The sequence below is a fragment of the Canis lupus genome, chromosome 14, assembly GCF_003254725.2.
Source record: "Canis lupus dingo isolate Sandy chromosome 14, ASM325472v2, whole genome shotgun sequence".
In the NCBI taxonomy this organism is placed as follows: Eukaryota; Metazoa; Chordata; class Mammalia; order Carnivora; family Canidae; genus Canis; species Canis lupus.
This window is the reverse complement of record NC_064256.1, coordinates 33,670,945-33,815,123: the sequence shown is the minus strand read 5'-3', so window position 1 is coordinate 33,815,123 and position 144,179 is coordinate 33,670,945. Positions and strand designations below refer to the sequence as shown.

Genomic DNA, 144,179 nt, shown 5'->3' with positions numbered 1-144,179 from the left:
GTGCTGAACAGAAAGAAGGAAGTGCAAATATGTGGAATTTACAAACTAATTTTCAAAGTGGCCAAGAAGGTCTTGAACTCCCAGGAGAGCAGCAACCATCTCCACATCTGGATGTCATTTAACACATCATTGTTTTTACCAAGTTGGAATCTGAGCTGAACTTGGACATTCAAGATTTAGCAGCCACCTGAGACAACACTGTTGTAATGGTAATTTTGGTAATTGTGTTCACCGACTTTTGCCACTGTCTTTTCACAGAAGAGGACAAAACACCTGCCTGTGGCCCCTGCTTAACTGAGAATACCTTTAATTTAGTAGGGGGAGGAGGTAGGTTTTACCACTGTCTTCAAGATATGAAGTCTTCAATAAAATGGAAAGAAAATGAAATCATCATAAATTTGATTATAGTAGACGTGAAAAATTATAGCTAAATGGCACCTCCAAATGGCTGGGGAGGATCATGGAACTTGGTGGGTGTTGAAGTTTACTAACACCACTTGCCTGGGAAAAAAAAAAAAAGAATGTACATAAATAAGTGTTTACTTCCCAGTGTCCCTCCCACATTCTCTGTATGACAGTGGTCTCTCAGTTAGGGAAAAAAATGATTCCTTTCAGGGAAGCATCAGAACCTTGAAGGGAAGCTTATAGAGCCTGTTCAATAAAGTACATTCCAATTAAATTTTGTAATTTTGGGAAAAAATAACTCTTGCTCTTTTGAATGCAAACAAATAGTAAGGCTCAACCAAACATGCCCTTCACAAGGGCATATTCAAAATCTCCTGGGGGAGAAAAAGGATATTTTTACAGTATAGTAATATACAGACAAGGGTTTAAAAAGACTTAAATAATTTACTGCAAGGCATGACTGTTTTTAAATGACACCTTTTAAAAATAGACCTATCACATTTCATATATTTTCAAAGACCTTCAAATTTTTCAAAGAACTATGATCTAAATGTTACTATTACACTGTTGCACAAAACATTCGGAAATTTTCTTCTGGAAAAGTCTAATGTAACTGACAAGCAACACCAGAAAATCCATTGCTTTCCTTTATAGTCATATGTACTATGGTCCATATTTTATAGCTGTGTGAACATCATTTCCATAGCCACTAGATTTGGCCCTACAGAATTCTATGTTTGCCAAATCATCTTTTTTTAAAAAGATTTTGTTTGTTTGTTTGTTTGTTTGTTTGTTTGTTTAATGAGCACAAGAGGGAGATGTGGGAGAGAGAAAGAGAGAATCTCAAGCAGGCTCCATGCCCAACAGGGAGCCCACAGGGCTTGATCTCACAACCCTGAGATCTTGACATGAGCTGAAATCAAGATTCAAATGCTTAACTGACTGAGCCATCCAGGTGGCCCCCAAAATATATTTTAATACAGTAGTTTATTGAGAACCCGAAAAGCCTGCAAAAATGCAATCCCTGAGAAATTCCTATTTATCTAGCCATATTAGATGATTCTGAGGCAGTTTATGGGGAACCATATACTTTTATAAATATTTTAATTGATGGAAATCTCCTTCCATTAATGACAGCTAAATGAACCTATGAAAGTTTCTGAAGGTTTTTGCAAAAAAATTCTAAAATGGTTTTGGGTAATCACACCAACATTTCAATAAATGCATGGTCTCCCTCATTAACTTTCAAAGGCAAAATTAACTTGTATCTATGAACTGTTACAAGTTTAGCTTTCTAAGAAATCCACAGTGTTGTCACTTATGTTATATTCTAGGATATGCTATTTCTGGCTAGCTTCTGGTTGCCTTTTTCCTCTCTGCCAGAAAACTTCCGCACTTGGTTTGTCATCCCTACGTGGACTGCTGTCATCTGTGATTTTTGCTATCTGCTCTTTGTCTAGCCTTCTTCCTCAGCTCCACAGGAATGATGGATTATTCTCCACCCCGGATATGGAGTTTCCAACTGGCATGAGTTAGATTACTATGAGCAATGGCCACCATCCTTTGAATAACAAGAAGGGAGCAGCTAAATAATAATAATATCTTAGTACATGTCATCTTCCTGAGTATAGCATGTCGCTTAGAGGTAGAAGAAAAGGAAGCAGCTCTAAGGATTTTGTGAGTTAAGCATTTGCATTAGATGCAGAAAAAAATCTTGACACTGAAGATTATAAAACACTGGATGTGTAATAGCTTTCTCTGGAAGTTTCTAGGATGGTTAACATGAAATTCTGCTGGAAATCAGAGAGATAATTAGGGTTGTGAGAGTTATGTTTTCTTCTACTTCCTTCCCTCTACCCATCAGGACTGATCTCTACCTGGACTTCTCTTGCTTATCCCTAAGGGCTAAACATCTGTAGGTTTCTTACAGTAGGAAGGGTCAGAGAGAAAGAGAGAGAAGGTGGAGGATAGTGGTTTCTAAAATCCAAAATTTTATCAGACACCTCTGTTGATCTCCAGGATTAAATCTACAGGATTAAAAATCATGTAGTGAACAACCTAAAATGTACACAGTCCTTCATTCAAATAAAAAAGTTTATACCTCTTAATGTACTTTTTTGGGACATGTACAAATGGATAAACTCATTTATGGTTTTAAATTTTAATATCACTGAATTCAACAAAGTCATAATCTGCAGATGATTTTTAATTTTAATTCCTCCTTCTAAAGAATAGTAAGCCAATGACCTCTAAAAATGTTTGTGTGTTTTTGTTTATACAGAAAATAAGCATGTTTATTTCTAGGTGTTTTAGAATATCAACTTTGTATATTGAAAAGTTATATCAACTTATTCCATTCCTTAGTTTAAAAATAAATCCCTTATATTTCATACAATTTTACAGCTAACAACACATCTCGAATTATTTCGAATATTCTTTTTGCTAATTAATGCACTTCTGATAACAATTCTGATAATGATATTTATAATGTATAAAGAGCCACCTCCAGAGTATTGACTCCTAATTAGGGTAAATCAGACACTAAAGACTACTCCTTGGGTTTACATCCAAGTAAATCAGACAGCATACTGCTTATTCTGAAGGATTTTAAAATAAATCACTACACAGACAATATAAAACATCTTAAGAACATCAGCTAGCTAAATTTAAATTACAGAACAACAGCTATTTAATATTTAAAAAATTAAGTGTCACTATAGGCATCTTTAGATTAGTATCAGATAATTAACTGGATATTACTCCTTGGATTTTGAAGTATGCATGATTGTTAATTTTAGTTCAATTATAGAGTATTCATTCTACTTTAAGAGGATAAACAAAAATATGTTTATAAAACTGAAATTATAAAACTTAAAAATAAAATTATATCTTTAATTAGTATATCTTTAATCAGGACTTAATAATAATAGAATGGTGTTGATAACAAAAATAATGATAATAATGTACCATTGTTATAATCACCTATGTTCTTACTGGTAGTAGATTTTAATAAATAAAGTACCACATATAATGTATACCTTGAATAATATATTTTATTTAACCTCTCAATAATTAACTGATGCCCATTCTATCCTCCTTGAAGTACTTTTTAAAATATTTTCTAGAATCCTGTCATACCTCTCAGTTTTCCTTTCCTTATATTCCTGGCTACTATAGCTCAATTTTTTCCCATAGACACTGCTGCACTGTCTTCCCCTGCCAATTCTTTGCATATTGGTGATTCTCTGGGTTTTTTCTACTAGGACTCTCTTCTCTTATTGGGCATTTCACCCATTTCTTAGTCTTCAGTTACCACATGACTCCCCAATCAAAATCCCCACCCCTTAAATATAAGTCTGACTACTTAGCTCTCCATTAATCTACTTGAAAATTCCATAGCAACTCAAACTCCACATGTCTTAAACCAACCAATTATGGACTCAAACTTTCAACTGTATAACTAGAGTCACTATGTTGTAGATTAGATCCCCAGAGCTTATTCATCTTGCAGATGGAAGTTTGTACTCTGATCAACATCTCCCAATCCCCAACCGCCCCAGCTCCCAATAACCACCATACCACTCTCTCTAAGTTTGGCTTTTTTTTTTTTTTTTAAGATTCCACATATAAGTGAGATTGTACATATATTTCCCTATTTCACCTAGCATAATGCCTTCAAGGTCACCTAGCATATGCCTTCAAGGTCAGCCCAAGGTTTGATTGCTTATTTCCCTGTAATGCTGAATAGTATCTCATTGTTGCATGTTCTAAAGTTTATGTATCCATTCATCCACGGAAGGACATTTGGGCTGCTTTCAAGTTTTGGCAATTATGAATAAAGCTGCTATAGGCATCCATATACAGGCTTTTATATGGACACAAGTTTTCATCTCCTTTGGGATACCAAGAAACACAATTGTTGGATCATATGGCAAGAGTATGTATAGTCTTGTAAGCAACTGCCAAAATGCCTTCCAAAGTGACTGTACCTTTTCTGATTCCTACTAGCAATGAATGAGAGTTCCTGATGCTCCACATTCTTGCCAGCATTTAGCATTGTTAGTGCTCTGGATTTTGGCCATGCTGATAGGTTTGTAGTGGAATAGTTTAAGCATCACTTTACATTTTATAAAAGCTGTCTCTTCTCTTTTGATTATAGTGTATAAGTTATACACTCAACTTATAAATAGCAGCAAACACAATTCTGTTTTAAAGAAGACTTTAGACTACTAAATAAATGAAAATATGTGGTTTTATTCAATATAAAGTATGTACTAGTATGAGTATCCCATTTTATCATCTTCATAAATTTTCAGATCAACATATTAAATGTAAAAGTGTAATGTACTTGTATTAGAGGGGTAATGAACCACTAGACTACTGAAAATACATAAGGATTGGTCTTTAAACACATTTATAACATATGAAAACATCTGATTTTTATCAAAGAATACTGAAAATATGTGTAAGAAAGAGAAGGAAGCACAGGAAATTTTAACACTTGAAAGAAAAAATTTTTAAAGAACTTAGAATTTGCCAAATTGTTTGTAAGTTACTTCTTGCGATACTGAGAAAAGTCTCGACTCCTAACATTATAAAACAGAAAAATAATTTTAGAGAACATAGGCAATAGCCAAAGTACCAAAGACTTGAAAACCCTTCAATATCTGTTTAACTCAGGTGATGGCTGCAAAGTCAAGATGACTCGTTAAGATTCTGTAGCATAGAAATGACATATGCTCTCCAAAAAAGACAGAGTCCATACGTACTGCATGTCCTGAGAGAAACAAGTGACCTCAAAATCCTAGATATAAACTTAAAATGGTAATGGATACTGTATATACAATGAAACCTAGATAAATTATCTCTTCCATTTTTTGTTTATTTCCTATATTGCATGCAGGTACTATGTCAGGCATTGTGGGAGTACAAAGGTGAATCAGCTACAAATCTTCTCTCTGGATGCTAATAATGTCTCATACAGAAGGTAAAAATATCAAAATATAATCTAATGAAGAAAATGACAAATGTCATCGGGGGATTTAAGACAAAGTATTAGAATAATTTAGAGCAGGGAGGATTACTTCTGCTTGAAAGAAGTCTTTGTAGATCAGGACTCATGAACAGAGCTTGTCAGTGTGGATAGATATAGACAGAAGAAGTTATGTCAGGGAAAAACAACAATGCAAGCAAAGCAATAGGAAATAAAGTAGGAAAGTGTGGGATCTAGATAGAAAAGAGCAAATAGTTTGGTTGATTTAGAGCACAGAATGACTGAAATGCAATAGTAGACAATGTCTGAAAATGCAGTTTAGGTCCAATCTTTAGAGGACTTTGGATAGCATGGTAAATGTATTTCTTTTATTTTAGAGTATTGGCTAAAATTTAAATCATATAGTGAATTTAACTGAGAGCTACCTTTAAGAGTGTGTGAGAATACAATAGCTGAGATCAGGATAAAGGCCCATTCTGGGTTACAGATGTAATAGTCCTCTTCAGAAGGACTCCAAAGATTAATGCTTTTCAAGCCAGCACTGGAAAGAGGGGATATTTGCATAACCCTTTGCTTTCATTTCCTATTTCTCAGTTTACTAAAACAAGAATGTATCACCTTCAATTATTTGACATTTCTTCTCCTGTAAGAGGAGTTTGTTTATATGTCCAAGCCAAAATTTCTCTTCCAAAAAAAATAATTTCAACTATTAATAATATGATAATAAAAGTATGATTCATTGAGTGTCTATTATATCCCTGACACTATGACAAGCCTATTAAAAGGTATTATTTAATTCTCATAATAAATCTACAAGTATAGTATTATTGAGCTAATTTTACACATAATGAAACTGAGAATCTGAGAGACAAAATCACTCTTTCATTGTCTTATAAGTAGCATGTTAAGAGAGATAAGATTTGAACACAGGGGGATGCCTGGGTGGTTCAGGGGTTGAACGCCTGCCTTGGCCTGGATCCCAGGATCAAGTCCCACATTGGGCTTCCTGTATGGAGCTTGCCTCTCTCTCTGCCTATGTTTCTACCTCTCTCTCTGTGTGTGTCTCTCATGAATAAATAAATAAAATCTTAAAAAAAAAAAATTGAACACAGGATGCTTTGTCTCCAAAATAAGCATAGTCTATCCATCATAATAATTGAAAATGCAGTAAATTGTACCTCTAGTATTTCTTGCATAAAAATCCTTTAAATAGGGGACCCCTGAGTGGCTCAGCAGTTTAACGCCTGCCTTTGGCCTGGGTCATGATCCTGGAGTCCTGGGATCGAGTCCCGCATAGGGTTCCCTGCATGGAGCCTGCTTCTCCCTCTGCCTCTCTCTCTCTCTCTGGGTTTTTCATAAATAAATAAATAAATAAATAAATAAATAAATAAATAAAATTTTAAAGAATCCTATAAATTTTATTAGTTTAGGTTACATCTTGCAATCAATTCTACATTTGAATTTCCATAATAGAGATCTCAAATAAGATTTTTTTCCTCTTTATGATATTTGTGGTTCCGACAGAAAATATTCAAAATACTTAATAACCAATATGACATGGCAGCAACCAATAAGAAGCGACTGCTAAGCAATCAGGCTCAGTCATAAACAAAGAGAATGGCAGTTCTGATACAGACAACTGAAATATGTCTCGTGTCAATACCTCACTGGAATTGACAAACAGTATTATCATCCAAACACATTCCTGGTTGGCTGCATCTCTCATCTTTTATATACTTAATTGTCATAACAAGTTCTGACTCGAAGCATTCATTCAAGGAGTAATGGGAAGACTTTGAAGAGATCTGTGCTTCATGCTCCTGCTTAGAGCTACGTGCCCTCATCCTCAAGTAATCCCTTACCTCTCAGAGTCTGTTTTCTCCTGTGGAAACAGGGATCATAACATCTATTATTTAGACATTTATCAAGACTAAATTAATGTGTGACTAGGGCCTCATAGCTCCTGATACAGAGGAGATGTGATCCTGGATACTATCCTTCACTCATCATGACTCCTGAGTTGGTTTTCTTCCTTCTCTTTTACCACCCTCTGCTTCTCAAATGGATTGATCGAAAGAAATGGTGCAAGTAAAAAAGAAAATCTTTGTTCCAAAATGAACAGATGAGCAGTATATTTTCCTTTGTAATTCTTTTTAATTAACCTAGTCTAAATCCTGTTTTCTACTGTCCTCTAAACTTTGCATTTGTGGCTGATTTTCAATGTGCTTATATATCTGAAACCTCAAGAAAAAGTCAGGTCAGAATGTCTTCAGACATTCAGTCAAATCAAGACCCTCTGTCTTATAAAGTTAAATCTGCAGTGGAATGCCATTGAAAAAACCTTTAATTCTCATAATACCAGCTCTTATAGAATCATTCTTAAAGAATCTGTTCTTAACCATCTTCTTTGCTTGCTTCATACCTTTAATTCACACCCGTGACTTCAAGTAATGTATCCCAAAATTGCATCTGTACCATGCTGTATTCATCTGAGATCCATACTTGTGTTTATCTTTACTATTTATCTCATCCTGAATGTCTCAATAGAATTGTTTCTCTTCCCATTCCACATTTCCAAACCTGTGTATCACTCCTCCCCCAAATCCTACCCTTAATACCCATCTAGTTACCAAAATCAGAAACCTGGGAACCACGCAAGATTCCTGTCTCTCATCACCTCTACCCCTAGATAAACCTGCCCTTTTTATCTTTTATTGAATCATTTATTTACACATTCATTCATTCATTCATTTATTCAATGTGTATACACTGAGTAGACAATATGGTCCAAATACATTGAGGAAAACAAAAGACAAAGACAGGCGTGGTCCCTGTTCTCATGGAAGAAGGGGGAAGAATCAAGATAGATAACTGAATTTTGAGGTTCTCTACTTAAATGTTTTTTGTGAAGCTCACGCTAGACAGATTAATAAAAATTGGGCAGCATTCTATTCTACCGTATGTTATAGTAAGTTGTATGTATGTCTATCTTTTTTTATTCTCCATATTGTAAGTGAAAGAACCATGTGCCATTCATCTCAGTAGAGTACCTTCCACTTGGTCCATGATGAATAAATGTTCACTGAATTAAAAGGGTGTGATGGAATGAATGCTTAGTTTAAAGTGATTGGTTATGATAAATAATCTCCCTTGAGAAACATATATACAAACTTTCCACTTTAGGTGTTTAAAAGTAAATTGTAAATTATTAATAATCCATTTTTCTGCATTTTCAAGCATCTATAAATGTAGTGAAACAAAGATTTAATGACTCATGTTTCATTGAGGAAGAGTCAAGAACAGTGAGCTGAAATATACCTTGAAATACCACCTGGTTTGGGAAACAGTGGAATATTCCATTTCAATACCCAAATGCTCCCCTAAAACATTTTTTTTTAGATTCTATTTATTTATTTGAGAGGGAGAGCAAGAGGCAGTATGGGGCAGAAAGAGAGGGAGAGAGATTCCCAAGCAGACTGCACTGAGTGTGAAGCCTGACACAGGGCTGGATCCCATGACCCTGAGATCATGACCTGAGCTAAAACCAGGAGTTGGATGCTTAACCAACTGTGCCACCCAAGTGCCCTCTAAATGGGTTATTTTTAATAGAGCCTCTCCCCTACGATGTGTCCTGAATCTATTCCTGAAAGGCAGCATAGTCAGCAAGTAGCTGAGAGCAAGGCCTCTGTAGGCCCCACAATAATAGCCTCCTAGAAACATGGCTTTCCAGACAATGGAAAGAAGCTACATTGTTAATAGTCACAACAGGGTATGGTTGTTATCTGTCCAAGCATAAGGCTCAAGCCTAAATCCAGGAAAGAATATTTAATGAGTTAAAAGAATCTCTTTTCCATTCTTTGCACCTGTCAGGATATATTATTACTATGTTTCTAAATAAGAAAGATCAGTATGGACAAAGAGTTGAAATAATGCCAAGGGAACAAATAATGTGTGTGCTCCATTTCAGATCACTGCTGATTTGTAAACTGTTCTGTAACCTGCTTATTGCTTTCTGGACTGTTATAAAAATAGCACCTTCAGTGTGTTATCCCTCCTAAGGATATTGGAGGAGCTCAATAAGAGTGAAGGGAATAGAATGAGTGATGAAATGTTTACCTTGCAAAGTTCAACTGAACAAATAATATGTTTCTTCTCTTGACTAATTCACATTTTATGAGAGCTATTTTTAAATATGTGCCTCCTTCACTATTGACTTTGCCTATGCTCCAGGGAGTCTGCCACACAGAGAAAACATTTGTATTGATATTTCAAAAATGAACTTGTTCATTCATTTGATAGTGTATTTCTAATTCATCCATATCTGCTCTCTTAATATGTAGCAACACTACCTTGATTAGATATAGTTAACTACGATTTCTCCTACTACACATAGGAACTTTATGATTGCTTATGAAGGAGAGATAGTTCTCATCAATACTTCCTCTAAAGGAAGAATAGCTTAAGCACAGTTTGTTTTAAAAATAAACATAGTGAGGGGCACCTGGGTAGCTCAATAAGTTAAGCATCTGCCTTCAGCTCAGGTCATGATCCCAGGGTCCTGGGATCGAGACCTGGGTCGGGCTCCTTGTTCAGTGGGGAGCCTGTTTTTCCCTCTCCCTCTACTTCCCCTGCTTATGCTCTCTTGCATTTTCTGTCAAATAAATAAATAAAATCTTTTTTTAAAAATTTAAATTATGCATAGTGAAATAAATAAGACAAAAAAAGACAAATACTGTATGATCTCACTTACATGTAGAATCTTAAAAAAAAAAAAAAAGACACACTTCACAGATGCAGAGAACAGATTGGTGGTTCCAAGAGTGGAGACTAGGGGTTGGGGGTGGAAAAAATGGGTGAAGGTCATCAAAAGATACAAATTTCCAGTTATAGGATGAATTAGTCCTGGGGATGTAATGTACTGCATGATTACTATAGTTAACAATACTGTATTGTATATTTGAAAGTTGCTAAGAGATTAGACCTTAGAAGTTCTTATCACAAGAAAAAAAATGTAACTATGTGTGGTTATGGATGTTAACTAAACTTACTACAATAATCATTTCACAATATATGGAAATATCAAAGCACTATGTTATATACAATATTGTATGTCAATTATATTACAACTTTAAAAATGCTCTGACCTTATCTGCTCTATGAGAATGATAATTTATACATAATGAATGTAAATGTGGATGTTTACTATGAAATTCAGGCCTAAACCATGTTTTTTGGTAGTTTCAAGTTTTTATTTAAATTCCAGTTAGTTAACATATAGTGTAATATTAATTTCAGGTATAGAGTTTACTGATTGATTACTAACATACAATACGCAGTGCTCATCAAGAAAAGTGCCTTCCTTAATACTCGCTACCCATTTAACCTATCCCCCTGCCTACTTCCCATCCAGCAACCTTCAGTTTGTTCTCTGGTTTAATGGTTTACCTCTCTCTTTTCTTTTCTCCAGTGTTCATCTATTTCGTTTCTTAAATTCCACATAAAAGTGAAATCATGTGGTATATCTTTGACTGACTTATTTTGCTTAGCATAATACTGCCTACCTCCATCTACATTGTTGTAAATGGCAAGATCTCATTCTTTTTGATGCCTGAGTAATATTCCATTATATACATGTATACCATATCTTCTTCATCCATTCATCAGTTAATGGACATTTGGGCTCTTTCCATAATTTGGTTATTGTTGATAACTGCTGCTATAAACATTGGGGTACATGTGCCCCCTTGAAATCAGTATTTTGTATCCTTTGGGTAGGTACCTACTAGTACAATTGCTGGATTATAGGGTAGCTCTATTTTTAACTCTTTGAGGGAATGCCATATTGTTCTCCAGAGTAACTGCACCAGTTGGCATTCCTACCAACAATGCAAGAGGTTTCCCCTTCCTCCACATCCTCACCAACACCTGTTGTTTCCTGTTTTGTTAATTTTAGCCATTCTGACAGGTGTGAGATGGCATCTAATTGTAGTTTTGATTTGTATTCCCCTGATAATGAGTGATGTTGAGCATCTTTTCATGTGTCTATTAGACATCTGTATGTCTTCTTTGGAAAAATATCTATTCATGTCTTCTGCTCATTTTTTAAACTGGATTCATTGTTTTTTGGGTGTTGAGGTATATAAGTTCCATATATGCTTTGGACTCTAACCTTTTATCAGATATGTCATTTGCAAGATTTGTACTCCAAAAACTATAAAACATTTATGAAAGAAATGGAAGATGACACAAAGAAATAGAAAAACATTCCACACTCATGGATTGGAAGAACAAAGATTCTTAAATATCTGTAAAATGTCTGTGCTACCCAAAACAATCTACACATATAATGCAATCCCTATCAAAAAACTATCAGCATTTTTCGCAGAGCTAGAACAAATAATCCTAAAATGTGTATGGAAACAGGAGACTCCAAATAGTCAAAGTGGTCTTGAAAAATAATAGCAAAGCTGTAGGCATCATAATCCTGGGATTCAAGTTACATTATGAAGCTGTAGTGATCAAGACAGGATAGTATTAGCACAAAAACATAGATCAGTGGAACAGAATAGAAAACCCAGAAATGTACTAGCACAAAAACAGATACATAGATCAAGGAAACAGAATAGAAAACCCAGAAATGGACCTACTACTATACGTTTAACTAATCTCCACCAAACCAAGAAAGACTATCCAATGGAAAAATTCTCTTCAACAAATTGTGTTGGGAAAACTGGGCAGCAACATGCAAAATAATGAAACTGAACTACTTTCTTACACCATATACAAAAGTAAATTCAAAATGAATGAAAGACGAAAATGTGAGACAAGAAACCATTAAAATCCTAGAGAACACAGGCAGCAACCTCTTTGACATTGGCCATAGAAACTTTTTATTAGATTTGTCTCCTGAGGCAAGGGAAAGAAAAGCAAAAATAAACTATTGGAAATCATCAAGATAAAAGGTTTCTGCATAGTGAAGGAAACAATCAACAGAACCAAAAGGCAGTCTTCGGAATGGGAGAAGAAATTTGCAAATGATATATCTAAACCATATTCTTAAAAATTCAAGAGCCCAAATTTTGTATAGTCTTTTATAGTTGAATAAGTTAGAGCTTCATTATGTAAATTGGCTCTATTTCTTTCCTCTTGGCCCCAGGCTCTTCAAATTAGCTAATACTCATTTCTCAAGTTCATTTCTATTGGAAAATTTCTAAAGGCAAATTGTCAGGAAACTCTGGGTTATGAATCAGAAATTAATCATGAGGAGGTAGAAATTTAAGACTATATTTTACACTGATAATTGAATCAATTAAAAATAGAAACCTGCCAAACTAGTTGTTTTTTGCCAGCCACCATAGTAACTGCTTTTACCCACTTATTTCTGTTTTATTTGGGTACAACCCAAATGGACCAACTACTATCAAAACCATGCATGATTAGATTGTGGCTGGATGTCAGACTTCCTCACTGTAGCAGACTCTTGCTTGGCTAGCCTTAGTAATCCCTATCCCATTTCTGGTAACTTCAGTGTTCCTTTTAGAGAACCAGTCTTCTCTCATTCTCAGTCTTTGTGGTTGCAATGGGACTGATCTCATCCCCTAGTTTCATTAACTGTACCTGGTTCAGAATGGGCATGGAATACAGCTTGGGCTCAAGTGTCCCACCCTAAGCTTTCACTGCTTGAAAAAGGTATTTCTTTCCCCTGATGTTGCTAAACTTCCTGAAATTAAGTGAATTTTCCAAGGTCATTATTTGGAGAGAGTCAACCTGAGAATAGAGCCAGTATAGAAAAACACAGAAGTCAAATATGGAGGACAGACATTTTCCTGAAGTCATTGCTGAATTTTTGGATCCTCCTGTGACCAGAGCTGAAAAAAATTTTACAAATATGATTTAAAAAATGATAACAGATTAAAATAAATGAAGAGATAGTGCATGAACATGGCTGAAAGACTCAACAATGTGAAGATTTGAGGGATTCAAAATCTTAGGTACACACAAAAACTTGCACATAAATGTTTATAACTGTGTTGTTTATGAGTGGCAAAAGATAGATGCAACCTCCAATAGGTGAATGGATAAACAAACTGGGACACTCATATAATGGAATGTTATTCAGTAATAAAAGAAATGAGTTGTCGAGCCATGAAAATACATAGTTGAATTTTAAATGCATATTGCTAAATATAAGAAGCCTGAGAAGTTTTATGATTATATTATTAAATGATTATAATTATATGACATCCTGGAAAAGGCAAACTATAGAGGCAGTAAATAGATCAGTGGTAGCTGCCATGGAGTCAGAGTAGTCAAAGGCAACAATATGAAGACTCAAAGTCTCCCTGAATTTTAATCTAGGGGGCGGGGGACCAAGACTCGAATTTGAACTGGGACTCGGACTCAGACCCCAAGGCTTTGTCTCCTCCAGCTTTTATTAAGAAAGCTACCAGATTGACTATAGGAATGATTAATTTTGGGAAGCAGAGAAAAATATGTTTACTTCAAAAGGTAAAAGAATAGGCTATTAACTCAAGAAGGGGGAGTGGAGGAGCTGAATCTGGAGAGCAATGAATGAGGTCAAAAGTCAATGTGCCAACTCAGGACCTCAAGGTATCTGCAATGTGCCAAGGACTACAAGATTCAGCTCTCAGATAACCTCCACAGCTGGTTCCTCACAGGTACCTATAGGTTTTGGTGCGGGGTTTGGGGGGAGGATTGAATAAGTGAAAAATGAGGGTTTGTTGGGAACAGTAAACCAATTCTGTATGTTACGCTCTGATGGTAGATATGTGACATTGTGAATTGGCCAAAACCCACAGAACTTTATAGGAAAGAGAGTTAATTATGTTTGTAAACATTATAAAAGTCATTTAGGGTATTGGGTAACCCAAGAAAGAATGCAGATTATGACAAGAAAATCTAACTGAATTACAAATATAGGAAACAACTCACAAAGGGAGTGGGGAGAAGTTGCTGACCTAAGTAATTTTGAAGTAAGTATATTCTCTAAGAATAGGGTAAAAGAAACTGCAATATTTTAGTTGATAAAGTTAATTCCCACAGGAGTACTGGTTAACATTTCTGACACTGCTATACATATATACTAGAATTGAACAATTAAATAAATAGATGGTGGATGGTAAGAGTCATGTTTTTCACTATCGTTATAGGAATTTATGAATAAGGATGGGGAGAACCTAGAATGATTCCTGTGGGAATACATTAGAATTAAATATCAGTATGAACTCAATGTTTAGATTAATATAGATATTGAAGGCTACATATAGAAATATCTATCTTTTTATCTGTTTAAGATTTTAAAAATTTATTTATTCATGAGACACACAGAGACAGAGAGGCAGAGACGCAGGCAGAGGGAGAAGCAGGCTCCATGCAGGAAACCCGATGTGGGACTCGATCCCAGAACTCCGAGATCATGCACTGAGCCAAAGCCAGATGCTCAATTACTGAGCCACGCAGGCATCCCTAGAAGTATCTAATAATGTGTATGTACACTAGTTGGTATAAACACCATCTTTTTTCTGTCAGCTAAGGGGGCCTACAAGCAATGAAATTCCAGTAGAAACTAGGCATCAAATATCCAGAACATAGTCTCTAATACTACACTCTAATACCATACCATATGCTATACATCCTTGGATAAATGGCCAAATCTAAGACTAGGGTTGGAACCAGTGAAAGAGTTCTTAATGGCCAAAGGGAAAACAAGTTGAGCAAATTAAGCCATATTGGATTATTACCTAAAGTAAAAAGTAAATATTGATAAGTTTATACTGTTATAAATGAATGATTGAATGATAAATAGGGAAAAAGACCAATATCTTATGCAGAATAATTTCAAAAAAAATTATGAAGATAAGCCACCTTCACCAAAGAGTATATACTTCAACCTCAAGAAGTATATTATATTTTTGTTGCTATATATGTGCATATTATATGTGTATATATAGTATTTATATACATATATAGTGCTTATATATTACATTATTTATATATATGCATTTATATTTATATTGCTTTTAATATGTTATATATCATGTATTTGTACAATATAAATATTATATATATACATGATGTATACTTCTATATAGTACTTAGAATAGTGTCTGGCTCATAATCATTATTCAAAGAATAATAATGGTGATGATAGGAATCATAATTGAAGAAATAATCAAAAATAGTGATTATTTAATAATAATAATAAAAGGCACTGGTAGAACTATTTTGGAAGCCTATTGGACAGTGTCTACCAAAGTTGAATATTTGTACAACCTCTGTCTCAGCAATTCCATTCCCAGGAGAGTGTGTGTGTATTTGAAATATGCACATATTTCACCAAACGGCATATCCTAGAATATTCATAACAGTACTCTTTGTAATACCTAAATTCCTATCAACAGTAGAGTGGATAAATAAATTATGGTATATTTACAATTTGTGGAATAGTATACAGCTATTAGAATAATAATATAGAACTGTATGGGATACGGATGAATTACACAACCATCATGTTGAGTTAAAGAAGGCAAATATAAAAGAGTATAATATATAATTCCACTGATGTAAAATACAGAAGCAAGCAAAATATGTTTTGTTTGAAGTCGGTATTCTAGTTAATCTTGGAGTGTGTTCGAATGTATAGTTACAAAAAGTGGGCATGGAGAGCGTCTAAGGCTCATGGTCCAGGTGCTAGTTACATGTGTTTAATTTGCAAAACCCCATCTATCTGTGCACTTACATGCACTTTTCTGTTTCTATATTATACTTCCCCTCAAAAGCAAAAACCCAGAATGGGGTGACTGGGTGACAGGAACTGAGGGGGGCACTTGGCAGGATGAACACTAGGTGTTATACTATATGTTGGCAAATCAAACTCCAATAAAAAAATAATAATAAATTAAATTAATTAAAAAATAAGCAAAAAACGCTGAGATGCTTGGGTGGCTTGGCCGTTGAGCATCTCCTTCAGCTCAGGGTGTGATCTCAGGTCTGGAGATGCAGTACCACATCAGGCTCCCTGCGAGAAGCCTGCTTCTCCCTCTATGTCTCTGCTTCTCTCTCTGTGTCTCTCATGAATGAATAAATAAAATCTTAAAAAAAATCTGAAGTAAACCTATATGTGATGATGCCACACATGGGTTTGTTTTTTGTTTTTTGTTTTGTTTTCATTTCCTTTCTGCACCTCTTACCAGTTTATCCACCTTCTTTTCTTTTCTCTACTCAAAAATAAATCAAGGGTGCAATGCAGCTGGTGCTGTTCACATTTTAAAACATGCAAACAAAAAACATCACATAAAGGTCATTGTGTTTATGGAAGTTGTCTGTAATTAGCTGTAGGAGCCTGAGCTACTTAACTTCTGAAACTGAGTTTACTCAATTACAATTTATCAGAGGGTTATCTGATGGATTAAATAAAATCAAAGTATGTCAAATCATCACAAAAGAATTTAACCAGTGTTGACCATACTTACTTATGTAATGGGTTTCAGACTACTGAACTGTCAGTGTCACTGATGGAGAAATGAGTGATGCATTACTCATTTTCAATTACCTTGTGTATTCTTTATCTAGAGTACGATTATCCCAAGCTCAGCCATCAAGGGAGTCCTGTATCTATAAGCTTGAGTCACATGGCATGACTGCCAAGTGGATATAAAGTGAAATAAGATAATATAAAATTTGCCTCCTCACAGTGTCAAGGGATACCAATAGCTCTTTTGGGCAGTGTGTCATGGTGAAAGAATTACTATCACTTTCCATATGATATGATTTCCACTTTCCATATGTGTTAAGACTGCACCTGGAGTTGTTTTTTTTTTTTTTTTTTTTTTTTTTTTTTTTTTTACGGTTTGGCAGCTGAGGAGCCTCCAGCAGTGGACCAAGTGGTGGGGAGTCTAGGAAGTGGTGCAAAGATTCCATGACATTCTGTGCCTGTAGGAAAAAGAAAAATGAAAGATGATGGGTTAAAAATGTACATTGCTTCGCTTTGTCAGTGAGAATGAACATAAAGCTCACAAATACGGGAAAGGTGTAAATTCTAAAATAATAAGAGATAAGTGACTATAGCCAAGCGTAAGAAGGTATATGTGTGAATAGTATGATATCTTTTTTTAATATAAAAATTTGGGTTAAACATCAGAAAGAAAAGTCTCCTAGAGGAACAGCTATTCAAATATGGAATACTCATTTAAGAGAGGCAATGTGATCTCCATTTCTAACGACACTGCGAACAAAAGTAGTCTGAGGAGCCAGAGGGTGAGTTATAGGGAGTAATACTTTGCTGACAAGATTTAGTTTGGTGTAGCATCCAAAATATAAAAATTGGTCTCCATACATACTAAGCATTTTAAAATATACTAAGAGTTAACTAACTTCATATATATATTTTTCTTTGTTTTTAGCTTGTCTTGTTACCAATTGTTTGTCTCTGTCTGAGTGGGTGGATAAAAAAGATAAAAGATCTGTTTTATGAAATATATTAATGTCTGTAATGTCATTAAAACTAATGATATTTTAAATTTTTGAGCAAAAAAAAAGAATAGGTTTTTCCGTTCTATCCTCAGCTCATAAAACAGTGCTTTGCAGGCAGGGAGTAAACATATTTTTTAATAAATGGTGAAAAGATTGAACTTAGAAGAAAATGTCCATACCTAAGTTAGGCTCAGTATTCATACATAAAGTGGACAAATTATTATGCTATGCCAAGTCCAATTATTGGCACCATATTGAATCCAGATTCTATTAGGGTATTTAAGTGCTATGGAATAAGTTCAATTCTTGTATATTTAGAAATCAATTATTTTATCTTTTCTTATCCCTTAAAACTCTTTGAAGTTCAAAAAGTAGAACAGTATTAGATTCCCTATGTAGAAATGAAATTACAGTAAGAATTTCTGAATCTACCAAATTCTACTTACCAAAACTTTTGTATCATTACCATAAGAAGAATAAACAAAACCATATTCAATGAAATAGAAAAGTTGCTGTTTTGCTGGGGTACTAGTTTTCCTTACAGAGGAAATCTGTTTGGCCATGTTTTTCTCATCTTCTGTAAGTGTTAAGTTAAACATGTAATATGAAATATGATGTTAAGAATCTTAGACTAAGTCATACCTTATGGGATGATTAAATTCTCATGAAAACAGCATTTGTTCACTCTTGCTGTCTTCTGGTTTTTAATTGTTTATTACATAAAATTAGCATAAACATTCTCCTTAAAACTTATATATAATATGAAAGATCACATTGTTTTTTAATTCAAACTCTTTTATTTAAATTATTATTTCCAAAGTTTCTCATAAAAGTCAATATGATAGTGGACCAGGGAGATATTTTTTCCACCCATGAATTGTTGTATAAGAGTTCAAGAGATCTACACAATACAAAAAGTTGGAGAATAATTTTGTCCTTGATCCATCATGGTCCATCCTGAGAGGGTTATTGTCCGAATCAGCTCTTCTCAACCAGGGGTTCCATAAGAATTAAGCCCTACAGCCCTAAGGTATTCATTATATATAATGAATTATCTTTTCTCCTATGTCCTAAAATAATAGTACTACCTATGAACCATCCTTGGTAAAATCGACAAAATATATTCATTTCCGGTTAAGCTTTTTTTTTTTTTTCCCAGAATCTTGGTTGAGAAAGGGTGGCCTAAACCATGTGGTCCATTTTAAACCTATTCCTTGACTACTTAGAGTATCCATTCATTTTGATATTTCCAAAGATCCTTCCTATGCCAACAGTCACATATAAGCTCCATCAAATGTCTTTCCACTTCCCAAGGTCCTGCATGAGCATAGGGACCAGATTTTATCACTTACAGAGAAATTACCTCCTCCAATTGCCCCTGGATCCTGGGAAATTCAGTCTTCTCTAACTTTTCTTTCAACCCTACCAGGAGCCCTCCAATTCTTTCCTTCTACTAAAACAAAGCTTTTGGCTTTCTTCTGGAGCAAAAGAAGTCTCAGATGAATTTGCTCTTTTGAAATAGGAGACATTACTCCTATTCTTTCTGAAAGAGCCTAAGGAGCAGTAGGGCAAGATAAGTTCTCACTTTATTTAGACATGAGCATCTGAACTATCTCCATGTTCTTAACTGTTCCTTCTAACAGACAGTATTAAGTGAGTTTCCTGGCCTTCTTCAAATTGTGGCACGTAGAGACGATTGAAGATGAATGACCCACTGGTAAAAAAATGGAGGGAATTTGGGGACATTCCTATGAGGTTTGATAAAGAAATCATTAGATGGCATAAATATGATTAAAAACCATATAAAGTATTAGAGAAAATATTACATTTTGAATTTGTATAAAATTTCCAAATATCATCTAACAAAGCTATTATGAAAATAAGAATATATCAATTTTTCCTATTAATGGGCTATATCATCTCTAATTAAACCTTTGTCAAAATGATCTTTTCAAATCTTTTTTAAAGATTTTATTTATTTACTCATGAGAGACACAGAGAAAGAGTTAGAGACACAGGCAGAGGGAGAAGCAGGCTCCCCGTGGGGATCTCCATGCAGGACTCAATCCCAGGAACCCAGGATCACGCCCTGAGCTGAAGGCAGATGGTCAACTGCTGAACCACCCAGGTGTCCCTGATCTTTTCAAATCTTTACAAGAAACTATTTTTGGATCAGTATTGGATAATTTTAGTCATTGCTATAAATCATCATAAAATGTGGAATGTAAAAACTTTAACACTATTTCTTTTCTGTAATTTACATACATATTTATGAAATTTGTTATAATAATGTGAATATTCCTCAAATTCAAGTGGATATTTTTTTACAAGTGTTTCCTAATAACCATCTGTAATGCAAGATTGCTTTTGACTGGCTTACATGGCACTACAAGGGCACAAGAATCACAAAAAAATATTTCCCAATAGGGACACCTCAGTGGCTCAGTTGGTTAAGCATCTAATGCTGATCTGAGTCTGGGATTGAGCCCTGCATCAAACCGCATGTGGATCCCTCATGGAGCCCCATATGGAGCCCTTTTTTGGGCTCTGTGATCAGAGGGGAGCCTGCTGGAGAATCTTTCTCTCCCTCTCCCTCTTCCCCTCCTCTCCCTCTGCTACCTCTCTCTCTCTCTCAAATAAGTAAATAAATCTTATTTAAAAACCTTTTTTCAGAGAACATGGGTGGTTCATATGGTTAAGCATCTACCTTCAGCTTAGGTCATGTTCTCAGGCAGAGTCCTGGGATGGAGCCCACCTTCAGGCTCTCTGTTCAGTGGGAAGTCTGCTACTCTCTCTCCCTCTGCCCCCCCCCCCCCGCTCATGCTTTTTATCTCTCTCCCTCTCTTTCTCTCTCTCAAACACATAAATTTTAAAAATCTTAAAAAAATAAAATTTATTTTTTCCAATAAAAGTAAAGACACTACTACCTAAGGCTGAACCCTCTAGGAGCTTCTATCTGGCCACCTGTCCCTCTCCCCTGACTTTGTTACCTTGTGCTGCTTCAGTGATTCTTAGGCACTAGTAATCCTTAGGGTCACCTCATTAGCTACTTAATCCGCAGAGTGTATTTGCAGTTGGCTACTGAAGTAGGTGCCCAAAAAAGAGAGTACCTCCTTGGCTATGTTTAGTATCACATACCATACCAGCAAGTTCCAGAGGATACTGAGTACTCTTCTGGCTCCAGTGATTGCAGATTCATCCTGCAGTGAGACATATCCATTGAAGGATATATCACCAATGAAGATAAGATGAAAGGGCACTGTAAAATAAGATTACAGTTGAATACTCGATTTTAAAAAATATTTTTATTTTTTTAAAGTAATCTCTATACCCAATATCGGGCTTGAACTCACAACCCCAAAATCAGGAATTTCTTGCTCCACCAACTGAGTCAGCCAGGCACCTCCTTGAGTACTCTATTTTTTTTAATTCAGATTTTCTCCCTTGCATGATTTGTCAAAATGTTCTTCTTACCACCTATAGCACTACCTCTCTAGTTCCAGCCGTCACTTATAATTGTAATAGACTTGTATTTATTTCATTCCCACCCCACCCCTCAGTGGATTATATCTGGAGTCAGTAGATTCAGAAATAGATTTTATTAAAATATAAATCATTTCATGTCACTTCCGTTCTCAAAACTTCTAATCTCTCAATTTAGAATTAAATACAAAATATTACCACAGTCGAGCGGCCTTAAGCAGTCTAGTCTACCTCTTTAACTTCATTTCTGACTACTTTCTGCCTAACTAACTAGGCTTTGGCCATTATAGAAACATTCAATGCCCATTCCTGCCCTTTGCCTGCTATGCTTTTTCTCCAGCTCCTCCTCAGGTTCACACACTCACTTCATCCAGGTCTCTCTGATCATGTGTCACCCACTGGATGCTATCTAAGATACCCATCTATATGGGTGCCTCCGTGGCTCAGTTGGTTTGGCATCTGCCTTCAGCTCAGGTCATGATCCCAGGGTCCTGGGATCAAGCCCCCTTAGAGCTCCCTGCTGAGCAGGGAGCCTGCTTCTCCTTCTCCCCAGCTCATGCTATCTGTTGCTATCACTATCTCTCTCTCAAATAAATAAATAAATAAATAAAATCTTAAAAAAAATACTGATCTATTACTTCATTCCCATACTTTTACAACTTACTTCTGTATCTAAAACTATATCATGTAATCATTTATTGACTTATTTGTCATATGAATCCCCAACAGAGTGTAAACTCTTTAGGGCAGAGTATTTATGATCTATCCTTAGTTGCTAGAATAGTGTCTGGTACAGGGTAAGCATTCCATGGATATTAGCTATTATTCATCTTCAATATTATCTCATAAATCAATATTGCCTTATTCTGCTCAGAAAATGTTTCCAGAGTCTGAGCCCATACACAGGATCTGGTGTGTGGGTGAGGGTATAAACTAATTACAATAATTGAGAAGAAAAATTAATTTAACTTACTTTTGATATTATATAATAGTATCTTTCTAACTCCATCCTTCAAAAGAAGGATTGACCTACTTCTGTAGATCTTCTGTTATGGACAATGCAACTGCCCAGTCAATTGGTAAACCTAAAATTTTTAACTGCTGTTGGCTATGTACAGAGTTCTGAACAAAGAACATTCCTAAGTTATCAATGAAATGTAAAACCTGCTTTTATTCTTTAAGATCTTACTAATTGAAGATTCAGGAAGTAAAATAATACTAATTTTATTTGTGTCTCAGTGGCCTCAAAAAGTGAACAGAACTTCTGATGTTTCTTATTTATTCCCAGCAATTGGCATACAAGCTAAGAGAATAGAGTGTCAGCTGAACAAAAAGAGTTTGCTTTGAAATCTCAGAAACTGGGCAGCCTGGGTGGCTCAGCGGTTTAGTGCTGCCTTCAGCCCAGGGCATGATCCTGGAGACCCAGGATCGAGTCCTGCTTCAGTCTCCCTGCATGGAGCCTGCTTCTCCCTCTGCCTGTGTCTCTGCCTCTCTCTCCGTGTCTCATGAATAAATAAAATCTTTAAAAAAGAAAAAAGAAATCTCAGAAACCTTACTGTGGCTTTTGATTTACTAAAGTTATGGCCTATCACTGGAGGAATAAATTCTTTCTTCTCATTGTATTTTCCCTATTCCCTTATAATTCCTTAAAGGCAGAAGAATTTATTCTTTTAAAGCTTTAAGATTTCTGTTTAAAAAAATACTTTTAAGCTCCTGATTTATTCCCCTGGCTTCTTAAGCTGTGAATGTTTGACATAATATAACTTTAATTTCCAAACATTATCATTAACTAAATTTTAAATTTAAATATAATGATGTTCTATGGAGGTATTGAGGTTCATAGATAATTCCCACCCACATTAAGCAACCCCAAACTGCTATGCTTTTTAGTTCCTGTTTCTCATTGTATAACTTGTTCTGATTAAAAATTAATACAAGTTCTTTGTTCAAAATTGAAAAGTACACAAAGTGTAAAGGAGAGAATACAATACCTATAATCACCACCTAGAGCACTAATAAAACGTGTAATTCCTTACAGTGTTCTTTGTATTCATACTTTTAAAGAAAATTAGGATTGTTTTGTTTACTAACATGATTTTATAGTTTCAAATTATTTATTGCTAGATAATATGTGATTTAAAGTGTAATTTTAATGACTATAAATTATTCTACTTTATAACTTTACAGTTTTTTACTGTAATTGGAAAATTAGGATAGTTTTAACTTTTTCTGCAAATGATACTGTTATGAACATTTTTTATATGTAATCCTTTTGATCATCAATAAATATTTCATTAGACTAAAAATGCATGTTAAATTACAAGTCAAAGTATAAAAGCAGTTTGATTAGTTCCAGATATATATTATTAAATATCTTTTAAAAATATCTTATCCAATTAAATTTCCATGGTATTTATGAAAATAACTAACTTCACTCAACAATACTAATTATCATTTTATTTATTTTTTTTTAATTTTTATTTATTTATGACAGTCACAGAGAGAGAGAGAGGCAGAGACATAGACAGAGGGGAGAAGCAGGCTCCATGCACCGGGAGCCCGATGTGGGATTCAATCCTCGGTCTCCAGGATCGCGCCCTTGGCCAAAGACAGGCGCTAAACCACTGCGCCACTCAGGGATCCCTAATTATCATTTTAAAATAAATAACTAGCCATTTGTTATATTTGTTTGGGTATGAACACTGCCTGTTCATACGTTGTGACCTTTCCTTTTTTTTTTTTTTTTTAGGATTATTTATTTATTTATTCATGAGAGACACAGAGAGAGAGAGAGAGGCAGAGACACAGGCAGAGGGAGAAGCAGGCTCCATGCAGGGAGTCTGACGTGGGACTCGATCCCGTGTCTCCAGGATCAGGCCTCGAGCTGAAGACAGTGCTAAACTGGGAGCCACCCGGGCTGCCGCATTGTGAGCTTTTCAATCAAGTTGTTTTCTTTTTGGTTGGAAATAGCTATTTATATATAGGTGAAGAAGAGAACTGTCATAATTGTTTCTCATTTTTCCAGGATGTTATTTGCTTTTATCATTTTCTTTTTAAATGAGTCCGTGAAGGAAGCAAAGAGAGGAATTACCATGTTGATTTGATTTTTTGTAATTAAATATAAGTAATTGAAGGAGTTGTGGATAAAGTTTTGGAAAAATAACATTCATCAATTCTTTTTTATTTTAATTTTTCATAAATTTTTCAACAGGTATTTGTTAAGTATTCAGTTGAGTTTACATGTTAGCACCAACTCAAAATAGGAGAAACAAACATTGACATAGTGAGATATATACTCGAATCTCTACAATATGTAAGATGAGCCCCTTGCCCCATACTTTAATTGTAAGATAGCTGAACTGGACAGGAATCTCTGTAAACCAAAATTCTGATTATAACTACAAATTCCCCATTTAAGGGAAAATAAATAAATAAAAATCATTAAATCTTGTATCTGTCCAAGAACTATTCAGATAAGTATATACTTGAGGGAAAAATGAAAAGCTGAAAGTTGGGACATTTACATACTGATAAACCCTAGAGTAGCAGGAATCTGGAAATACAGAGACAGAAAAGCAAAAGCATAAATGAGCAGAAGCTTGTGAAAAATGACAAAAACAATAAAAATGACATTTTTAGAAATGTTCAGAACAAGAAGAATGAGGCCAGAATAGACCCACTGCTTGGGGGTATATGACATATAATTCTGGAAGGAATAGCTGGTGCATGGGATGACAGAAAGCATTCAAAAAGATCTCAGCAGGAAAGAATTAAGGGCCAAAGCCAATAAGATGAAATTAGGTAGTGATAAATGAATCAACCCGCCCTTAGGTTAAAAAAATCAACTTAAGTACAAGATTGGGGAAACAGGACTGTCCACAGGAAAAATACTATGGGGTATTTATTGGTTGATAACTTGGCCTGAATCAGTGGTTCAGAGTGTGGCCAAAAATGGGCACAGTCATTATAGGGCACATTTACAAAAATATAGAACTACAGAGATAATTTTCCTCTAGTAGTTGGTTCTTATTGGAACACATGTGGTGTATTTTAATTTTTTTTTAATTTTTTTTAAAAACTATTTATGATAGGCACACAGTGAGAGAGAGAGGCAGAGACACAGGCAGAGGCAGAAGCAGGCTCCATGCACCAGGAGCCAGACGTGGGACTCGATCCCGGGTCTCCAGGATCACGTCCTGGGCCAAAGGCAGGCGCTAAACCACTGCGCCACCCAGGGATCCCCTGTAGTTTAAACAGTTATACGTATTTCTACTTTAGAGAAACAGGGACAAGTTAAGATTCTTTATTATCAGTGACCTGGACCATTTTATGTGATCTTGAAGCTACTTGGAAATTTCTCCTGTAAACGTTGGCTATGACACAGTCATGAAAATTGCAAGATATTTGCATGCTTCTGACAATAAAAATAGTGTTCACTTGTTTTTTGTTATTCCAGAAGATAGAATTGAATGCAGTGGGTGGAATTCACAAAAAATGTAACTGTTGGTTTAATAGACAGACTTTTTAAAATGTAGTCTGTTCCTGGTCACGGGAAGAATTGAAGAAGAGGTCAGGAATGTGGTAGAAAGGATCTAAATATAGGATGAAATAACACAAAAGGAGTTCTCAGGATTCTATCAATTCTACATTTTGTGCTAACCTACTTTTTGTGTTTATTAATGCAACCTACTAGTTTGTTCTTATCCATTTCTTTGCCCCTGAAGTAATTATGTAAGTGATCATTCAGTTGAGAAATACATAACAAAAGTATTATATCTCAGCACTCATTTCTTAAGTGTAAGAGTATCACAAATTAGAAATGGGTGTAGGTTGAAAAGAATAGGTATTAATTCTTTCTTAAATGTTTGGTAGAATTCCCCTGTGAAGCCAATGGGCCCTGAACTTTTGTTTGTTGTGAGTTTATTTTATTACTGATTCCATTTCTTCACTGGTTATTGGTCTGTTTGAGTTTTCTATTTCTTCCTGTTTCTTTTTTGGTAGTTTATATGTTTCTAGGCATTTATCCATTCTTCCAGGTTTTCCAATATACTGGCATATAGTTTTTCATAATGTTCTCTTATCATTGTTTTTATTTCTATGCTGCTAGTTATGATTTCTGCTCTCTCATTTGTGATTTTATCTATTTGAGTCCTTCTCTTTTCTTTTTTATAAGTCTGACTAGAGGTTTATCAATATTATTTTTTTACAAAAAAATAACAGCTCCTGGTTTCATTGATCTATTGTTTTAATTTCTGCTCTAATCTTTATTATTTCCTTCCTTCTGGTGACTTTAGGTTTTATTTGTTCTTTTTCTAGCTCCTTTAAATGTAAGGTTAGATTGTTTATTTGTAAAGAAAAATAAAACTCCACAGTTCAAAAACAAGTAATCCAATTAAAAAATGGGCAGAAGACATGAACACGTTTCCCCAAAGAAGACATATAGTTGACTAATAGACACATGACAAGATGTTCAACATCACTCATTAGGAAGATGCAAATCAAAAGTACAATGAAATATCACCCCACACCTGTCAAAATGGCTAAAATTAACAACACAGGAAACAACAGGTGTTGATGAGGATGTGGAGGAAGGGGAAACCTCTTGCATTGTTGGTAGGAATGCCAACTGGTGCAGTCACTCTGGAAAACAATATGGCATTCCCTCAAAGAGTTAAAAATAGAGCTACCCTATAATCCAGCAATTGTACTAGTAGGTATTTACCCAAAGGATACAAAATACTGATTTCAGGGGCACATGTACCCCAGTGTTTAAAGCAGCACTTATCAACAATAGCCAGACAATAGAAAGAGTCCAAATGTCCATCGATAGATGAATGGATAAAGAAAAAGTGGTATATATATATATATATATACATATATATATACACACATATATATATACACACACATATATACACAATGGAATATACATATATATAATAGAGTATTACTTAGCCAATAGAAAAGAATGAAATTTTGCCATTTGCAATGACATGGAGCTAAAGAATATTATGCTAAATGTAATAAGTCAGAGAAAGATAAACACCATATGATTTCATTTATATATGGAATTTAAGAAACAAAACAAATGAGCAAAGGGAAGCAGAAAGAGGGAGAAACAAACTAAGAAACAGATTCTTAACCATAGAGACTGGCAAACTGATGGTTACAGAGGGGAGGTGACTTGGGGGTTGGGTGAAATAGGTGATAAGGATTAAAGAGGGCAATTGTTGTGGATGGGCACCAAGTGTTGTATAGAAGTATTGAAGCACTGTATTGTACACCTAAAACTAATTACACAATATGGTAACTAACTGGAATTTAAATAAAGCCTAAAAAAATAAAAATAAAAAATAGATAGGTGTGAAGCCTGCATATTTCCAGCTGCAAGATTGGGGTCTTCTCCTTTGTTTTAGCTATTAATTTGCTTGGCTCTGCTGGAATTGCAAACTCTGTATCTTGCATGGCATCTCTGGTCTCAGTTGCAGAAACATTGTTCCTGGTTACCAAATATCTGCCACTATCATGCTCAAAATTCATTGGTATAGACCCAAGTTTCCTTCTGGCTTATTTTAATTCTGCTTGAAGAATATTTCTTTTAATATTTCCTATCGTGAAGATCTTATGTCTTTACTAAATAAATTTACTAAGTAAATTCTCTCAGCATTTGGTCTGAAAGAATCTGTTTCCCTTTCATTTTTTAAGGCATTTTTCTATGTATATAATTCTAGGTTAATTTCTTTGTTTTTAAATTTCAGTACTTTAAAATGTCATTCATTTGTCTTCTGGACTGAATAATTTTAGATGAGAAATCTGGAATCCCTCCTTCTTTTCTTCTGTACATAATGTGTTATTTTTCCTCTGCCTGCTTTTAATTTTAATCCTTATCATTGGTTTCCAGCAATTTGATTGTGATATACCTTGTTGTGTTTATCTTACTTGCAGTTTATTGAGATTCTTGGATATGTGGGTTTGCAGTTTTCACCTCATTTGGGGAATAATAGGCCATGATTACTTCAAGTATTTTCACCTGTGTCTTCTAGAATTTGTATTATATCTATGCCTCACTTCTTAAATTGTCCTACAGGTCATTGACTCTCTCTCTCTCTCTCTCTTTCAGTCTTGTTTTTCTCTCTGATTTAATGTGTATTGTAGGTTTTTCATTTTCTTATGTTTGGTTTTTTTGTTTTGTTTTGTTTTGTTTTTTGCTGTAATTCTAATTTCTATTGTTGTTATCTTAATGTTCACTGGTCTTTTATTCTTTAGTGTCTAATCTGCTATTATTTTCAAATGTTCTGTTTTTGATTTCAGGTATACAATTTTTCACCTATAGAAATTGTACTTTGTTGTATATCTTCAATTTATATAGTATCACATTAATGTTTTCCACTTCATCTTGGAATATATTTCTAATATATATAATAGAGATTTTAATGTGTTTTCTAATTCTATCATCTTTGATATCTCAGTTATGGACCACATTTTCCAGCTTTTTTCATATTTCAGATAATTAGATAGTGCATACTGTGACTTTTAACCATTGAGTGATGGTTTGTAATTTTCTTTAAAATGTGTTAGATTTTGTTAAGTTACTGACAGAGCACACTGATACTTTAGAGGCCTGTTTTGAAGTATTTTCAGGTCAGATATAGAGTCGCCTATAATCCTGGAATAAGTTTAGTCCTACTATCTGTGTGTGCCCAATTTGAATTTTCACTGAAGGCTGAGTGTTCACCAAAGACTCTTGTTGGCTGCTATGAACCTTAACATTCCATGACATCTTGTAAGCTTCAGATTTTAGTTCTCTAGTCATTCTGTTTCTAGTGTTATGGAGTTGCACCCCATGGATGTGTGGCTAAGAATCTAACAGCAGAATCAAGGAATCCTTATGAAGACCTCTTTCTCCATGAAACACCCTCCCCTCTAGCACTTCATCTGGCAAATGTTGGCTACCTGAGTATCCAGAAACTCTGCTAGTTGTCCCAGAAATTCAATAAGACCACAATGCTCTGCTTGGTACTACTTTTCTTGTAAAAAAAAAAAAATCAGGACAGAAAACCTTGCTTTATTTCTCCTCTCCTGGAGATTACAGTGCTGCACTGCCTATCATTCAGTATCTGAACATTTTATTTGAATACACTATATACAGTAGGAAAGTAAGTCCAGTCCCATTTACTTCATAATAGCCAGAAGTAGAAATACCCACACCTTCTTAAAAGTAGAAATCACTATAAAATATGTCATTTGTGGAATTTTTTCATGTTTGAAGTTGTTGGTAATCAAAGGATATTTCAGCCATAAATGGAAAATTATAATAAATACAGAACTAAGTACTATAGTCTCTAATTTTCATAAGCACTGGCAAAACTATCATATAATGACTTCTAAGATCTACTATCACTAGAATACAAAATAAAAACAAAAGACAAATTCAGTTTTAATTATCTTTGCTTCTTGATATTTAAATTAAAAAATCTTCAAATATTGTTTTCTTTTTCCCCTTTCTTATCAGAATCACTTCATCAAATCCTGAGTCTTTAGGGACAATCTTTTCTAACCACATTGACAAGAGCATTAAGATATAAAATAGACTTGTAACGCTTAAAAAAAACTGCTAAATGGTTTGTAATGATTTTGTGATTTTTCTTTTCCTTAATCTTTATACTACATTAGTGATTCAGTCCAGTGCTTAGGGTCACCATACAAATTTAGTTTACAAAAGCTTAAACATTTTAAATCAGATCCCCAAATTAATCATTTAAAATTTTTGACCTTTTCATTTGCCTGTATTAGTGATTGAATTGCTCATTTCATCAACTTACTTCATTATATTAAGACAGGTGGTACTTGTTTACCAACGCTTGGCTTTTCTTTTATCCATATATTAAAATTTCTTTAAGTCTTACTTGGGAAGATGAAGGCCTGAGTTTCTCAGAACTCTTAAATACTTATTGGCAGAACTAAGTTCCTTAAACAGAGCAGTTGTGAAGGACTTTTTCTGATTAGCTAATGAGTTTAACTAGAATTATTTTAAAGTTATCTACATGTTCATATTCACTGTACCATATACAAGCCAGCAGGTGGCAAACCTGAGATTTTTTTATACTATGGCCGTTATTGAAGATGTACAAGTATTAAGCCATGTATCACTGGATCTCATGAATAGTTCTTTTAGGGTAACATGACATGAGAAAAATTAAGCCCTCTAAATGTAGAGCCATTGGTATTTGGATAGCAATGTACTTTTTTATGCATGTATTTATTTAGTTTTAATTTGACTTGCTGCTTTATCCTATAATTCTTTCTCTGACAAATAGTTTTGAGAAATATAGAATGCCAATTTGAGTCCATTTTTGTTATGATTTCCATGACTATAATTAATTTTAGTGGCCCTTTTGTTTACTTTGGGGGGAACTCTATATAACTTAAAGGGACATGTAAAATCTACTTTGTTCCCAGAACTAGTAATATTCTTTTGAAAGTTCTAATAACATCGATCCTCATGTTTTGAAACACAAAATCCTGTGTTTATTGATCCTGTGAATAATTATTGTTTTTATTTTATTCCTATAAATGTTTCTGTTTAAGTGTGGCTCACTGGTAGTCATTGATAAGTGAAGATGGATATAATTTTTTTATGTACTTTTGATTTTCAAAAGATTTGGGTTTTGCACCACTGACCCAGGATCACTCAAGACTGGTTGTATTCAGGCGTATGATTAGGCTTTGGGGTATTTAAGTAAACATATTTTTAGTCATCACATTTAGAGTGTTCAAACATAATATATGATTTACTCATTTCTTTCTCTCCTTGAAATCCGTCTATTATTAATACTACCTGTGCATCCTCTATAAGATTAATTTCCCTTCCTATAAGTTACACACCTTCCAAAAGTCTGCATTAGCCAATCTATTTTAAGAATTACTGTAGCTTGTTATTCTCTTTCAAATGGGGAAGAATAAAAAAAAAAAAAAAGGAAAAGCAATGACTGTAGACAAACCAAAGTTAGGCAACCTAGATACTTCATTATTTGTACATATTAATCAGATCATTTAGATGACTTCTACAAGATCTAAATAAAATAAACTGTGCTTCATTAAAACCAAAAAAAATATTTGAAGGATTCTAACAATTGGCTGTTTAGCAGAATGAATTTCAAGATGTGGAAAATGAATTCACCAATTAGTCAACATAAATGTTTGAGTTGTTCTCCAAATATCACAATAACTGAGGACTCTCTAAGGCTTAATAAGTTAAAATTCTTCCTTCCTGCTTTTATATTTTCGAAGGAAGATGTCTCAAGTTTTTGAAAATGTAGAGTATAAATATATCATAAAGTAAGTAAATTATAGTGTAAAATTGAATTTAAACTATTAAAACAAGCCCTGAACCAAATTTAAGAAAACTGAAATTGGCACTTATGCTATAGATTGTATATCACTCAGGTTTAAAGATCTCAGCATTGGGACTTTTAAAAAAAAGAAATTTCTAATCAGAGATGCCTGCATTGCACTAGTCTGCATGTATTCAGAGGTCAAGATATCCTGGTTTTGTATAATATGTCCTAACTCAATCTTTCTTTCTTCTATTTTCCTTCAATCTAACTCCAACTGTGAAACCCAGTTTTTGAGAAAGATGGCTCCCATCCCAAAACACCTTCTCGTCTCCCTGCTTCCTGAGTCTCCTTGAGGAACTACCTTATACTTTTTTCACAAGGTAAAATCAGGGACAAAAAAGGGTCCAGACACAGCAATTCTTAGACTTCTATAGCCTCACGTGCATCAGATTACAACGCGAAAACACCAAGCTAGGGTTGGCTCCTGCGCTAATCATTCTGATGACTGTCAGTTGTTCAATGAGCCAGATTTTTGTTTTTAATAAACCCTTTCCAATAAAACACTTAAATGTACACATCTCTTGAATTTGAGTGAAAACACACGGTCCCAGTCATGCTCAGTCTGGGGATGCATCCCAAACATACAGCATTGCTACTGGGTAAGACCAAGGGTCTGCTGGCAGGAACCTCTGCCAATATCCCCACAGAAGAGTGTCCGGCCAATTGCATCTCCACACCAGTCCACTGCCTACACACAAGGGACAGGTCGTGACAATGGAGAGTTGACACTCCTTATGAGCAGGCTTGAGTCTAGCTCTTTAGGGGAGAGAAAGTTCCTGGGTGAGAATCCTTAGCAGAGTCCCAATGAATTTGGAGTCCGGCCTTTCTCCATCCCTTTTCTGCTCTTTCTGCCTCTCTTTGCCCACTGCGCCCCGACCTTACCCCCATGGACACGCAGAAGAAAGTTTTACACAGAATGAGCCCCACGTTGACGCAGGCATCCTTCCCCTTCCATCTGGCTAACAGCCCAGAAGGGAACAGGGTAGGGGGAGATGCGGAGGCAGGGATGGTTCGGATCCCTGTGGTCAGGGTCCCCAGGCGAGGCCCCATCAGGAGTCAGCCAGGAGTATTGGTTCTAGACCCACGAATGTATCAGGCTTTTCCTTCCTCCATCAACCTCTCAAACCCCAGTGAGGTCACTGAAATGAAAGAGAATCAGACCAAGAGAGAGAGGATGGGGGGGGGGGGGGAGGAAGAGGACGACGACGAGGGAGAAGAAACCCAGACGGGAAAAGGCCATCAGACAAGGTCGCTTTTGCTGGCGACACAGCAACTGAGAGGAGCGTGGTACTGAATATATCCGCCCGCTCAGCCTGGGACTCGCAGAAGCACTTGGTGTTACCACGAAAACAAAGGAGAGGAGACGAGAGCAGAGAGAGAGAGAGAGAGAAGCTCTGAGCAGTTCCGCTTTGGTTCTCCGGGAAGCAAGGGCCATCTCCTCCGCAAGGAACCAAAGGGGAGCCTGGGGGTCTAGGAGGTTAGAAGCGAGCGGGTTTCTGGCGGAGACTTGGGACGCGGCAGGACTCTGGACAGCGCCTCGCGAGCGGGGCTCCGCGCTCCCGGCTCCAGGTTTCTGGCTCCTTCTTGAAAGCCCCTCTCCCCGGACTCGGACCACCGAACCCAGGAAAATCCTACGATTCCTGTCGGAACGTGCCAGGGGGTGGAGCGACTCTTTTTTTTTTTTTTTTTTCTTTTTTTTTTTGCCTCTCACCCGGTCAGGGAAGAGGGTCTCCGATTCTGCAAATCTAACCCTTGCGGATAATGCTTCACTGGTGAAGAAAGAAAAGTTTTGGGGTCGGGTAGGGGGCGGAAGGGGAAGGAGGATAGTGGAAGAAAGAAGGTGGATGGTTGGTTTCCCCTCTGTGATCTGGAAGGAATGATGACCGAGGAAGGATGTGCACCAGCGGCCAGATTATTGGGAGCCTCTTGGTGCTCTCTGTGCTGGAGATAGGGCTGGGGGTGTCCAGCGTGGCCGTGGGGGCGGTCAGCTTCAGCCTGGCCCTCCGAGAGCACAAGCCGCAGCTCGGAGACTCGTCCCCGGTATGGAGCGGGGTGTGTGTACGTTGAGCCATTTCACTCTCTCTTTACCTCTTTACGGTGATGGTCAGTGTGCGTGCGTTAGTCACTCCTTCCCTGGGGATGAAAACCATAAATCTCCTCTGGCTTGCATGTAGTTTCTTGTTGGCAGACTATGCCTTTTTATGTTGTCCCTTTATTTACTAATTGGTCCCCCCCCTTACCTCGGCTTAAGACCAAATTAAATGGCTTTGTTTAAAGTTGGGGGTGGGGGAGGGGAGTTTCCAATGTCTGAAGCTGCATAAGGCTGCCTAGTGGTGCTGATTAGGGAGTCACACCTGTCAAGGGCAGACTCACTTAGCCTGTTTCTTTTTACAACGAAAATCAAAATGAAAGTGTTACATCATTTTCTTGTATCAGGAACAAGCAAGGGTAGATTTATGCATTTATTTCTGGGCAACAGTGCCCAAGGTACACTAAAGGCAACACTGATACAACAAAAAGAAATGTGTGAGTGTAAAAGGAGTATTTTACCCCAGAAAACATTGCTCTTATTCTTTCTTTGCTAGCTTTCTGATACTTCACATCTAAAGACTCTATTGTAAGTTGTAAGTTAAACAATAAACAGTATGATATGTAACAACATTCTAATTGGAGAATAACTCATCTTAAAGAGTACCTAACAGCTCAGAGAAAATGTCATAATTTCCTCTATGTCAGTTGTGATGTCAGACCCAATGACCTTCTTGTTTACTTTGGGTGAATCTCCAAGGAAGCCTCAGAAACCCATTCCTTCCACCAATGATCAATAAAATAGCAGGACTATTCCTACCTACTGGGGGCCTAATTGTGAAAATAATCTTTCCTTCTTCTATAAGTTGTATAGCTGCTATGTCCTTCTTGGTTTCTAGCTTGATTTCAGTTTCCAAGATAATTTAATAGGATGCTATTCTGTCACTGATGATCAATAGGTGTAATTAACAATCATGGTTTGGTTATTTGTGCTTTAAGTCACTGAGGAAAAAAAATGACTATGAGTTCAAGAAAAATCACTTTGAAGTAATTCATTTTTGAGGAAAGTTCTAGCATCTTAAAAACTGGTACAATTGTGCTTTGGAAATATAGTTTTTGTATTTTAATTTTTCAAAATAAGGCAAGTGTTTTTAAATTGCAGAAGTTAAAAAGAAAAGTAAAAATGGTACTCGATTTTAACGCTGAATTTTTCCTAAGAATCCTTGTTCTAAATTCAGTAAGTTACTATCAACTTGCAAATTTTTTCTTTATTACATAATTTTTGTCAATATGCATTTTAAATTTAAGTATGAAAGGCTAAAAGGCAAACCTTAAAATTAATCATTTTACATCTTATATGTCATAGTATTTTGTGAGTTGTAGTTCTTATTTAAACAGAAATAATCAGACTTTAAAACTTCTATCAAACAACTGTCAAAATGAAATATAATACCAACATTTAAAACAAAGGGGAAAATATGACCTTTTGATGGATTATGAAGGAGAAGCCTCAAATACTCTTTAAATCACTTCCCCTCTTAAATGTGAAAAATTGGGTGAATAAACATAGGTTGTCTCTAAATAGTATTAAAGTATCCATTTTATCTTCAAGAACTTAAAAAGATGGTTACATTTGCTTGGCATGATGTAAGAAAAGTAATTAAATTATTTTTTTTATTTTCCCAGACTATTTACCATTATCTAAATGAGTCAACATGTTTATTTGTACAAAAAAATGAAAATTTTGTAGCAGCTCAGTAAAAAGCAAATAAAAGAATATATAATCATTATCACAAAGAATTAGTTCCGTTTTCAACTGGTTCTTTAGAGTAGCCAAAATTCACCGAGGATCCTTGAACAATAGTTTTGAATTCTGTTGTCTGATTCAATAAACATTTTTAAAAGCGAATGTAATTGAATGAATGGATTTGAAACTAGGATGCCCAAATGGGTCACTTTTTTGCTGGCTTTTATAAACTCAAGTTAGAAAATCAAATTTGTGAAGAGATACTCAGTTTTGTTCATTATTTATTAAATTATAGACTTGCCAAATTGATTTTTTAAATTGTTTTTCAGAAGTCATTTGTGATATACTCTGAATTATCTCTTATATTGGTTAATGCTGAATTCATTTAACCTATATTAACAGAAGGCTTACCATATGCATTTTACTATTTAATGCAAAGACAATTAAGATGAATCAGAATACCTAGTAGAGAAAACAAGAGGAGTATATCACTAACTTTATCAGAGGTGAGAAATTAAAGTTTGACCTTAGAGTGATACAGAGGCAGAAAAAGGGGAGGAAAATTTGGGTGGTCAATGAAATATCCATGGGAGAACAGTTGTTTTATCTTGATCTTGACAGTTTGCTGGGACTTGTAATTTATGTATCACAGTACTAAGTAATGCATCACAGAGTGAAATCTGAAGTCTACCTGGGTGCAGATCCCAGATCTGTCATTAACCATCTGGACAATTCCAAAGTTTCTCATATTCTGTAAAATAGGGTTGTTAAAAGGCACAAATGAAATAATGTTCTTAGTAAATGCATGGTGTATACTAAGCCCTGATTAAATGCAAGCTGCTAATACTGGGTGCACATAATGGCAGTGAAGGGCATGAGAAATGAGAGCCTTTTAGGTAGCATAGATGAAGTCACAAACTGGGATGATGTGGGTTATGTTCCAGGAGGAACAGGATCTTCTATTTTTCTGGGGCTTATGTGTGAGGGGAAGATAAGGATGGAAAGAGTGGTTGGGACCAGATCACAAGAGGCTGTGTGCTAGTCAAAGGCAATAGATTTATTTCCTCATATTTTAATTTTTTTAAAGATGTATTTATTTATTTATTTATTTATTTATTTATTTATTTATTTATTTATAATAGACAGAGAGAGAGAGAGAGAGAGAGAGAGAGGCAGAGACACAGGCAGAGGGAGAAGCAGCCTCCATGCACCGGGAGCCTGATGTGGGACTCGATCCCGGGTCTCCAGGATAACGCCCTGGGCCAAAGGCAGGCACCAAACCGCTGAGCCACCCAGGGATCCCCACCCCCATATTTTTAATAATAATAATGACATCAATTCCTACTTCCCAAAGAGAGTCAAGGAGATGCAGAGGAAAACTAGATAAAAAATATTAATCTCTTTGGTATTTTATGAATTTAAAAATCTGTATTATTTATGGACACTAGATGGGATTTTTATAATAATTAACCTGTCACGATAACCAGTCTATAATCAGAGTGTGTTTGGATTGGTGCCATGAAGGTTTTTTTCAATACATTATTGTCATTATTACAAGATCTTTGAATTAAATTTTAGAAGTCAAATAAAACCATACTATTAAGGATTACTTTTTTTTATGGATTCTGACATCATAAGCTTTTTATCTAGGTCGAGTGCACTAAGAATTCAGGCAACTATTTTGATCTTTGAACCCTAATATACAAAGTTTTTAAAATGTGACTTAAAATAGTAAAATAAAATAAAGGGCTTAAAAATCCACGGGCCAGATGCTTATATTTTTAGTCACTATTTCATAATCAGGCAAGAGTGCTTCCTGTGATCAGTTTAAAGGTGTGGGCAATTAGCAAGAAAAAAATATTTCACTATAATTTCATAGAGAAAGAAAGCTATAAAAACCTTACAGGATTTTTGTTTCTTGTTGTCCATTTGTTATAGCTGATGTAGTCACCTGTTGAAAGCATAATAAAAGACATTACTGCTAGATAGCAATGAAACAACCATTGAGTAATCTGCTTTGGAAAAGACAGTCTTTTGAAATATAACTGATGTGAAAGATTTATTGACAGAGTTAAATAGACAGGGCTCTGTTTCAAGTTGCTGTATGATAGTCACTTTTCTCAGTCTCCAGTGCATCATCAATAATGGAAATGGACTGTAGTTAGTACTACATAGATTCATGGTTTCAAGAAAACTTTATTTTGTTGCCTAGATTGGCACTTGGAAATGTAGAGATTCAAATGGTTGTGTACAGAACATCTGGTGCTAAGTTGTATTTGATATATATCATGCTAAATTTCATCCATCTATATCTGATAATTATTTTATAAATTAAATGTATTAAGAGGAACTTTTCTAAGCCTTGTTTACACCACATGCAAACACAGTCTTCTTGAATATTCAAAAAATTTTATCTAAATCATATGAAGTTTGAATGATTTTTATTGGTTATCTTTATGGACAATACTTGATTTGTATATTATGACTTTCTCCACTTACTAAATCTGATTCTTGAGGTGAGTGAAATTTATAGCATAATCAAGGCTACCTGTTATGGGAACTCTTGATTCACCATGGCAACAACTTAGCCAATTATAAGTTTGTGCTGAAATTCACCTACTATACATTCTGATCCATAATGTAGCAATATAGGTGCTATATATAAATGAGAGCTACCTCAAAGTATTATTTTTAATAATTAAATCTAGTCCAATTCACTAATGCTAAAACAAATAAAATGAGGTGAAAGAAACTTCTCAAATATTTGAAGTTACTTCAAATGTATAGAATTTGAGGCTAGTGTATCTCTAATCAGATACGTCACTTTTCTCCAGATTCAAAATATATAACATAAGGGATTTGTATTTCTTAGCATGAGATGAAAGCATTGTCCCATCCTCATAAAAATTACAAATATACATTATAGCCAATTTTAGAATTAATTTTAATCATGTAAGTAATTCATGCATAAATTCTTATTTCAAAGGGTTAAAAAAAAGAATCAAAACTGAAGTTCTCTACCACTTCATTAAAATTAGCCACCATTATAAATTTAGTATGTAATCTCATAGATATTTCTGCTATATAAATAGTATTGTTTGAACATATAGATCAATTTTAAGTTTTTTGATATAATAAAGCCCATTCGTGGACTCTGTAAACCTCAGTTAAAGAATATCATCCTAATCTGATTCATACTGTTGTTCTTAAGTGCCACTTTTATCTACTGGGGTTGGGACAATTAAATCAGTTAGACAAGACAAACTACTAGGAAGTGTAGTTATTAATCAGGGAACCATATTGTGTGCCAAGGAAACATAAATAAAATGTCTATTTCTAGTATTGATTGGTAATGGTATGATAGAAGAAAAATGATGACTTTTGCCATTACCTAATGAGATATTTTGTTTTAGTCTATATTTCATTCACATATAAGTGACATGTGTTTGAATTCCCATTTAGAGCCTGTAACAAATTCTGTCTCAGGATTTTGACCCTTATCCAAGGATATAACTGATCTTGAAGACTTTAGAATAGAAATATTAGAGAATAATTAATAATTGCATTGGTCACCTATTTGTTGGCAATTTGGTTGATACAAACATGAGTAAAATCATTCTTTTATTTAGATGATTTTGCCTAAAGCATTCAAATTAGCTTTCAGTATTGACATGATTATTAGCCAGATCATCCAATATATACTTCAGATATGGTCAAGAAATTTAACTTTTTGTATAGTCACTTAGCCTCAGATAATATTTAATTCTACTGGTAGTTGGGAGGCACAGGCCAGCCATTCAAACTGAAATACTTGCCTTTAAACTTCTATAAAAACTAGAATAGATTTTGGTCACGGTGTGTGTAAACACCCACGAAGGGGGGAAACCCCAACAATTTTATGTCCAAATGATATTGGGTCATTTACTTGTGAAGCAAACAAAATTTCATTTTACTACTGTACTGTATGTATCTATATATAATCTTATTCATTCAAAAAGCATATCTATATATAAATAACTAAGCTGAAAGTCTTAAAATATATTTTACTTCACTGTCTTAGTAAAATTACTGTGGTCACTCTACAGATAGATGTTTATTTCAATATGCCAAGTGGACAGTTCCAAAATAAATGGATGGTGATATATAAAGACTCTCATTCAACATATTTTAGGAGAGAGAGAGAAGAAATTGTATGACTACTTTCCGTTGTGATATAAGAAACCATGCAGTTCTTCTCATGTATGTAGATCTATCTAATCTCTATAAATTAATTCAAATTGAATGACAGATTGAATTCATGTATCTCACTCCATATAACTGTGGTATTGGATAACTTATGTTTCTTCATGAAGTCAAGGAGAGAAATACCAGTACCAGTTTCATGGGTTACTGCCATTACCAAGCCTGGCACAGATTAAGTGCTCAGGGAGCATTAATTTCTTTTTTCCTCTACTGTCTTCATGCTGTCCTATGACTGCCTAGGACCTAGACCACACTAGTACTGCTCTGGTTCTCAACATTCCTCCAACGCCCTCAATCAACTTTAATTTCTTTTTTTTTATATAGTATGTGTCTTTAGCTTTTGATTTAATTTATATATATATATATATATATATATATATATATATATATATATAAGCAACTACAAAAATGTACCAAAATACCTGCATTGGATAGGTCATATAAAATATTCAGCTTAAAACTGAATGGGGTAACAGCTACTGCTATAATCAGACATTAAACAATTATCTAAGTTAGGCAAATGAAACAGTGGGGATATAGGAACCACTATTTATGCCACAAAACAAAGTCCTTGAAAACATTTAAACTATATGAGTTCTTGTCAGTAGTCAAATTATAAGTACAAATTAATATGTCTAATAAAATTACTTAATATCTTAGAGACTTATATGGTTTTGCTTGAATTACCCAAGTAGTTTTTGAAGCAATGCTTATAACATGTTGTATTATTAATAGGTGCATCAATCAAATATCTGGATTTCAATAATGTTTCTTGTGACATTAATTAGTGCTCATGTTTTTAACACCAGTATTAAGACTCCTGAAAAGAAATTCTAAGTTCTATTAGTTCATGATCTATTATTAAATATTGGACAAAATTATGTAGTCAATACAAAAAAGAAAATATTAGTGTTTAAGAAGACCACCTTGGAAGATAGCGTTCCTCAAGCTATTTGCCCTGTAGAAATAATACAATATGTGATTTATTAATAGTTAACTGTGCCCCAGATGCTTTTATATATGCTATTATTTCCAATATTAACAACTTTGTAAAGAATATAGTACCTTATAAAGTTTATGTAGAGAAAAGGACGTCCCTAGAATCCACTGTTATTTAATCAGTTGAATTCGTATTTAAAGCTGGTAGTCTTATTTTAAAATTTGTATTTTTTCTATTGCGTTGTGTGGAACATGGGAAATTGTCATGAAAAAGTCATTCACTGAGGTCTGACCTCATTATTTGCTCCCATCCTTGAATATATGAGTCAGGCAAAATGGCATAAAGATCAATCCCTATCACCCTTTGTATCTATTTCCCAGAAGAGATTGGCATAGTCAACTGATCAACAAGCACACCTCCATATTCCAAGAAGAGCATGAAATATTTGACTCAATTGTTCCTACCTTTAGAGCTTAGGCTTTAGCCTTAAAAAGTAAAACAAAATTATGCATCTCAAATGTTCATTAAATGTTATGAGAGCAAGTCAGGAAGACATCAAACAATATATTTAAATGTAGTTCAAAATGAGTGTTATCAGTGAGGGATCAGGGTTGACTCCCCGTGGAGGGAGATTTTTATCCAGGCCTGATAGATTGGGTAGCTTTCCAGTGGGCAGAAGAGAGAAGGAGTGCTAAGCAGAGCTATTAACATGTGCAAAGTTGGAGAATTTGTGGAAGATAGAGGAGATTGGAGTTGTTAGAGCAAAGGTACGTTCACATAATAAGTGGCAAGATCTAATTCATCTAAATACAATGGGACCAACTTTAAAAGGGTCCTGAAAGAATGATAGGATTAGTCTGCCCTTGATTCTTTTTTTTATATAAATTTATTTTTTATTGGTGTTCAATTTGCCAACATATAGAATAACACCCAGTGCTCATCCTGTCAAGTGCCCACCTCAGTGCTCTTGATTCTTAACTAAACTTGGTGAGGTCTGCTGGGTAAAACTTGACAATCAATGAGGCCAAGGCAGATGGGCCAGGAATTGCTGCTCAATTTCAAGTCAAAACACCAGCCTTTGATTCCAAGTGTGTGTCCTGTGTCAAAAGAAAGGCTTGAGGGAAATCTTGAGACTTGAAGGAAGTGTAAATCTACCATCACAACCTAACCTCATTTCAGGTGATTTTCCTGTTGATGGTGCATTTGTAAGATCATAATTTCCTGTGTTCAATTAGTCCTACAGCTGCCTGACAAAGAGTTCATTTATTTAATAGGAGATACTAGCATGACATTAATACATGAAAATATATTTTATTTTATTAGATTTTATTTATTTATTCATGAGACACACACACACACACACAGAGGCAGAGACACAGGCAGAGGGAGAAGCAGGCTCCATGCGGGAAGACCAACATGGGACTCGATCCTGGGTCTCCAGGATCAGGCCCTGGGCGGAAGGCGGCGCTAAACCGCTGAGCCTCCCGGGATGCCCTGAAAATAGATTTTAGAGGTTAAGACTTGGTTTAAATTCTAGGTCTAGCATTTGTTAATTGTTTAAGTTTGAATGAGTTACATTATCTCCCAGAGCAATCAGCTATTTATCTGTAAAATAACAATATTACTATCTATCTCATGGAGTTCGAAAAATTAAAAGTAATACTTATACAAAGGGCTTGATACATGTTAAGTGTTTAATAACTATGACTAGCCCACAGTAATGATTGCATGCTAGTGCTGTATTCTTGGAAATTCAATTTTCTGTGTGTGGTTTCTATTTGTGTATTAATAGACATTTTATTTTTATACATTTCCGAGGGGGAGCTTCTTGTAAGGCCATTGATGAAATTGATCTTGGACTCAAGGCTTGGTAACAGTTAGGTCGTATACTTCCTCTTAGAAAATATGTAGTTTTCATAACCAATTTTGAACATTAATAGTTAGTTGTGATTTAGTTTGCATGTCCTAGGGTCCTAAGAATATTTTCTGGGTCAATGTTGATATAGAAAGGCATAATTTTTGTTTGTTCTACCAAATGGAGATGTGTGTTTGATTTTATCATTATTTTTGGATGGACTATTGAAATTCTTAGTTCTTTCTATTTGTTTTCCATCAACTATTTTTGGACATCATTTACTCTGAGGAATTAAAATAATAATGATAATAAGGACATTAATAATAGTAACAATGGCAGCTTATATTTACAATGTACTACATCGCCTAAGAATTCCAACTGCTTTCTTGTACCATTTATCTCAGCAGATGAGTTTCTTCACTTAAAGGATGAAAACCTAAAGAATTTAGGATTTAGTGATCTAAATCAACTGAAGAAAGCACATGTGCATGTGTGTATGTGTGTGCATGTGCACATGCATGTGCTCATATGCGTGTGCAGGAGAGATGAAGAGATAAAATCATACAAGGAAGTTGTTAATTGTCATTGATACACAATGTATGCTGAATTTAGGCTGCTAGTACTCTGATTTGGTACAACCTCACAATGTTGTGATCCTCTATGAGCTGCAACTTATTTCCATAACTGGCTAGCTTTCAGAAACTGCCTGGCATGTTGGATGAACATTCTTCTATGGTGTTGACAATTCTTGGGAAGAGCATAACTTCTACCCTCTAGTCCCCTGGAGTCCCTGGCTGTTTTCAATTCTGTGAGAACAGGTCACAAATCATAGACTCAAAGCTGGCGAATACCCAAGGGAATATTTTTTTTTGTTTCATCCTCACCAAATCCATCTTCTACATTATAAACTTTGTTATGTTTTCCACATGTATCAAGTAGTGGGTGTTATATTTGAATGTTGTCCAAATATATTACAGCACCTACATTAATTTTACTCAAAAGAGACATAAATTAAGTTGCCTTAATAAACAGAATGTTATTTGACAATATTTCCATATGTGGGTGTTCAATATTGATTACATCCTCTTTTGCTTCCCTCCAGAAATAATCATTATCTTAAATTTTTATATTAGTTTGAAATTTTAAATTCATTTATTTATTTAATTGGCTAAAATAACAGAAATTTGGGCTCAGGAGACAAATTCTTTTGATTGTGTTACTACAATCTATGAGATGTTTTATTTTAAAGATTAACATGAGTAATAAGTATACATAAAAATGACTTAGACAATTGACTCTTAAATATACTGCAAATTCCAAGTCCCTCTTATTCAAAATTCACAAGTTTAGTTTAATTTCCCTTGCTACTTTTGGAGCAGAAATAGGTCTAACATCAAAACGTTGTATTTACTTAGCATACTCAAAATAGTCAACAGATTATTTTTTAAAAAGGAACACTATCACAAAGCAGACTTGGAATAGAATACAATGCATAATGCATTAAATACAAGAAAGATTGCATTCCACCAACACTGAAAGGGAGATGTGAAGGAATGGCATTCTGAGAATCAAGGCTGATTTTTTTTCTATACACAGAAGGGTTTGGGTTCTGGGGCAGTGGGAAGTTTCTGAGGTTTTTGGACGTGGATTCTTTTAGAAGAGTTTGACATGCCAGCTAGCTACATTCTATGATGATTTATTCTGAAATTCATTCCGTGATTGTTGGTTTCATTCAGTTGCTTTACAGTCTCTGAAAAAAGGCTTCTCTCACTACGTGCTGTGCATCCCCATTTACAACTGTGGGGTTTGTTTTTCCATTTCTCTCTTTAGTGCTTTTGGTTTAATTTCTTTATTCACTGTGGTTGCCTTCTATCCCATGCTATCTGCTAAGCCACCAAGATGGCCTCATGCTAATGGAGAACTGCTTATCACAACAGCATATCTATTGTACATCTTACCTTTTTGGTATTTTTTTAATGTGAAGGTGATCTGATCATATTTATGAGAGTTCATGGCTCTATTGATAAGAATGTACATTTACCCTTTTCCAGTTGAATTTTTGAAATATTGAAAATTTCAACATTTTCTGGAGTGGAAGAAATATGGTATATGGATCTATTTGCCTTGCTTTTTTCAGTGCTCTGTTTTGGGGTGGAAAATAAGAAATTAGTTCTAGCTTAAGGGAAAAAATAACACTGCATAAATAGCAGGGTTTTCCATGGACTAAGAAAAGAAAGAAATATAAATAGGAATGTGGAAAAGTGATTTCTTTTAAAGATGAACACTATGCTAAAAATGCAAAAGAATTGGGAGAGGGGAAAGCAGAGGCCATTGAGAATATCTGTAAATCTAATAAAGGCAGAGAAATCCCAGGGAGCTGGGTTGTGGAATAGCACAACTCAGGGCCTGGGACCTATAGGGTTTAGGCTCATGGAGATGGGGCCAAATCAATGTAGAGATCAAAGGGAAAAATATTTAATGGGCCTGAGCTACATGGTCTGTGCTGGGTTGGGATGAGTGAAGAAGAGAAATGTACAATGTAATGTGGAGAAAGCGCTAAAGTAAGTCAGAAGAGTCAGGTTTTATTCCAATTTCATGAGCCAGATGCTTATTCTCCTTAGTTCTTTTTCTTATAAGATTTAGTCAACAAATATTTATTCTACAGCTACAGCGTTTTACAATCTGATTTAGGTTTTGAGGATCTAGCTGTGAATAAAATAATCATGATCCCTGGTCTTCTGAAGCTTAATTTAAAAAAATACAGACAACGAACAAATAATGCACAAATTAACAATTACGGGTTGTGACATGTTAAACAGGAGATATGTAGGCTTATGAAGAATATAACTTATTAATAATGGGAGAATTAGCAAAAACATCTCTAAGGAAGCAATATTTTCTAAAAGATGTTGAGACATTGGCCACATGAAGCAGGGAAACTGGAGGGAATAGCATGGGTAAGATCCTTGGATAAGAAAGGTTTCATGTTCTGAAAGAAGTGGGCAGCCTGGGTAGCTCAGCGGTTTAGCACCACCTTCAGCCCAGGGTGTGATCCTGGAGGCCCCGGGATCGAGTCCCATGTCAGGCTCCCTGCATGGAGCCTGCTTCTGTCTCTGTCTCTGCCTCTCTCTCTCTCTCTCTGTGTGTGTGTGTGTGTGTCTTTCATTAATAAATAAATAAATAAATAATAATAAATAAATAAATAAAATATTTAAAAAACAAAAAGAAAATAAAATCTGAAAGAGGGGCAGAGTGACTGGATTATGGCACATGAGCAGGAGGAGATAGAGATGGAGAGGCAAACAGGGAAAAGCTCACATAAGGCTTTATATGCAAGCTACAATGTTTCGATTATGGCACTTTGCCATAAAGTGCCTTAATTATAACAGGAGTCTATTAAAAGCAGTAGAAAGGTATTAAGTGACAAGATTATATTGACATTCAAAGAAGCTCATTTGGGCCTGCAGTTTATAAAATATATTGGAATTGGACAAAAAGTCACATGTCTATTAGGAGGCTACTGACATGTATGATATTATGGTTGCATGGATGACAGTGAAAGAATAAAATAAACATAGAAGCAGATATTTGAGACACAGGGTTGACAAGACTTTGTGTTTGATTAGATGCCATTGTTGAATAAAGTATTAAGAATGAGTCTTAGATTGGGGGACTAACAACTGATAGGATCCCATTTATTCTTTTGAGAATTAGATGATTAGAAAAGGAAAAACTGTGGCGCCTATGTGGCTCTGACAGTTAAATGTCTGCATCTGGTTCAGGTCATGATCCCAGAGTCCTGGGACCCAGTCCAGCATCCGGCTCCCTGCTCAGCAGGCAGTCTGCTTCTCCCTCTCCCTCTGCCCCTCCACTCAGTTTGTGCATGCTCTCTCTCACTCTTTTAAATAAATAAATAAATAAATAGAAAAGTAAAAACACTATGTGTATGTGTGCATGTGCGTGCATGTGTGTGCATGCGTGTGTGTGCATATGTGTGTGCAGGATATAATTGTGTTGGGTGGGGAGAGATCAAGAATTTATTTGTGATCTATAAGTTAGAGTTACCTGTTATCTGTTAAGTAAGATTGGAAACATGCTGTGGACTATTGGACGGGTCTAGAGTCCAGAACACAAGACTGTACTAGAAATCTAAACATGGGAGTAGTCTGTAAATACATTAAGCACATTTAAAGGTATTTTTAAAGCCATATTACTGATTGAAACCCCAAAACAAAGACTTTAGTTATTATAATATTCAAAAGCTGGATATCAATGAGGAGATAGAAAAGAGAAACTGAGAAGTTGTGACCAGAGAAATGTGTGGAAAATCAGGATAGTAGGGCGTCAGAGATGTCTAAAGGAGAGAGCTTCCTTGTAAGGTGAGGACTGTAACATGGAAGTCATTGTTGACCTTAGCAAAAGCAGTTGAAGTAATGGGCATATACTTGAGTGCGAAGTTTGCTAAAGAAAGAATGGGAAGAATATGGAGATAACAAGCATAGTGGTGGTAAAGGGAAAATCAATCTGTGTAGAGAGATAGAGCAAATGATGTAAAAGGATTCAGAGTCAAGGAAGGTTTTTGTTTTTAAGAGATATTTTGGATTTTTTTTCCCTGCTGAGGTGAATAATGGAGGAGAAAGGGAGGAGAAAGTCTCTGAGTAGAAAACGGGTGATTGAATTTAGAGATGAAATGCATGTTTTGTGCTGACAAATTTCGTTTTTGTATATTTAAAAAAGGAAAGCAAGATGAGCATGACTGATGCAGTTTGTCACATTTAATGGCAAATGGTGAGAGGAGTCTCTGATGGCTTTTGCGTTTTCTGTCTAATCTGAGGTCTGTCATAGCTAAGGGTAAGGGAAAGGACGCCATTAAAATGTTTCCTCTCCCTGTTGGTTGAGAATTATAGTTAAGTCACACAATATAAACTGGATGGAAACATAGAAATAATTTATTCCAAATTCATCCTTTTATGATAAGCAAACTAAAGCTCAGAGAGTTAGCATAGCACTGCTGGCTCACTATAGAGCCAGGACAAGAGGGCAATTCATCTAATTCTTAGTCTAACATAGTTCTCACAGATGCCTCAAAATATTAAGTAATCCTTAAGATAAGTGCTAAACCAAAAGGAAAATGCAGTTACTGGGTTACTGCCTCAAACTGAACAGGAATGATCTCAAATTATTGGCACTGCTAAACTATCATGAGGAGATAAGTATTTTAACGAATTTTAAGGATCTCCTCCCAGTTGGGAGTTTCAAGGCTTACTACAGAAATTGTGGCATATACTCCATGGTGCTTTTCCAAAGTAATGGGGAAATTTAAACTAATTTTTAGAGGTTAGCTAATATTTCAAACCACAAGAGTTAGTGATCAATTTAGATAAGTAAGCAAATTGCTTTCAAGAAGCCTTTAAAGAAGAGATTCAAAGTTCATTTATCAAACTATACACATTTGCAGGGCTTGGACAGGGAATGTTAAAGTCCTGTAGTTCTGAGGCTTTTCTTTTTTTAATTTAAACATATAGAAATCAAATTAACAATGAGATTTAGTATACAATTTGCCTAAAGTGGCTAGGAACAAATATATATTTGTATATGTTTGTATATATATTAGGCTTTCATCCAATACTGGTTTAAAAATTGTCAAAATATTTTATAAACATAGATGACTTTAAAAAGGCCACATTAAAAAGGTGCACTTTTCCATAAATCTATCTTTGACTGTAGATATAGCAGAGTAGTACTTACTAGTGATAGGGTAAGCTGTTTTCTACTGTGACATTAAGAAATTAAAATATCATTATGAAAGATAATTGGTATTCACCACATTTATACCCCAATCACTTATAAAATAAATGATGTTCTCAAAGGAACAGTTTTTTTTTTTTTTTTGAGAAAGAGGTAGAACTTTAACTCATGATTATGCTAATGTCTTTTCACCTGTAGCTAAGGGGTACCACCAAACATCTTAGGCCCTCAGACCTTCAAAATAGTCTTAGAGAGATACATGAGGAGTTTAGGAAATATCAAAGTAAAAGGATTGGATGAGTTAAAAGATACAAGTTTGGCAGACATCACTCAATGGATCAGAAAAGCTGGGCCAATAGAAAGTAAGTTGCTTCTGATGCTCACACATAACTGAAATTAATTAATTTAGGAAGGCATCTTATCTCCTGGGTGATAAGATATTTGGGAGGGAGGGTCACCTGAGTGGCTCAGTTGATTAAGCCTCCAACTCTTGATTTCTGCCCAGGTAGGATCTTGGGGTCTTGGGATTGAGCCCAAGAAATATTAATAACTTGAATATATTGAGTTGAATAAAATATATTATTAAATTAATATTAAAATTTAATATTAACATTTTCACTTTTTTCTTTTTAATGTAACTTAGAAAATGAAAAGTTGTATATGTGACTCAAATCTGTGGCTTATGTTAGATTTCTAATTTCTCTCATCTGGATACATTTTTCTTATGAAAAGAAATAATTAGCTGGTCAGGCAAATCTTCATGCTTTGTTTACCTAAGATGTGAACTATGGATGAGGAACTTTAGGACAATTTGAGTTATTAGTGAACTGGAAGGCTAAATTGTCTTAGTTGGCTGGTAGAGACAGCAGAAACTGCTGAGTATTCCAGTGGCATTTCCCGAAGTGGACACCCAAGTTTCCTGTCCTCATGACATAACCCTTTCAACCTTTCTTGTTTAAATGGTGAAATTCAAGTCTGTGGGTGACCTTTCATTAAGAAAATTTCAAGTATCGTTTGCCAACTACCAAAGGTGTTTTGAAAGAAGAGAAGCTTTTTCCCACTTCTCTTACTAACTGGAAATTTAATCATTCTTTTATCCATTCATCAACAAGGATTCATTAAATTTTTTGTACATATGAGGACCTGTATTAGTGCTGAAGTTTTAAAATTAAAAATATATAACACCTGACTAGGAGTTCAGAACCTTTTGGAATGACAGATAAGTAGTGAATAATTACTATATAATATGATCAGGGCATCAGTGTAATAATAGACATGAATATAATGTATTTTGTTAGGTTCTGACCAGGAGTACATGGAGGGGTTGAAAAGTCTTCATAAATAAACTTTATACAGGATCCTGAAACTTAATAAAAATTTCCCAAGTAGAGGGAGAATATAAACATTTATCAGCACCCACCACATACCATTGCAAGACAGAGCAGTTTCACATGAATTGTTTCTTTTAATTCCATAATCATGTGACATTAGTCTCCTCCTTTCTATAAAGGGAATAGAGAATATAATTTCATTATAAATGACATATTCAGTGTCAGAGAGCTGTGATAGTGTCAACGTAGATACTCAGGAAATACCTCGTAAATACTGGAGAAATGTCTGCTAAAAATGAGTGGGAGAGAAAACAGGGCCACTTAAATTTGTGATCAGAGAGTGTCAGAGCAAGGAGGAATGCAGGAATCCCATCCAATCTAACTCTTCCCTTTTAAAGATTAAGCCCAAGAGAATTCATTTGATTTGCCCAATGTAGTTAAATGACAGAGGAAGACTGAATGGGAGTCAAGGTGTTCTGTTGTAAAGTACAGAAGATTTTTCTCAGTAGTACATGGTCATAGCCTCTTACCTCACGACTACAAAAAACAGTTCCATCAAAAGCTGCATTTTGGTAACAGCACATATCAAGCCCTACCATCATTTGCTATAAGTTTTCAGCTTGTTTATGCAAGATTCCCTTGTGTATTCTCCTGTTTAGAGTTGCAATTACAATATTATTGATAATGTTTACACATAATTTCCTCCTTTTTAAAAATTCTAATAATTTCCCCTCCCTTTCTTTGCTTTCCTAAATAGTTGTTCCTTTAACAGGAACTTTAACAAGATCTTCTTGAGGCAGTTGTGGTAATACAAAGCCTGAAGATATACAGGACGCTAGAACTTCCCAATTAATTAATGTGACAAATAATTACTGGTTTTACTCTAAATGAAGCACTTTGCTGAGAATTTGGAGATAGATAGTTATCTGTACTCTGGATTCAAGGGCTTTATAGCTGGTAACACAAATGTATGCAAACAATAACAGATATTGAACACTTGAATTCTTCTAAGTGCTTTGTACCAATTATATCATCTAATTATTTACAAAAATTCTATGAAGTATGTTCTCTTCTGCATCCAATTAAAGAGGAAACTATGGCAGATAATTTAAGCAGCTCTCTCAAAGTCACAGAGATTGAAAATGATGATATCATGATCTAAACCCAGCCCATTTGACAGTAGAGAAGCCATTCTTATCACTAAACTATATTGTCTTCTACTAAATCCAAATAAATATAGTTAAATACATAATGCAGCATATGAACATCCTGTGGTTACACAAAAGAAAGTAAAGAGAGAGACAGATAACTTCATGGAAGATGTGCTTTTGGTGGCAAGTCTGGAAAAATAAAGTAGAGAGGGCTTGATGGGAAATGAGGAAAAAAAGGCATTCTAGGTTGGTGGAGACATGATGTATGGAGAGCTCAAGAATGGTAAAGAGATCATTGGTTTTAGAACACACAACATGCAGAAAGAAGAGAGTGTAAAGAGAGGCTTGACCTAACTGTGAAGACCTTGAGTAGTATATTATGAAATATGAGTAGTATACTATGGAATTGGAACAGCACACTTTTTAAGAAATGGATGGTACTAAGAATATTTTAAAGGTTTTGAGGATAGGAGTAACATGAGTCAACATGTATTTTAGGAATAATCACCTAGGCAGCAGTGTAAAGAATTAGAGCCGGGGGATTATGTATATCTTTCATGTTGAAATTTAGAATCAAAAGGAAGCTCACTCTAGTGGGAATGGAAATAAAAAGGGCATATGTGAGAAACTTTATGGAGGAAGATTCAACAAGACTTGGTAGGAAACAGGCTATGAAAAATAAAAGTGGAAGAGATCGGAAATTAAGGCTGACTTTCTGCCCTGGTTAAAGAGAATGAGAGTATACTGTGCTCAGAAAAACAAAAACAGAGGCAAGTTTGTAGGGCAAGGAAACAAATTACAAGTTGTGCCTCTTTGATTCATTTATTCATAAAATATTCATCCATCAATTTATAATAGACTTTGTGTTATATTCTGGGGATACAATAAAGAACAAGAAGATAATGTTCCTGCCTTCAGGACACAATCTATGGTAGGGATACAAACATTTAACAAATAAATATACAAGTAAGTATTTAATTATAACGCTACAAAGGGAAAAAGTCGGGATGCCAAAAGAGCTTAAAATGGAAACTCAGTCCAGAAAGTTAAGGGGGGGGGGGTCTTCTATGAAGAAGTAATATTTGGCTAATATTTAAACCAGGAATAATAGCCAGGCAGAGAAGAATAGTACTATTTCAGGCTATGGAAACATCAGATATGAAGTCCTTGAGGGAAAAGGAATTTGGTGAGTTCCAAGAAGTCAGTAGACAAGTCAGTGAAGGCTGAGGCTGTAGAAGGCAGATTATGAAATACTTTATAGACCATGTAAAGATTTTGCATTTTTTCTTAAAGGCAATGGTATAAAATTGAAAGATTTGAAATGTGAAAGTAACAAGTTCAGAGAAGAGTGGGTTTGATGAAGGCAAGGATGGGAAGAACAAATTTGGAAGCTTTTGCTGTAACACTGACTAGAGATGATAGTGATTTGGGATAGAGTGGAAGCAATGGGAGTGAACAGAAGCAGATATATTTCAGCTATATTCTGAAGACATAAAGAATACTGTGCGGTTCACTTACATATATGAGAGTTTGAGTGAGGTGTCAGTAAGGAGTCCCAGATGTCAAGAATGAGAACTCAGTGGATGGCTATGCTATTTCCAGACGTGAGAAGTTTTGGAGGAGAATAATATCTTCAGGGGGATGATGACAGTATTTTCAAGAGAATATTATCTCAATATCTTCAGGAAATTATTAGGATGTTCTGAGTGCAGATATTTTTGTGAGGCACCTCTGTGCCTGATTTTTCTGGTTGACTTCATTTTTACTTTTCACATTGTGGCCCTGAGCAGTCCTCAGGTCACATCATCACCATACCTAGGCCAGTGGAAAAGACAGTCTGCCTCCTTGAATGATGAAATAAAATGTCTAGAATGTATTCTAATTCCCTCTGATTGGCCTTACTTATATCTTGTGGCCATCTCTGAAGCAATCACTGTGACAAGGAGGACAGAACATCCTAATTCATTAAAGTTGGTTCACAGGGCTGTGGGAGATGGGAAACACATGACTGAGAGTGAGGGATAGATGACCTCCTCCGTAGAAAAATGAGACATGATTGTCAGAAAATGGGAAAATACATTCTGAAGACCAAAATAATGGCTTTCTGCCACCACATATAATAACTGATACTGTAGAATTGAATAAAGATAAAAATGTATAGGTTGAAATTTGGGGAGGGTATCTTTGTGAAAAATACAGTTAGAACTCTGTTTCTGACTTCAGATAGAAGCCAGCACTCAATGTGAGTGAGAATCTATCACTCAATAGATGTGAGAAGTTGTTGGCAGAGAAGTAATAGTGAAAAGCTGCAAAGAGCATAGAGTGGGAACCAACACTTCAGGAATACCAGTGTACATTAAGGGTAGGAAAAAATGAACCCAACAATAGGGACTGAGGAGTGAAGGACAGAAAAGAAAGAAAGCAATTGGGACAGTGGAATGGAATTCTGTGAGGAGACTATTTGAAAAATAAAAGAATAGTAAGGAGAGTGTCATTGATGATCTTTGAATGAGCAATTTTAGTGAAGCGTAGGAACAAAAACTGTATGTATTACTTTAATCAACAAATTATTGAGAACCTTCTGCTTGATAGTACCATGACCAAAGATCTTCCTTTTTCCATTCCAACAACGTCATAAGTGAGTAATGTACACCAGGGACCATTTTAATTATTCTGTTTGGGACTGGGGTATTGGTGGTAGATATAAATATGAAAAAAAGTCTCTTCCTCAAAAAGACAAGTTTGTAGGACAAGAAAACATGAAAACCTATCTAGTGATACAGGTAGCAAACACTAAAATAACTATGAGTCAAAATGTAACAAGGTCCAAAAGAGATGCACATAAGGAGATGCACTATGAGAAATCAGGAAAAAAAAAGATAGAATCACATCTGGTCAGAAAACTTGAGATAGGCCCTAGAGAATAGATAAGAACAAGGACAAAATTTTGCAAATAGAGAAGTGGTTATAAGCAAAGATGATAAACTGAGTATGTACAAGGATTATTAAGTCCACTTTGGCTGTAGGATATCAGCAGGAGACCAGTTTGCAAACTGGATTGAAACTATCCATCTAGGCTCTGATAACAAGCTAAGACATTTGTCGAGCCATTAAAAAAAATTGTATGAAGGAGTGAGGTACTAAAAATCATCCTTAGAATGGACTACAAATGATGTTAGGGAAACAGAAGGCAGAGAGGCTCTCTAGAAAGCTTTTAGATTATCCAGGGGCAAGCTAGTAAAGGCCAGAATGAAAGAAGAGGTTCACTGTGGATGTAGAATTAATGGCAAACAGTAATTGGATTGATAGAAATTATATGGAAAGGGGAAGGGAGGATCCAAAGTGCCTCTGAGTTTTGAGAAAATAGCGGTAAGAGTGATATAAACAAGAAAGCTATGAGTGGAAGCAGATTTGAAACTCATATTTTATGACTATAGTATCCCTGCTGGATCTCTTTTGTTGACTCTCATGCGTCTGGCTGTGAGCACACTAAACTGTGAAATGATTGTAGGCTGAGCTAAAAATAGATGAAGCTTTCATGGTGACCAACATCCTGTGTTATTCTCTGATCTCTTGGAACATGGACCCACTGTAGACATGACATTTTGCTTCGAAATATCACATTCAAAGGCAAGTATTATTGGAAACACTTAGAGGACTTCCCTGTATCAAATAGAAATTAATACATTTGATAATTACTTTCTGAAAGGTAGTCCAGTCATAAGCCTTAAAGTCTTATACTGCTACACAGCATATCATGGATGGAAATTGGAGAAAGTAGTAGTGTATACATTAATGAGTACATATTGATTTGATATGGAACAATCTACCTCCATGAAGGAGAGAACATGAGCAAACAAACATAGGACACAGTTTTGGTCTATAGCAAGATTCTGTGAATGAGAAAAAAAAGAATGAATATCTAAAATATTTTTTTATAATTCCTATCAGGAATTCAGACACTGGTCTGTACTCATCAGATACTAAAAAATATCACATAATTTTAATAATGTTATTAATAACTCCATTGATTTATGGTTTATTGGATAGTAGAAATTATACCAAGCACATCATAAACATTATATAATTAATCCTTTTTTCATTAATCCTTTTAATAGCACCGCAGGATAAGCTTTGGATACTTGTAGTAGTATCCCTATTTTACAAATGGGGAAGTTGAGATTCAAAGAGTTTAAGTAGATGCTACAAGTCTCACTAATATGTGGCATAGCCAGATATAAAGCCCATGTTTCCCTTACTCCAAATTCTGTACTTTTAACCATTATGCTATTCTCCATCCATTTCTTTTAAGCTCTGTCTGTAAAGCTCTGTTCTTAACAGACAGTGCTGATGTATATCCCAGACCCTAGTAGACAGACCTACCAACTAATCTTTCCTAAGACTGAGAAATGTCCTGGAGCATACATATGACTCCTCTAATGCTTCACAGTCCCCAGAAGTTCAATCTGAAAAGCCATCACAAATACCTTTTTCCTGCTTGTAATCTCGTTCTGCTAGCTGATGCATAACCATCACACTATCTATCTTGTCAGGGCAAAGGGATTATTTTCTCTCCCAATATATGTGTCTCCTCTTCATGCCATTTAAGAGAAAAATCATGCCAACCCACCTCTTTCTAGTTCTGCACTAAACCCTAAAATAATCATAATATCCTTTTTATCTAATCAGATGCTCTCCTTACTATTTCCCCCCTGAAATCAGAGTAGAACTTAAAGTCACATTACATTTTAACCATTCCTCTCAACCTCTTCCAACTGCTCTAGTTGCTTCTCAGAGACAAAGGTTGTCAAACACTATTCAAACAAACAAAACACTCTTCAAGGAAACGAGCATTAGGAAATTGTAATCTTTAAAACAAATATTTAAAAAGACATGATATGTGATTGTTCCTCCTTCACAGATTCTGAAGCTGTATTTTGGTTACAAATTGTGCAAGCCTCACTTTATTTCTGAGGGAATGATGTCATTTCTATTGAGTTTTATAAATTAGAGAACTACTCGGAAAGGATTTGGATAATGGATGGTGTTTGTTTATAGACTTCTAAAAGTCATAGACCCAATATATTTTAATTTCTGTTGTACTTTTTGAGAGTAGAAAATGGCCTGCAATTAATAAAGAACACCAAAAAGCCAATGCTTAAAAGTATCTCCCACCTGGCAGCCAATCACCATAGGTAAAAACTGATTTGTGTTAATTCTCCTAAGATACAGATACCTGTAGTGAGGGCGTATGTTATGGACAGACATAATAATGATTAAGAGCATCATGAGCTGGAAACTTTCTAGAAAGAAGTCTCTTGACTGAAAGAAGAAGGTCTGCCAATTTATCAGTTCACTTACCAGGTAATTCTATGGGTGGCATTTTTTTTCCTTAAAGAGGCACAGAGAGAGTAGGGCACCTGGGTGGCTGAGTCAATTAAGCACCCAACTCTTGATCTCAGCTTGGGTCTGGATCTCAGGGTCATGAGTTAAAGCCCTGAATTAGGCTCTTCACTGGGCGTGGAACCTACTTAAAAAAATTAAAAAGAGAGAGACATACACAGAGAGAAAGACAACAGAACATTTAAGAGAAAATTATCATCAAGATGGCTGAGAAACCAGGGTATGTTTGCCCTAGAGAAAACACAGGGTTAAATGGTGTAATTGTCATAAAATGAGGAGCAATGAGTGTATATCACAGGGATAAAGTCTTCAGGCTTAATGAAAGAAAGAAAGAAAGAAAGAAAGAAAGAAAGAAAGAAAGAAAGAAGAAGAAGGAAGGAAAGAAAGAAAGAAAGAAAGAAAGAAAGAAAGAAAGAAAGAAAGAAAGAAAGAAAAGAAAAGAAACAGAAAGAAAGAAAGAAAGAAAGAAAGAAAGAAAGAAAGAAAGAAAGAAAAGAAAGAAAGAAAGAAAGAAAGAAGAAAGAAAGAAAGAAGAAAGAAAGAAAGAAAGAAAGAAAGAAAGAAAGAAAGAAAGAAAGAAAGAAAGAAAGAAAGAAAGAAAGAAAGAAAGAAAGAAAGAAAGAACAAACTTTGACAATCAGAATTCCTTAAAGGTGAAAAAGCCTGCCTCTCTTAGTGGAAGAGATTGATCCTAAACTGTAAAGACTCTCATCAAGTCAGAAGTGCAAATAATCTATTGATGTTGGGCACCTTATGATTCACTAGCATTCTAGTTTCCACTGGCACAGACTGAGCTTAGCCTCCGTTAACAGAATTGTTTGTGAATGTTGTTTATTTGGAAGAAGGAAGATTAGTGGAAAAGAGGAATCTGGAGGAGTTAATGAATACAAGGCTCACTCACAAAAAGCCTTGACCTTCCGCTTCACTGAAAATGGGACTCTCCAGGACATTTAGCATTGTTCTGGATTATTATAGAGGGTTCTCACACAGACATAAAGCAGGAAAATAGTGTTTCCCACATGGGTGCTAGTTTTGTGTATGTAAAACCCACCCAAATTATAGGATGGATTTTAAATGGATGCCCTTTGGGGATTCTGTGACTTAATTCAAGTAAGTCATTCACATGGTAGGAACTTAAAAGTCAGCAGTGAAAATATTTTGATGAGCTCTGTCCATAGCGTACTTTATGAGAAGATCCTCCTTCACTTTTGAGAACATTGCCTCTGCTGGCTTTTTTCCCCTTCTTGTTATATTCATTAACTCCTCTAAATGCTAAAGCCATAGACCAATATGATATAATGGATTAAAACAAAGTTCTGGAAAGATTAAATGAAACATCCTATTAGTTTAATAAGTTTACCTTAAAGAATTGGGAAAATACAAAAGAGCCAAAATGACATTAAAATGACGAGTGATCTCACCACTCAGAGAAAATCACTATTTACATTGTGCCTCAGCTTTGCATGTATGAAATTAATAATGTTTGTAATATAAGAACAAAATGTGTACAGTTTTGCAGTCTGCTGTTTTGTTAAAATAGAGTTATAAGCATTTCATCATGGCCTAACATATTCTAAAAAGAATCCATGATTTTAAGTCCTAAATTTTAGTACTACTTTCAAATAGTGTCATACAATTATGTAAGACTAATATTATCTGCATCTCCCCAAAAAGATTCACCTTAGTTCATTTTGGTAGACTTCTCTAACTTTCTACCTGACTTTAAAGCTAAACGAAATATATTCTTTATCACCATACCCTCATTTCTTCCTCTGGTCTCTATATTGGAGAGTTAAACATACTTAGAATGTTGATATTTCTCTTGAGTCTGAAAATTAGAGGTATTTTGTGACTACTTTCTTAGAATAATAATAATACCACTGTCAGAAAGGCCGTATGAGACAATGGGGAGTGCACACACTTTGGAGTCAGAGCCATCTGGATTTGAATCTGCTTCTGTTATTTATTAGCTGTAAACTCCATTCATGTGTATCTTGGATAAGATTACTTAAACTTCTGTGGACCTTAGCTTATTCTTCTGTGAAAAGGACTGCATGTGTGGATTGGGAAAACATGCTTGAAGTTTCTTGATTATTATAAACCCATATTAAGTTAATACTCATTGATTATAGATTCCCTTCTATTTATGGTTTGATAAGCAGTCCTGTCGTTCTTTCCAAGCTCTGTCATTACCCTATTTTGGTCATCCTCACGGTGAACACCTCTGAAGCTATAATGTTGAATGGAGGAAACTGGAAACTTTTCCTCTGTTATTGTCTATGGCCTTTATTCCAAAGGAAATCCAAAGAACTGAATGAGATCCATGACAATAGTAAATAAATAGTAATAATAATAATAATAAATATATTTTTTAATTGGAAATAAATGTATTACATGAAAAAGTTAATTAATTGAAAGGAGAAATCTTTTTAAAAAACTCCTAAATAGAAATAGACTTCTTCAGTTAAATTGAAAAACAACGCTGTGAATTAATTGGTAGCTACTGCCACCAAGTGGTAGGAAAATACTTCTTTAGGGACTAGAATCCAGCAGCCTTTAGGGGGAAAAGCTCCCTTATCACAATTTAGTAGTTACCTGTGGACCTCAATTTATTTCATCCTTTCCCATTGCATCATTACACCAACAAAGAGCTGGGGTAGTATTATGATTGGAAAATCCTAAATTATTTCAGCCGCTAGAGTTAGAGAAGCCAGTGTTTGAATACCACTTCTGCCAAATGCTAGCCGTATAGTGTGAAAAAAAATGTTCTAAGGATCAGTTTTCTCAACTGAATATGTGAATTAAATTAGGTGATGTGTATAAAATGTTTTGCCCAGAGCCTGGTATCTAGCAAGTGCTCAATAAATGTTATATCTTATCTTTTTGATAATGGCCATTGTAACGGGCTTCAGGTAATACCTCTTTAGGTTTTAATTTGCATTTTCCTAATGACTGGTGATGTTGAGCATCTTTTCATGTACGTGTTGGCTTTTTGCATATCTTCTTTGTAGAACTCTCTATTTGGGTCCTTTGCTTGCTTTTAATTGGGTTGTTTTGTGACTTTTTTAATATTGGATTGTATGTGTTTTTAATACATTTGGGATATGTATTTATATATTCTGGATATTAATCTCTTATCAGATATATGAGTACAAATTTTTTTTTCTCATTCTGTAGGTTGTCTTTTCACTTTGTTGATGGTTTATTTTGCTGTGTAGAAGCTTTTTAGTTTGATGTAATCCCACATGTTTATTTTTCATTTTGTTGGTGGTGCTTTAAGTGTCATACTTAAAAAATCGTTGTCAAAATCCATGCTAAGCAGCTTTATTCCTATGCTCTCTTCTAGCAGTTTCATGGTTCCAGGTTTTATATTTAAGTCTTTAATCCATTTTGAGTTAATTTTTCTTAGTAATATAAGATAGTGGTCCAGTTTCATTCTTTTACATGTGAATATCCAATTATCTCAGCACCATTTATTGGAAAGACTATCTTTTCTCCATTGAGCATTCTTGGTTGCCTTGTCATATATTGAGCATATATGCCTAACTTTTTTCTGGGCTCTTGAGTTTATTCCATCATTCTATTTGTCTGTTTTTATGCCAGTACATACTGTTTTGATGACTAGCTTTATAGTACAGTTTGAATTCAGGAAGTTTGATGCCTCCTGCTTTGTTCTTTTTTCTTAGGATTTCTTTGGCTATTTGGAGTCTTTTTAGGTTTCAGTTGTAATGTCCCTTTTTTTCATTTATATTCTGTTGATTTGGGTTCTTTCTCTTTTTTCCTTGGTCAGTCTAGCTAAGGGTTTGTCTATTTTATTTATCTCTTCAAGGGCCAATTCTTACTTTGGTTCATTTTTTCTATGATTTTTCTGTTCTCTACTACATTAATTTCTGCTCCAATATCTATTATATCCTTTCTTCTGCTTATTTTGGGCTCCACACCTGGTACTAGCTTTGCTCTGGGGGTGTTTAGCTCTGCCTCCCCACTCTCAGCTTGAGGCTGAGTGTCACTGGGCCATACAGCTTCAGGGGTTGTTGCCAGCCCTTCTGAACAGATGGGCCCAGAAGACACTCCCAACAGCAGGTAGGGCTGTGATTCAGCTCTTTGCCTGAGCATGGGCAGATCTGGCTCAAGGGCCAGCAGAACTACTTGACTCAGTATCTGAATCAGAGCATATCTACACCCCAGAGTTCCTGGTTGGTTCTACAGATGGCCAGAGCTGCTGATTGGGATTACCACTTGAGCCCTGAAGGTAAGAACTCAGTCTCCTGAGATCCCTGTGCTGGTGGTTGTAAGCCCCTCCCCCACTTCTCCATCACAGTCACATTACAAATGGGTAAGTTCCATAGATTTCCCTGCAATCCCCACGGTATGAGGTCAGAGTAGAGGCTCCCACAAAATGACCCACAATGCTGGTGGCGTTGGTTGTCCCTCCCGAGTTCTCTTCTCTCACTGGAGGAGCCTGAGGCTCAGGGAAGACCTTGCTGCATGGTGATGCGCTGGCCTGGGGGAGGGGCAATGTGGTCACTGGGTAGCTGCTTCTCTTATCCTACAGATGCAGTCTGTCCTGGTGTCCCTGGCACTAAGGGATGCCCTCAGTCCCCACCCAACCCCCGCTGGATTCCAGGGCTCCTTCAGTGGTGTCTTCTTGAATGGCTGTTAGTCCTTCTTCTCCTGGCAGGGAGCGAAGTCAGGAACAATCTCTGTTACCATCTCAATCATGTCACTCTAAGTTCTAAATTTAGATCTGACTGTAGTTCTTTCCTGCTGAGGTTCTAGACAAAGTAATAATGTCCCCTAACTCCCACGGTGCTATAAAGAATGTATATTAACTAACGTTTCAGAAAGTGGCCTAAACTATAAAATCTGTTTGTGGATGCCAGTTATAATTTTAAACACTAAGAACCATCAAGAGTCATCTATTATTAACCTGAAAGAAAAAGAAAGATAAAAATAGCACAGCTGTTTCTGCAGTTAAGTAAAGGGTTACCCGGCATTCTATATTCAGTAGCGTCAATTAACCATACATCTATATGTTGTCTTGGCTAATTTATGGTCACAACAATAAATAGCCCAAGACACTGAGGAGCCTGAAATGTCTTCTGTTTCATCAGAGATAGATTGCACAACACCACTTTGTCACTGATTTCCAGTTCTTTGAAAATGGATCTTGTAGCCATGTGGTAAATTAATCTCAATCAGAATGTTAGTATATTACATAAAACCCTACTTCAATCCCCTGTCAGGATTGTACCAATTTGTTCTCTGCACCCTAGGAAGTGGTCATTCCGGCACTCTCCAAACATTTCCAAAGGGACCTCATTAATATGAGGAAGCCCAAGCTACTTTGTGGACTGATCTGTTCACTGGAAAAAGGTTCCTGGTGATGAGTGGAAATTTCCCTCCTTGTAACTCCTACCCATTATTCCTGATTCTAGCATTTAAATCCAGAAATAATAGGCAATAGTTTAAACTACCCCCCATTTCCCAGATATACCAATGAACAGAATTTTCAGTAGTCCTAGTTTCCACTGATGAATATGCACATCCTGCAGTACTGAATGCACCTTTTCTTTATGAGTTATCTTTCATCAATCAGGCTATCTCACAGATAGGCATTTTTATGGTCTCAGTACTTTAAAATACATAAAAATAAAGGTCCTCTGAGTTATTTCATAAAATCTAGATAGAAATCAGAATGAAATGCAAAAGAATCATGATTTTTTATTAAATCAACTCACAGAATCCTCAAAAGAATAATTTTAATTGGGAGCAGATGACCCCAAAAGAGGCCCCTGACACTTTGTCTCCTAAGGTTTTGTCTCCTCTTGGAATCGTTAATCTTGGGTCCTGCAGATTGGATGTGGGTTGGCCCAGGTCCTCCAGAGGAGATGAGATATACATCAAGAAGGGGACAACTGCCATGTAGCTTACAATTTCTTCCTTAATTTTGCTCTTGTACTCCCTTTGGTTTTTTACCAAGTACTTTGGAAAGTATAACCTTATTTTAGTTGTGTGGGGAGGATTAAACAGGGATTTATCTTACATTAGGTTTTATCTGCAAGTAAGCTAGAGATGCAGCTGGGAATGGGAGACCAAGTATGATAGTCACTGTGAGGGAAAAGGAAAACCAATTCCAAAAGGAAGTTTAAAGCCAAGGTGACAGTCATTCTTACATAGCCATCCTTCCCACCAGATAGATTTCTCTTACAAGCTTTTCATTAGGGACATTTTATGACTTGTCTACTAAAAAGAATATTTTTTGACAAGGTGTTTCTAATCTATATAGAGCTAACGTGAAAAGGGGTATAGTGTACAATAAGCAATTATTTGTGAACCCCCATTTTCCACTCTTATTGAATTTCTGCAACTGACTTACTGTATGATTTTTTTGGCGTCTTAATTCCTCTACCCACAAAGTGGAAATAGCAAAGAGTGGTTTTTTTAGCCTTCCCAGAAATACTGGGAGAGAGAACCCAAATAGTAAGTGTTGTGAACTTTTGAAAAAGTAAACTTTGGAAATTTGAGAATTTATCCTAACAGAATACTTGAGAAAATGTTTCCATTTTGGGTCCTTTAACAGGAACCAAACTAAAAGGACTGGAAGATGAGGGTAAAAGTCCATCTGCTAAGATATCTTGTAAACTTTCTTCCAGTAAGGCAAATAATCTTTGTGCTGAAGGATATTGATGGAAAATACAGCATGTGATATTTTCTTCGGAGCCCATTACCCAAGCATGTTTTTAATGATCCGAAATTATTTCTTTTTGTTACATTTTTATTTCTTTCTGCAATCTTTGTGGGGGTTTGGGTAAAAGTACACCTTAACTCCAGGAAATAGAAAATCTGTCAGACTTAATCTTTTTACCTCCTTAAGAGCCAGCACCTATTGTCTGGTTCAACTAAGTGTCTAACTTATTTTTTACTCACTGTTGTATCACTTTATAAACTACAAAGATGGATTAGTGTCTATGCAACTTCAGGGGGATAATAGAGTTGCTGAGTAATGAAGAAATGAATCAGTGGGAGATTGGAAGGAGGTCTCGAAATTATTTTATGATGGTCCTCTTTATCCAGAGAAAGCTGAAAGCCGTCAGATTAATAACATAAATCACCGAGGCTCAGAAACCACCATTTAGAGCTATTCCAAAACAATTCAGAAACTCGGCATCTTCCCTGGGTCCTTTATTAACTTACATTTATAAATCTTCTACACTATTATTGCACTTCAATTAAATGATTCTTTCCAAAATTTAGTCCTCAAAAACCTCACTCTCTAGAGTCACTTCCCAGAATCTGCTAGTTTTAACAGCCTAACTCATGTTCTGAAAAGATATTATTTTAGATCTTTTCAGGCAACAAAGATTTTTAATCAGCTCCCAATTTTTAAGTTTTCCAATGACCTCTTTTGAGGATTGACCTACAAATTTCCCTATTTACTTTGTTAAGGTTTTAGGGCTCTCTGGCAATCAAATTGAGCCAGGTTACAGGAAAGATGTAATGCATGTTTGCCATCATTTAAAATCAGTTTGAAGTTAACTAAACAGGTATGTGGAGAGAAAAGACACTTCCACCTCTGGTGAATTTCAGGTGCCTTATAAATAGTGCTCTGCACTCTGATTACCCAGGGAGTTTGGAAGCATCTTATTCTAGTTTACTCTTTCCAACTTAATGGTTTTCACAGTCCAATTACATATACTGACAGGCTCTGGCATAAATACATTCAGGAAGAAAACTATAATTTCTTACCTGATCCAGAATATTCATTATGAGAACTGTAGCAGACACAGAAACCTGGCAAAATAATATGAACTATAATGCTGGACCACAGAGTGGGAATAAAATTCTTCTCTGTGTTACTTTTGAGAGACGCTAATCGACTGCTCCAAACTCTCTTAGAAGACAGAAAACAATGAACAGGAAAAGTTGGACAAGAAAATTTCCCTTTTGTTAATGTCCTTTAAAGGAACTAGTCTCTCATTGCTTAGAGGCTCTGTGTGGAGCACTGACAGCCTCACCTGTGCTTCTGTCTAGGTGTTCTGATCACTAGAAGTGATTTGTCATCAGGAGAAACAGGGAAGGAAAGAAAAGTGCTTGAAGACCTTAAAAGCCACTATTTTTTATTCGGGGAAATGAACAAATGAACCTATCAAAAATAAGCCCCTTAAAACTTACCATGTAAAGGCATAAAATGTCAACAGTAGGATTCAGAGAAAGCAAAATCAATTTCCTTCCCCACTCCACCCACCATGTTTGATAGAGGTATGTATGAATAAAACATCCTTACTTCTGCTGGAGTGCTGCTGATAACTGTCTTTACACGTGGGAATAAAGAGACAAATATTCTCTATTAAATCCTTCAGGAAAGAGAAGAAGCTTTGTTCATCATATAAGTGTAGGGTATCTCTAGAGTCTGGTATTAGACATCCATCCATTGCTGCTCCCTTCAGGCATACTACTCCCATGGTAGGTCCCACATCTGGCCAGCTCTTGGTAGGGACAGCTCACCTAAGTCAAACTAGACAATTAAGTCAATCCAGTGATTCTACACCTAATGTTCTCCTACTCTAAGGAGCATAGCAGTTACCCCAGAATTTATCTAAGATGCTGGTTCTTGGGCTCCACCTCACCAAAATTTGATTCGATGGGGGCTCACAACTCTGCATTTATGATAAGTATCCTCAAGACATCCTGATAAAAATAGTTTACAGATGCCATTATTTAAAAAATCCTTATCAAGGTTTCGTAACTGAGGTCATATAAGTCAAATTGGATCTAATCAATAAGGTAGCCAAAGTGTATTCTCAAAGATTATCCTGGTAAAATCAAAAGGGAGGTAGCATGAGCAACTTTTGTACCCTGCCTAAATCTCAAGAGTGTTGAGGAAAATCTTGTTACCTGAAACTAGATAGCTACATATTCAGAAGGGATGATTGTGTGAGACATGTCCTCAAATGGGAAGAGAACCTTTCACTTTGAGATCTTACAAAGGATTTCAAGGAGGTTACATATGGTCAGGATTGTTATAATTGTGACAAAAGCTCTATAAAGTTTGATGAAGTTGTTTTTAGGGATCCTAATCTCCCTACTCTGTTTTCCCAGACAGAACACATACAGGTGGTAGTTACCTATCTTTAGCCATGGTCCATCCAGGACAGGCCATTGTTTACAATCATTAAATGTGGAACTCCTCTCCTTCCTTTAGAATCTCTGCTTTTAGACAGAAAGGCTTGCCAGCTATGGTACCTGAGGGCTTGAAAGTACCCCAAAGTAACAAACCAATTAATCTTATATTTTAAAGAATTATATTCTGCTTTTTTAATGTCCTGAAGCTTTTTGTCATAACTGTTGACTGTTTTGTGGTGTGCAGTTTTTTTGTTTTTTTTTTTTGTTTTTTTGTTTTTTTTACATTGCTTGATCTTGACTAAATGACAAGTATCTTGATTTCTTCCTGGAGCAAATTTCTGAATGTGATTGGGATAGTGTGTGCATCAAGGGATAGTGTCTGTATAAAGGGTATTCAAAGGGGAGAATGGATTCTTTTTTTTTATAATAAATTTATTTTTTATTGTTGTTCAATTTACCAACATACAGAATAACACCCAGTGCTCATCCTGTCAAGTGCCCCCCTCAGTGCCCATCACCCATTCACCCCCATCCCCTGCCCTCCTCCCTTTCCACCACCCCTAGTTCATTTCCCAGAGTTAGGAGTCTTTATGTTCTGTCTCCCTTTCTGATATTTCCTACACATTTCTTCTCCCTTCCCTTATATTACCTTTCATTATCATTTATATTCCTCAAATGAATGAGAACATATAATGTTTGTCCTTCTCTGATTGACTTATTTCCCTCAGCATAATACCCTCCAGTTCCATCCACGTTGAAGCAAATGGTGGGTATTTGTCGTTTCTAATGGCTGAGTAATATTCCATTGCATACATAAACCACATCTTCTTTATCCATTCATCTTTCGATGGACACCGAGGCTCCTTCCACAGTTTGGCTATTGTGGCCATTGCTGCTTATAAACATTGGGGTGCAGGTGTCCCGGGGTTTCATTGCATCTGTATCTTTGGGGTAAATCCCCAACAGTGCAATTGCTGGGTCGTAGGGCAGGTCTATTTTTAACTGTTTGAGGAACCTCCACACAGTTTTCCAGAGTGGCTGCACCAGTTCACATTCCCACCAACAGTGTAAGAGGGTTCCCTTTTCTCCACATCCTCTCCAACATTTGTGGTTTCCTGCCTTGTTAATTTTCCCCATTCTCACTGGTGTGAGGTGGTATCTCATTGTGGTTTTGATTTGTATTTCCCTGATGGCAAGTGATGCAGAGCACTTTCTCATGTGCATGTTGGCCATGTCTATGTCTTCCTCTGTGAGATTTATCTTCATGTCTTTTGCCCATTTCATGATTGGATTGTTTGTTTCTTTGGTGTTGAGGTTAATAAGTTCTTTACAGATATTGGAAACTAGCCCTTTATCTGATACGTCATTTGCAACTATCTTCTCCCATTCTGTAGGTTGTCTTTTAGTTTTGTTGACTGTATCCTTTGCTGTGCAAAAGCTTCTTATATACCCTAAAAACTATAGAACACTATAAAGAAATTGAGGAAGACACAAAGAGATGGAAAAATATCCCATGCTCATGGATTGGCAGAATTAATATTGTGAAAATGTCAATGTTACCCACGGCAATTTACACGTTTAATGCAATCCCTATCAAAATACCATGGACTTTCTTCAGAGAGTTAGGACAAATTATTTTAAGATTTGTGTGGAATCAGAAAAGACCCCAAATAGCCAGGGGAATTTTAAAAAAGAAAACCATATCTGGGGGCATCACAATGCCAGATTTCAGGTTGTACTACAAAGCTGTGGTCATCAAGACAGTGTGGTATTGGCACAAAAACAGACACATAGATCAATGGAACAGAATAGAGAATCCAGAAGTGGACCCTCAACTTTATGGTCAACTAATATTCGATAAAGGAGGAAAGACTACCCACTGGAAGAAAGTCTCTTCAATAAATGGTGCTGGGAAAATTGGACATCCACATGCAGAAGAATGAAACTAGACCACTCTCTTGCACCATACACAAAGATAAACTCAAAATGGATGAAAGATCTAAATGTGAGACAAGATTCCATCAAAATTCTAGAGGAGAACACAGGCAACACCCTTTTTGAATTCAGCCACAGTAAGTTCTTGCAAGATACATCCACGAAGGCAAAAGAAACAAAAGCAAAAATGAACTATTGGGGAGAATGGATTCTAATCACTCAGAGCAGCTTACAAAACAGATTAGGTGATAGTAGGTAATTGCATTCATTTGAGAGTGCTGAGACACTGCCCAATTTCTAGTTTCACCAAGGGAAAATACCTATAGTGTGTCTGTTGAGGGAAAATAAATCAAAAGCTGGATTATATACTCATAGGGCTCTTTCTCAAGCCATTTTGTCTCAATTGAGTACACAAATCAATATAATGTAATTTGTCAATTAAATATCAATCAAAAATTATTTATTTATTTTTAAATATTTTATTAATTCATGAGAGACACAGAGAGAGAGACAGGCAGAGACACAGGAGGAGGGAGAAACAGGCTCCATGCAGGGAGCCTGACGTGGGACTCCATCCTGGGTCTCCAGGATTATACCCTGGGCTGAAGCGCTAAACTGCTGAGCCACCCAGGTTGCCCATCAATAAAAAATTTAAAAACAGCACAACATTTTCTAGTTTGGGAAGGTACTTCTCATGTTTAAAAAGGATCTCGGCAGTTACCACTCAGTGTCAAGGCCATATCTTTTTCAATGAGGTTTTGTGTGTGTGTGTGTGTGTTCCTTTTCCTATAGAAAGGTCTACTCATGCTGACATCTCAAGGACATCTGAGGTTTGAGAAGGAAACTTTTGAAACCCACAAAGCTATGATTGCAACATTTAAAAGGTTAACACCATCCAAATTATTTTCAAATGCCACCATTGAGAAGAGAATTAACCTAATCTGACCAATCATGAGTGTTTCAGGAAAAAAAAAGTTAATGGGATTTGATTCAGTAAAAAGACTAATTGCATCCAGTTATGTGTCTGGAATTGGCTAAATCTGATTAATTTCTCCCCCTCTCCATGCATACTGTGATACATTCTTCCACCCATTTACTAATTCATTTATTCAGTTTGAAATTCCATTATGTTATCTAGAAACTTCATTTCAACAGCACAGCTTTGTCTGAGGAGCTATGGCAACGCTAGATATAAAAATAGATGATCTCTCACCCTAGCAATACCAGTAATGGCGAATGAAATAACACATTCTATTTCTTTTTTATGTAGCATGAGGTTCAGAACTGTTTCTTTGCTCCATAATTTCTTCACTGACTTGCCCATCATGAAAGTTCCCTTTTTCAATACACTTTTTTCTAGAGAATTGAGAGACTATCAAAATGCTTTACAGCATAAAAGCTTTATTTCAGCCACTATTATGAATGTGTAGAACTAAAAAAAATTCTAAGTAAAAATAAAATATGGTTGTCATTGAAGCTGCATCTACTTTAATATGCAGTGGTTTATGATTCGTTATATTTAACTGAGAATAAAACTACTCATCCTGATGAGTCTAGCCAGAAAATTACTATCACACCAGGATAGTGTCAGGGAAAATATGAACTACATTAGCACAGTAGCATTTTGTGTGCTAAACTACAAAATAATCCGTAAAAAGACTCCAGTTATCAATCTTTAACAGGTGATTGAAGTAGAATAAAAATATTCGAGAACTGGTAGTAGCAAAGTAAATTACCAAACTTTTAATCTATTTACAAGGAAAAATATATTGTTTAACCAGAAATAGATTTCTTTCCAATCAGTCTCCCAACATTTAATATTTGTTTTCTTGATATTTTTCTATATATTTTAAAGAAACATTAATTTTGACAAAAATGTATAAATCATTAATGTTTATCAAAGTATTACATTCAATTTGTGGTTCAGTTCATTATCTTAGTGTGGGGGAAGTAGCATCATTTCTACTTTCTAGTATGTATATTTTATGTAATGACTAGTAAATTTCAGTGAAAATTATTTCATCTGAGGTCGTTAAATGTGGTGTGGCAAAAATGTTAATAAGTTCTCTTAAAACAAGGTAGACCCACCATCTTTCATAAAACCCCCTCACCCCACACTTGTTTGTTCTTCTGGCTATTGTTTTTATCTGCTTCCATTACAATCATGGTTTCAACATTTTCCACTCACAATTTAAAATTGAGAAATTCCACAATAGCCTTTTTCACTCTTAGTCTTTCCCAAAATAAACTTCCTTGGACAGAAAAAAATCCTAATAAAGAATTTATTAATGAGCATCTTGGTCAGTGCTGAGAGAGAAACAGAGAGAAACAAAACAGAGAGAGACACAGAGAGAGAAAAGCAGAAGGAAAGAAGACGTTTTCATTCATTTATTTATTTAAGGGATCTTTAAACAAATTCCTTTCCTTCTTTGCCTAGTAGACTGTTTTTTCCTTTCTGTTTTTCCCTCTTATTAGGGAAATTGAATACATTCACATGTAGTATGATTGCTTATAATATTGAATTATTTATTGTAACTTATTTTATATTTTCACTTCATTTCCTCTCATTAATTTTCAACTTCTCTGATATATCTTGGTTCAATCTTTACTGTCAAATTGTATTTTTCTCTTTATTTTTATTTTCTCTGTCTCTATATCAATGCACAAATTTAAAGTTGTACTTTTCTGTCTAAAAACTATCTAGAACTAGTCAGCTCTTCTGTTATGTTCTAAATGATAAGAGTTTTAGAACACTACTTACGTCTTCTTTACCTGCACCTCACCATCTCCCATGGTAAAATCGCCTGGGATATTCATTCTAAACAGATGGTAATTTTTCCAATCAATACTTTTCAATCCAAATGATTTACTGTTTTGTTTTCTTTTGTGTTTTTTCTACTACATTTCTTTCTTATCCTATGGCTTTCTTGGTTTGTTTTCCTGAACAGTTTTTAGTGGTGCTTGTAGAGTGTCTCATGTCAGACGTTTCGGAGCCTGTGTTAGTTTCCCTTGCTGCTAGAACAAATTGCCACAAACATTGTGGCTTAAAACAACAGACATTTATTCTCTGAAAGTTCTGGGGGCCAGAAATCTAAAATATGTCTGTGGGGCTAGATTCCTTTTGGAGGCCACAGGGGAGAATCCACTCCTAGCTCACAGAAGCTGCCTATAGCTTCAGCCTCACAGATCTCCTCTCCCTTCAAAGCCAGCCGTATGACTCCTTCAGATCTCTTTCTCTGTGTCTCTTTATGCCTTCTTGGAACTTGTGTCTTTTGACCTTCTTGTCTTCCTTTTAAAGGACTCTTGTGAATATATTTAGGGCCTACCTGGACAATGCACAATTGTGTCATCTTGAGCTTCTTAATTTAATCACATTTGCAAAGCCCCCCCCCCTTTTTTTTTCTTTTTCCCCATATAAAGTCAGCATTCATGGATTCTGGGGATTAGGACACACATCTCTTTGGAAAGCCATAATTCAGCCCACCACAGTGCTTCTGTCCAAATGATCTTGTCTTTTTTATAATCTCTTGTGTGAATGAGAATTTGACTGGATGTCAAAAGTTCAAATGTACTTTTTTTCAGAATCTTGTATTATATCTTGATAAATTCTTTTAGGCTGTTAGTACAAAAGGCAGAGTCATTCTAGTGAGGAACTGATTGTACTATTGCAGTGATTATGTTTGGTGCAGATATCTTTTTCTGTTTCCTCTAGTTAGAGTTGCAATCCATATTTGCATATATCCTGGAAATAATAGACTTTGCTACTCCTTGGCCAGGGGCTTAAACATGTGCTTCATAAGAAAGAAGGCCTAAGGACAGAGCAGAGCTATGCACTACCTCCCTTGCCTCCCCACATACCCATTTATGTGACAACCCTTGTTCCCTCTTCCTGTCTCTGCAACAAATGACATGCTTTGTGTAACCAGAATTTCTTCCGAGGGCCTTATTCCTCTTTGAATTGCAGTTATTTTATTGTCTTGGACCTCAGCATTCTGATGGGTTCTTAAAGTTATCAATCTATTAGTTTTTCTGCTTTTTTGTATTGTTTAAGTGGGAATGGCATCTTTGTTCTTTCTGCATCTTAACTAAAGCAGAAGGCTCCATAGACCTTTCATGAAGAAAATCCATTCAAAATATAGAATGCTATTTCCATTATTCTCCCTTTCATCCTACAACAAGTCACACCTTAGTTATCTATTGAATTTAATCTAAATTGGAATCAAATGAATTCCACTTGGAGGGCTAACTAGTTTCATTATATAGTTCCACTTCCTATTGGATCACTTCATTTATACAACTTTGTAGTAAAAGCAAAGGAAATAACTCTCCCTGGGTTTAAATATCCCATCTTCTCAGAAATAAAATTATATTTTATTTTATATTATTATATTATATATAAAGTTGTATATCTAATTCAGATAATGTATACCTCCAGCCATGAATTTTACTTTTGTAAACAGATTTTTTTCACTTTTTTCATAATGTGGTATAAATGCTTAGCATCCTTGATAAAGTGATATTGAGCAAAAAAAGAGTATTTTGAAATATAACAAATTCCCTATATAATAGGATACACTTAACTGTAGACTGTAATTCAACTGATTATCTTATAATCATTCTTATTACAACAAAAATTAACAATGGCAGGGTCAAAGAGAGTAATTATAGATGACTAAGTGTTCACCAATCACTTCTGGTTGGATTTGCTAGTATAACACACTGTATTAGAACTGAAAAATCCTTTTGAAGAGCATTTCATTACGTTTTTAGAAATAAATTACCCTCGACACTAATAGGAGCCTTAAATTATGTGATTTGTGACCTTGATGAGTGACCTTGAGGCACTAAGCCTATTTGGACCTGTACTCCCCCACATGCAAAAATGCAAGGACTGAATTAAGTCATCTTTTAAGATCCCTTCCAGTGCTCTCACTTGGGATACAGATAGCCGGTGAAACCAAAAGATCATTTACTGCTTTTTTTGTGCTCCTTTTACACTTCTCTATAAACTGTAACAGCTGAATTTTAGCTAGCATCCCTTAAAAGACTCCTTAAAAATTCTGTGCTTTTATATAGGGTGGATTACATGGGTAAGTTTTTTCTCAGATTACAAGTTTCCTCCAGGAAATGTGGATTTTGGTTACCCTGACTATCGAGTAACTATCGAGATGTATTTACACTCCAGGCCTGATTGGGAGTAGAAACATATTGTTTGATTGCCCTCATAGTCTCTCTTTCCCCCTCCCAAGCCCTGAACTTTCTTTCCTTAGTGGACCATGGAAGGAAGCAATTTTATTGCCACCTAGATGTTTTAACCAAGTGGCTGGGAAGGAGAACTCTGCTAAAACTCCAGAGGTCCCCTCAAGCTTGGCTGTGAATAAATAATGGCAATGTTTATAGATTTCAGAGGAGGTCCAAGGAATACAAAACTACATTGCTTTCAAATTATTTCAGGAATGAATTCTGGTTAAATGGACTTTCAGGGTGAGTAATGGGTTAGTCAGGCAAGCAAGAAGGACATGCTGAGGCTTTGATCTGAAGCCTGGAAGCATGGAGAGGTACACAACTGGTCCAAACTGGAATGGACTGAGCACAGCCTTGGTAGATAGGAGACAGGATCAGTAAGTTAGGAAGAGTCCTGAAGGACTCTTAAAGACAAGTTCATCAAGACCAGGACACAAAGTGGGGCAAGGGTGACAAATGGTTACTCAGAAGTAGCTTGTTAAAACTTCGGAAAAGTAAAGCATGCAAATATTCAAGTTTTATAAATTTCTGAGTTTTTATCTTCTCATGGTTTTGAGGTATTAAAATTATCTTATTAGATCAATTTCTATGGTATGTTAACCCTTGTCTGCATATGCTTTCTAAATATAATCCCAATTTCTTTTTTGCCTTTGAGAGTTATGTTACTTTTTACTATAAAAATATAATTTTATGTATTAATATTTATAAATATTTTCCATTTTGGTCTGTGACTTTGCTGTTATGTTTAGTAAATCTTTCCCACTCCTGTAAAATTACATAAATATTTTACTTTGTTGAATGTTACTATACTTATTTTCTTATACTCTTAAATATTCACCTGTTTCATTGACATTTTAGTGTACGACGTTAGGGGAGGTTTATAAACTGTCCTAATTCCTTTGGATCTTGCTCTTTTTTTTGCATTAATTTGAAATATCATCTAATTATAAGAAAATTCTTATATATCCTTGTGTTCTCTTATCTGTCTTGCTGCATCATTGTCTGCTTTGTAATTATTTTGTTCTTTTTATAAGGAAAGTTTCCTGTTAAGGTAAACTTCCCTAATTCATTATTTCTTTATCAAATTTTGTTGGTCTTTCTCACAAGCATATTATTTATTTCAGGTAATTCTTAGAATAGTTTTATGTGTATACTTAAAAATCTACATATGTGTGAAACACTTAGTTGAAACCATTTAAATTATTAGTTGACTTGAAACAGCACAATTTAAAAGAAAATCAAAAAGATAAACTTAACTGCATTCAAAGCTTTATTTGTTAGTCTGAAAGCCCTTAGTGGGCTTTTTTTTTTTTTAATGGTTTGCTTCCAGCCAGATGTATGTATAAATGTGCATTCAAATATCCCTAAATGTTTCTAACCAAGTTAAATGATTTATCACTTTCCAATAACCAAAATATCTAATAGTGCATCATTGGTAGACTTTTTGATGCATCTGCTTTGCAAAGCAATTTTGTCACCAAAGTGCTTATTTACAAGAAATGACATGCCATTAATAGCTTCATTTCCTTGAGTTCTTCCAACGTATCTACAAGGACCATATTTCTGGGAGAATGAAGATGTCACCATTTTACCTGACATAGTTTGAGAGGTACAAAGAATGTCTCTAAAGAACACCTCCCTTTCAGCCTTATCTTTTTGTTTACATGAGGTTCACTACCTGTAGTGAAGCCCACTGATTTCTAATTGCTTAAAAGTCAATTCTGAATGAATGTATCACACTACTTCTCTCCTTAAGAAAGTAGAAAGGGATAAGAAGACAGTGAAAGAAAATAGGCGGAATAAAACTCTAAATTTATTTACTTCATAATTTGCCTGGCATAAAACTGACTCAGGTTTTGCTTAAGTCCCACAATTACCTATATCAACCTTCTTTGCAAGGTGCAAAGGATTCACTAGAGTTAGCATTTTTATTTCTTACTACTCTAGAATGAGGTATTTTTCTTTCCGGCTTTTGATGGGAATATAAAAATTTTCAAGCTTCCCTGGAGCAAGTGTCATGAGTGAGCTATAAGCTAAAAACTAGCAGTTTTCTTATCTTTGAATATGGAATAATTTTTATTCTTTTCCCTTTCAGTTTCTTCTTTGTGGCATATGTGGAATATTGTGCGCCAAAAAAAAATCTGGACTTGTCGTAAGTTTCTGCCTCGTTTATATTTTGCATTGAAGCATTTGAAATGTAGGAACGCGAAAATGGAAATGATGACAAGCCAACTTTCACATAGAGAATGTTACTCATTGAGGATGAAAAGAGGACTGACAAATAAATACTGGCTTTTTCATTTAAAAAAAATCAAGATTATTAGAGACCATGACAAAAGAAAAAGAAAGAAAAGCTTTGATATACTCTTTAAATGCATGAATATGCAACTCATAATGACTGCTGTGGTTGACAATCTCCACTTTTCCAGTTTAAAGACGCCCAGACACTCACATGAATCCTTCAGTAAGCTAAAAAAGACATAGCTTGAGTTCATGGGAAATTTAACTGTTTAAATGTGGAACTTGGCCTATGGATTACTGGCTTTGACTGTGAAGTCAATTTTGCAATGCAGCAAAACAGCTGTGTTGTTATAGTTACAGTTAATTCCCAATGATTTTTTATTTAATTTTATTTTATTACTGTGAATGCAAACGTAAGTGTTTTCAGATGTTTTACAGTACTATCATGGGTTTCCAGGGTATGGAACATGCTCCCTGTTACCTCTGATAATGGCTGGAGGAGAACTGCTGTATGCTGAAGGGTAGATTCTCCACTTCCCTCTGTGACATTTTTTTGAGAGTTCAAAAGAAGGAAAAAACATTATTTTGTTGTGTGTAAAAGGAAAGATCATAGACCTTTATAAGTTGACAAAATTAATACTACACTTGGACCCTAGAAAGTGGTCTTTGAGTCTAAAAAGAGCTTTCCAGGGGGAGGCCAGTTATCTGAGGAGGGCAGGGATGGGAGAATTATTTCTGTTTCACTACTTTTTTCTGAAATTATATCTTTTTTTGTGAGAATACCTATTGTGACAAAAAAATGAAGCACCCATTGCTTTAGACATGTGAGATGTACTTTTTAAAAGTTACCTAAAAGGAAACCATTAGATACAAATTTCTTCAGGCTTGTAATTTGCATCTGAATCTTCCATCACTTTTTAGACATGGCCTTCATTGTCTCTCTACTTTTATTTTACCAGAATCTTTATGGCTGTATAATAACAATTTCTTGGCACTTAGAAAAAAGAAAGAGAGAGAGAGAGAGAGAAGAAAAGAGAAGTCAAGGATAGAAAGAATGAGGGAGGGAGAAGAAAATAGGGAGGGAGAGAGAGGAGAAAGGGAATCAGTGAGGGGGAAAGGAAGAGAGGGGAGATATCTTCATCTATCTGGGCTGTTATAACGAAGTACCATAGACTGGGTGACTTATAAACAACAGAAATTTATTACTCACAGTGATAGAGGCTGGGCCCAGATTAGTGTGATTGGGTTCTGGTAAGGTTCTCCTCCAGGTTGCAAATGTTTGATTGTGTCTTCATGTGGCAAAGGGGCATGAGAACTCTCTAGAATCTTTCAAAAAGGCACTGACTCCATTTATGAGGACTCTACCTTCCTGACCTAATTACCTTCAATATCCCACCTGCAAATATTATGCCAACAGCTGCCTCGCTCAGGGCCTAACAGATGCTAGGTGCTCAATAAATGCTTGTTAAACTCAACTGTCTACAGCAAATAGTTTCTGATAATGTAAAATTAAATGCTAAATTGAGTTTTACAGCTGTTTTCCCTATGGAATTATGCCAAAGGAGACAATCAAATCCAGGAAGGCTTTCTGAAGAAGTTAGGATTCCCTTTGGGCCTTCTGTCTAGGAGTCCATGAAAGAAGCAAAATCATTTCCAGGAAATGGAAAATATCATTGAGATGGGAATGAACAAGCTGTAGGATTGGCAAAGAGAGATAACTGGAGTGGAGACCATGTTCAGGAGAAAAATGGAAATAGGTGTAGATAATTAAATTAGTATCACACTATAAAATATAAGGAAAGCCCCCAGGGGAATTTAGACTAAATGCAAATACAAAATAAAATCATTAAAGCTTTTGTAATATTCAGTTAAATTTATAATATTTAGGTAGAATTAAACACTCACGGTTCTTAACAGAGATCCAAATCAAACCAATAATTGGATCAAAAGCAAAGGCACATCCTATGTTTCCCCAAACCAACCATTCTGTATTTTTGTAATGTCTATTGTGTATTCTTCACTGTGGTGCTACAGAGTAACAAAAAAAAATGTAATAGAATGGGCCAGCTCACAAGGAATCCCTAAATTCTCCTTTGGGGAACTAGATACACAAACTCCTAGGTATGAAAAAGAGAAGTAACCAGATTCCCCAAGCTCACTTAGCTAGAGAAATATAAAGATCGGAAGTTTGGTAGATAGTTCAATGAGAAGACATGTGATAGGAGCATTAACATAGTGAAACTGGATTTAGAGTCAGAAAATCTGGATTCAGTCCCTCAACTTGAGTGTTTACCTGCTCACTGTTCATTGTCCAAAATGTATATTATAACTTCTCTCTGAGGTTTACTGGTTGGGTTAATTGAGCTATGTGTTCAAGCTCCTAGTGTAGTAAGCGCATGATAGATAGTGAGTAAATATTATTGAAATCTGAATCTACCTTGAAGATAAATTTTGCTTATTTTAGGATTTTTGAAAGATCTATCCCTGGCCTTCATACAGTCAATTATTAATTCTGAAACACTGTGGTCGGCTCTCTCACCATTGAGTCAGATTGCACAGAAACTCAGAAAGGAGAGCTCCTGTCCTCCAGGAAGCACCCAAAGCCTCTTCTCTTTAATATAGCTCTGCCATCCTAGAGGTGCCACAGGACAGCACACTGTGTTCTGGTCAGCTTTGCTTCCTCAACTTTGACATTCCCTTTCTTTTTCTTATCAGATGATCCTTTTTTCTGCCTGCTGCATCTGTGGACTCATTGGGGGCATCCTGAATTTTCAGTTTCTTCGGGCAGTGACAAAGAAGACCTCTTCTCTCTACCCTCTGCATCTCGCCTCCATGTCCCTTGCATGCATTGGGATCGGTGGTTGCACCCTGTCTTCCTGGCTCACTTGTCGACTAGCCAGCTACGAACAGAGGAGGATGTTCTCAGAAAGGGAGCATTCGCTGCACCACTCTCATGAAATGGCTGAAAAAGTGAGTTTTATACCTTTTTCGCTCACTGCTAGCATGTGATGAAGACTGCAGTCAAATCATGGTCAATCAACTTGCAGCTCTAGGCGAGAACTTGAGGAATTGAGTTTTATAAAAGTTGGGCCCTATTGGGCTAAGAATAGAATTCTTTCTTTTTTTTTCTCTGCTATTTTGGGTACACCTATTCTCAACAATTTCATAGCTCTCTAGCTATACAAAAACACCATTCCTAAAATAGCATTTCATAAAATATTGAATACCTTATAAATATGGATTTTTATGTATTGTGCTGAGGAAAAACATATAAACTAAATACTCTCTCAACTCAATAATGCCAGTTTTAGAAATCTGATGAATTCTCCTTTCTAGCTCACCTCTTGTGCTTGTAAGTAGATGCATTTGATTATGTAAATTAGATTTGGAAGCATAAAAGGACCTTTTAATAAGACAGCAAAAAGCCTTGCCTAACAGTGCAGATAGTACAATCCACATAAGGCTTCATTAAATTCTCATCTAAACTTCATGCATATTTGGGTAGCTTTGCCTATATTTTAAAAAGTATTCTTGCATACTTGTTTCATGAAACTCATTCAAACAGGGAGTAACATTTATTGCTTGGAGGACAAATGATATAGTGAGCTGTGTTTCTATTACATTTTGTACGTATTTCTTAATTCAGTTCCTGTTACTGGATCTATGAAGGAAAAGATAAAACATCTGTAAAATAAACCAGCTAAGATAATGACCACATGATATTTCACTTGATACCATGGAAATAAAACTGCATAACCACAGGATAGAAGACAGAGTAGCAAGAGTTACAACGGCATATTTCTTTATAATGTTCTTTTGAAGCAAAAATATTTATTCTATAGTTTTATGTTTCCATTTTGTATGCAATCAATACATTAAAATAAAGAGAATAGATATTCTTAAATTGTTCCATGAAAAAAGCAATGTGAAACAGATGTACACATGTTCTTCAAAAAAAGTTTTATAGCACAATTAGCAGGACTGGTAATTTAAAGAAATGGGTTGTTAAAAATAGATTACCATTACGTATTTGGATAGTGACTCTTTTGTGCTCTATTTTTATACTACTGTGATTTAGTTTTTTTGTGTATATGTTTGTGCAATATTTATTATATGATTGTTATATTTATATTAGAGATTGAGGGCTATTGAAATTACCGACTTGCCCAGCTGCCCGGTGGTGCCCCCGACACCAGAGTTACCTACAAGGTACGCTGATTTCTAGGGAGTTACCATGTTGTAATGTCACTGCAGGAAGCAGCAATGCCTCTTGTAGGAAGCCATGATGTCAGCAGATCAGTCTGGACTGATGCTGTGATGTTTGTTGTTCCTCAAAGTAGCACTTTCATGGGAACTGCTTTTGAGGACCAACATAAACCTACATGGCAGAGTCTTGCAGCTTGAAAGTTGGTTGAGTATTTAAAATATTCAACCTCCTATAAACATCCAAACACATTTCTGTTTGGATGATTCATGACTCCTTTATTTTCTGCTGTATCATGATTCTGACTCAATACCATCATTCACAGACCAGAGTTTTGTTTTTAATAATAGGTGTGTCTGATAAAGACAGACTGTATCTTCCTCGTGCCAAAATTGCATGAGCAGACAACATTAAGTTTGACACTAATACAGTAAAAATGCTTTATGAAAGCCATCTTTTTATAAGATTATCTTATGTGATAAATTTCAAATTTATTTATTATATTTTGGATTGCTAAAAATAGTCACCACTCTCACTTTGGCTATACAATATAATTGAAAATGTAGAAAGTCACACTGATACTATGGCCCAATGGCAGAAAGTATACCCACTTGCAAATAGTCACATTTGGTCCTGTGTAAATTTAGAGAATATTCTTTATGTAAATTGGACATGCCTATTTGCAAATAAACTGAAAATACTAATACATTTAAAATCTAATTTTTGTGTTTTCTCCTATGATTTTGCTGTGTCCATAGTAGTGTGAATTTAGCTAAGAAAATGCTTTTCTTTGTAAGATTTTTAAAAACTGGATTTTTTTCTTAATCCTATAATAAAACATTATACATTAATTTTTATGGTTTTTAAGCTAATTTTTTATGCAAATTTATTTTAGGAGAAGAACAAGCACCTAAGAATCTTACTTCTATAAATTCACTAGAAAATTGTTTTTGTACTAGTATGAAGAATAGAAAAGCTATATGAGTAATTTTGTTAAAAATCATTTTTGAAGAATTGTTTCTATTTATCTTGCCACCCACAGTGAGTTCTTGAATGAAACCTCAAATCAGGTTTCTTACCTATAAACTTAACCTCAGCCTGACAACCCTACTATGTTTCTACACTTTTGCCATGTGCACGTCTAGCAGAGCCAGTCACTGAGCCATTGCTGGGCCATAGAAACAGGCAGCTGGTGCCAAAGGACCTTCGCCTTCTGTCAGAGTTTTTACACTAAAGGAGTTTGAGTTTCTAGGCTTTTTCTTGTAATTCCTTGGCATCTTACTGGGGAGATATAATGGATACTCAGGTGTGAGATAACTCCCTAGGGCCTAGAAGGGGCAAGCTCTTTGCCTGGAAAGACAGATCTTGATGTGAAAGGAGAACAAGTCTCCAGTGCAAATAGTCTCCTTTCTCAGAATTTCCTTGGAAGAATTTCCACAACTTTCAAAAGACAATAACGTTTTCAAAAACAAAGCTCAGTGACCAGGCCAATTTTTACCTTCCAGTCCCTCATGGATCCTCCTTCTAAGGAACTTTCCAAACCAGTCAAAACAAGGAGCAAGCATCTTTATTCTATTTTATCTCCTATATTGAATTTTCAAAGAGAAGATAGTCAAAATAAGACATGGATACCTTTTCATTTTTCAAATAAATATTTGGAAGAATTTCTGAAGTTTACAAAAGCAAACATTCCTAATTCTCCCAAACAGAAATCAAATATAAACTGATAGGCTTGAGATAAATGAGCAATAATTTTGATTTGAATTTTCTTTACCACACTTTTGCAAATAGGCTTGTTCAAGGATGAAAGATTTTTAGATATTTTTGCCTAAATGTTATTTATAATATGGTGTACTGACCATTATAAATGTGAATGGGCTTCACATCTCATTACCCTTTAATGTTTAGGGAGGAATTTAATGTTCAATAAAATATATGAATTCAAAACATCTAAATTTTTCTTAAATTAACATTTTCTAAAATTGCAAATGAAACTTTTATCAGTTCATCCTTTCTATCTAAGTTTTCATTTGCTTTCCATATAGTTTTCCTTATTAATATCCTAGTAATTGATCCCTTAAGAAACATATTAAGAGCTTTTATTTGTTTGGTTGGGTTTTTTTTTACTGTATGAGTGATAGTGTCATGAAAACCAATCTTTCCCACCCTGATTTATTTGTGATCCACTGTTACATGTAAGCAGTGATCGCCTGTGGGCCTATTTCAGTTCTTTGCAAAAAGGCCACACATTTTTCTGTAGAATGAGGTAACCCCCAGAATATGTTGGCACTTTGTTGATATGCTCAGCAGAGAAGCCAATGCAAGGGGGGGAAATGTAGGCATTTAACCATCTTCTTCTTTCTAGGTGAGGTCTTTCCAAAATAAAGTTGAGAAATAAAAGGGGAGACTCAGGGGACTAGGCACAGATTGAACTATTTTTATGTGTAGAAGACTTTGGTCTAACAGACTGTCATTTCAGCATTTTCATGTGCTCCAAGATGCCATGAAATTTTATTTTCTCAAATGCAACAACAGTATCAATCCTCGTCCTTCCCCAAAACTCAGCAAGTTTTTCAGTAGCTTGAAGTCTATGTTTTGCAAACCCATTAACCAAGTCAATATCTTACTCTGGAAGTAAATTTTAACTAATTCATCTTATTTTCCTAACAGGAAATGACAGACAACATGAGCAATGGAGGACCACAACTGATATTTAATGGAAGAGTATAATCAATATTTTAAAGACCCGTACTTTTTTTTTTTTTTTTTTTTTTAGGATTTTCATGAGGAAAGGAAATACCAAAGGACTAGGGGATAAAATTAAAACAGTTCTTGCATTTGCTATTATCTCTTGTGAGCACCCAATATAAACATTCTCCCTCAGTTTTGCCTCACTTATTTCTTCAGCTTTTTATATTGGGTGAGAACTTTCCTGAAATGTTCTGGTGCAGTAATTTGAACAGACTTTCTAGATTATTCTAAAGACTTTTCAGGAAAAAAAAAAAAGGAATAAACAGAAAGACTCATATTCTATAAACACAGTATTTCACTAGCATGAGTATTAGATTTGTAATGACGTATTTCATATAAATAATCAAAAGTGCGAATATCAAGAATAACAATAACTTATCAATGTCTTTGTTTTTAAAGACAATGGCTTCAAGAATACCACAATTCAAGACCTCAGTAATGCCTTGTTGTAAAAACATAATTATTTCCAATTTGTGAATGAACTATATTTCATAATTTATTTGTAAATGACAAAAACCCTGACATATAACAAAGAAATTTTTTTTAGAGAGACAATACTAATCTGTATCATATTTTTGCATTTTTGCACAAGGGTGAAAAGTTATAAATGAATATCACTTAAGGAAAATAAATATGTTTTGATTATACCGTGCAGATTGATCTGCATGTTTATGAATGAGCCTAAGAATAAAATATGTGTGTATGTATGTGTGTATATAGACTGTAAATATAGAAAATATATACAGCATATATTTATAGCATTCATGAATGTAAATAGGTAGTTGAAAAGAAATTGTAATGCTTTTGGGGTATTACTAAAATTCTATTCCCAAAGAGTTGGGAAAGCATTTTTTCAAGGCTTTTCTATGCCCACAAAATCACGTTTGATTTCTACTAAATTTGTTCATTTTTATTCTTTTTATTATATATGCTGTGTGTAAATATCATTGTGACTGATATTTATGGAATTGAGTGATCTGAATAGTGTAGTATAAAGATAGATTACTTATTTGACTATTTTACTATTATGGTATTTATGTAATAACAATGATTAATACTGATTTATAAACCTAACTTTAAATCACATGCTTACACATTTATAAAAATAGACATAATGACTTGTGATTATTCATGATACTTACATTTCAAACACTTTACAACCCAATTAAATTATATAGAAGGACAAATGATGTATGTCCCAAAGTTAAATTTACAATTCATTTTGCTAGAATTTAATTTAAAATTAAAAAATTTTAATTTACATGAAATAATACAAAAGACCACTTTTAAGAATAAATATATATACCCAAAGAATCTAAAAGAGTTTTTTTTTTTGTAGAAGGAAATACAAAACATAGGCTTACATTTATATAGCTAGATTCAATCCTTCTCTTCCATAATGAAATGTTAAAATAGCAATTCATGACATTATGAATAGGCAAGAAAATAGCATGGTCTTTAAAAATATTTATGAGAACACAACCTCTGGTAACAGATAAAGAAATCTAATATTTTAAAATATGTAATTCTCACTGTATTGTATGCTTTTATTTTTCCCTAAGGCTTATCTAGTTTTGAGCCATTTTTATGAGTTACTTATTGAACGACAGGTAGATTCAACCTTTAATATTCAGGAGGAGAACATGTTGTAATTTAGAAACAAAATATGGGTTTTAATTCTGATAACAAAATAATAATTCTAGTTAACAGAAATCTGAAGTTCTTCTAGTTTTAAAGCAACATGATCATCACCTACCCTATTTAAGTCAACTCATAAAAAAATTCTACCCGTATATAGTCAAAAGAAATAGCTGGACTATGGTTGTTTGGTGTAGCATTTGAAGTCTCCTAACTCATATGAAAAACTTCATTATCCAGATTACAGAAGTTGCCCATAAATGCAACCTCAAATAGTGAATCAGCATTATCACATTTCTTTTGATGCCACAAACAGACATAATCTTTATCACTGAAAATCTGAACTATACAATGCAGACATTTTGTATATATATATGACTCTACTGAGTTTATGCAAGGATGTAGTTTTGTACTGAAGGGATAACCACTGACTAATTTTAGGTGGTGTTTCTTTGTAGACATATTTGTATAATGCAGAGTTCTAGTACATCAGTAATATGTTTTAATGCCTTTTGAAATAATTTATGAAATCACCCATCAAAGGACAAAAGTAGGCATATCACTGCTTTGATATAGAGTTAAGAAGAGATGCAACCATTACAATTATCCAAATAGTCTACAGTGTATATAACCAGGTATAGATATGTCTTTAAATGTAGTTCTTTTAACCCAATATTTTCAGGGCTCAGTTATTTAGAGGGATTTATTTAGGATGTATAGTGATTCTTCCTGAGATTAGTAGGGGAAGTTGGAAGACATTGTTCAAGTACTTGAAAATTTATTTTTCACAATAAATCAAACTATGAATTAGAATATTTTAAGTGACTACTTTACACTTTTAGTATGAGCCTACCTTTGGGGGAAAGTAAATTAGGAAAAAATATGTGAAACTAGTGTGGTGGTGTGCTGTAAAGACTAGCTACACAAAGGTAAAGTTATAATAAGCATAAAAGAATAAAAGTGGACTCTGCTTTGAAATTTTTAAACATATATGTATATGTGTGCACACACAAACACATATACAATTGTTTAGAAGTGGAACATGGTATGATGACTCTATTGATATGTCTATATAATAAAATGGTGTGCTTTGAAACTACATATGGTGTGACCTCTCTTTTCATCATGATAGAAAAAAATAATTTCTCCTGCTAGGTTCTGAGATTGGCAGGGGACAGGATGCTGTGAGTGAAGAGACAGAGAGAGTGCCAGCTAGAGGATATGGAATTCAGAAAGGGGTTTTTCTGAGATAGAAGAGATTAAAGTGTGTTCAAATATAGAGAGGGAGTGGTTGATGATGCAGGACAAAATGAATGTGAGAAAGTGAGGTCCCATGGAGGCAGGCGTTCATTCATAAGATACACTTTATAGGAGACGGATTTAGCGATAGATAGGACTGAAGTTGTGGGAGATCTCACAGATGAAACCACAATATTCAGAGAACTCTGCTGTCCTTATATTTGTCAAATAATTGTTACTGGCATTTGGGTGGACAGTAATTCATTGTGCAGACTGTCCTATGCATCTTAGGCCATTAAGCATCTTTGATCCCCCATGTACTAAATGTCAGGAAGATACTGCAGGCATAGCAAACAGAAGTGTCCTAACAAATTTTAACCTATCTTTTTGGCAGGTAAGTATTGATTCCTAACCTAGAACCACTGAGAATAACCCTTGAATACAATGCAGACTGGCCAATATTAATGTTTTTTACAAATGTAGACTTGAATTGCTCAGGGTCATAAACTCACTGTTCTAAGATCTACCTATATTATCTGATACAGTAGCCACTAACCTAACCATGTGTGGTTAAACATATATATATAAATTAATCAAAACAATATTAAATATTCAGTTTCTCAGTTGAACTGAGCTAGCCACATTCCAAGTGCTGAATAGCCACATATGGACAACATCACCTCAGAACATCCTATCAGACAATGCTAGTCAAAACCACAGAGAGGAAAACTGTCCTTAACCCTCAGTCAACCAATTATCATTATAATAAAATATGTGAAAAAAATTAGTAAACTCTCCATGGAATTTAAAGTTGATGGACCAGTTAAATCCATGGACTAGGAAAAACTAGCAAAAATGCAGTGTAGGCCAAATCCTTAATAAAGTCGAAAAGTTGTAGAGGTTTCATGTTTAAAAAATTCTGTTCACAGAAACATTCCACTAAATAACTAAATATTTTATGTTTGACAGGTAAAATGAGATGTTGTGTAACTTCTATTTTTGAAGAAATTTACTCAGCCTATTACCACGCATCAATGAAAAACTCTGCATTTCTTATGCTTGGGAAGGTGAGAACAATATGCGGCCCTCCACTTTTTTCACTGACTTGAGCTCAAGCGTGGCATGTTTAGAAACCGTATGTCCAAGGCTGCATTTTCAAAGATTATTTAGCAAACATGTTTCAGAAATTTAGATCGAGCATCTTAAGTACCATTTGGTTAGAACACAGTTTCCAAATAAAGTTTTAGAACTTGGCATCACTTCACTCTTGTCTTCCTTAAATCATTTTTTTTTCTGGAAACTTATGTAATATTTCTTACTCAAAGTGTGTGACAACCAAGAAATTCAATTATTCCAAAACCATAAATCACAGGTTGTGAGTTACTCAGAGAAGAGGAAACCAATTCAGAAATTGCTTGAAATGTGGGTGCCTCGTAAAATTACACTAAAGTTTTTTGGTTCTTGTTGGTTTTGGTTTTTTACTCCTATTGGCAGGAAAAATATTTACTGAATACAAAAGCCTTTTATTAGGAATGTATTTCCCAAGAAATATATTGTAAAAAGTCAAACTCTAGATCTAAACAAATTGATTCAATATTTTAATAGTTCAATATTGTATGCATTAACTAGTTATAGGCACACAGCTTTCATTTACCTGGAAATCTTTAAGAACTAGGTTCCGTCTTTAAACTTTCCTTCACATCAAGTAGGGACTATTGATTTTGAAGTTTTTCTTCATTAACACCCTAAGACTCTACTCTCTTAGCCACATAATACATTGCAAGCCCTATTCCAAAAGCCAAAGTGCATTGTGTTACTGGAAATTGCCAGAGACACTTTAGAATTTGGCTGAAGCTTCACAGAAAATCCTAAAATCTTGTCACATTTTCAGCAAGTGTTCTATTAACCTCAAGGAATCAGGACTCATGACTGTTCCTTGTTATTAATCAGGCTATTTGTCCTCACCTACTCATTAAGACAGAAATGTCATTTCACAGCATCCTGATGGAGGGCTGGAAGATACCCCTTGGGCTCTCTAAGACCATTGCTCAGGAAAGAAAAGCTACAGTTTCCTTCATTGGGGGTTGCAGGAAGGGATCTACCACCCCTCACTCTGTTCCTCATTGTAAGTCAGACAGGAAAGAGGTAACACTCAGTCTTATATAAATGTACTCTAAGGACCCTGTGCTTAGATGTCCACTCCATTCATTAATATCTAAAATGCCTTTTGATATCTGGACTTCTGGGTCTTTTCTATCTTTTAATTATACTAATACTTCCGCATCAATGTCTGAGAAAAAAGAATTTTAAAATTTTAATTTGATTTAAAAGGGCCCTAGGTCTTCTAAAATAAAACAAATTGCTGGAAAAAAGACTGTCTCCAAGTCACAATAGAATAAGTAGTGTTAATATTAGCCTGTTGCTATCTATCAGCAAAAAGGATGGCAGTGCAGCAGTTGAAAAACATCTATCAAGTGTTATTATAATGTGCATTGTCTATAAATGTAAATATTCCTCTATCATATTAATATAATTTATTTAATATGAAATGTGGATAATGTGTTAAGACATTATTAATATTTCATCTGAAAAGTAAGGTCATTTCTTGCTGTACCCATGAATCATAGAGCCATTCAACCAAATCTTGCAATTTATACACCCGTAAGTTTATAAAACCACAGCTCTATCATATAGGAACCACTGCTCTTTATTTGTTCAGCTTCTTTTGATTTCAGATCCAAATTTCTGGTTCTGTGGTGGTACTTTGATTTCCGTTTCTGGTTCCTGCACTCGAACCTGAGACATTATCTCTGTAGTTGTCAAGTTTTCACCGCTACAGCTACTCACTTCACTCTAGGCACTTGGGTTTGTTTAACAGGACTCCCTACCCCTGAGCCAGCTGGTGAAGTCCAGCCTTGGTCACCAAGCCAGTGGCAGCTAGTGACAAAAGCAGCCTCAACACAAATGTTAGTCACAAGCAAACAGGCATGTGCTCCAAATGGAACTAGGAATGCAAAAAAAAGGATCCCAGATAACTAAAGAGAAAACATGAGCTCTCCATAACTTGAATGTAAAAAGGTTGGAAAATCTATACGAGGTCTTTGGAAACAGGCAGGGAGCTGTAAGTAAGAAACTGAGGCAAGATCATATTCCCCCTGGGTTTCATCAGGGGATTAGATCAGTAAGCTATAGAAAAAAATGAATTTTGTCATGACAAAATTTTGCCTTTATTATCAGATATGTTCATTTCTTGTAGTAGTTGTCTTTTTCTTCTTTTAAATCTCTAGCTTAACCTACTTATCTTTGCCAAGAACATTAGAGGAAGAGGTTTTATTCAAGGGAGCTAACCCTGTATGTGTCACACTAAAGTCGATATATGCATGACAGCAGGGATCACAAGAAACGTCAAGAGAAAGTGAGACACAAGGGATGCTTTCATTAGTCATTGATCCTTCTTGACTAGGAATACTCCTTTCAGTGTGAATCTTGGAGTTCTGGATTTTTATTTTATTGACAAATTGTGGCTTTTATGTAGTATCTTCCCTTATAAAATTCTGTTTGCTGTTGCATTCTTTCACAACTGGGAAGGTCCCCTTTGCCACTGGATAAAGATGAATTCATTATTGTAATAATTTCCAAAGCATAGAGATATTAAGAGCACCCTGTGACCATAAGAGGGAGTCTAGCATATGATTCATTAATAAGCATGTATTTAATGACTTGAGAGTAAATTGTGTATCAAAAATGTACTGTGTCTAAATTTCATTTTTATCTACTTTCCACCCTCAAACTTCCCATATCACATTCTTTGGAATGTATTTAGTGTCAAGGATCTGTGAATTCACACCCACGCAAACTCTGCAGCCAGCAGGTGGTTTATTCAACTACAATTTTAAGGTAATAGTCAAAGAAAAAAGGAAGTCATTTCCTATTTTTGTTCTGCAGTGAGCTAAAGGCAGATGGAAGTAAAGGGGAATGTCAATAGGTATTCTTGCAAGCACCATGGTTAATTTTACTGGCTAGATTCCTTGGATTAAAAAACCTTTCAAAAGATGTTGAAACTCTGCTGCAGTAAAGTCTGGTTGGGAAGGAACTAGGGCCTTAAAAGAAATACTAACTCTAATTTTCATAAAAGGTCAGTAAATTATATAAAGATGACATCATAGCTTCCGAAAGTAGCCCCACCCCCATCTTGTACCTCCTTTATTCCTTCCTAACCAAGACTCTCAAGATTACATAGCTACTCACACATACAAACTATTTTACTGTTTTTTTTCTTTAAAAAAATGTTTAATTCCAGTATAGTTAACATGCAGTGTTGTATTATTTTCAGGTATATAAAATAGTGACTCAATTCCATACATCAAATTCCAAACATGGAATTTTGGAATTCTAAACAATTCCATACATCACATATATTACCCAGTGTTCACCAGGAAAAGTGCACTCCTCAACTCCCAACACTTATTTCTCCCATCTCCCCACCCACTTACCATCTGGTAACCATCAGTTTGTTCTCTACAGTTAAGAGTCTGTTTCTTGTTTTCTCTTTCTCTCTCTCACCTTCTCCCTCTCTCTTTCTCCCTTGCTCATTTGTTTTGTTTCTTAAATTCCACATATGAGTGAAATCATATGGTATTTGTCTTTCTCTGATTGACTTATTTCACTAATTACGCTACTGGATATTTACCCCCAAAATACAAAAATACTAATTCAAAGGGATACATGCACCCTTATGTTTATAGCAATATTATTTACAGTAGTCAAATTATGGAAGTATCTCAAGTGTATGTGAATAAAAAAATAAGTTGTGGTAAATATATATAATGGGATATATATGGTAGATAAATATATATGTATTTATCCACCATATTATTCAGCCATAAAAAAGCAGATAAATATATGTATTTATTCTACCATATTATTCAGCTATAAAAAAGGATGAAATATTGCCATTTGTAACAACATGGATGGAGCTAGAGAGCATTATGTTCATTTTACTATTTAAAACAATCCTAATTTTAACTAGAATCTTTCATCCAAAGGGTATGTAGTTGCCTTCCTGCTAATAATTGATACCTAGATAGATACTGTAACCCCAGGTAAGTGGAGCTGAAAATTAGTATGATTTTATGAAAGTCTACATTTTAAAGTTCAGGTTTAAACTATGCATGTATATATTTATTGAATTCTAACACAAAAATTCTAGGTAATAATCAAAGCATCTATACTACGGCCAAGAGATAAAATCCAAGCATAAACATCAGGGTGTTTGCACATTATTGCATCTGATTACCACAAAAGTGAGAAAGACACAATTCCATTGTTAGAGAGAGTAAGAATACAATGATTACTTATGGGTTTTTTTGCTCTTTTATTTCCCTCAAAAGTACCTAATGTGATTTACAAATAATCCATTTACTAACACTGTAAAAACTATTCATACATTAACAAGAAGAAAGGTTGCCTCTAGACTGAAGTTGAGTAAACACTGCCTCTTCATGGGAATCAGTAGTTTATGTGTTCTTTAGAAATTCTGAATTAAAAAAAAATTCTGAATTAGTACAAAAATTACTAAAAAAAAATTGGTAGGAAGGTAATTGAGGCAAAGAAGTATTTAGGATAAAATTATCACAGTGATAAACAATTTTTGCATACTTTCTCTTATTTACAAATGAAAATGTGGCCCGGGTGGATTTGTTGTTAATTTAAGTGGTTATACCCCTTATTTCAGTAACGGAATTGCAGGACAATTTAACTATGCCTGAGAAAGAATGGAATATGCCAATGTGTTAATACAAATAAGAGTAACACCCTTTTAATAGGGAACTATTTAGCTTCCTAAAGATTGTTCTATACTCCTTGGAAATAATCACATTTTGATGTAATTTTAATTTGTTGGTTAAGTTCCAACATATAATTTACCATAATATTATCCCTTTTAGTAAATCTAGAAGGGTACATAAACTGAAATTTTTCATTCCATTTAAGAAATGTGTGGAAATTAAATAATGGCATTTTACCTCCCTGAGTCTATGTAAATTATGTGCTATTTTACGTTCCTTATTTTGCAAACTTTACTGTGTGTGAACACTAAATCATATGAAAGAAATAATCAACTACATTGTTAAATTTTATTGCATTTATGTCAATTATACCTAAATAAAAATGATCAGTTCAGAATCTCCATCCCGTATTTCAAGTTTCTTTTAAGGTCCTGGTTCTCAAACTTCCCAGGTATTATAATCTCCTGGAGGGCTTGGTAAACAGATAGCTGAGCACCACCTCCAGAGTTCTAATTCAGTAAACCTAGGGTGGGGCCTGAGATTTGCATTTCTAACCACATTTCAGGTGATGCTGAAGACACCCAGGGACCTGACTTTAAGGACTACTGTAACCAAACCCATATCTCCCTTCCCGATGGATGCACAGTAAAGCCAATCACTGAAACACCAGGTATGTAGCAAGGAAAGGGTTTTATTTGAGAGGCAGCCAAACCAGGAGACACAGGAGAACAGGTCTTAAATCCACTTCCCTGAAGGGGGAGAGAACAAGTTTTTTTATAATCATGGGGGTTGAGATTACATACCTATTGATGAAAAGGGCAGTAAAACTGATGACTATTCATGAAGAAAGATGGAGAATGTGCATTGAGCAAACATATGTAACAAACATTCCTGGGGTGGAGACTTAACACTAGCAAGGCAAAATCTAGCCCCTCATGTCAGAAAGTTATCTTAGGACAAGGAGAAGAGACTATGGGCATGCTTCGAGAGCCAGTATAAAAATGGATGGGGTCTTGGGTTTCTTATCTCGGGTAAGGAATGCAGGATCTTGCTTTTTCATAGGCTGGAGCCATATCAGTTGACCTTGAGCCCAGGTTTCTGCAGAGACAGAATTCTGCTTATTAGGAGAAAACAGTTCTCTGAAAAACAAGCTTTCAACTGTTAGTTTCAACTTCATTAAACATATGGGGCACAGTTTCACTGCGAATAAAACACAGCCTTATTAAAGCAGTTGTGCCTTACCTTACAAACAGATGCATTTGAATGACTTCATTTCCATGTATTTTCAGCAACAGCTATAGTTTGCAAAATGTAAAATCTAGTATATTCAATAAAATATAATATCTACTATTGTTTTTCCTCAATGTAAGCACAGTGTACATTTGTTAGTTCAGCAATCTCATAAGTAGGTAGAAAGAACTTTCAGAGTTAAAAATTGATGCCAAGTCCTTTTTTGAAGGATTATAGGTTAAAAACCAACCATTAATATGGAAGTGCCTTGATTCTTGCCATTCCTGCAGTACTTTAGGCTAAAGCAAAACTTAGAAATTGAAAGCTCACAGTTGCCATCTGCTGACACATTTGTGAATCACATGCAGTTAGCATCAACCAATAGCTGATTGATACATTAGTATCTTGTTCAGACTTTTGTTTTCTTCATTTTCAAAACCCATTAGGCAAATTTTATACATGTGTTTCCCGCCTCCCCCCAAAAAACTATTCCCAAATTAAATATATTTATTTCAAACGATTAGTTTGTACTGAAGACATTTTATTTTTTTATATTTCTTAAAGATTTTATTTATTTATTCATGAGAGACAGAGAAGGCAGAGAGAGAAACAGGCTCCATGCAGGAAGCCTGATGTGGGACCGGATCCTGGGACCCCAGGATCATGTCCCGGGCTGAAGACGGAGCTAAACTGCTGAGCCACCTGGGCTGCCCTGTACTGAAGACATTTTAATCCTTCCTACTGACAAAAGAAATTGCAGGGGGACGTGAGTAGCTCAGATTCTGGATTTCAGTTCAGGTCATGACATCAAGCTCCATCATGAGCTCTTAACTCAGTATGAAGTCTGCTTGAGATTTTCTCTTTCTCTCTCCCCCTCTGTCCTTCTCCCCACTTACCTGTTCTCTAAAATAAATAAATGATTTTTTTAAAAAAAATATTTAAGATTGCAAGTTCGTATCTCAGTAAACATAGTTCTTATCTAGAGCAAATTTTATCAAAATATTTTAAGAGGGTAGTATATTGAAATCTTTCATTGTTTTAAGTTGAATCAAATGTTTGTGTATATAAATTGCTTATAAGGGTAGTACATTGAAAGAGGAGCTAAAATTAATCATGCTAATAACACCAAAACAAAAAGTTCATTCCCAGAGATGAGGCCAAGTTATTCTCCAGTTTTTATTCATACTCTTACATGAATTTTCCTCTTAGGTCCAGGGCCCTGCCTTGCTCTTCATTCAAGGAAGTTATAACCTCCTGCTCCCTAGTTCAGCTTTACAGCCTTCATCAGGCTGACCAAGAATATTCTAATCGATGTGTTCATCATGGACTCCAAAAAGGACATATTATTTAACATTTACTATGGGCCAGTCACTGTGCTTAGTATGACACTACCATTATCTCGTTTACTCCACAGAGCTTCTCCATATCATTATACTTCTACCCTACAGATTAGGAAGTTGAAGTTTAAAAAGACTAGCCAAATTACAGAGCCAAAACTGACACCCATATCACCAGATGCTAGCACCTGGATTTTACCAGCCATGCCATACTGTGAAATACTTTCTGCAAGACCCCGAGCCCTCACACTTTGGCCTAAACTGGTAATTCTTTGACACCTTTCCAAGCCTGTTAGAAAGGACTAGTACTTACCAGTTTTTCTGATTCCTGCTTTCCCATTTGCTTTTAGGCAAAGGCTAATTAAAATAAGCACTCATTTTCTTAACTCTTAAAATTTCTTCCTTTATAATCTTTGGCCACGTGTATAGGAAAAGTGAGGATTTTTAGTGATCCAAAGCATGAGCTATGGAATGAGTCACGCCTGGGTTAAATTCCTTGATTAGCAGCTGTGTATCCTTGGAAAGCTCATTGATTTGCTCATTCAAGAAATATGCGCTAGGCACTAACTAGGTTTCCAGCTTTTTACAATACAGATAGGATTGTTACCTTCATGGGGCCAACATTTTAAAATCTTCCCTATATTATAGTTTTCTCATCTGTAAAAGTATATAATAATTGTAGTAAGTATATAAAGATTCTGTGTTGGTGATTTGTATAAAGTACTTACCGCAGTGCCTGGCAGTTTTGCCATAAAGTTCAGGTATGATGATCATGATCATGGTGGTGGTTGTGATGTTGATGAAATCACTCATTCCAACAATTTGAAACAAATAATGCATAAAGGTGATGAAACTTTTGTTGTCAAGACTATTATTACTCTATTGTTGGGGGGTGGGGAACGTTTAGGGATTTCCAGTGCACATTTGGTATAGGACAGAAGTAGCAGATCCTTTCTTAGGCAAAGGGCAAAGTACTTGAGATCATAAGCATTTCATGCCTTGGATTGCGCTATGTTCTAGAGTCTAGGCAAGAGATTTTGTTTTCTCTCACACCCTCTCTCGCTCAGAAACATGCGCAGCTGCCAGGAAAGCAAACCTACTCTAGCCTGCTGGAGGATGAGACACATGGAGCCACCCACACCTGACTACAGATGCTTGAGTGAGTCCAGCTGAGCCCAGTCCAAATTTGTATTCACAGAATTAGGAACTGGATTAATGATTGTTATTAAAGCCACCAAATTTGAGAATGGTTTGTTATGCAGCAAAAGCCAATTAATGCAATGATATTTTTACTTGCACTGCCCTTTATATAAAACTATTTTATGGAAATCTTTATACATAGTTCAAACTTTCTAATTCCATTTCTTCAGTAAAGTCTACTCTAATAATTTCACATTTTTTTCTTTAAAAAGTAAGAACTTGCCTAGTAATGTTACACAGTTAGTAACTGGCAGAGCCATGATTCAGACTCAAATAATGTAACTTTAGCACTCAGGCTCCTCACCTTGCACTATATTAAACTGAAAAATTGAGGATATCTTGTAACAACCAAAACACCAACAACAGGAATCCTTTCCTTCATTAAGTTTCTACTTTCTAAAACTATAAAAACAATGCACATTCATTACAGTATATGAAAATTCACACAATTTTAGAAAGCCATTAACTCACTCTCAAGAGATAACTAATATTAACACATGGTATTTATACATCCAGATTCTTTTCTAACCATATAAATGTGCATATTTTCCATAAAAATCAGAGCATATGACACAAATTACTTTGTGATTTATTTCAGCAAACTACCAATTATTGCACATTTATATTGCTCCAGGGATTTAATGATTGTGAGGAACAGAAACATAATACTGTGTGTGTGTGTGCACGTACGCATGTTGGAGAGGAAAAGGTCAATGGTAAGAAAAGGATACAGAGAGTTTCAGGGACACTTTTCTCTCTTTTTTGGCAGGATCAGTGGACATGCAGACTAAGTCACGTCCAAACTTCTCTCTTCTCCTTGTAGAAAAGAGGTTTTCTTAGCACATGCTTTACTTTGACTTGACAGGGTTTTTTTTTGTGAGACAGCGATCACCAATGCCTGACTTCCTGTGCCACTTTGATCAAATTTTAGGCAAAAAGAAAATGGTATGGTTCAACTACAAGCCCTTGATCAAGTAAACTTTGTGAATTTGTGTGCGGTGGGAGATAGGTGGGAGGAATCTCACTGTACTTCTTTTCTTCTTCTCTGGGTAATAGGTGAAACAGGTTAATTTGGTAAAGTAACTCCAAAGCAGTGAACATTTACACGTAGGCTAAATCACCTTTTCACACTTCCAAATCATGCAGATCGTGGGTAGCAGCTAACAATCAAGCCAGAACTTTAAAAAACTAAAAAGTAGAAAACAATTTTCAAAATCAAACAAGCAAATCTCTTATGAGCACACAAAGGGTCATAAAACTATCCCATATTTAAAATTTGTGAAAAATAATTTCTGGTGTAGTTGATTTCAAGTAAGTTCGTTGTGACTAAATTGTCTTGATGTCCAGCTTGTTTTGACTAAATTGCTCTGGACAAATTTTCATTCAATTCACCTGCAGACAATCTACATGCACCTTGACTGCAGGGAGAAGTTTTGATTAAATGGTCTGGAGACGCTGTTAAGGCATAAGATTTTAAAGCTCTTCAGGTGATTTTGATATTTAGCCAAAGCTGAGAACACTAAACAAAGGGGTCCTGCATAGGACTGTTGGAGGACTTTGCAATCAAATCCAGGTAAAGGCTGTTACATTTCCTACTCATGGGCTCACATTTATCACTGGGCTTTGGGAGCAGTTTCATCCCATTATCATCTTATGCTGAATTTGAAATCAAAGACTACTAGAGAAAATGTTTTTCACTTCTTATTTGAACTTTCTTCCCATTGAGCAGGGTAGGTACGTTATTATAACAGGCAGAAAACAAGTTGAGAGAGGCTTAGAGACTTTTTTGCAATACCTTGGGGAGGTGGAGGTGTGTTAGAAGTTACCTCACTAACTGCTATGCATTTCTCTTGGCATTTATGCAGTGTAATCCTATTGTATATTTATGTTTAGATTCTATTTCCCCATTAGACTTTGAGCTTTTTATAGCCTGTTATTTCTTTCTTTTCTTTCTTTTCTTTTCATTCATTCATTCATTCATTCATTCATATTTTCCCAGGGAGCAGAAAGTGATGGAAAAGAGAGGTTGCAAGGTGAAAGGGAATCAATGAACTCGGGTGGTGGCTAGCAGAAAAGGTAAAGTGGGGATTGTGATAAATGGGACTCCGGGGCTGGCAGCAGATCCCTATATGGTCTTGTAAGTACCTTAGCCATATTAAGGAGTCTGTGTTACCCTGAGAAACCTGGGGTGCCCATGGGAACAAGTCATGGTTCCATTTGTGTTTGGGAGAAGGGGCTCCCGGGGGTCCTCTTGACCATCAGGACTAAGCTTCCACAGGCACTTCTGCGGTTTGGGAAGTGAGGACAGACAGAAGTATCCCCAATAGGCCGATGTTTCCGCCGTGGACCCCACAAGCCGTGGGGCCGACTCGATATTTGAGGGTACAAGAGAGGCTCCTAGGGGACCAGCTGAGCTGAGCCCTTTGGAAAGTGGTAAGATCTCTTGAGTTAGTTGTTACAGGCTGAGCAGAGAGTCCAGACGGGAGAGAGAGATGATGGGTTGATTTTCAGATGTCTCGCAGTTGAGGCATCTGGGCTGCATTTTAGGACTGGATTCCCTGCAGAAAATACATGCCCTAAAATTTTAAAGTTTATTATTTGTATTGTCCACGCTGGCAAAATTTACCAGACCACGTTATTACTGGAAACTATCAAAGTGCGAACCCCTATTAAGTCTACATATTAAATCCAAAAAAGACGTTACGGGGAATCCCCTGGGTGGCTCAGCGGTTTGGCGCCGCCTTCAGCCCAGGGCGTGACCCTGGAGACCTGGGATCGAGACCCGCGTCGGGCTCCCTGCATGGAGCCTGCTTCTCCCTCTGCCTGTGTCTCTCATGAATAAATAAATAAATAAAATATTAAAAAAAAAAAAAGACGTTAGCGGACATAAAGGTTTGGCTGCCCCGAGGAGAGGAGGTGGTGGCCGGGCCTGTAGCACGCTCCGGACTTGAGCCGCGGCTCTCCGCTCCCGCCGCCGTCCCGCAGGCGGAAAAGCGGCTGCCCTCTGCTGGTCACAAGCGCGTAACGCGACTCAAGGAGAGCAATTTCCTAGGGGCGGGCCGGCGGGTGGATGACGTGGAACCCGGGCGCCCGCAGGAGGCGGCGGCGCGTGCGTCAGCCGTGGGCGCCGCGGGAAAGCTGGCCGGAGCGCATGGCTGCGGGTTGCTGCGAGTCTCCGCCGCCTAAGGCGGCCTCTGAGGGGCCGGCCGGCGTGTTGCCTTGCCTAGAGCTTCCGACCTACGCGGCGGCTTGTGCGCTGGTGAGTAGCCGTTACTCCTGCCTGGTGGCGGGGCCGCACCGAAGACACATCGCGCTTTCGCCGCGCTACCTTCACCGGAAACGCACCGGTATCCGGGAACAGCTGGACGCGGAGCTGCTGCGCTATTCCGAAAGGTACCGGCCCCTCGGGCCCTTCCTGCGTGCGCCGGCGCACGGGCGGGGGTAGCGACGAGGTAGCAGAAGAGGCGTGAGGGGGCAGGAACGCCCTGGCCACCTGGACGCCTTCGGGACTCTTCTTCGGGCCCGGAAGGCCGGTACCTGCCTAGTCGGTCCATGTAACAGGCAGGAAGGGGGACGGGCTAGAGGAGCTGCTCTATGGCGTTCAGGGGGAAGAATAGAGCAGGGGCCTAGAAACCCCGTCGGCCCGGGTGCCCCCGCCCCTCCCCCCGCAGAGGGAGAAGCAGGCTCCACGCGGGGAGCGCGACGTGGGGCTCGATCCCGGGACTCCAGGGTCACGCCCCGGGCTGCGGGCGGCGCTAGACCGCTGGGCCACACGGGCTGCCCGAGAGATACTTCTGCTGGGTTCTCTTGCTTGGGACCTGATCAGGGACGAGAAAAGTACTGTGTTTTTATTTATTTATTTATTCATTCATTCATTCATTCATTCATTCATTCATGATAGAGAGGCAGAGGGAGAAGCAGGCTCCATGCAGGGAGCCCGACACGGGACTCGATCCGGGGACCCCAGGATCACGCTCTGGGCTGAAGGCAGGCGCTAAACCGCTGAACCACCCAGGGATGCCCCCTTTGTTTTGTTTTTAAGAGCAGTTTAATTAATTTAACTGGCCATTCTGTTGGGCTTGGGGGTGAAAAACCTTTGTGGTTCGTTTAATGTGTTCAGAAGAAACGGAGTTACAAGAACGGAGGGTCAAAGGAAGGGGGCATGTATACTTTAATATTGCAATAGGGCTGCTTTGCCTCAAAAGCAAAGGTTCCGGAGCTGGGACAAGTGGAATTCCTGGGGATTCCTTACTGCACTTCAGAAATTTCATGACATCCTCCCCCCACCCCCACCCCCCTCCTCGGGAAATTTGCTGTCCGTGTTCTAGGTCAAAGTATCCAAAGTGTTCCCTTTCTCCAGGGATCCTGAACAGGTTAAGAAGCAAGCAAGTCTAGGATGTACGGCTCATTCCAAGCACCAGCACCCTTGTGTGGTGGCTGTTTTATGTACTAGGGACTTAGGATTTAAAAACAAAGAAAAAACAAGATCCCTGTTTCAAGAAACTGTAAGCTCTAGTAAAGATATAAATGTCAGATAAATCGAATGAAATGTTAAAATTTGACAGAGGTCTAAAGTTATATTAGGAGAAAGAGTAGTGAATTTGATATTAGGACCTCTGAGATGGTAGTATTCAAGGCATAAAAAGTGTAACGTAAACGGATAGTAGATAAAAATAAACTGCTTTGGTCGGAGAATTGTAAGTACTATATAATTGGAGTAAGATTTATGTTAGAGGAAAGAAATTGTGTGCAGTTGAAGAGAGCAGGAGGCAGCGTGGGGGATCACTCAGGATGTACATTTTGCTCTTTCCTTCTTATCTACTAGGTTTTTTTTTTCCTCTTTGCTTAAGCAGGCTTGGCGCTTCCTCCTCCTAGTGCCCTCCAGCTCTGAAATTTGGTGCACTCTGGAGAGAGTAGTGCATATCCGATCTCTGGGACATGATCAGATACACAGTTGAAGAAGAAACCACGCTTGATAGCATTAGCTGATGGCTTGAGTGAGGCTGTAGACATGGAGACCAATTAAGAGATTGTTACAACTGTCCAAGAGAAAATAACTAGAGAGTATGGAATTGAGAGTTATTAAGGATATAAAAGTGGTCATAAAATCTGGAAAGAGGCATTGTTTGATATACTTACTACTTTCTGGAACCAATCAGTGCTTCCACTTGACAGGCTAGGAGGAAGCCACCTGAAGTGTCCCAAGTCCGAGCCATTACCCCAGAGATATAAGGAACCCATGGACAGTGTGGCCTTATGGAGCAGGTTGCGCTCTGAACAAATGAGGACTGCCCACCACACCCTCCCCTCCCCCACCCCCCAGTACCACTCTGGGTAGTGGGCTACCCCAGTGTGATAAAGACTCGGACTTAGGGCAAATAAAGCAGCACACATTGAACTATACATTTCTAATTAGGGACGAAACCTTGAACTGTAATGTCAATCATTTATCGTGTATAGGTAGATTTACAGACTTTGGCGCCATCAGGAGGAATCAGGAAGACTTGTTTCACTTTGTTTGAGAAATGAGGAAAACCAGAGTGTTGGGAAGTGGAGGAGGGACAATAAAGTATCCCCCAAACTGAGAAGGCACTTTGAGATTTGAAAATGAAGTAGGTGACTCCATACATTTTACACACCCTTCGATTCTGGGTAATTTACTGACATAGGGGACTGGACATGTGATTATCCTGCAGCTGCACAGCTATTCTCCACAAAGTTTGGGCCTTAGTTCACATTTACAGAGTACAAAGGGGTGTGCAGAAGGCATTTTGGTTAGGTCAGAGGTCTAACACTTAACAGACTTTCTGGTGCCACGTGTGCTCCAGAAGAGGGGGAGGAAAGTGTGTTACCTATAGTAGTTATCTAAACAACTTTAGGGAAAATCAGAACAACTTGTATTCTGGTCAGGGCATATGTTAACCTCCAAGGGGCCTGAAACCTGTGGCCCTGAGGGAGGTCATCACCCGGACATGAACAAGCTGGAGGGCGAAACATGGGGTCAGTATTGTCAGCATTCATATACCTTGATGGCTCCTACAGTGTTTACATGCCATTCTTCTCTGATGACCCTAGAGTCAGATATTGGGAGTTGGGTTGCATGCCTATATCATGGCAGTAATGTAAACAGAAACATGAGGTTAAGATACGTATAAGACCAAAGAAAATACTTAGTAGTTCCTTAGTGACCGTCAAGAGATGAGTCATAAGTGAAGGCACCAGCAAAAGCCATCAAAGCAATTGTGAATTTCAGCATACGTGGTGGCCCACAACAGGGAGAGCTTCCTGAGGCAAGAAGGAGGGACATCAGCAATGCAAGGCTGGGGCAATAAGACAATGTTTGACAGCAGTAGACAAGGCAAATCATTTGACAACACAGTAGCTGTTTGGTCTCCATACCACTGTGGCTTTTCATCATTCCCCATTTTGAGTGACAGGAATGTTTCCAGCTACTTCGTGCTGAAAAGGGGGGCATAAATCAGGATTGAGGAATGAAACTGCCTTGCATCCAGTTGCAGATACCCCCTAATATGAGGTTGAGCCCCCATCCTTCATAGAGGCATTTTTTTGGAACCGTAATGTGTAGTCTTAGCATCTTATGCCACATTTCATAATGAGGTAAAATCATGTCAGTTCAGTTAAACAGTTGTATCATTTCAGGAGGTGGTCCTGCCAGGTGGGTTTTCAAAGTCTGCCTATAGTGTATAAGTAGTCCAATAGAAATCCAGATATTCAAGGAAACCAGGGAATTCAGAATCTGACTCAGTGTTATAGGAAAACAAAAAACATTTGAGGACAATTAGAACTAGAATCTAACACCCGTAAAGATATGTTACTGAAATATGATTTTTTTCTTCGCAAAATCCCCCTCATTTCCATCAGCAATAGTCAAGACTAATTCGTTTGTAAAACAAGTCCATTTTTTAGCAAATTCGGCCTAAATAATTATGTAAGTACAACTGGCCACATATGTTCTTTCAGCTCTGTTTTGCTGGAACATTGCATAAAGAATTTCACATTGAGCTTTTAATAGCCATTCAAGGCTAAAAGCCAAGCCAAATACTTGCCATCAGACTTTCTTTCAGTACCCAAAGATCTGATTATTTCCTCACTTCTTGGGGTACCTCAAATATCCTGAGGTTCTTGATTCTGTCAGAAAGCAACCTTCCTTGCTTACCTGGTAAGGCTCCTGGAAACCCTGTAAGCAAGGTACCAGCTGTGCCACTTATTCCAGGGGGGCTTCATTGGCTCCATAAAGTCAACCTTAGTTCCTTAAAACTGGCTATATCTGAGTCTCTGTGCTTGTCTTTCTCAAATGACATTCCAGTCAAAGCCTTAGTAATTGAACTAATTTTCCTAATGGTGACCTATTACAAGAAGGGATTCTTAGTGAATTTATGCAAGTAACTATAATTGCCATGGACATAAAAATACTCAGATCACTTCTTGAATTCTGGAGGGATCAGGTAGGGAAAAAAAGATAAATGTTTTCTTAAATCCTGAAGCGCAAACATTAGAGAACCAGTGATGTTTCAAACAAGAGTCATAAAAACTGTAATCATCCTCAGTTAATTCAGTCTTCTGTTACTAATTCTTTTTTTTTTTTTTTTCCTAATTCTTTTTCAGTTTGAATACAGTTTTCCCATTATTCCCAGAAATTTTTATTTGGCTTAGTTTTATGATCTAAAAGGTATCAGAAACCTGTGTTTGTCAAGTCTTCCCTGTGATTCTCCTTGAAGATGAAACATATTTGTAAGAGCATTAGAACAATAACTGTGACAAAAGACTTAAAGGCCACAGTCAAAGATCATATGAGATTTCATTATAGTGCAGTTGACAAGGAAATCTGGTTATTTCTCTGATAGTACTTCAATAATTAGAATTACAAATAATGATGTTATATCAGGATACTAAACCTTTAGGAATTTCATAGTATTCACCCATGCAATATAACCTAAAAAGATTTATCATCACCTATCTCACAGTGCTCCCATGTAATTTAACATACCAAATCAATAAGCCTTATTAGCTAAAAAGACTTTACTTAGAATTTGAATTTTCATAAATTTGTTAAAAATATGAGGTTTTAAAGCTCATACCTGGGGCGCCTAAGTGGCTCAGTGGGTTAAGTGTCTACCTTCAGTGTTGATCCTAGGGTCCTGGGATTGAGCCCCACAAGGGGCTCCCTGGTCAGTGGGGAGTCTGCCTCTCCCTCTCCCTTTGCTCCTCTCCCTCCTCATGCACTCTTGTGTGCACACTGTCTCTAATAAATAAAATCCTAAAGCAATGCCTAAAAAAGACCACAGATCATTACAACACTTAATTACTTATTTAACCTAATGGCAGTAGAAATTCTAAAGGCAAGTACAGAAGGTTACATAGTTGTTACCAAAACTTAGCTCTTTTGATATTAAGAAGATTTAGATTTATGAAGTAATTAAAGCCCTGATAGCAAACTTTGTTTTTTCTGGGCAGTTAAAGGAAAAACCTTTTGTATTTTTCTATCAAAAGCAGACCAATATTCTAGGAAAACCCTGTCATTTCAACAGAGTGAAAAATGAAACTCCAATCTTAAACCAGTGTACTTTTAAAACTCATTAATTCCAATCTTCCTTCTGACTGCATATTCTTTTGTAAATATTCCTTTTTCACAGACTTTCTGCAACTTTTTTTTAACATTAAGATTTTTTTCATGTTTTCTCTCTTTAAATAAGCCTCATTTTAGGTAGGACAAATTACTTTGTTTTACCCAAACAAAAATATATTCCCATTTCTTATACTTTATTACCAAAAACATATCACATACCTTATTTTCCTTGCATCTGCACTTGCTTCCTTCATTTCCAGTAGTCTCTTTAAAGATGTTATTTATTTTACTTTTTGAGAGAGCATGAGAACGCATGCTCACAGGAAGAAGGTGCAGAGGTGAGGGAGAGAGAGAATAATACCAAGCAGGACTCCATGCTGAGCACAGAGCCCATTGTGGGGTTTGATCTCTTGACCCTGAGATCACAACCTGAGCCAAAATCAAGAGTGGACACTTGACTGAGCCACCTGAGTGCCCCTCCAATAGTCTAAATGACATTTGTTAGAATTCTTAATGCTTAGAAACTTTACTTTCTAGTGAAAACTAAGTAGTAAGCAATATTAGTTTCAGATGTACAATACGGTGATTTGACAATTCTATATATTACTCAACACACATCATAATAAGTGCACTCTTGATCTCCTTCACCTATCTCACCCATGTCCCCTCTAGTAACCATCACTTTGTTCTCTATAGTTAAGAGTCTGTTTCTTGGCTTGTCTCTTTTTTTCTCTGTTTATTTGTGTTTCCTAAATTCCATATCTGACTAAATTCCACTATTTGTCTTTCTCCAAGTGACATTTTTCACTAGCCTTATACCCTTTCCATCTATCCATGTTTTTGCAAATGGCAAGATTTCATTCTTTTTTATGGCTGAGTAATGTTCCATTGTATATATATGTGTACCACTTTTTATTTATTTATTTTTTAAAGATTTTATTTATTTATTCACGAGAGACAGAGAGAGAGAGAGGCAGAGACATAGGCAGAGGGAGAAGCAGGCTCACTTCAGGGAGCCCAACGTAGGACTTGACAGCAGCACTCCAGGATCACGCCCTGGGCAGAAGGCAGGCGCCAAACTGCTAAGCCACCCAGGCATCCCTATATGATGTACCACTTCTTTATCAGTTCATCTGTTGTTTGGACACTCCGGCTACTTGCATAATTTGGCTATTGTTAATTCTACAATAAACATAGGGATGCATATATCTTTTTGAATTAATGTTTTTGTATTTGAGTATTTTGTATTTGTATTCACCCAGTAGTAAATTACTAGATCATATGGTAATTCTATTTTTAATTTTTTGAAGAACCTCCGTGCTGTTCTCCACAGTGGCTGTACCAGTTTGATTTCCAACAAAAATGCACAAGGATTCATTTTTCTTCACGTTTGCCAAAACTTGTTTCTTGTATTTTTTATTTTGACCTTTGTGACAGGTGTGAGGTGATACTCCATTGTGGTTTTGATTTGCATTTCCCTGATGATGAGTGATGGTAAGCATCTTTTCATGTGTCTTGGCAATTGATATCACTTCTTTGGAAAATGTCTGTTAATGCCTTTTACCCATTTTTAATTGGATTATTGGGGGTTTTTTGGTGCTGACTTACCTAAATTCTTTATATATTTTGGGTATGAATTCTTTGTCAGATAGGTCCATTGCAAATATCTTCTCTCATTCAGTAGGTTATCTTTTAGTTTTTTCCTTTGTTATTCAGAAGCTTTTGATTTTGATGTAGTCGTAGTAGTTTATTTTGCTTTTGTTTCTCTTGCCTCAGGAGACATCTAGAAAAATGTTACTAGAGGTGATGTCAGAGAAATGACTGCCTTTGCTCTCTTCTAGGATTTTTATGGTTTCAAGTCTCACATGTAGGTCTTCAATCCATTTTGAGTTTATTTTTGTGTATGGTAAGAAAGTGGTCCATTTTCATTGTTTCACATGTAGTGGTCCAGTTTTCCCATCACCATTTGTTGAAGAGACTTTTTCCCATTGGAATTCTTGTCTCCTTTGTTGAAGATTAATTGAGCTATAATAATGGTTTGTTTCTGAGCTGTTCCATTCCATTGATCTTATGTGTCTATTTTTGTGCCACTACGATACTGTTTTGATTATTACAGCTTTGTAGTGTAATTTGGATACACTACTATTGTTTTGGCTATTCAGGATCTTTTGTGGTTGTGTAGAAATTTTAGTATTATTTGTTCTAGTTCTGAGGAAAGTTTTGTTGAGATTTTGATAGGGATTGTATTAAATTTATAGATTGCTTTGGATAGTATGCACATTTTAATACTACTGGTTCTTCCAATTCATTAGCATGGGCTATCTTTCCATTTGTTTACTTTGCCTTCAGTTTCTTTTTTTAGAGAGAGATGGTAGTGGGGGCCAGAGGGAAAGAGGGAGAGAATCCCAAGCAGACTCCATGCTGAGCACAGAGCCCATTGTGGGGCTTGACCTCATGACCCTGAGATCACAACCTGAACTGAAATCAAGACTTGGATGCCTTAACCAACTGTGCTACCAGGCACCCTGTCTTTAGTTTTAAATCAGTGTTTTATAGTCTTTGGAGTACAGGTATTTCACGTCCTTGGTTAAGTTTATTCCTGGGTATTTTATTATTTTTGGTGCAATTATAACTGGAATTGTTTTTTTTTAAATTTCTGTAATGGTATACATTATTCGTGTATAGACATGCAACAGATATCTGTATGTTGATTTTGTATTCTGTGACCTTACTGAATTGATTGATCAGTTCTAGTAGTTTTTGGTGGAGTCTTTTCAGATTTTCTATGTATAGTATCATGTCCTGTATAATTAGTGAAATTTTTGCTTCTTCCTTAGCAATTTGGATGCTTTTTAGTTCTTTTCATTTTTATGATTGCTATGGCTAGCACTTCCAGTACTCTGTTGAATAAAAGTGGTGAGAATGGACATCTTTGTCTTATTCCTGATCTTAGAGGAAAAGTTCTTAGTTTTTCACTATTCAGTATGATGTTAGCTGTGGGTTTTTCATCTAAGGCCTCTTATTATGTTGAGGTATATTCCCTCTAACCTACTTTGTTGAGGGTTTCTGCCATGAATGGATATAGCACTTTGTTAAATGCCTTTTCTACAATATTTGAAATGATAGGGTTTTTTTTTTTTTTTAATTTTTATTTATTTATGATAGTCACACACACAGAGAGAGAGAGAGGCAGAGACACAGGCAGAGGGAGAAGCAGGCTCCATACACCGGGGGCCCGACGTGGGATTCGATCCCGGGTCTCCAGGATCGCGCCCTGGGCCAAAGGCAGGCGCCAAACCACTGCGCCACCCAGGGATCCCAAATGATAGGGTTTTTAAAAAAGATTGTCTTTATCTTTGGAGAGGGAGGGTGGGAGTGCATGCACACATGTGGGTGCACATGAGCAGGAGGGAGGGACAGAGGGAGAGGAAAAAGCAGACTCCCCGCTCTGCAGAGAGCCTGACTTTGGGCATGATCCCAGGACCCTGAGATAATGACCTGAGCCAAATGCAGATGCCTGACCAACTGAGCCACCCAGGTGCCCTAAAATGATACTTTTTTTTTTTTTTTTAAGATTTTATTTATTCATTCATGAGAGACAGAGAGAGAAAGAGAGGCAGAGACACAGGCAGAGGAAGAAGCAGACTCCATGCAGGGAGCCCGACGTAGGACTCGATCTCAGGTCTCCAGGATCAGACCCTGAGATGAAGGTGGCACTAAACCGCTGAGCTACCCGGGCTGCCCCAATGATAGTGTTTTTATTTTCTTTTTTGATGTGGTATATTACATTGATTGATTTGAAATCAATCAAGTTCAAATATTGAACCTCGGTTTACAGAAATAAATCCCTCTTAATCATGGTGAATATTTTTAATGTATTAATGGATTCAGCTAGCTAATATTTTGTTGAGAAATTTTGCATCTACAGGCATCAGAAATATTGGCCTGTAGTGTGTGTGTGTGTGTGTGTGTGTGTGTGTGGTGTCTTCATATGGTTTTGGTATCAGGATAATGCTGGCCTCTGAATTTGGAAGCTTTCTTTCTTTTCTATTTTTTTTTAGAATATTTTGAGAATAATAAGTATTAAATCTTTAGATGTTTGGTCTTTAAGTTTACCTGTGAAGTCACTTGGTCCTGGACTGTTGTTTGTTGGGAGTTTTAAGGTTATTCATTCAATTTCATTGTTGGCAATCAGTCTGTTCAAATTTTCTATTTCTTACTTAGTTTTGGGTGGTGATAGTTTTCTAGAAAGTAACCAGTTCTTCTAGGATGTCCATCCAATTTGTTGGTATATAGTTTTTAATGTCTTAAAATGCTCTTTATATTTCTTTGATGTTGATTATTGCTTTCTCTTTCAATTCAGATTTTGTTGATTTTCTCTTTCTCTTTTGATCAGTTTATCAATTTTGTTAATCCTTTCAGTGAATCAGGTCCTGGTTTCATTGATCTGTTCCATTGTTTTTTAGTTTCTCTTTTATTTCTGCTCTAATCTTGATTATTTCTTCCTGCTACTTGTTTTGGGTTTTCTTTTTCTAGCTCCTTTGGGTTTGTAAGGTTAGTTTGAAATTCTTCTCATTTCTTGAGGTAGGCCTGTAGTGCTTTAACATTCCTTCTTAAAATAGCTTATATTGCATCTCAAAAAACATTTTGGACTGCTGTATTTTCATTTGTCTTCATGTAATTCTTTATTTCCTCTTGATTTTTTGGCTGACACATTCACAGTTTAGTATCATGTTACTTCATGTAATTGTGGTTTTTTAGGTTCTTTCTCGTGGTTGATTTCTACTTTGTTAGCATTAAATTTGGAAAAGATGCATAGTATGACTTCAGTCTTTTTTAATTTGTTGAGACTTGCTTTGTAGGGTAACATATGATCTGTCTTGGAAAGGATATTCTGTGTGCACTTGAATGTGTATTTCCTGTTTTAGGATGGTGTGTTCTGTATATATCTGTTAGATCCATCTGTTCCAATGTGTCATTCAGAGCCACTGTTTTTCTAGTTTATTTTCTATTTGGATAATTTATCCATTGATGATGGTGGAGTATTAAAGTCCTCTACTATTATTGTATTATTATTGATTACTTCGTTTATGTTTGTTATTATGTTTAGTGGTGATGAGATCCTTTAACTTATTTTGATAAACCCTTTAGCTCTCCTATTCTGAACGATGACCTTGATGGATAGAGTATCCTAGTTAACTGGCTTTTTTCTTTTAATATATCAGGCTACTCCCTTCTGACCTGCAGTATTCCTGCTGAAAAATCCACTGATAGTCTTATTGAGTCTCCTTTATGAAACTGTTTTCTTTTTTCTTGCTGCTTTTAAAATTCTTTATAACACCCCCCCCCCTTTTTTTTTTGCCATTTTAATTAACGTGTGTCTTAGTGTGGACATCTTCAGGTTGCTTTTGTTAGGGGATCTGGATGTCTGTTTCCTTCTCCAGACTCAGGAATTTTTCGACTCTTATTTCTTCAAATACATTTTCTGCTCCCTTTTGTCTCTTCCTTCTGGGAACCTTATAATACAAATGTTATTATATTTGATAGTGTCCTGAGTTCCTTTAATCTCTTTTCATTTTTTTTGTTATTCATTTCTCTCTCCTGTTCATCTTGATTGCTTTCCATTATTCTTTCCTCTAGGTCACTGACTGATTCTTCAGCATCCTCGAGCTGTTATTTATTTTCTCTAGTGTATTTTTTAATTTCATCTATTGAGTTCTTAGTATCTAAGTGTTTCTTTTTTATGTTTTCTGTCTCTTTGTTGAAGATCTCACTGATGTCCTCCACTCTTCTCAAATCCAGTGATCATCTTTATGATCATTAATTTCTCTATCAGGCATATTACTTATCCTATTTCGTTTAGCACTCTTCCTGTGAATTTATACTGTTCTTTCATTTGGGACATACCCCTTCTCATTTTGTTTAATTCTGCATCTGTTTCTATGTATTAGGAAAGTCCTCTGATCTGGAAAGTAATGCCTGTATGAACAAGAGCTCTTGTAATTCCCTGCCTGCATTGCAATGTCTCCTGTTCACCAGAACCTGACACTGCAGGGGTGTCTCTTATGTGTGTTGCATGTGTATTGCTTTTGTGGCTGAGCCATGTTTCCCTTCAGTCCAGTCGTCTGCAGTGGCTCTCTTTGCCTGTATGGGCAGGGTTTGGTCCTTGTGTTGTTAGTGGACCAATCTGGGTCCACCTTGGGCTTGAAATGAGCGAGAGCAGTCTTTTGCCAGAGCCATGGTAGCACCAAACTCAAGGGTGCTTTTCCTCTGTGGTCACCTGAGAAACTTTTATTGGTGGGCTGAGTCTGCAGTTAGACCAGATTTCTGTTCCCAGTCCACTAATTGGGGGCAGGGTGCTGCATCTGGACTGGTGTGTGTTGGTATTTTTCCTCTCTCAGGAGCAAGTGTCACTTTGGAGTGCTGCTGGCCCCTGTGGGGGCTACACGCATAAGGCGCAAGGCGTGCGGCACTACTTTGGATGGGCTTCAGCCAAGATCTTCAGGAGAACAGAGAAGCTGGGTGTCCTGCACATGGTGCCAGCAAGGTCTCTTATATACTGGTCTCCCGTGAGAAGGGAGCTGAAGCAGCCTGGGAATACTCCTGTAGGCAGTTGAAGGGGGTGGGTCCACATTAAGTGTGTGGCTGGGGCATGCTTTCAGCAAGCTAGGTGGATAGGTAGAGATGGTTGTGCTGGACCCTGCAGCTGTCTATGTAGTCAGGCTGGGGGCAGGTGCTGGGGAGGGAAATAGCACCCACCAGGTCTTTTGTTTTTGGTGAAATCTCCCAAAGTTCCCTGCGTCTCCAGTACATGCTCTGAGATTATTAAATAAATCTCCTTACTGTATACCCCAGGCATTTTTCGATCTGCTACTTCTGTGCTGTATCTCAAGCAGGGCTGTTGTGCAGTTTCTTTAAGGGCAGGGAGAGTCAAGTTTTCTATCTCCCTCTTGCCTCTTAATGTATTGGGCCTGCTGAGTTTTAAAGTTCCAGGTGTTAAGCCCTGTTGATTGTTAACAAAACTGGAGAAGCCCTCTGGTTTTCAAAGCCAAATGTTATGGGGATTTGTGTTTTAACTGCAGTCCCCCAACCCGGGGTACTGGGGGCTAGGTCTTCTCTTCCCTCTCTGCCCCCAGTGTTCTTTCCTCCCAAGGTCTGTCCTCCTCTATGGTATGATCTTTCAGTAAGGATAAAACATGTTTATGAACAGATCTAAATTTATCTTTAATTTCTCTTTAATAAGACAAAAGTAGATAAATTTATGTGTAGTAATCAATATTTTTGGTATTTTATTTAGGAAAAAATTGAGATGTCTAGTGAAGGGTTTCTCAAAGGTTTGATGGATTTACACAAATCCTTTTGGGTTTAGGCTCTATGGTCACATTCCCTAATTATCAATTTTGAACCCTACAGAACCCAATACATCTCTTAGAGTAAATATTTTGCAATACTATCTTTACTATCACGAAAGTACATCTTTACTGTGAATTGAAACTTAAAGGTAACACAACTTACCTACATAATTGAAAAAAGAATTTGTAAGTGCTCCTACACAATACAATAAATTATATTTCAATGTGATAATGCTTAAGCATGACTACCTAGGAATAGTTGAAGTACTTTGATGACTTCTGCACTGACACAAGAATTGTGAATGTCTCCATTATATAACGGTGGATTGATGCAGGGGTTTTGAGTTGACAACTTAGAGAAGACATACGTTATCTCCATCGGTGAAATGCTTTTCTGAAGTGATGAGCAGTTCTCAGTAAAATTCCCTACTACTCTTGAATTTGCTACTACATTCCTGGAAATTTTAATGTATATTGAAACCGTGGAAACATGCCTGTACACTGATATATGTGTGTGTGCATATATATATATATATATGCGCGCACACACACACACATATAAAGTGTGTGTGTATACAGTAAAATTAGATTCTGTGTCCATCTATTTATAAATCCGTTTGTTCCCTCAGAGGTCATGTAGACTTCTTGATTTTCTGTGATGGTGTAGTTCCTGTTTGGGAAAACACAAGCAGACACTAACAGTTCAAAAAAATGCTTTCTGGAATAAATCTCTTGAGTTTTTGGTCTTTTTGATTTGATAGTTATTAAAGTTCCTTTCCAGTGGCTCCTGGCTGTTTTATTTAAGCAGCAGCTATTAGGGATAAATTCTTTCTCTTATGCTATGTGAATAGTTTTAGAAATTTAGTAGAGTTCAACAAAAATGTGCTGGGCTCTGAAGGGCCACTACTCTAGTAGTGTGTGGAATGCAAACATGTTTGCAGATAGTTCATAAAATGAGATTAAGTTCAGTGATGATGCTGTGCCATGGAATCTTCTAAGAGTGGAGGAGGAGTGATTTCATCCTTGCCTTGCTGAGTCTAGGATGTTTTCTTGATCAAGTAGTAGGTGTGGTAGTGAAGCCACCAGGTCTGCCTCCTTAGTAGTTAAAATTTGTTAAGTACTTGGAAATGACATTTTCAAATAGTAGTTGCTCCCTAATCCTGTCCCCTATGTAGACTAAAGTGGCAAAATGGGTTCTTAATAATTATAACTATATATTTCATTTATTAACATTAGTATTTGTTACATACAGATGGAGTTTGAGGATTTTTCTCTAAGTCATTGGCTTTAATATTCAGGGGCTTGACCTGTGATTCTGGTAATTCTCTTACTATAGGCCATCCAGTACAGAAATTCAGTAATGGTAGATAATACCAAAATTGTCTTGATTTGGTTATACTCAGAGACATTTTTCATTCAAGTCTCCCCCCACCCCCACATTCTAGCATGACTAGAATTCTAATAGGTCAACCTACTGCTCATGTATAATTGGACATTTTGTTTCTGGGTACCTGTCTTGAACAGTCTTTTATTTAGTCAATATATTGGAACCTTTTGGTGAAATTGAATTACTCAAGTTGTTATGGATTAATCATATGCTATTGTGTTTTGGCATGCGTGAGTATATTTAAGAGGCATATAATTTTTGGACTCTGAATATTTAATAATTATGGCCTAGTTTAAAAGAAGATAAAAATAAATTTCTTTCTTTTCTAATAGCCTTTCAGGTGTCCCCATTGCATATGATAACATCAAAGTAGTGGGTGAACTGGGAGATATTTATGATGATCAAGGACACATTCATCTTAACATCGAAGCAGATTTTGTTATTTTCTGTCCTGAACCAGGGAAAAAGCTTATGGTATGTATTTATACACACACTTTTTTATGCTTTCTCTAATTGTATAATTATGTAATTTGGAAAATCTTAAGAGATTTGGGAAGCAAATGGATTGCTGTTGTGGTTTCCTGAAAATTATTTTTAAAAGAAAAAAAATTACTGTCCATTTAATCTTGGTAAATTTTTAAATTCCATTCTTCTCAAACTCACATGTGTATGCAGATAATGTGTCTAATAGGATTTATTCTTTTCTTTGGATAGCATCAGAATGATCTTAGGCAGTAAGAAAAAAATTTTATTTCATAATTTCTCAGTTATACACAATAGTTCCTTCATACTACTACCCTGTTCGAATCCTTTATATCAAATAGGAGTTGAAAATTCAAATGGTTGCAGGACCAGGCAGGTAATGAAAGTGAATGAAGAATGAGGTTAGAGCACCCATAACGCGCCATATGATAAAGGCCCTGTGGGATAGGTCTTTTAGTTTTTCAAAAGAAGCTGAAGTATATCCTCATATGTTCTGCACTAGCCTCTCCTACCAGTTCTGCATGTATACATTGATATATATATAGAATATATATACACGTGTCTATTTTTTCCTTTAACAAAAAATTATGTAGGAATTGCATAATCATTTAAGAACTGTTAACTAACCCTTTATTGCTAATAAAAACACAGGTAAAATTTTACTGTCAAATCTGTAAGGCATTAATAATTTAAAAAAGCTTTTCAGAATCAGTTAAACTGGTAGAGCATCCTGGGCATGACCAGCTGGGATCCTACAACCAGCCTCTATACTTCTAAAGTTGACAATAGATTTGTACTTAAAGCTGGTAACAGTTAAGTGTAGGAATTTTTGTATAAGTTACTGTAAATGTATACATGGAAGTACCACACTATACAGAAAATATGAAATGAAAAAAGAAATCAATCCTTTTACTCTATTCCCTACAATAAGATCCAGTCTTCAAATACATTTGGACCGTGTGTTCAGTTTTTTTTAATATGAAGTATAATTTACATACAATAAAATGAGATCTAATTTACATACAACAGAACGCACAGATCATAGTGTACAGTTAAATAAATTCTGGTGAGAGCATGTATTCTGTTCTATTTCAGAAAGATGCTTATGCCCTTTCCTGGTCAGTCCTCTCTCCATTCCAGAATACAACCACTGTTCTGATTACATTTATTGTGAAAGTAGTTTTGTTTATTCTAAAATTTCATGTTAATGGAATTTTTCATTATACAGTGTTTGAAAATCTGACCTCTTTTGCTCAACATGTTTTTTTTTTTTTTTTTGCATTTCATGCATGCTGTTTGTTGTAATGGTTTCTTTTTGTTGTTCGTCGTATTCAGTTGCATGAATGTATAATTTAATTGCCTGTCTTCATCGATAGACATTTGGGCTGTTTCCATTATGGAGCTATTATGAATAAAGCTGTGAATGTACATTTTCATTTCTCCTAGGTAAAAACTAGAAGTGGAATGCTAGGTCACAGAGTAGATGTGTTTAACTTTATGAAAAACAGGCAAATTTCCCATTCAGCACTATAACTTGCTTTGCATCCTTGCCAGCATTTGGTTTTGTCACTCTTCTAATTTTGCTGATGGGCATATACGAGTTTCCCATCATGGTTTTAATTTGCATTTCTCTAGAGCTCTTTTTCATGTGTTTCAGTAAGGGGCCTATTTAAGTGCTTTACTCATTTTTAATTGGGTTTTTGTATTATTGAAGTATAGTAGTTCTGTTTGTAGCCTTCCTACAGATCCTTTTCAGATCATTTGTTAATATTTTACTCCAGTTGGTAAACTTGTCTCTTTTTAATGGTATCATTTCATAAACAGAAGTTTTTAATATTGATCAGTTTGTCTTATTTTTTTGGTTGTTGCTTTTGGGATCCTACGTAAGAAACTTGCCTACTGCTGGATTGTGAAGATACTTTTTATAAGCTTCTAGAATTTTTTAGTTTTAGCTTTGTCATTTAGATCTGTGATAAGTCTTTAATCTTTGTGTGTAATATGAAGTAGATCCTTGAGATATATTTTCTTATTCATATGGTTATTCAGTAGTTCTAGAACCCTGTATTGAAAAGATGTTCGTTTTCCTATTATTTCCTTAATTGATAGGCTTTATTGTTTTATAGCAGTTTTAGATTTACAGAAAAAATGAGTAGAAAATAATACCTCTGTTCACTTCTCCACCCCAGCATACACAAACACAGTTGCTCCTATTGTTGACATCTTGCATTAGTGTGATAACATTTGTTACAGTTCTTAAGCTGATATTGATACATTATTATTTTTAGGGTTTAGAATTAGTTTTTCCTGTTGTACATTCTAAAACCCAGGGAATGTAAGTACAACTTAATGACCTGTGTCCTGTGTTCCCTTTACTGTATCCTGTAGAATAATTGGGTACTGCTCTCAGAATTCTCTATTTTACCTATTCACCCCTCACCTTCCTTCCATCCTCCTGAATCCTGGCAACTATTGATCTTTTTACTGTCTGGTCTCTATGGTTTACCCTCTCCAGAATGTCATATAGTTGGAATCATATTGTATGTAGCCTTTCAGCTTGCCTTCTTTCACTTAGCAGTATGCATTTAAGGTTCCTCCATGTCTTTTCATGGCTTGATAGTTATTTTTTTATTGCTGATTAGTACTCATTGTATAGATGCAGTGCAGTTTGTCCATACCACCCAGAATGTACCATTGGGAACACCAGACTCCTAATAATGACAGCCAATGAATTTTTTGTGTATAAGGAGTTGCAACACTAACATGTATACAGTTTTGTTTAAAGTTTAAAATAAATGACTTAAACGTTTCAGATGTTAATTTATATACATTATATACATTGATTTGTAGCGGAAGAAAAGAAAACTAAGGCTTTTTTTTTTTTTTTGAAACTTTCATATTTTAAGCTTAAAATCATATAGCACATACTTTTTAAAGCTTCCCAAAATGTTTTGTGATTCAGTCAAAATAGCCATGCTCAAGATCTACATTTCACATTTAGGTTATATCAAAGAGTATTTTCTGCTTGGTTTCATTATGGTTATACTCTACTCACCAGGGAATCCTGTAGTAGGAGCAAAGGAGTTGTTTTTATTGGGGTGGGGGGAGTGAGAAGAATAGTTGTTTATCCAGTTAGGCAATTGATATGCAATTACTTAGTAAAGTTGAACTTTTCTCAAATCTCTACAGTGTTTTAAAATGATGGTTTAGTATAATATGTAAATTTTAATCAAAAAAATTTTTTCCATGTCAAATTATACCATATTTTGATGTTTTTTTTTTTTTTTGAAGATCAACTTGAAGCTTATAAAGTTTTATTTACCTTTTAACTCTGGATTTCTTGATGTTAGTTTTTTTTTTCTCTTTCTTCCCAGGGTATAGTTAATAAAGTGTCATCCAGCCACATTGGCTGTTTAGTACATGGGTGTTTCAATGCCTCCATTCCTAAACCTGAGCAGATGTCTACTGAGCAGTGGCAGATCCTGGAGATAAATGTAGGTGATGAACTAGAATTTGAAGTATTTCGTTTGGACTCAGATGCTGCTGGAGTATTCTGCATTCGGGGAAAGTTGAATATCACTAGGTCAGTTCCTAATCACATTATTTTAATTTTGATACTTAGTCATTTGTTTAATTCTCAATTTAGAGAACATAAGTCCCTCTTAAAAAAAAAAAAAATTATTAGGGTATTCATGCTTCCAAACCATAAAGTCAGTGCAAATAGGAATCTAAAGTGTTAAGACAATGCATTGAATATTCTAAATCTCTACACATCTAGCTAACTGTTCTGTATTTTACTAAAACTCAGTCTTACTGAGTATTTTCTAGTTAATTTTTAACTAAAATTAATTTTTCTAGTTAATTTTTAGCATTTTCACAGTTGAAACACAAATTTGATTATTGTCATTATGCCAGGTAGGTAAGTTCTGTATCTTTTGATATTGAAATTATTCTAAGAATTACTCTCATCTTGAGTTTGTTTCCATGGAAGCCAAGTTTAATGGAGTGTAGGGGGAAAAAAAAAGGCTTTGGGAATACTGCTGGTGTTAATTCCTTTTTTAGATTTTACCTTGATAATTAACAAGAGTATGGGTTACAGTTTTAGAGCAGTTGTGCAGTAGAACTTTCTGCAATGATAGAAACATGTGCAGCATCTGTGATATCGAAGTTATCTTGTTGAAATTACTTATTTATATGTAGATATTATTACTGTATAGGACTTTGCAGTTCCAGAGTTCCACTGATAACTATTTTTATTTTAGTGTTAACTCATGGCTTTGAAGGTATTATTGCTTCAAGCAAGGGTAAGGGAAAAAAATGAAACAAGGATTGTGAGAGTAGAAGGAAACTCCATTAGTTTCATAGATAATGGAAGTATATATTTTATCACTCATCAGTTTAGCTAATAAGCCTGGGTATTGTGATGTTTATTGTCACCAATTTTTTCTGAACCAAACCAAAATTTAGAAGCTACATTTTGATAAAATTTATGTCATTTTTTTATGTGTGAAAACAGTGTGGAAGAAGTACTTTGGAAAAATTTTAACCTTTCCCAGACATTTTAATGGGTGAGAGATAACAGGATAGAATATTTCAAATTTATGCCATACTTCTGTATCTTGTACTGCTGTCATTTTTTAGAAAAAAATTGGGATAGTCTTTCTCATTTTATTTTTTGTTTATTGCTCTGTAAATTTTTTCAACTGTCAATTTAGTTTACAAACCAAGTGCTCTGCAGTTCCTGAAGAAATAACAGTAACTAGCACTGAAGAAATTATTGAAAAACCTCTCAAGAAGAAAAAGAAGAAGAAAGACCCAGAGTCCTATGAAGTGGAGAGTGATAACAGAGAGCTAGCTGATGTTACAGATGCCACAATGAAGAAAGAGACAGACCTGCAGATTGATAATATGAATGGCCTATGGAAGGATGAGCCGAAGAAGAAGAAGAAGAAGAAGAAGAAGCAGCAGCAGCAGCAGCAGCAGCAGCAAGATCAGGACCAGGATCCTGTTTTCCAAGGCAGTGACTCCAGTGGTTACCAGAGTGACCATAAAAAGAAAAAAAAGAAAAGAAAATACAGTGAGGAAGCTGAATTTACCCCACTTTTGGAACATTCACCTAAAAAGAAAAGGGGAAAGTAATTTTCTTTAGTGTATTTTAAATATTGTTTTTTAAAAATTAAGATACAACAGATGAATAAATGTCAAAATGGTAGGAGATGTTTGTGTATTCCAGTAGTCTACAAAACAGGAAAGATTTGATTAGAAGTTTTTGGTGCTTAAATTATTAAAGTGACGATTACTATGGGAAATACCAATATTATTAAACTGCCATTTTATTGTATACAAAATAAAAAAGAGCTGCTCTCTCGAGTCTTGCATTTTTCCCGTTTTTACATTCTAAATAAAATTATTTCTATACTCTGAAGACTGGCAAAAGGACTTTGTATTATAGTGTTATTCATATCATTGAAGAATGAGTTTGAGCTTCTGTTTGTTTTTTTAAATAGGTTTGCCCTGTAGTCATATTACCTGTGATTTTTAGATTTTGTTGGCTACTACAGTGTTTCTGTGGTTCAACTTAGAAGGGTTTGCCAAAGGAGTTCCATGCCACTATTGACTGTAGTAGGAAACATTGTTCACTATTCTTTCCTTCCAAATGCATGTTCTCTTTTTTTCTCTAAGAGGTTGATAGAGAAGGCTCTTCTCTTGTACTTGTCTGCTTTTGCTGTGTTTGGAGGAGCAGAGTCTAATTAAGACATGATAAACACCATTTGTCCCTAGTGGGGGAATTTCTCAACTCTATAATAATTAGGTTAAATACTAAAAACTGTGTAAGAAAATTTCACTGAGAAAACATGGACTATGTCTTTCTTAACTACTAGAAAACACTGAGTAATGAAATGGCAAGCTGGTTCAGGCTGATTATCAATGCATGGCCATGTTCATTGATGTAAGAGTACCTATGCATCACTGTGTGTAATACCTCTAAGGAAAAGACATATAATGGCAGACTAGGAAGATGTAGTTCGTTCTCTTATGGAATGGCATTAAGAGAAACAGATGTGTACACATAAGTAAGGAAATACAAAAATGAGTAATTCTGGTAAGTACTAAAAAGACTATTCACTGTTCTTGACTATGCAGTGTTACTAATAACACTGTTATTCTGTGTTAATCTCTATAAATGGATGAATGGTTGAAATGAACTTCATGTGGCAACTATTTTGTTGCCATTTTTCTCGTATCAGAGATGTATAACTAACTGGTCTTATATGGTTTAATTTTGTTAATATTTACATCCTGCTAGTAGCATATCCTGATCCAAATCTGTAATTAATAGAATGCAGAATTTGGGGAGGAGCAGACATTCACACGTTTATTCTCAAGTGACTTAGTAATACCAGACAATAGAAAGATACAGGCCAATATTTCTTTTCCTACAATTTAATGTGGGTATTGAGCCCTTAAAATATGGCTAATGCAAATTGACATATGCTATCAGTATAAAATACAAGATTTTGAAGATGTACAAAGAATGTAAAATATCTCAATTTTGTATATTGGTGAAATTCTATTTTTGATAGTGTGTTAAATAAAATTTAACTTTAGCTTATTTTGTGGTCTTTTTTTGGCTAAAGGATTAAAAGGTTATGTGAAGCTCACTAATATTTTGTTAGATTTCTGCATTTAGATACTGGCCTGTAGTTTTTTGTTTGTGGGATTTTTTTTTTTTTTGTAATATCTATATGATTTTGGTATCTGGATAATCCTCCACAAAATATTAGCAAACAGTATTCAACAATCTCTTACAACCACTCACCAGGATCAAGGGATTAACTGGTGATTGCAAGTATGGTTCAATATTTATAAGTCCGTCACATGCTCTATCACATTGAGAAAAGCTAAAAACCATATGATCTCAATAGATGCAGAAAAAAATGATGTGACAAATCCGTTCATAGTAAAAAGGGTTTTTAGAGGCAATCATACCTAACATAATATAGCCATATATTAAAAACCAATATCAGGTTTTTAATAACCAATATAAAAATCAATAACAGGTTTTTTAGAGGCATCATACCTAACATAATATAGCCATATATTAAAAACCCACAGCTAATCTCCTACTGGTCAAAGACTGAATCTTTTCTCTAAGATCAGGAAGACAAGGATGTCCACTTTCACCACTTCAACATAGTACTGAAGGCCTCATTTTCTTACACCGTACACAAACTCGAGATGAATTAAAGACTTAAATGTGAGACCTTAAAACCATAAAACTCCTGGCAGAAAACATTAATTAAAAGATTAAAGCATTGGGCAGCCCGGGTGGCTCAGCGGTTTAACCTGCCTTCAGCCCAGGGTGTGGTCCTGGGGACCTGGGATCAAGTCCCACATCGGACTTCCTGCGTGGAGCCTGCTTCTCCCTCTGTGTCTCTGCCTCTCTCTCTCTCTCTCTCTCTCTCTCTCTCTCTCTCTCTCTCATGAATAAATAAATAAAATCTTAAAAAAAAAAAAAAAAGGACTTTGGGGAAGATGGTGGAGTAGGGAGATCCTAACCTCATCTTTTCCAACTCACCGAGATAACAGCCACATGAGCACAGGTAGCTCAGAAAATGACCAGTAGAACAGACTTCCCACAGTTCATGGTAGAGAAGAGGTCACATCTAAAAGAGTAGGAGGGGTGAAAACAAGGTTGAGAATCAAGCCCTCAGTGAGACTAACCAGGAATGGGAGAGACACCACAAGCATGGAGACTGAAGAGGGTTAGACCTCACACCAGGCATTCCAGACAGGGGACCTGCACTGACTGGCAAGACAAGGCTGCTTAACATTTTGTCTTTGAAAACCACTGGCACTTAACTGTTAGTTTTACAGCCATCAGGGCTTAACACAGACTACTTAAAATTTGCATACTTAGCTCTAGGAAAGCTGAGGACCATAGGAAGCTGAGTCCCTGCCCTTAAAGGCCCATCACCTGACTGAGATACAGCACAGAAGCAGGAATTTGCAAAGTGCCTGGAGTATAAATGAAGAGTTATTAATCTTAGTGTGTGCTGAAAGGGCAGGGACTTTTAGAAGACTTCTCCAAGAACAAAATAGTTGATAGGTACCATTTCCTCCCACTCCCAGGCTAGAGAGCCAGACACTTGTTGGAATGAGCACTCTCCATCTATCTTGCTAAAACTAATGCTCTACCCCCATGCACATCTGCCCCATCCAACTCACCCCATTTGCCAGCTGTCTCCAGTGTAGCTTCTCTCTCAATATGCCCCACAAGCAACCTCCGCAGGAACTGGCACCACTCCAAAGTGACACCTGCCTAGAGGAGAGGGGAAGATAACCACACACTTCAAGAGGAGACATAGCTGACTTCCCTAATACTTAGAGACAAAATGAGAAGAATGGACCAAATGAAAGAACAGTACAAAGCCACAGCAAAAGAGCTAAATGAAACAGACACAAGCAATACATCTTGAGATTTTAAAGTAATGGTCATAAAGCTACTGAGTGGACTTGAGAAAAGTGTAGTATCTTAGGATCTATCTTAGGAGGATCTTAGATGTTAAGCAGAAATAGAAAATAGAAACAGATGAACTCAGTAACAAAAAGACTAGAGAGAATTAGTAGACTGGAGAAGCATAATGAATCAGTGATATAGAAGAGGTAGTAATGGAAATCAAACCGCAAAAAGAAAAAATGAGAATAGATTAAAGAATTTCAGCAACATCATCAAGCATAATAACATGCTTTATAGGCATCTCAGAAGGAGAACAGTGAGAGAGAAGCAGGCAGTAAATTTGAAGAAATAATAGCTGAAAATTCCCTAATCTGAGGAAAGCAGCAAACATCCAGATTCAGGAGGCATGGAGAACCCCAACCAAACTAACCCAAGGGATTACACAACAAGGCACATAGAAATTAAAATGAGAGAAAATACTAATAAAGAGAATTTTAAAGCTAAAAAGAGAAAAGTTACATGCAAGTGAAACCCCATAAATCTAGCAGATGGGCAGCCTGGATGGCTCAACGGTTTAGCGCTGCCTTCAGCCTAGGGCCTGATCCTGGAGACCCAGGATCAAGTCCCACATCAGGCTCCCTGCATGGAGCTTGCTTCTCCCTCTGCCTGTGTCTCTGCCTCTCTCTTTCTTTCTCTCTCTTATGAATAAATAAAATTTAAATAAAATAGAATAAAATCTTTAAAAAAAAAAAAGCAGATAAGCCATAATCATGAGTAAGAAAATAATGAAAGGAAAAAAATTTACAGATAAATGCAAACAAAAGTAGATTAAACTCTTATAAAACTATTATGGGAGCTAAAGCACATATGCAGGAAATCAGATCTATTAAAAAGTCAGTCAAATGTTTGACAAAATAAGGACGTCAAGGATGACACACTGTGAGGAATCCGATTAAAAAGTGCTTTCAGAATGAGTTCAAACTTAAGTAGTCATCAACTTGAAATAGACTGCTATATACCTAAGTTGTTTATGAATGCCCACAAATCCAAAACCTGTAATAAAAATAAAAGGGAATCCAAGACAAGATGAGACAGAGTAAGAGGCCATTAGGCTTGCCTTGACCCACAAATATAATTAGTTAACTATCAAATTCATCCTAAGTTCAGAAACTGACCTAAAGACTTGCAGAACAAACTCCACAGCTAAAGGGAGACAGGAGGCCATATCAAAAAAGATAGTAAGTAAGGAGATGTGGTTCAGGGGAGAAATTGATCATGCCCCACCCCCACTCCACTCCCCCAGCCCAGGGGATTGGTCCAAATCTCAGCCAACACTACATTTCCCAACTAAGAGTTTTGCAGGGCCTTGGTTCTGGTGGCAGTGGTGATAGATAAGCAAACCAGAGCACACCTAGTTACAATGTGCCAAATTAAGGCCAGGGACCAAATACTACCCACGACAGGCAAAGACAGCCTCTGCGGATAACTGGCTTGAAGGATAAACCAGCCAAGACAAAACAGCAGAACATATGTGGCACATATTTGAGATAATGCCAAAAGCACCAGGCCCTAGGGAACAGGGGATGCTACATAGCACAACACTATACAACCTCTTCTTCATAAAGCTATTACCGTCAAGAACAGGAAATATAGCTGACTTTCCTAACAAACAGGCACAGAAACTTAAACAAAATGTGAAGATAGAGAAGTTTGTCCCAATGAAAAAAAAAGGACAAGGCCACAGCCGGAGATCTAAATGAAACAGATATAAGAAATATGCTTGAGAGAGTACTTAACCAATGATCATAAGGTTACTCACTGGACTAGAGAAAAGAATGGAAGACATCAGTGTGACCCTTAACACAAACATAAAGAATCAATCAGAGATGAAGAGTGCAATAAATGAGATTAGAAATATGCTTGATGCAATAAACACAAGCTTGAAGAAGCAGAGAAATGAATCAATGACCTAGAAGACAGTAATGTAAAGTAAGTAAGCTGAACAAAAGAGTGAAAAAAGAATTAGGCAAAATGAAAAAAGACTTAGGGAACTCAGTGACTCCATCAAACATAGTAGCATCTGCATTATATGAGTCCCAGAAGAAGAGAGAGAGAGAAAAAAAATTGAAGACGTAATAGCTGAAAACTGCTAAAATGGGGAAGAAAACAGATATCCAGATACAGGGGGCATAGGGAACCCCCAACAAAAACCAACAAAAGCAGACTTGCACCAAGACATAGTTAAAATAACAAAATCAAGTGATAAAAAAATTTTTTTAAAGCAGCAAGAAAGAAGTCAGTCATCTGCAGAAGCTGACTTTGCCTGTTGTGGGTAGTATTTGGTCCCTGGCCTTAATTTGGCACATTGTAACTAGGTGTGCTCTGGTTTGCTTATCTATCACCACTGCCACCAGAACCAAGGCCCTGCAAAACTCCTATTTGGGAAATGTAGTGTTGGCTGAGATTTGGACCAATCCCCTGGGCTGGGAGAGTGGAGTGGGGGTGGGGCATGATCAATTTCTCCCCTGAACCACATCTCCTTACTTACTATCTTTTTTGATATGGCCTCCTGTCTCCCTTTAGCTGTGGAGTTTGTTCTGCAAGTCTTCAGGTCAGTTTCTGAATTTAGAATGATTTGATAGTTAATGTACAATAGAAACCACATAAGGCTGCCAGCAGGTTTTTCAGCAGAAACTTCAAGCTAAAAAGGGCAGGATATATTCAAAAATAATATAGCAGCCAAATATGGCTTTATGAGAAAGAGGTCCTATGGGGTTCTGTTGTGTAGCGTTTCCTGTTCCCTAGAGCCTGAAAGAAAAAAAAAAAAATCTGCAGCCAAGAATACTCTATCCAGCAAGGCTATCATTCAGAATAAGAGAGTTTCACACATGAAAACTAAAGGAGTTCATGACTACTAAACCAGCCCTGCAAAAAATAATAAAGGGGCCTGGAAGTGGAAAGTAAAAACCAAAAGTGAGCATATGAATTAAAGTAGGAAACACAATAGCAGTAAAAATGAGTATTTCTATAAATACCCAGTCAAGAAATTTAAAAAATAAAAGGATGTCAAATATGACAACACATACCTAAAATGTGGAGAGGAAAGGAGTAAAGGATGGGTTTAAACTTAAAATATTGTCCACTTACTATAGACTATTCTGTCATACAAATGGGTGCCAAAGAAAGCCAGAGTAGCAATACTTATATAGGACAAACTCGACTTTAAAACAATGACTGTACAAAGACACGATAATAAAGGGGACAAGCCAACAGGTAGATACAACAATTGTAGAACTTTGACTACTTGCAGATTATATGTTACTTCATATAGGAAACTCTGTATATAATACACCAAAAAGCTACCAGTATTGATAAATGAATTCAGTAAAGTCACAGGATGCAAAGTTAGCATAACAAAAATCTCTTACCTGTTTATGCACCAATAATGAAGTAACAGAAAGAGAAATAAAGAAATTAACAATAACAACAAAAAACCATTAACAGTTGCACCAAAAATAATACCTAGGAATAAATTTAATCAAGGAGGCAAAAGAGCTGTACTACCAAAACTAAAATTTTGCTAAAAGAAATTGAGAATGACAAGATATTCCATGCTCATGGATTGACTGGAAGGGTCAACATTATTAAAATGTCCATACTACCCAAAGCAATCTACAAATTGCAATCCCTATCAAAATACCAACATTTTTTTCATAGAGTTAGAACAAATAATCCTAAAATCTGTATGGAACAAAAGAAGACTCTGTATAACCAAAGAAATCTAGAGAAAGAAGAACTTGACATTAACAAAATCCCAGATTTCAAGATATACAGAGCTGTAGTCATCAAAACAGTGTAATACTGGCATAAAAATAGATATAAATCAGTAGAACAGAGCAGGGAGCATGGGTTCAACATCATAAATCAATCAACATGATACACCACACTAATAAAAGAAAGGGTAAGAACTATTTGATCTTCTCAATAGATGCAGAAGAAACATTTGGCAAAATATAGCATCCTTTCTTGATAAAAACCCTCCACAATGTAAGGATAGAGAGCACATACCTTAACATTATAAAAGCCATATACAAAAGACCCACAGCAAATATCATCCTCATTAAGAAAAAGCTAAGAGCTTTTCCCCTAAGTTCAGGAACACAACAGGGATTCATTATCACCACTTTTGTTCAACATAGAACTGGAAGTCCTAGCCTCGGCAGCAATCAGACAACAAAAAGAAATAGAAGGCATCCAAATTGCCAAAGAAGAAGTTAAACTTTCAATCTTTGCCAACAACATGATACTTTATGTACAAAACCTGAAAAGACTCCACCCCAAAATTGCTAGAACTGATACAAGAATTCATCAAAGTTGCAGGATATAAAAATCAATGCACAGATGTCTGTTGCATTTCTATACACTAACAATGAAGTAGCAGCAAGAAAAATAAAATAATTGATGTTGTTTACAATTGCATCAAAAACCATAAGATATCTAGGAATAAACCTAACCAAAGAGGCAAAGGATATGTACTCTGAAAACTATAGAACACTTATGAAAGAAATTGAGGCAAACAAAGAAATGGAAAAAAATTCCATGCTCATGGATTGGAATAACCATTATTGTTAAAATGTCTATGCTACCCAAAGCAATCTATACATTCAGTGCAATCCCTATCAAAATACTACCAGCACTTTTCACAGAGCTGGAACGAAAAATCCTAAAATTGATATGGAGCCAGAAAAGACCCCACATACCCAAAGTAATGTTGATAAAACAAAAGCTGGAGGCATCACAGTTCTGGACTTCAAGCTGTATTACAAAGTATAATCATCAAGACAGTATGCTACTGGCACAAAAACAGACATATAGATCAATGGAACAGAATAGAGAACTCAGAAATGGACTTCAACTCTAAGTAAAATAATCTTAGGCAAAGCAGGAAAGAATATCCAATGGAAAAGACAGTTTGTTCAACAAATGGTGTTAGAAAATTGGACAGCCACATGCAGAAGAATGAAACTGGACCATTTCTTTATACCACGCAAAAATAGACTCAAATGGATGAAAGACCTAAGTCTGAGACAGGAATCCATCAAAATCCTAGAGAAGAACATGAGCAGCAACCTCTCTGACTTCAGCCACTGCAACTTCTTGCTAGACACATCTCCAGAGACAAGGGGAAAAAAGCAAAAATGAACTATATGCATTATAATAACACAAGAATGTGTTATACAGCAAAGGAAACAAAACTAAAAGGCAATCTATGGAATGGAGAAGATATTTGCAAGTGACATATCAGATAAAGGCATAGGATCCAAAATCTATAAGGAGTTTATAAAACTCAACACCAAACAACAACAACAACAAAAATCCAGTCAAAAAATGGGCAGGAGACATGAACAGACATTCCTTCAAAGAATGGCTAACAGACATGAAAAAATGCTCAACACCACTTGGCATCAGGGAAATACAAATTAAAACCACAATGAGATATCACCTCACACTGATTAGAATGGCTAAGATTAAGTCAGGAAACAGCAGATGTTAGTGAGAATGGGAAAAATGCAAGCTGGTACAGCCACTCTGGTAAACCGTATAGAGGTTCCTTAAAAAGTTAAAAATATAACTACTCAATGGCCCAGAAATTGCACTACTAGGTATTTATCCAAAGAATACAAAAATAGTTATTTGAAAGGGCACATGCACCCCAGTGGGTATGGCAGTAATGTCTACAATAGCCAAAATATGTAAAGAGCCCAGATGTCCATCAACAGATGAATAAAGAAGTGGTGTCCAAAAGAATGAACTCTTGCCCTTTGCAACAATGTGGATGGAACTAGAGGGTATCATGCTAAGTGAAACAAGTCAGAGAAACACAAAAACATGATTTCCCATTTGTGAAATTTAAGAAACAAAATAGATGAACATAGGAGAAGGAAAGGAAAAATAAGATAAAAAAAAGAGGGAGGAAAACCATAAGAAACTCTTAACTATAGGGAACAAAATGAGGGTTGGTAAAGGGGGAGGTGGGTGGAGGAAAGGATAATTGGGTGATGGACATTAAGGAGGGCACTTGATGAGCACTGGGTGCACTTGATGAGCACTTAATGAGCACTGGGTGTTATATGCAACTGGTCAATCACTAAATTCTACCCTTGAAACTAATAATACAGTGTATGTGAACTACATTGAATTTAAGTTTTAAAAAGTGGGCAGAGGACATAAACAGACATTTTCCCAAAGACATCAAGATGGCTAGACAAGAGGCACATGAAAAGGTGCTCAACATCACTAGTAAATCAGGGAAACTCAAATCAAAACCAGAATGATTTTGGTTAGTCAAGAACAAAAGAAACAAATGTTGGTGAGGATGTGGAGAAAATGGAACCTTGGTTGTGGGGACACAAACTGGTTCAGCCACTGTGGAAACAGTATGGACATTTCTTAAAAAATAAAAATATAATCACCATATGATCCAGTAATTATATTACTGTATATTTATCAAAATACCCTAATTTGAAAAGATCCATGCACGCCTGTGTTTGCAGAAGCATTATGGAAGCAACCCAAGTATCCACTGACCGATAAATGGATAAAGAAGTGCTATGTACATAAAACAGGTTATTACTCACCCATTAAAAAAAAATGAGATCTTGCTATTTCCAACAATATGGATTGACCTAGAGGGTATGATGCTAAGTGAAATAAGAAGACAGAGTAAGAAAAATACCATATGATTTCATTCATATGTGGAATTTAGGAAACAAAACAAGAAACAGAAAAAAACAAAAACAAAACAAACCCAGACTCTTAAATGCAGAGAACAAACTGGTGGTTGTCAGAGAGGAGATGGGTGGGAGAATGGTGAAACAGATAAAAGGCATTAAAAATATACCCAGTGTAATGAGCACTGAGTAATGTATAGAATTGTTAAACCATTATATTCTACACCTGAAACTATGATATAACACTGTAGGTTAATCATATTTCAATTTAAAAATCCTAAAAACACCAAAACTTAACCAGACTTTGACAAAAACAAAAACATTGATGGAAGATTTAAAATATAAAATAAATTTATATACTAATATTCAATGAGACCAGGTATGCCAAAGATTTGTATGTTATTTGCCTTCTTAAATTACCACTGATTTTATTTACCAGGTTTACCAATTTCTTTTTTATCTTCATTAAGTCCTATATTTTGGCCTACTTTCTGTTTTCTAGGATTCTTAGATTCTTAGTTCCAATTTCAAGCTTTCTCATTTTTTAATGGAAGCATTGGACTCTAATAAAATCTTCCTGTGATTTTACTCATATATATCCAAGAGAATATATATGTACTGTTCTTACTGTTTCTAACACTCAGATATTTCTGAATTATTTAATCCACGATTTATTTAGAAGGGTGTTGATAACATTTCTAAGGATTTCTGTTGTTGATGATGTTTACTGCTAGCTTTTTAAAAAGTTTCTAGCTGTTTTTTTGGCATGGTGGTCTTCAAAAGTAAGCTCTGATTTCTACTTCTGGAAATTGAGATTTTCTATGGAGCCCAGTTCATGGCCAGTTTTCAAAAATATTCTGTAGGCATTTGCAAAGAAAATTTATCTTTTAAAAAGTATACGAATCTTTAAATAATAGTCTTAATAGATAGTACAGTGAGAACAAAATTGAAATATAATGGATACTTCTGCATGGGATCTGACTTTTTTGGCATTTCTTTTGGGTAATTCATGGAAAATGTAATAAATATTCAACTTAGGGTGTCATTGGCTCTCCTCACGAAAAGCTAAGATGTTCAAACATTTGGTCTAAACTGTTTTTCTCTTTCAAACCTCTGTTCTGGCAGCAGTAAATAACTATATGTTATTATTTTTTCTTATTTCATGTAAATATTTAGTGCACTGGATTATTTTAAAGTCCAGTTCCCTTTTGCCAGACATTAAATTGATAAACCTATTATTCCCATTTATATTATTTTGGTAACTTGTCTGAATTTGAAAGTTTTTAATAAGGAAAATAGTAAGTTGTAAAATTGGAGAATAGAAGCTAAATCAGCAAATAGAAGTTTGCAACCAAGATTCCAATAGCAAATAAGCTACAGTCTTTGTAGTTGTAGGTAACCAGGTTCCACATTCATTGGATATAAATAGAAAATGCTCTGGTATCTACTGCTCAAGGGAAAAAAAACAGGACAAATGAAATACCTTGCTAATTTTTGTCTTAGTAAACAATTGAAAATACAGCATAATAGACCCATGAAATAGGACCATGATTTAGAATTAATATTAGAGTGTATTAATACATAAAATGACCCAGAGATTTTTGAGATTATGAACAAGGAAGGAAAGATATCTAAACACAGTGTGTCTAATACATGAAAGAAATTCCTGTTAATTCTGCATCCCACCACATTTTGTTATAGTCTAATGTCTTTCTGATTTGGGTGCCTGTAGGCAAGATCATCAGTTAAAGAGGATTCTTATAAGGCATCCATCAAAAAATTATGTCAGTTCCTTTTGCCCCACAAGTCCCCTACGACAATGCTGATGGCCCCAGGCAGATGCTGTGCATGAAGTAAGTTTGTGGTACACCTAAGAAACCCTATGCTTAGGGATTCTAATAATTTGTAACGGCTGCAAATAAACTTGCCCAACCTTTGCCTCAGAGGAAGATGTTACCATTATTTCACTAGAGAGCAAACCAACATGGTCTCGGCTATGGAGAAAGACACGATTTTTATTTTCCATGACTTTAGCTATGTAAACATCCTTGAAAAGTTAGTCTGGAGCAAAAGCTATGAGTGCCTCTTATTTACAAGATGTGCAGGAATGCAAGAGACTAGTGGAAAACTTTCTCCTGAAATAACCTCTTCTCCAAAGATAAGGTCAATTTATATTCTCTATATAATTTATACATATACTATTTGTCACTACAGATTGATATGATATATGCAAGTGTATATAGTAATATATTCATATTAGAGAACCCATTATCTCAATTTTAATATTAAATAGTAATTTTTATTTTATAGATTTATCTTTTAAAAACTTAGTTGCTTACTGTTTATGTTATTTGTCTTATTTTAAAGCTTATGGTCAAATAAAGGACTAACATCTTGGTGCATTATATGCACACATGCATACATTTATACATATATACACTCACACATGTTGGTGGATATCTACTAATTTTTATGTGCAATATCCCTTTTAGAAACCACCTCTCCTCTATTCCATGGATTAACACGGGGTTATAAAATCGTGGGGCCCAATACTGGGGCTCCATGTGACCCCACCCCAGGAATTATGGCTTCTGACATAACCAACTGATTAAGCAAATGGCAGGAGGAACTCTGGAATATTAATTTTGACATTGTAAGAAAGAAACTTATGTTCTTAGAGATCATTCAACCTCCTTGGGAATAAGCCTTATAGACCTCCCAAACAGGGAGCTTAATTAGCTAACTGCCCTAGCTGCTGCATTCTGAAATCTTTAACTACATTCAAATCAAGGCTCTGCTCTCTACTACTGGCAGACAGCATGAATGTAAGGCAGACATGTCTAGGAAAACAGGAGTTCTTTAACAACCCATAAGAGCCCTAATGGCTCTTCTATGAATATTTTCTAGGTTACATAGCAACCTAGAACACTTCTACCTGAGTTTTCTTCCAGGTCAGACTTACATTGTTGTCTGACAGCTTACCTTATCTTCCCCAGTTCCCTCCCAATTCTTTCTCAGTCACTTTCCCGAAGAAAATCCTTAGATGTTCAGTTGTGCTTAGGTGCCTGTTTCTTGGAGGAGCTAATACAGATCACTAGCTGTTAATACCATCTACCGGTGAGAGTAACTATTTTGACTGTCATGTGGAATGAGCCAATTATCAGGAAAACACAGAGGGGAACAGGGCCACAGAGATTGAGAAAACTGATAATAATCTGAATTCCTACAATCAGTCAACCTGAAGTCAGAACCATCTTCTGGAACGTCTGTAGCCCATAAACTAAGAAATCCTCTCTCTCATCTTCTCCTCTTCTAGGAGAGCAGGAACATAGCCTATCACCCTCCAGGAGAACAGAAACATGGTTGATCCAGATTGCCTCTAAATCCCAAGTGCGGAGTACACTGCTAGTCACATAGTAGGCAGTAAATACACATCTGTCAAATGAATGAAAAAATGGTGGATTAGGCGAGGCATTTACAAATGTATTAAGCTATAGTACCAGAAGTTTGTATTTTAACTATGAAATACACGGTTCATCCATTTCCTCCTTACAAAAGTTATATTTTTTTAAAAAGGGAAAGAAGCCATTTATTTTTTTAAAATCACTCATTAATTATAGCCATCCCTGGGGCAGCACAGTTTATTCTATTCTTCCCATTCATTTGTTTGATTCTGCATTTATTGCCCTGGAGGCTGTGGCTTGTGGTGCTGGCACAATATTTATTGCTTTCTGCAAGAAAAACAAATGAAAACATAACGGGGGCTGCCAAAGTGCCTTTGTGGGTCTAGTCACTAGATTAAAGACAAGCCAAGAGAAGTATGGTTTTCATTCAGCTAAATGTTGGAAATTCTGTATATTTTACCAACCTACATGTGACAGGAAGAGAGAAGTAATGAGAACACACAGCCTAGGGGCACCTGGGTGGCTCAGCTGGTTAAGCACCTGCCTTTGGCTCAGGTCATGATCCCAGAGTCCTGGGATCAAGCCCATGTCCAATTCCTTGCTCAGTGGGGAGCCCGCTTCTCCTTCTCCCTCTCCTTCTCCTCTGCTCGTGCTCTCTTTATCTCTCTATCTGTCTCTCAAATAAATAAAATCTTTAAAACACACTTGGACAGCCTAGATCTGGGTTCCTTTGTTAATTGTATCCACATTTGAGTTTAAATTATTTCAATATATGGAAAACCTGTAATGCTGACACATTCAAAAACAAATGAAGTCATTGCTGGCAAGATGGAATGGGAGGACCCTAAGCTTACCCTGTCCGAGGGATACAACTAAGTGACACTCACATCGGTATAAATGATGCAGAAAATGACCAAAGGCTGGCAGAACGAACTCCACAAGTAAATGTAGACAAAAGGCCACATGGAAGAGTGTAGGAAGGGTGGAGACACAGTGGGGAACAAAAAGAACCACAGAACTGTCCATGAGAGCGAGGAACCCACAGGCATGGAGAAAGGAAAGAAACAAGACTATCGCACGGGGAAGTCCACACGAGGAAGATGAATCCCCATAGTATTTGGCTTTGGAACCAGAGGGGCCAGATTTCGTGAGTTTTTACAATAGCAGGACTTGAAGCCTGGAATTTTAGAAATCCTTGGGTTTGGTTCTGGGAAAGTCTGGAGGGCCAGAGGAAGCCGAGTCCCTGCCCTTAAAGAGACAGCAGAACAAACAGCCTATGGAGATACAGCAGAGAAGCAGCAGTTTAAAAAATACCTGGGGCATACTGGAGGGAGAATTATTTACTACTCTCAGAGTGTACCCTGGGAGGATAGAGATCCTGGAAGACTCCTCTAAAACTAAAGGAGCAAGAAGGCAACATTTTCTGCCTTCTTTCTTAGCATAAACACATGGCCACCTGCAGGAACCAGCATTATAGACATTAACTTGCTTACACTTTACCCTGCCCCTTGGCATTTGGGATCCACCCATTCAGACAGGCCTGTCTGTCTCAGCATCATGGGTCCCAGAAAATACCTCAAACTTAACCACAACCCTGACTGCCAACCTGTGCTTTATGTAGCCCGGGGCCTGGCAGTAGCAAGTCTCCTCACACTGAGGGACAGCATGCAAATAGATGTAAAAAACTGTGATCCACCCCCACACACATTGCAGATCTGCCCTTTCGAATATGCTCTTGGCCAGAGTCCAAGGGCATATTGGACTATTTTAAGGGGCCACAAGCCTGGCAGTGTGCAAGTAGCCCCAACAAGGATCACCACTACTCCAAAGTGACTCCTGCTCTTGGAAGAAGAAAAATAATCACACAAACCAATCAGACTGTTTCCAGCAGTGGGCTGGGGGCAAATAGCAGGTCTGATTGCAGGCCCCACCCACCAATGAAGCTTCTCAGGGGACAACACAGGGAAGGTGCCATGCAGTTTGGTGCTACTACATCTCTGGAAAATACTTGGTCTGATTCACTTCAAGTGCAAGGCAGCCCCAGTCTGGCCTACTAACACAAAAGAGACCAAATCCTGCCCACAACAGGCAAAGATAGCCACTGCAGATGACCAGACTGAAACACACACACACACACACACACACACACACACACACACACAAAACCATGGCTAAGCCACAGCAGGACACACACAACACATGTAGGAGGCACTCCTAAAGAACAAGTTTCCAGGAAATGGGATATTGCATTGCAGTGTTCTATAGGATTTGATCTTCATAAAGGCAACTACTTTCAAGAGCACGAGATAGAGCTCACTTTCCTAACACAAGGAAACACACAGAGAATTAGACAAAATAAGATAGATGAATATGTCCCAAATGAAAGAACAGGACAAAACCACATCAAGAGACTTAAATGAAATGGAGATAGGTAGTATTGCCTGATAGAGAATTTAAAGTAATGGTCATAAATATACTCACTGGACATGAGCAAAGAGCAGAGGGCATTAGTGAGACCCTTAGCAAAGAGATAAGAGCCAGTCAGAGATGAGGAACAGAATAAGTGAAACTTAAAAAACACTAGATGAAATAGATAGACTAGAGGAAGCACAAGAATTAATCAGCAACCTGGAGGACAGAGCAATAGAAAATAATCAGGCCAAGCAGATGTGAGGAAAATATATATATATATATACAAAATGAGAAAAGACTTAAGGAACTCAGTGACTCCATCAAGTGTAATAACACTCACATTATGGAGATCCTAGAAAGATAAGAGAAAAGGAGGCAGAAAATTTATCTGAAGAAATAATAGCTGAAAATTTTCTGAATCTGGAGAAGGAAACAGAATTTCAGATCCAGAATGCACAGAAATCCCTGAACAAAAATCAACCAAGGAAGTCCATGCCAAGACACATAGTAATTAAAATGGTAAAAAGTAGTAAAAAGAGAGAGTGTTAAAAGTCACAAGAGACAAGAAAACAGTTACATGCAAGGGCAATTCTATAAGGCTATCAGTGAATTTTTCAGCAGAAACATTGCAGGGCAGAAGAAAGTGGCATGATATATTCAAATTACTGAAAGGAGTATCTGCACCCAAGAATATCCAGCAACCTATCATTCAAATGGAAGGAGAAATATAGTTTCCCAGACGAACAAAAGTTAAAGGAATTTATGACCACTAATCCAGCCCTACAAGACATATTAAGGGAGATTCTATGAATGAAAAAGAAAGATCATACACAGGACTCGGTAGAAAGCACAACCACACCCCCCCACACACACACAAAAGTAAGAATAAGCGTATCTGTAAAAATCAGTCAATCTTCTCACAAAGTGAAAAAATCTAAAGAATGATACCATCTACCTAAAATGTGGGGATAGGTAGAAACGACAAATACCCACCATTTGCTTCAACGTGGATGGAACTGGAGGGTATTATGCTGAGTGAAGTAAGTCAATCGGAGAAGGACAAACAGTGTATGTTCTCATTCATTTGGGAAATCTAAATAATAGTGAAAGGGAATATAAGGGAAGGGAGAAGAAATGTGTGGGAAATATCAGAAAGGGGGACAGAACATAAAGACTCCTAACTCTGGGAAACGAACTAGGGGTGGTGGAAGGGGAGGGGGGGGGGTGGGGGTGAATAGGTGACAGGCACTGAGGGGGGCGCTTGACGGGATGAGCACTGGGTGTTATTCTGTATGTTGGTAAATTGAACACCAATAAAAAATTAATTTATTAAAAAAATAAATAAATAAATAAATGAAAAATATCCACAAGTGTACTAAAGTACGGATGAATCAAAAAATAAATAAATATTTAACAAAAATTACTGCATGGGCATCTAATTTAAATATTTGTTTGAACTCATTGTGGCTAGGCCATTTATTAGATGAACTAAAAAGAAACTATGATAGGTATAGCTGAGATCTAGATACATAAAACTTCCTGGGCAAATGCTTTGGTTTCAACCTCTTGAAAACTGTCAGAATGAAGATATTTTATTTGCTATTGCTCATATTTTACTATTCTAATTAAATGTTATTTTGGAAAAAAATAAAATAAAATGTGGGGATAGGGAGTAAAGAGTGGGTTCAAACTTAAGTGACCATCAAATTAATATAGACTGCCAAGTGCAGAAGATGCCATATACAAACCTACTGGTAACCACTAATAGATATGCAAAAAATAAAGAGAAAGGAATCTAAGTATGTAACTTTAAAAAACCAACTTATTTTAAAAGAAGAGCACAAGGGAAGAATGGAACAGAGAAAATCTACAAAAACAACCATAAAACAAGTAACAAAATGACAATAACACATACTTACAATAATTACTTTGTTATTTTTTTTTTAGATTCTAAATTCTTTTGCTTTAATCTTTTTTTTTAATTTATTTTTTATTGATGTTCAATTTACTAACATACAGAATAACCCCCAGTGCCTGTCACCCATTCACTCCCACCCCCCGCCCTTCTCCCCTTCTACCACCCCTAGTTCGTTTCCCAGAGTATATAAATGAAATAAATGCTCCAGTCAAAAGACATAGGGTGTCAGAATGGATAAAAAACAAAACAAAACAAAAAAAAAAACAAGACCCTTTTGTGTGCTTGGGACAAGAAATTCATTTCATATGATATGAAAGAAACACGCAAACTAATAGGAGATAAAGAACACTATATAATCACTAAGGGGACAATCCAACGAGGAGACTAAATAACTAAATATTTATGCACTCAACATGGAAGCCCCCAAATACAAAAAGCAGCTAGTAACAACCATAAAGGAAGTAATTGACAATAATATAATCATAGTAGGGGACTTTTTTTTTATATATCTATCTTTTTAAAAAAATATTTTATTTATTTATTCATGAGAGACACACACACACACACAGAGAGAGAGAGAGAGAGAGAGAGAGAGGCAGAGACACAGGCAGAAGAGAAACAGGCTCCATGCAGGGAGCCTGATGGACTAGATCCGGGGACTCCAGGATCATGCCCGGAGTTGAAGGCAGGCACTAACCCGTTGAGCCACCTAGGAATCCCCGAGTAGGGGACTTTAGCACCCACTTACATAAATGGAGAGATCAAACAAAAATCAACAAGGAAACAATGGCTTTGGATGACATTTTGGATGAGATGGGTTTAACAGATATATTGAGAACATTCCATACTAAAACATATTCTTTATGAATGCATATAGAAAATTCTCCAGAACAGATCACATGTTAGGCCACAAAACAAGCCTCAGAAAATTCAAAATGATCAAAGTCATACCATGCATCTTTTCTGATCAGAACACTGTGAAACTAGAAGTCAACCACAAGAATAAAAAAATCTGGAGAGACCACAAATATGTGGAAGTTAAATAACATGCTTCTAAACAATGAATGAGACACCCAAGAATTTAAAGAATAAATCAACAAGTACATGGAAACAAATGAAAATCAAAAGGCAATGGCCCGGGATCCCTGGGTGGCGCAGCGGTTTGGCGCCTGCCTTTGGCCCAGGGCGCGATCCTGCAGACCCAGGATCGGATCCCACGTCGGGCTCCCAGTGCATGGAGCCTGTGTCTCTGCCTCTGTGTGTGTGTGTGTGTGTGTGTGTGTGTGTGTGTGTGTGTGTGACTATCATAAATAAATAAAAATTAAAAAAAAAAAAGGCAATGGCCCAAAACCTTTGGAATGTAACACTGAAGCAGTTCTAAGAGGGAACTTTTATAGCAATATAAGCCTGTTTCAAAAAGCAAGAAAAATCTCAGTCTAATTTGACATCAAAAAGGTGCTAGAAAAAGAACATCAAACAAAACCCAAAACAGCAGAAGAAATAAAATAAAGATTAGAGCAGAAATAAAAGATATACACTAAAAACAAACAAACAAACCAGAAAAAACAATAGAACAGATCCATGACAGCAAGAACTGGTTCTTTAAAAAGATCAACAAAAGTGATAAAACTCTAGCCAGTCTCATTAAGAGAGAGAGAGAGGAATCAAACAATCACAAATATAAGAGGAGAAATAACAAACAACACCATGGAATACAAACAATACTGAGAAGAAGGAGAAACAGGCTCCATGCAGGGAGAATATTATTAAAAACTATATTAGAGAGAGAGAATATTATGAAAATTATTATGAGAATATTATGAAAAACTATATACTAACAAATTGTAACCTACACAACTGAAGCAGAAAGAAATAGAACATGTGAACATATGGATTACCAGCAAGGAGTTGAATCAGTAATGAAACCTCCCAACAACAATAAAGTCCAGGACTAGACAGTTCACAGGTGAATTCTACCCAACATTTAAAGAAGAGTTGTTAATACCCATTCTTCTCAAACTATTCCAAAAAATAAAAAAAGGAAGCGAAACTTCCAAATGAGGCCAGTATCCTTATACCAAAACAAGATAAAGACAATACAAAAAAAGATAACTAAAGGCCAATATCTCTGATGAACATAAATCCAAAAATCCTCAACAAAATATTAGCAAACCAAATTCAACAATACATTAAAAAAACGTTCATCACAATCAAGTGAGATTCATTCCGGTGGTGCAAGCAAGAGTAGTTCAATATTCTCCTATCAATCAACATGATACCTCACATTAATTAAAGAAAGGATAAAACCATATCATCATTTCAATAGATGCAGAAAAAGCATTTGACAAAGTTCAACATCCATTCATGATAAAAACCTTCAACAAAATAGATTTAGAGGCAATGTACCTCAACATGATAAAGGCCATTTATGAAAATCTCACAGTTAACATTATAGTGAATGGTGAAAAACAGAGCTTTTTCCCTCAGGTCAGGAACAACACAAGAAGGTTCACTCTCATTACTTGTATTCAACATAGTAATGGAGGAGGAAGTAATACTGTCACTATTTGCAGATGGAAATTTCAAATGGCTCCACCAAAAGCTATTAGAATTGATAAATTAATTCACTAAGGTCACACTATACAAATCAATATACAGAAATCTGTTGCATTTCTATATACTAATAATCAAGTAGCAGAAAGAGAAATTAAGAAAATAATCCCATTTACAATTACATGTTCATACTATCCAAATAATTTATAGGCATAATTCAATCCCTAACAAAATACCAAAAGTTTTTTTCACAGAAGTAGAAAAAATAATCTCTCGTATGGAACCACAAAAGATCCTGAATAGCCAAAGCAATCTTGAAAAAGAAGAACAATTTATTAAAAAAAAAAAGAAGAAAAAGAAGAACAAAACAGGAAGTACCTTGATTCTAGATTTCAAGATCTATTACAAAGCTGTAGTAATGGAAACAGTAAGGTAGTGGCACAAAAATAGACATATAGGTCAATAAAACAGAATAGAGAGCCCAGACATAAACCCACACTTAAATGGTAATCTACCACAAAGGAAGCAGGAGGATAAGATAGGGGAAAAATATTCTCTTCAAGAAATGGTGCTGGAAAATCTGGACAACTGCATGAAATTGGACCACTTTCTTCTATCATACACAAAAGTAAACTCAAAATGGATTAAAAACCTAAATGTGATACCTGAAACCATAAAAATTCTAAGGGAGTGCACAATCAGTAATTTCTCTGACATCAGCCATTGCAACATTTTTCTAAGTAAGTCTCTTGAGGCAGAGAAACAAAAGCAAAAATAAACTATTGGACTATATCAAAATTAACAGCTTCTTCACAGCAAAGGAAACAACTAACAAAACTAAAAGACAAATTAATGAAGATATTTATTTGCAAATGATAAATCCAATAAGAGGTAAATATCCAAAATACATAAAGAACTTATAATACTCAACACTCATAAAACCATATAATCCAGTCAAAAATAGGCAGGAGACATGAACAGATATTTTTCCAAAGAAGATATACAGATGGCCAATGGATACATGAAAAGAAGCTCAGTATAACTCATCATCAGGGAAATGAAAATCAAATACACAAGGAAATTTTTTTTTAAGATTTTATTTATTCATGAGAGACACAGAGACAGAGAGAGAGAGACAGAGACAGAGACAGAGACAGAGACACAGGCAGAGGGGAGAAGCAGGCTCCATGCTGGGAGCCCGACGTGGGACTCAATCCCGGGACTCTAGGATCAGGCCCTGGGCAGAAGGTGGCGTTAAACCGCTGAGCCACCTGGGCTGCCCTACACAAGGAGATATTACCTCACATCTGTCAGAATGGCTAAAATTAAAAACACAGGAAACAGTGTGTTGGCAAGGATCTGGAGAAAAAATGAACTCTTATGCACCGCTAGTGGGAATGCAAACTGGTGCAGCGACTGTGGAAGACAGTATAGAGGTTCCTCAAAAAATTAAAAATAGTATTACCACATAATCCAGTATTATCAGTACTGGGTATTTACCCAAAGAATATAAAAACACTATTTCAAAAGGATTTATGTGCCCCTACGTTTACTGCAGCATTATTTACAATAGCCAAAATGTGGAAGCAGCCCAAGTGTCCGTCAATAGTTGAATAAAGATGTGATATTCATACACACACACACACACACACACACACACACACACACACACACACACACTGGATTATTCAGCCATAAAAAGGAATGAAATATTGCCATTTGCAGTAACATAAGTCGATTTAGAGAGTATAATGCCAAGTGAAATAAGTCGGAGAAAGACAAATATGATACGATCTCAGTCATAGATGGAATTTAAAAAACAAATGAGCAAAGGAGAAAAAGAGAGACAAACCAAGAAACAGATTCTTAACTCTAGAAAAAAACAGATTGTTAACAAAAGGGAAGTGAATGGAGGAATGTATGAATTAAGAGGATGAAGAGTACACTCATCTGAGGGCACCTGGGTGGCTCAATCAATTAAGCATTTGCCTTTAATTTTCATTCTTGATCTCAGGGTCCTGGGATCAAGCCCCACATTGGGCTTCCTGCTTCTCCCTCTCCCTCTGCTGCTCCCCCTGGTTGTGCTTTCTCTGTCAAATAAATAAATAAGATTTTAAAGAAAAAAAAAGAGTACACTTATCTGGATTAGCCCTGAGTAATATAAGGAAGTTGAATCATTATGTGCTCCACCTGATATTTTTTTTTTGGTACACCTGATATTAATGTAACACCGTACGTTAACTACACTGGAATTAAAAATAAAATTATAAGAAACTCCTTGGTATCCAAAATGTCCAAATGCACATTTCAGAGACACACTTGGACTAAACTTCAGAAAAGCTCACAAAGAAAATAAAAACAAAAATAAAAAAATAAAGAGTGATGAACTTTGTTTTGAGACACTTTTTTTAATGTCTTGAGAGGTATTATGTAGCAAGACCATTTTTTTAAAATTGAAGTATAGCTGACATACATAGTGTTTTAGTTATATTGTTTCAGATGAATAACAGTGATTTGACAATTCTCTATGTAACCCCATGCTCACCACATATGTAATATATATATCACATATAGTATAATTACTGTATGTTACTAGCAAGACTTAAATTTTTAAAATATGTTTTCCTATACACAATTTTGTTCTCAGTCTCTTCTATTAGCTGTAAGAACACCTAGACTTAAAGAGGAGAGTGAAGACTGGAGTGTTAAGTAGGACCACTCCACCTGCATTCTAAAGTGGACTTTTGAATTTTTTCCAAGGAGAGTTTATAGACCAAGACAACTCAAATCATAAAAGTGACAGCTCTTTTTTCTCCTTTTTGAAATTACCTCTTTTTTGTCTTATTTTATTTATTTATTTATTTATTTATTTATTTATTTATTTATTGGAGTTCAATTTGCCAACATGTAGCATATCACCCAATGCTCATCCCGTCAGGTGCCCCCCTCAGTGCCCATCACCCAGTCACCCCATCCCCTCGCCCACCTCCCTTTCCACTACCCCTTGTTCCTTTGCCAGAGTTAGGAGTCTCTCATGTTCTGTCTCCTTTTCTGATATTTCCCACTTATTTTTTCTCCTTTCCCCTTTATTCTCTTTCACTATTTTTTATATTCCCCAAATGAATGAGACCAATGTTTGTCCTTCTCAGATTGACTTACTTCACTCAGCATAATACTCTCCCGTTCCATCCACGTCGAAGCAAATGGTGGGTATTCGTCATTCCTAATGGCTGAGTAATATTCCACTGTATACATAAACCACATCTTCTTTATCCATTCAGTCTTTCAATGGACACCGAGGCTCCTCCCACAGTTTGGCTATCGTGGCCATTACAGCTATAAACATCGAGGTGCAGGTGTCCCGGCGTTTCCCTGCATCTGTATCTTTGGGGTAAATCCCCAGCAGTGCAATTGCTGGGTCGTAGGGCAGGTCTATTTTTAACTCTTTGAGGAACCTCCACACAGTTTTCCAGAGTGGCTGCACCAGCTCACATTCCCAAAAACAGTGTAAGAGGGTTCCCCCTTCTCCACATCTTCTCCAACATTTGTGGTTTCCTGTCCTGTTAATTTTCCCCATTCTCACTGGTGTGAGATGGTATCGCATTGTGGTTTCTATTTGTATTTCCCTGATGGCAAGTGATGCAGAGCATTTTCTCATGTGCTTGTTGGCCATGTCTATGTCTTCCTCTGTGAGATTTCTGTTCATGTCTTCTGCCCATTTCATGATTGGATTGTTTGTTTCTTGGCTGTTGAGTTTAAGAAGTCCTTTATAGATCTTGGATCCTAGCCCTTTATCTGATAGGTCATTTGCAACTATCTTCTCCCATTCTGTAGGTTGTCTTTTAGTTTTGTTGACTGTTTCTTTGCTGTGCAGAAGCTTTTTATCTTGATTAAGTCCCAATAGTTCATTTTTGCTTTTGTTTCTCTTGCCTTCATGGATGTATCTTGCAAGAAGTTACTGTGGCCAAGTTCAAAAAGGGTGTTGCCTGTGTTCTCCTCTAGGATTTTGATGGAATCTTGTCTCACATTTAGATCTTTCATCCATTTTGAGTTTATCTTTGTGTATGGTGCAAAAGAATGGTCTAGTTTCATTCTTCTGCACGTGGCTTTCCAATTTTCCCAGCAGCATTTATTGAAAAGACTGTCCTTTTTCCAGTGGATAGCCTTTCCTGCTTTGTCGAATAATAGTTGACCATAGAGTTGAGGGCCCTTTTCTGGGTTCTCTCTTCTGTTCCATTGTTCTATGTATTTTTGTGACAGTACCACACTGTCTTGATAATCACAGCTTTAGAGTACAACTTGAAATCCAGCATTGTGATGTCCCTGGATCTGGTTTTCTTTTTAAATATCCCCCTGGCTATTCAGGGTCTCTTCTGATTCCAGACAAATCTTAAGATTATTTGTTCCAACTCTGAAGAAAGTCCATGATATTTTGTTAGGGATTGCATTAAATGTGTACATTACCCTGGGTAGCATAGACATTTTCACAATGTTAACTCTTCTAATCCATGAGCATGGAATATTTTTCCATCTCTTTGTGTCTTCCTCTATTTCTTTAAGAATTGTTCTGTAGTTTTTAAGGTATAGATCCTTTACCTCTTTGGTCAGGTTTATTCCTAGGTATCTTATGCTTTTGGGTGCAATTGTAAATGGGATTGACTCCTTAATTTCTTTCTTCAGTCTCATTGTTAGTGTATAGAAATGCCACTGATTTCTGGGCATTGATTTTGTATCCTGCCACACTGCTGAATTGCTGTAGGAGTTCTAGCAATCTTGGGGTGGAGGCTTTTGGGTTTTCTATGTAGAGTATCATGTCATCTGCAAAGAGGGAGAGTTTAACTTCTTCTTTGTACATTTGAATGCTTTTTATTTCTCTTTGTTTCCTGATTGCTGAGGCTAGGACTTCTAGTACTATGTTGAATAGCAGTGGTGAGAGTGGACATCCCTGTCTTGTTCCTGATCTTAGGGGAAAGGCTCCCAGTGCTTCCCCATTGAGAATGATATTTGCTGTGGGCTTTTCATAGTTGGCTTTCAAGATGCTGAGGAATGTTCCCTCTATCCTTACACTCTGAAGGGTTTTGATCAAGAATGGATGTTGGTTTTGTCAAATGCTTTCTCTGTACCTATTCAGAGAATCATATGATTCTTGTTTTTTCTCTTGTTGAAATGATCAATCACATTGATTGCTTTACAAGTGTTAAACCAGCCTTGCATCCTGGGATAAATCCCAGTTGGTCATGGTGAATAATCTTCTTAATGTACTGTTGGATCCTATTGGCTAGTGTCTTGTTTAGAATTTTTGCCTCTGTGTTCATCAGGGATATTGGTCTATAATTCTCCTTTTTGGTGGGGTCTTTGTCTGGTTTTGGAATTAAGGTGATGCTGGCCTCATAAAACGAGTTTGGAAGTATTCCATCCCTTTCTATCTTTCAAAACAGCTTTAGTAGAATAGGTATTGTTTCTTCTTTAAACGTTTGATAGAATTCCCCTGGGAAGCCATCTGGCCCTGGACTTTTGTGTCTTGGGGGGTTTTTGATGACTGCTTCAATTTCCTCCCTGATTATCCACCTGTTCAGGTTTTCTATTTCTTCCTGTTCCAGTTTTGGTAGTTTGTGGTTTTCCAGAAATGCGTCCACTTCTTCTAGATTGCCTAATTTATTGGCATATAGCTGCTTATAATATGTTTTTAAAATTGTTTGTAGATTGCCTAATTTATTGGCATATAGCTGCTTATAATATGTTTTTAAAATTGTTTGTATATTCTTGGTATTGGTTGTGATCTCTCCTTTTTCATTTGTGATTTTATTAATTTGAGTCTCTTCTCTTTTGTTTTTAATAAGGCTGGCTAATGGTTTATTTATCTTATTAATTCTTTCAAAGAACCATCTCCTGGTTTTGTTGCTCTGTTCTACAGTTCTTCTGGTCTCTATTTCATTGAGTTCTGCTTGAATCTTTATTAACTCTCTTCTCCTGCTTGCTGTAGGTTTTATTTGCTGTTCTTTCTCCAGTTCCTTTAGGTGTGAGGTTAGCTTTTGTATTTGAGTTTTTTCCAATTTTTTGAGGGAGGCTTGTATTGCGATGTATTTCCCTCTTAGGACTGCTTTTGCTGTATCCCAAAGATTTTGAACGGTTGTATCTTCATTTTCATTAGTTTCTATGAATCTTTTAAATTTTTCTCTACTTTTCTGGTTGATCCTTTTATCTTTTATTTTTTTTAAATGGTTTTATTTATTTATTCATAGAGACACACACACAGAGAGAGAGAGAGAGAGAGAGAGAGAGGCAGAGGCAGAGGCAGAGGCAGAAGCAAGCTCCATGCAGGGAGCCTGATGTGGGACTCGATCCACGGTCCCCAGGATCAAACCCCGGGCTGCAGGCGGCGCTAAACCGCTGTGCCACCGGGGCTGCCGATCCTTTTATCTTTTAGCAGGATGCTCTTTAACCTCCATGTGTTTGAGTTTCTTCCAAATTTCTTCTTGTGATTGAGTTCAAGGTTCAAAACATTATGGTCCAAAAATATGCAGGGGACAATCCCAATCTTTTGGTATCTGTTGATACCTGATTTGTGACCCAGTATGTGGTCTATTCTGGAGAAAGTTCCATGTGCACTTGAAAAGAATGTGTATTCAGTTGCATTCGGATGTAAAGTTCTGTATATATCTGTGAAATCCATCTGGTCCAGTGTATCATTTAAAGCTCTTGTTTCTTTGGAGATGTTGTGCTTAGAAGATCTGTCATTTGCAAAAAG

At 36.1% G+C, this 144,179-nt stretch overlaps 2 protein-coding genes and 1 long non-coding RNA gene across 6 annotated transcripts; 2 read left to right on the top strand and 1 right to left on the bottom strand.

Annotated features, from left to right (window-relative positions):
• The first annotated feature begins 32,886 nt into the window (after positions 1-32,886).
• On the top strand, positions 32,887-84,453 carry TMEM196 (transmembrane protein 196). Of its 4 annotated transcripts, none has more exons than XM_025464316.3 (5): positions 32,889-33,810; positions 74,616-74,672; positions 77,477-77,731; positions 78,897-78,970; positions 81,636-84,453. In XM_025464316.3, exons 1-5 carry the CDS (start codon positions 33,664-33,666, stop codon positions 81,640-81,642), a joined length of 540 nt encoding a protein of 179 aa, XP_025320101.1. In that variant the 5' UTR covers positions 32,889-33,663; the 3' UTR covers positions 81,643-84,453. The 4 variants fall into 4 exon arrangements, with proteins under 4 accessions (XP_025320102.1, XP_025320103.1, XP_025320101.1 ...); XM_025464315.3 differs by having other exon boundaries at positions 32,889-33,828; XM_025464317.3 differs by lacking the exon at positions 78,897-78,970 and having other exon boundaries at positions 32,887-33,828.
• LOC112670541 (uncharacterized) lies at positions 42,076-52,666 on the bottom strand. The gene is made up of 3 exons (XR_003143014.3): positions 52,331-52,666; positions 49,758-49,832; positions 42,076-42,221 (listed from the first exon to the last, which is right to left on the bottom strand). It is a non-coding gene; the product is annotated as an uncharacterized LOC112670541 (long non-coding RNA).
• Positions 84,454-97,242: 12,789 nt separating the features above from the next.
• On the top strand, positions 97,243-118,565 carry POLR1F (RNA polymerase I subunit F). The gene is made up of 4 exons (XM_025464314.3): positions 97,243-97,539; positions 111,805-111,946; positions 115,327-115,535; positions 116,668-118,565. Exons 1-4 carry the CDS (start codon positions 97,298-97,300, stop codon positions 117,089-117,091), a joined length of 1,017 nt encoding a protein of 338 aa, XP_025320099.3. The 5' UTR covers positions 97,243-97,297; the 3' UTR covers positions 117,092-118,565.
• The last annotated feature ends 25,614 nt before the right edge of the window (positions 118,566-144,179 follow it).

Bases quoted from the DNA above. Each gene is read 5' to 3' on its own strand.
- TMEM196 (XM_025464315.3), top strand. From the start codon at position 33,664: ATGTGCACCAGCGGCCAGATTATTGGGAGCCTCTTGGTGCTCTCTGTG. The intron at 33,829-74,615 runs GTACGTTGAGCC...TTTCCCTTTCAG, and splicing joins CGGTATGGAGCGGGGTGTGT to TTTCTTCTTTGTGGCATATG. The intron at 74,673-77,476 runs GTAAGTTTCTGC...TTTTCTTATCAG, and splicing joins AAAAAAAATCTGGACTTGTC to ATGATCCTTTTTTCTGCCTG.
- POLR1F (XM_025464314.3), top strand. From the start codon at position 97,298: ATGGCTGCGGGTTGCTGCGAGTCTCCGCCGCCTAAGGCGGCCTCTGAG. The intron at 111,947-115,326 runs GTATGTATTTAT...CTTTCTTCCCAG, and splicing joins AACCAGGGAAAAAGCTTATG to GGTATAGTTAATAAAGTGTC. The intron at 115,536-116,667 runs GTCAGTTCCTAA...CTGTCAATTTAG, and splicing joins GGAAAGTTGAATATCACTAG to TTTACAAACCAAGTGCTCTG.